This window comes from Acipenser ruthenus, chromosome 4 (genome assembly GCF_902713425.1).
Source record: "Acipenser ruthenus chromosome 4, fAciRut3.2 maternal haplotype, whole genome shotgun sequence".
Classification (NCBI taxonomy): domain Eukaryota; kingdom Metazoa; phylum Chordata; class Actinopteri; order Acipenseriformes; family Acipenseridae; genus Acipenser; species Acipenser ruthenus.
In genome coordinates this window covers 97,823,359-97,967,537 of record NC_081192.1, presented here as the reverse complement: position 1 = coordinate 97,967,537, position 144,179 = coordinate 97,823,359, and the positions used below count along the sequence as shown (strand labels likewise).

At 37.2% G+C, this 144,179-nt stretch overlaps 1 protein-coding gene across 9 annotated transcripts; it reads left to right on the top strand.

Moving 5' to 3' along the window:
* The first annotated feature begins 34,246 nt into the window (after window positions 1-34,246).
* Window positions 34,247-128,276, top strand: LOC117399528 (LIM zinc-binding domain-containing Nebulette-like). 9 transcript variants are annotated; one of them, XM_033998780.3, is made up of 33 exons: window positions 82,212-83,610; window positions 83,727-83,809; window positions 89,688-89,758; window positions 89,845-89,916; window positions 93,758-93,862; window positions 95,369-95,479; window positions 95,707-95,817; window positions 96,102-96,212; window positions 98,733-98,843; window positions 99,148-99,258; window positions 99,778-99,888; window positions 100,801-100,902; window positions 101,449-101,553; window positions 102,403-102,516; window positions 106,042-106,146; window positions 106,947-107,051; window positions 107,139-107,246; window positions 108,348-108,458; window positions 112,043-112,153; window positions 112,259-112,369; window positions 113,346-113,456; window positions 113,849-113,953; window positions 114,037-114,141; window positions 115,672-115,776; window positions 116,598-116,690; window positions 118,243-118,335; window positions 120,659-120,751; window positions 121,287-121,391; window positions 121,803-121,974; window positions 122,480-122,572; window positions 123,024-123,170; window positions 124,000-124,118; window positions 125,545-128,276. In XM_033998780.3, exons 2-33 carry the CDS (start codon window positions 83,758-83,760, stop codon window positions 125,719-125,721), a joined length of 3,456 nt encoding a protein of 1,151 aa, XP_033854671.3. In that variant the 5' UTR covers window positions 82,212-83,610; window positions 83,727-83,757; the 3' UTR covers window positions 125,722-128,276. The 9 variants fall into 9 exon arrangements, 8 of the variants coding, with proteins under 8 accessions (XP_033854675.1, XP_033854676.1, XP_033854671.3 ...); XM_033998777.3 differs by having other exon boundaries at window positions 82,212-83,809; XM_033998779.3 differs by lacking the exon at window positions 99,778-99,888 and having other exon boundaries at window positions 82,212-83,809.
* The last annotated feature ends 15,903 nt before the right edge of the window (window positions 128,277-144,179 follow it).

Genomic DNA, 144,179 nt, shown 5'->3' with positions numbered 1-144,179 from the left:
CAGCTGGTGCACATCTACTCACAAGCCTGGAAACTGCAGCTTGAATTGTATTACTCATTTGCTATGACCCACCTGTACAGGGCACCTCATAAATTACAAAAAATGACTCAAACAAATTGGAATGTAATTAGTTACACAATATTGAGCTTTATATTATAGCCAACCAAACCCAAACCCATTACCCTGACAATAATAAAATATGCAAACAGATAAATGGCATTGCGTCAGTGCACAGTACCAACAATGGACCATTCCTTGATTGGAAGAGGGGGCAGGGCACAAGTTATTGGAAATAGACATGCTACAGGGGAGAGGTTAAACTGCTTGCCAATTGACTATTTGATGCTAGACAAGCATTAGACGCAGTGCAGAGATTCTTTCCTTCCACGTCCGCTCCATAGACACTATACAGCAAGATGAACAACATTCTGTAGATACTGTAAGGAGAATAAACTAAAGGGTACAATCCAGGCTGATACCCACCCCAGAGGATTGGGGGGGGGGGGGGGGGGGGGGGCTCTTGCTGCTCTCACTTTGAGTGGGTGAAAAAGGTTTCTTGCAGCATCCTTTAGCTACTATATATTTAATAATATACAAGTACAGTAAATAGGATGATTTAAAGCAGAATAGTTATCTTATTGTGACATTATTTCCATCTGATACAAAGACATTTCAGATGGCTGTATCAATACCAGATTAGACACAGTCAAGTTTTACTAATCGTCCTGATTTACAATAAATCTGATCTCTATCCTCTTTAAAAGGTGGATTTTAATCCAGATAAATAAAAAACATAAATGCATGTTTAGCAGAAAATAAAATGTCTTAACAGTCAATTACATTGTCCAAGAGGCTGTCTTGTGTGACTCAACATCTGTATCCACTGTAGGTCAATTTTAATATCGTGAAGGAAAAGTTTTTATTTAATTTTATTTCTTTTTTGCCTCCTTCCCAGTGATGAAATGAAGGAATCAGCAAAATGTTTAAAGTACAAAGAACTACCCTCTACTGTAATACAGCGGAGATGTGTTTGCCAAATTACAAACCGTGGTTCAAAATATGCAGAAAATGCATTTTACTTTTGACAGAAGCATGCCAGACCTCAGCAAAGAAAAAAATCAATCAAACAGTTATTATAGCCAGGATCTCAAACAAGAGAACAAGCAAATGGACAAACAGCTGTAAATTAAAATGGACTCAAAGTTTACAGGTTCCATGAGCAATGAGACAGATAGTGTCTTTCACAACCTACTCTTCTGAACATGGGCATATGTTTTGAACTGTGGGTGTGCTGTGTGCATGTGTCATAATAACACATTGCCAGACATCAGTTCTGATTACAGTGGTACAGGAGAAGTTTAATTTGCATGTTTACTAAACTGATCTATCTACACATATAACTGCTCCGGTGAGTGCTGCTATTCTAGTGGGTCAGTAGAGGTTTCTGTCACAAGACATTGTATAGTCCATCGACAGAATATTTGTAATAATTTAATACAAGTCCAAGAGTCATAAATCACAAAGCATGTAACACAGCACTAATTTTGTACTGTTTTTTCAGAATGAAAATCAAACTGCTGATGTTACTAATCTACCAAAAAACAACTAAGATGCAGGTGGGAGCTCTTGAACTGAGCTCTTGAACTGAGCTCTTGAACTGAGCTCTTGAACTGAGCTCTTGAGTTACTTATTTGCAACTTTAAGATGAAAGTGTTGTTTTCTGGTGTTTCCTTGTCTATACTTTTTGAGACGTGGATTACCTCACATTTTGGGGTAAAACACTGTAGTGTATTGCAGAGCTGTTTGGAGGAGGCAAAGCAAATAGAAAAACATATCCCTCTGCCTGCGTGTTTTTCTTTGAAACTAATGTATGACTAATGCAGTGGGCTACTAATGGCTCATTCCATCCTTTTTTATTACGGCATATTATTATTCATTTCCCCCTTATTAGTGACTACATCTAACAAAACAAGGAAAGCACAATATAAAAATACTGTCGGCCTTATGAGGCTAATATGTTCTCTTTTGGTACACTTGGGTTTTATTTTAGATTATATATTGCATTATTTTTGCTCCAATCAGTTTTGACAAAACAACATGTTTGGTTTCTGTACCTTTCTTAAAAGTGTTTCAAAGAAGATGCTGCAGTCTTTGATAGAAAGATATTTTGACCAAAATCTAAACAGGAGATATCTGTTCTAGTCTAATTCCTGTTATTTGTTTATCATGTAAAATATAAATGACTCACACTATCATATACATTAATTGAGTTGTACTTTTAGTTTAGATGTAATACAACTGTCACTTTTTTATTTGTGTTATGAGGTATATAACAGAACATTAAATTAAGTTTTCCACCCAATAAGTGCTGCAACTACACTTATAAAAGCTTACCATAGTAACATAATAGCAAAGTGTAATAAAACACAGTGAAAGCATGGTTAAGCATAGCTAAGCATTGCAAAGCACAGATAGGTTTGGTAAAGCATATTAAAATACATGGCAAACCAGGTTAAACTAAGGTAAATACCTTGTACAGTATAACCAAGGGAAAAGCATGGTAAAGTGCAAAAATACTGTGGTACATTCTGATAAGGGTAAGTAGGTCCTTGTTAGTTTTATACTGTAACAATTATTGTATTGAAGTATCCCATTTGCTAATAAATACAGTGGCTCTCAAAAGTATTCACCCCCCTTGGACTTTTCCACATTTTATTGTGTTACAACATGGAATCAAAATGGATTTAATTAGGAGTTTTTGCCACTGATCAACACAAAACAAAGCCCATAATGTCAAAGTGAAAAATAAAATCTACAAATTGTTCTAAATTAATTACAAATACAAAACTGAAAATAATTGATTGCGTAAGTATTCACCCCCTTGAGTCAATATTTGGTAGAGGCACCTTTGGCAGCAATTAGAGCCATGAGTCTATTTGGATAAGTCTCTACCAGCTTTGCACATCTGGACACTACAATTTTTGCTCATTCATCTTTTGCAAAATTGCTCAAGCACCATCAAGTTGGATGGGGACCTTTGGTGAACAGCAATGTTTGACTCTTTCCACATATTCTCAATTGGATTGAGGTCTGGGCTTTGACTGGGCCACTCCAGGACATTTACCTTTTTGTTTTTAAGCCACCCCAGTGTGGCTTTGGCTGTATGGTTGGGGTCATTGTCCTGCTGAAAGATGAATCTTCTCCCAAGTCCCAGGTCTCTTGCAGACTTCAGCAGGTTTTCCTCCATTTCTCTGTACTTTGCTGCATCCATTTTGCCCTCTATCTTCACAAGCTTTCCAGGCCCTGACGCAGAGAAGCATCCCCATAGCATGATGCTGCCACCACCATGCTTCACGGTTGGGATGGTGTTCTCAGGATGTTGTGCAGTGTTAGGCTTGCGCCAAACATAGCGCTTAGCGTTGAGGCCAAAAAGCTCTATTTTGTTCTCATCAGACCATAGAATCTTCTTCCACTTGGGCTCAGAGTCTCCCACATGCCGTCTGGCAAACTCTAGCCGAGATTTGATGTGAGTTTTTTTCAACAATGGCTTTCTTTTTGCCATTCTCCCATAAAGGCCAGTTTTGTGAAGCACCCGGGCTATTGTTGCCGTATGCAGTGTCTCCCAGCTCAGCCATGGAAGACTGTAACTCCTTTAGAGTCGCCATAGGCCTCTTGGTGGCCTCCCTGACTAGTGCCCTTCTCGCCCGGATACTCAGTTTTTGAGGATGGCCTGTTCTAGACAGATTCACAGTTGTGCCATATTCTCTCCATTTCTTAATAATGGACTTTACTGTGCTCCGGGGGATATTCAATGCCTTGGAAATGTTCTTATATCCTACCCCTGATTGGTGCTTTTGAAGAACCTTATTCTGGATTTGCTTTGAATGTACTAACCAACTGTGGGACCTCCCAGAGACAGGTGTATTTAACCTGAAATCATGTGAAACACCTTAATTGCACACAGGTGGACTCCATTCAACTGATTATGTGACTTCTAAAGACAATTGGTTGCACCAGAGCTTATTTAGGTGTCATAGCAAAGGGGGTGAATACTTATGCAATCAATTATTTTCTGTTTTATATTTGTAATTAATTTAGAACAATTTGTAGATTTTATTTTTCACTTTGACATTATGGGCTTTGTTTTGTGTTGATCAGTGGCAAAAACTCCTAATTAAATCCATTTTGATTCCATGTTGTAACACAATAAAATGTGGAAAAGTCCAAGGGGGGTGAATACTTTTGAGAGCTACTGTATGTCTTGTAGATTGTATTTGTATTTCTGTTGAATGCGCTCCCTCTTATCTTGCTGTACAACTGCATATACTCATTTTATGATTTGGAATTTAGTTGAAAGAAATAGCAGTGACCCCCCTAAGCTTTTTCTTTGGAATGGACAGTTTTAGGCAGGAATGAATCTCTTGCTTTAAGAAGTGAAATTGCACCCTTTTTGACAACCATTTCTATAAAATCGTCTTGGTAAAATATATTAAGTTAACATCAAACACATTAACTTTATCTATTCTTGTGTCTGAACTTACTTCAGAATAAAATCCAATAAGCAAAGCATTATTAAAATTAATTGTTTTCATTAAAGTGGTCTGATATCAATGCAGAACCACTGAATTTTGGTTTGAGACACATGTACCTGGGAGTTGCAATGTTAGTGAAGAACCTATTCAACAGCTTGGCTAACTCACCAACGCTGGGAACAGTAGTCCCATTGTGGTGTGTGGGAACCAGAGCAAAAAGGGTAGAAAATGGCAGGCGGTTTCAGAATGCATGTAAAAAAAATCCTATTTTAGCATAAAGCAGCTAATTTATAGTTGAATGGGCAGTCCTTTCCCTAATTTAGAAACACATGGTTGTTTATCTAAAATTGTATTACAGGTTACTAACAACTAATAACGTAGTTCATAAGGCTTCTAACAATTAAAGTATTGGTATCTGCTACAGATGTTTACCTCAGGAGATAATTAAACCACAATCTGTATCTTTGAGGCTGGCTAACATAGTGGTGGAAGTGCAGAACCAACTGGCCATCCATGTGAAGATAAATAACATGCGAGACAGAAGGTCAGAGGTGCTTATGTGGAGGGTCACAAAGATGGTTGTGAGCTTAGGGGCAGAAAGAGTCAAATTAATCTTCCCTGGGGTGCCTCAGAGGAAGACAAAAAGGATTTAGTAGAATAAATATGCGACTGTTGAGTGGAGGGTTTATAGACAACTAGAATACCTGGGGAACGAGCAGCCCTTTCACAAAAGAGATGACTCACGCCTTAATTAGGCCAGTTTAAGCAACGAGTCAGTTTATGTAAGTAAAATATCTTACGCATTTAAATGCTGCAAAATCATTCTTAACTTTAAACATGTCAAAAACAAAACAAAAACAAAAAAAAACAACAGCAATGCAATGCATGTTATCTTGCCTTACCTTTAAAACACACTGCACAGTTTTCTAACCAGCTGATTCAGGACTGTAAATTAATCTAAAACAGCAATAGAGGCAGAAAAATATTACTTACAGAACATACTGGAACTTCAGCGCTGTTCAGTAAAATACAGCAGAAATACAAAGAGACAAATGAGACAAATGTTTTTTATTTTTTTTTTAATTGTGGAAATAAAAATATCTAATAAAATCAGTGAAACCTTCATAGTGTAACACCAGTAATGGATGGAGACAACAATACATCTGTTCAGTTTCAGCCAAAGCTGAAAAAACACCTGAAAGATATTTTTTAATGATGTTGCTATGGAGATCTGCAGCCCCTGGTTTCTGCACCCATTAGACTCTCCAGCTTTCAGGCAATATAGCTGATCATGTGACCTCACGGGTAACTCTTAACCTCCTCATAACAACTGCCTTAAAGTACTTGTAGCTACATAATAGTTCAGTAACACACATCCACTCGGCATCTAGCTCTGAAATGTGCAGTTTTAAAAAAATATCTGGTAGTATTACTGGTAGATCCAACCCCAATAGTGTAAAGCCTTTGCTATTAAACCATTTCCCTAACATTACTTTGTACCTCACAAGTATTTCACAATATATAGACCTACTGGACAAAATGTTGTTTTTTTTGCACTTTCTTAAAATAGGATTGATAGTTTAAGTCTTAAAAGCAGTACTCTAGAGCAGTCCAATAGTCACACATTCTGGCAGGGGAATATGTCAGAGCTGAGACTCTACATGCAATGCTTCAGTTACATCTGCAGTGTGGAGATAATTCTTGAGGTCACAACCACAGCCCTGCAGAGGTAGTGTGACGAAACTTCAAATTGGTACAGACAGTTCCTTAAATTAGAACAGGAAGGGATAAAAGGAGATCTGAAAATTATAAAGCTTCAAGTAATATTAAAGGCAAACGTTATACCATGAAAAACAAAATTTAGAATATGTAACCAATTAACAGTTTAATATCCAAGTGTGTGTGTTTTGTATTTTCTTTTGCTGGTTCTGCTTAGATGATTATTTAGCAACCTCCCTTTTCAACCACATGACTGCTTATAAAAACAAAACTTTTAATGCAAAGTGGTTTGAAATACGAAGAAATTCCATTTCTGCTCCCCCTGCAACCACTTGTAAGTTAGTAAACGGGAAACACTAAACAACACCGCAGTTACAGAACAGAAATGACAGGATCACACCTTTGTGGGAATTTCATTTTGCAAACCAGCTCACATCTTTACATACAAGCTTGATGAGCATGCAATTGTCATTATCTATGGAATTCAGGCCCAACAAGGTTAGATTACCCTCTGGTGGTCAAAAATGAACAATAAATCTTGACTGTGTTTGAGAGGCATCTCTTCCATAATATTTAGAGTATTTTCTTAACATAGAATTGGCATAAAACTGAAACCACAAAACCCCATGAAGGAGAGCAGTTACATCCTTGTGCAATACTTGGTTTAGGGTATATTAAAAGCACAAGGGTGTAACTGCCATTTCACATGTGATATCTGGATCTTGTAGGTAAGGCTGTAAACTGTGGGAATAGCCTGGTTTTCGTTCTGTTTCCACCACTACAAAGTTTGTCTCAATTTTTGTAACAGTTTTTCTCCTTGTCAGATTGTCTAAGCTGTAAATTTGGATTTAAAGCTTAAAAAAAGTTTTGGTGTATATTGAAAGAAAGACAGTGCAGGCAGATTTTTAAAATAGTATGATTCAAGCTTCCTGTAATAGTTTCCAGTTCCAATTGTTTTAACCCTTTTTGGATGTACTAAGTTTAATATTCTTGAAGACTGTTGTAAACAGGGCCCAAACTCTCAAATATGGCCCTGAATGAGTGCCTATTTTAGGTATCACAGGGCATGGGAAAGATGTATTACATTTATTTGTTTTGTTTTCTTGTTTGTTTGTTTTCCCCAGCCTCATGTTTTAAACTCTATAGACAGGTTATATATATATATATATATATATATATATATATATATATATATATAATCTTAAATCCTTCAAGGAATATCATTCTGAAAATTAGATTCTGAATGAATGTACTTTGGGATTCAATAACCCCAATGCAAAGCAACATAGGAATGGGTGGTAACCGTTGATCTGACATACAGTATGTGAACATTAGTACATAAACACAGGTGCACATAGCTGAAGCCTTGATCCTCTCTTTTTTAGTTAGAATTCAGCTATAGATGATCGGTCACATTATTAATCACATAGCAATGTAATGTAGTGTTGCACTGCTCTCAGCAAAGTACCTCTGTAACAGAAGAAAGATACATGAGAGCAACGCAGAAGTAATTAGCAACGGGTTCATGTGTAGGTATTTCAATTGGATTTGTTAATTTAGCTCGAAGCCTGAAGTCAGTCATTTAATAATTACAAATAATTATCTCAAACAAAATAATGTCTTCAGAATGATTAGTAATTATGTGACAAAGTACCACCGTAACATCTTTTAACATGTCATTGTGTGAAGTGGTTATGCTTGATGCAACAGTCTCTTCTTTTGTCTGGCTGTGGTGAGAGAATAATGATCTAAATACACACTTGGAAGAACGAGAGGTAATAAAACAGAGATGGCTGAAGGTCCTTGCAGGACAGCGCTCTCTTTAGTAAAAAGCTTTGCCTTGAACCAGCTGTCATTAATAACATGTTCTCCATTCGTAGTTCAGATACAATAAAGAAGAAATATTTTATAAAATGCCCAGCAGTTAGTCGTATATATTAGTAGTATTAGTATTTGAAAAGGTTGCTAAAACATTTTTTTTCATTTCACTTATTTGGAGACAATTTAAAAGAGTGTATTTTTTTTTTTACCTTAATTATTTAAGTCTAACACAGAGTGGGGTACAGTATTCACAGGATAATAGTGCTGGCCAAATGCTCTTTGAAGATTCAAGAATATCGAAATATTCTTTCATTTTAAATTAGCTAACAAAATCCATAATTAGTAGTATATTACAGAAATGAAATCTCTCAGGAGTAAACTTAACTTGGTACAGGATCAAATTACCTACTAAACAAAAGTGAGAAACACTCTTCTATATAATAGAAAGAGTGTGTTGAAAATGTACATATTTTATGAAGAAAATGTCTTCAAACCAATGTATTCTTTTTAATATAAATGTACTAAATAGTGTACAGCGCTTCCTATTTTTTTTTGTTCTCTGGTGGTTTTTAAAGCCACAATATGGATATTGTGTCTGATTGAATTTTGGCCAGTATATTGAACACTGTATGAAGAAGAACTGTTTCCTAGTGGTTTTGCAAGTGACAGAAGCTACACCAAAGTTACGTTTTTCTATACTGCATGAAAAATCTCACAAATATCAAGTGACTTGTGCAAACAGTGAACGAATGTCAATAATGTTTTAATGACAAGTCAATTTTTTTTGTGCTATTTGCACCATCCATCACTAGAAATAGAGACAATGACTACTAGTTTGTGATGGCCAAAACAAAAAAGCAAATAAAAAATAATTTTAAAAAAAATTCTGAACTCTCAAAAGCCTGGGCTGGCCCATGCTTGGTTGGCTTCACACACCAGGATGTGTTTTGCTAATCCTTCCTCCCACCTTCCTTTTTAATGACTTTTAATGCCAGCAGGTAGTCTCCCATAAAGACAGCTTCGACAAGCTATGAATTAACCCACAATAACAACCACTGACAGCTGCAAACAGCTGTTGTTTTCTATGGGGACTCTCCTTGCCTTTGTTGCAGCAGTTTTCATGGGGGCGTGGGAGGTTACTGTATTGGTCTGCTAAGTGATCTGGCATTAACTTCAACTTTTCTTACTACCTTGGGCTGCAAGGTCCTATCCTTTATCATGGTAGCAATGTGTAGGAAAGCATAGTTTTTGACCTATTGTTACATTGCATTTCCTTATAAATATTTGGTTGCTACTGTTTTGAGTTATGGTGTTATTAGTTTGCTAGCAAACAGTCTTTATATAAATGTACTATGTCATTTATGTGCTGGATTTGTTTTGGCGTGGTCATCATTGTTTTCCTAGGCTTTATCATTGTTTTCTGTTTAAAGTGTTTAACAGCTTGGTACCATTTTACTTGAATGGTAGAAAAGACTAACATTGGCTACATAATCAAGATTTTATAAACTTAGTTGTACCAAGAATTCAAACACATGCTTATACGGGAGATTCATCTATTTCCCTCAAAACTTTAAGATTGATTGAATAACCTCCTTTTCTCTGTTTTCTAAAATCATACTTGGGAACTATTTTAGAATCTCTGGCCTGGGTTAATCCATGTTTACAAATGGGCAAATGTGTCAATTAACCTTTTGCTGTGCTGCTGTTTTAAGTTGGAATGACGCATGCTTTATTGTGTGTAGTATTTTGTTTGTGATTGTAACAATGCCTTTGTTCTTCAGGACCCCTTTGTAAATGAGGTCTCTGTGGTTACGTCTCCAGGTTAAATAAATAAATAAATATATAAATACATAAATGAAACAGTTAAAGCTCAGACAGACATGGTAAATCCTGGCTGTGTATACTAAAGGATTGTGAAGTTTAATGTACATTCATAGTAGAGTGGAATGTGCCCAAAATGTAAAAAGCATTAGCTAATAAAAAGTATAAACTGGTGTCTGGAATGCCAGAGCTATTTAACAGGGGTGCAGGTAACGAAGGCTGATTGGGAGGCAGGTGTTGATTTGGACATAGTTGTGTGATGGTTGTTGTATGCCATTGACAGAGAGCAGTTCCGCCTGGCACTTTTGGAGGTCATGTCAATAAATATCCCCCTTTGCCAATTAACATGAATGCTCAAGTTTGAGTTTATATCCTGCACCCGGAGGTGCCTAACAATGTTGACTCAATGTTGAGGTCACTCCTGGAAAAAAAAAAAGTGAAGTTTGAAATTCAGTGATACTTTTAATGATACTAGCAGTGATTTTGTATGATCCCTGATATATTTTACATTCTTAATGGTAAGGCCATTTTTTTTAGTTACCTACTATAACAAGACACCTCAAACCTTTCAGATAGAGAGATTCAAATTCTTGCCATGAAAAAGCAGAGCTCAAGTGAGAACGAGAGCAGGATTTCCTAGCTGCAAGAGCACTAGGGAACTGAAAATACAATATAAGAAATATTACGAACAAGAGGAGGCCATTGGACCCACCAATGCTCGCCCAGTTCCTGTAGCCAATTAATCACAAAGCTTTACGTTCTTATATCGGTTATATCGGTTTCAAAACATTCAAACATTCGGATTCTATGAAACAACAATTTCATATGATATGCTTTAAACTCCGAAATATACCTAAACATATGTATGTTAACATATGCCGTGTGCAATCACGTTTGAACCTCAAGGGACTCAGAGGTCCCAGTCTGAGGTAGTGTATACATATATGTAAAGAAAATAAATAAATAAATGTCCTGTTCTCATGTGTACTCAATAAAGGAGTTTATTCTTCAGCTTGAAAAATAATTCAGGACTGAAAGGGTTAAATGAGTGCACAGTGTTTTTTTGGTTACCACTTTTGACCTATTTTAAAGTGATTTAAAGATTTTTTTTAAAATTATGTTCATATAGTTTATTTTTTAATCATGTCTCAATCCTAAAATTCTAGGTGATGCAAAACCATTGGCCATAGCTGTATAGTAATAGCTAGCATATCTTCACTTAAATGAGAATAGCACATGATTTTACAAATAAAATGTAATGATAATGTACTTTTTATAAATATTTTTAAAACAGTCAGTCAATGCCTGCTTTTGGGCTAGCGATGTGAACTAGCCATTAACTACATTGGCAACTGAAGATCATGCAATACGATTGACTAAAGTCTGTACTAGACCTGCTCTTAATCACAAACACTGTCTGTGAACATTGTGGATTTTACTAATTCTGTAATTTGATAGTGTCCCATATCCACAAGTTCCTTCTAACCCTGTTGCAGTTGACAAGCCGATGATAAATGATGCTTGTAATATGTGTTCAAAACAATGTCACTGACCATGCACAAGAAGGAGAAATATTTACATTCCTAACTTTCTTTATTAGATGTTCAAGGTAATGTAGATTAATGCGGTGACCCTCCGAAGCAGGGGTGTTTTACAACAAAGGATATGAGCTGAGCTTTCTGGGAAATGTTTACAATGTCTACTGCTTACCCTAACTTGGCAAAGAAATGATTTCTGTTGTAACCAACGCTAATGATCACACAAAAGAGACTGTTAAGCATTGGATGCTGATGGTCATGTCAGCATACTTCTAAAGATCTGTGAGCACCGCTCTTAATAACAAACTTAACTGCTTTAAAATGTATACTTTAAATCCATGTAACTATTTAATGTGGCTTTACAGTTACAGGTAGCATAGTTATTAGTTTAAATAGGCATGAACAGAACAACATAACCTTTACATATTGTAGGTAATATGAAACTAAACCTCCACTCCTCTGTATAAATGAATCCTTTCAAAATGTTTTTCTCCAAGTAAAAAACAAAACAAAAAAACAATGACTAAGACAGAAACATGTTAGATGGTAAAAATACAGTATTATTCTTCAATTTATATTCCTGTACTTATTTTTTCATGACTCTTTGGGACATAATTTCCAGGTGTTTATCCTGGTCTTAAATTAATTACAGACTGGAATAAACACTGTTTATATGCTGAATAATTTAATTTGCAATGCATTTCTGAGCACTGTGGATATTACCCCATTAAGCACCAAATAAAATGTTCTTTGAATAAATCAGAGCACAAGATGTATTTATGTAATCTGATACATTCTAAATCAATATGTATTCACCGAAAAAATGCCTTTGTTTTGGCTACAAACTGCTGCATCCTTTTTTAAGGCCAGTCAAGATAGACATGATTGTAATCAGACAAGTGACATTCCACACCAGCTCTGTAGCTCAACACCTAGAAAATATATCTTTATCATCACTGTGGAAGGGAAAACACAAAGAAATGTATAATTATTAGCCTTCAGTTTCTTATTTTATATTGCAACATCATAAAAGCACCTAAAGGGCTATATTTGCCGAATGAACAGTTACATTTAGACTTAACTTTTGTGGTTAACAGTAAGCTATCATAACAATATAGTTAAAGAGAAAATGAAATGGCCTGTCCTCAAATAGTTCCCGAGTGCCTATTAGTTGGCTCTAACTATAACAGAAATTGTTTTGCACAGTTTGAACAGCCAAAACCAAAACTGCGATCTCTTAAAATAACCCTAAACATACAGCTTTGTATCTTAATGCAGTATAGTCATAGTTTGTAGTGTAAGTATATGGATTTAGGGCAATTGACTTCTAGAATGAAGACAAGGGCAGAGTGGGATTCGGACTACTGTAGAGTGCATGGTGTTCACAGTATCTAATGAACAAAGCTTTACTGATTACCTTGCATCTTGTTAGGACACATGGAGGACCTGCAGTTTCAGTTTTTTAATTACCCAAGTCAGAATCTTGTTTATCTGTCAGGGATTAGGTATAACACCTGAAGAAAAATATTTAAAAGCTTAAAAATGTCTGTACTTATTGGTTAGCACATGCATGACAGCTGGCTGTCCTGGAAAGGAAAACCAAAAATTGAATATTAAATCAATAATACATATCCAGTTTGAGTCTTTTAGAAAGCCATTCTACTTGTAAACACTATCCTTCAACCGTTGTGAACAATATTTCTTTACATGCTGTTTCTATGACTTGATATATAACACAAACTTTCTGCAGTGAAGTGTAAAAGCATCATCCAATCGTTGAAGTCATATATACAAGACCTGAGTGACTGCTTCGATGAATATGAAATCAAATCAAAGGCACATGCTCCAGAGGCTGATTACAGTGAGAGCAATCGACGTGTGAAACAACAAGACCATTGCCTAACTCGCTTTGAAGGAGCTGCTAGTGACACTGCTCTTCAAGGAAGCCAAACGTTCAAAGTCAAAACACGCTTACCAATCATCGACTCATTTATTGATGGTTTAGCAAGACGAGGCGAAGCATACAAAGACATCAATGGTCGATTTGGTTTCTTTATGAAACTGAGGGCTATGAATACCAGGGAAACCACAGAGCAGTCTTTCTTTACTACAGTGACCTGGACAAAGCAGGCCTCATTTCGGAATGTCAACATTTCAATCATTACGCCTCAGCTGAAGCAGAAGAATCAATATCCACATCCAGCCTTTATTTGAAGATAAAGACTGACAAGCTGGATTCCACATTCCCTAACATTGAAATGCTTTGCGAATTTTCTTGTCTATGGTAACAAACTGCAGTGGTGAACGGTCATTCTCGAAATTGAAGCTGATAAAAAAAAAAAATGAGCTACATAGTCGTATGCTAGAGTCAAGATTGAATTATCTGTCTGATGAATACTGAGTCCAGTGTGCTTCAGGAAATTGACTTTTCAAATGTCATTCGTGACTTTTCTGCCACAAATCCAGAAAGCGATGTAAATCAGCAGAACACATGTAAAACTTTTTCTATTAGCACTGTGTTGTGTTTTGGTTTGCAATACAATTCTGAAGACAAGAATTACTATTTATTTCCTGCTGTAATATGGTAGGGGTCCCCAATTTAAACTATCCCTATTTTCAAAGTCATTAAGACGGCTCTGATCTCAGGCCATTTACAAACAAGGGCTTCAATGGCAAATTGGGAGACGCTCAGGAAAAAGAAAAATGGTCTTTTCTTCAGGCACAATCAGCAAGGTTGCAGGCACTGTCTGGTTATCCAGCTTTCCCTTCATCTGTATGTCAATCAGATATGCTTAGCTGGCTGTGTGCAAGCATGGCAGCACATAAACTGCAGCTGAAAATATTGAATTTTGGCAGCTGGAGCCGGGCTAACAAATGGAGGGCATAACATTCCAGTACAGCTGTGCAGAACATGTTTCCAAACCACTTGGCTGTAAGTTGCTGAATACGGATGCACGAGTCAGCTCAGATTTGAAAACAAAGCTTGATGTCTCAGGTTGTATCAAAGACTAGTCAGTTTGATTGAAAATAGGGATAGTTTATTAGTGAGGGGATATTTTGTCAGCTGTGAATCCACATCCTCTTTTCCAGATGTGGTTTGAATGCTCCTCTCTGATATGTGCAAATCATTGGAGGGTGTTTATAGTCAATGCATTACTCAAACAGGCACTTATAACACAATCACTTCCAGCTGCCTACCTCCATTCTTTGCAGCTTCAGTTGGACTTTAGGAGAAAGCAACCTCCCCCCCCCCCCACCCCCCACCCACAAACTTATAACGGAAATTGGGATTTATAAGAAAATGTGGGTTGATGGGAGTGGGATCGGAAATTGAGTGCTCTGCATAGAGCCATTATGTTAGGTCATAAACACATGTGTGTCGTTCTCATAAGGGTATGGAAATTATATTGTTTTTCTCTTTTGACATTTTATTAAATACTTATTCCAAAATGTTAAATGCATTCAATACAGATTTATCAAATCACACAAAAGAAACGACTTGGAGCTCATAGTAGTAACTGGAATAGTTCCCATACCAATGTAGCAGTATTGCAGTATTCCACAGTATGTTACATGTAGTAGTGGGTACAACACTGGTCTTGCAGGCACACATTTGCCCATGGGCACAGTTAACAGGATCACTGTGTCAGAATGATCCAATAATGTTGCTAAGCAGATGAATTTACTGAAAAAAAAAACAAAAAAAAAAACTATGGTGACTGTGGGCTGATCGAATGGCGATCTAAAGTAAATAGCTTTAAGAATCCATTTCAGTTCTGCATCCCTTGATTTAGTTTTGTGACAATACTGTAGGAATCCATTTTAACCACCAGAGGGAGCTCCTATTGTAGAAATGGAATAGTGTATCTAAGTGAGGATTTTACAAACAATAACAAAAACAACAGTTTTAGCCCAAATAAAATAATAATAATAATAATAAATCAAACAAAAGCATTATAAACAAGTCAGTTCACTGGCAACAGGAAAATATCCCATCCAGAGTGCATTTCTGAATTAGGGGAGTTCATCTGCTGAAAAGAGCCATTAAAACTCCATGTGTGCAATGAAGCCAGCCATGAATGAAACAGCAGGCATGACGGCACACTTACTACCTGTGCTTACAGTATAGTTCCTTAGGATGAACAACATTTTAAGACCAGAGAAATTGAATACCTTGCAATCAGGAGGTAGACTGTCGATCTGCTTAACACTATATATTGAGTAACCACAAAGGGTGGGCTTTAGCAATGAAAAGAGTCTCCCTGGCAGTCTGAAAGGCTGAGAACATTATCAAGAGCCCCGTTTCTATCTTTACTTTGTGTGTCTCAAGGCTGTGCTTCCTGGGAAGGAGCTTTCATTGCAAACTTCCTTTCGAAATGTCAATGCTAAATTGGGTCCAATTCATAGATCTAAATCTGTGCTAAGACTACCACCATTACTATCTGTTATTGATTACTGCAGTGTCATTATTTGCCAAATTGCTTCAAAGTCAGACCTTCAAAAGGCTGGATGCATTATGTGATACTGTCTGCCTTTACTGTGAATTTCCTCAAAACCAGTTCACATGAAGTGCTTAAGAGCTGACAATAGGGGTTGTTTCATTGGCTAACAATTATTTATAAATACAATATATTTGGGTCTGATAACTGTTTCTTAAGATTTTCTCAGGGTATGTCATTTGAACATTTATAGCTGTTTTCTAAGTAGAGTTTAGAAGGTCTTTTGTAATCAATCTCAGTTGAGACTCAGTACAATCATGTATTAAGTGGTTGGACAGGGTCAGGGATTTACAATATTTGCAACTTTTTTGCTGTCCTAAATCACCCTAATATTTCACAGTATAATCATCCAAGTCTAATGCAGTTTGTAATAAGGATTGAAGAGATACTCAGATACATCAGTGTGCACTTGTTGGAAGCTGTGCAACCAAAATATTTTTTTCTAGTCCATTAGTTTTATCAGCATTTTAAGAAAGCTGAAATACTTGGGAATGTACCAATAATCAAGAATAATACAAAATACAGGTGGTTTTGCTGTAGATTTGATTGCACCCTGGAGGTAACAATAGTCTTCCAGAGTGTTTTTGGCATCCAGCTCTCCATCTGGCTTGCTGACTGCTGTATAATACACTTTAGATCCCCGCCGTCATGTTTGTTTACATTGTCGAGTCAAATTTGTTTGAATATCAGAAAGTCAGTAGACAGTGACAGTGATGTTTTAATCACTACTTTAGTGTTTGCAGCATCTTTCTTTTGTGGTGTGTTTTTAATTAATCTTCTGTTAAGTCACAGAATTGCTGTTCAACAGCTTCTTCACATTCAGCCATTTTCTCTTGTTGAGAGGAGTGCAGGGGACGGGCGCTACGTTCCTTTGAAAAGGGGAGGGACTGACAGTGATGTGAACCAATCACATGTCAGAGGGAGACTATTGCCCGGTGGTGTAAGGATGTTAGGGCAATAGTTCAATCTATTTTTGCTCCTATGATGAGGTTTTGACCAATCACAGGCCAGAAATAACAACTACTGATTCATATATATATTAGTTTAGTTTAGAATTGTGATGGTGAAGGTGCGGTGCAGTACTGTGTGTAGTTTTGTATATTGTAAATAAATGCGCATGAGCGCGTAAACTGCAGCCTTCTGGTCTCTGAGTCTACTTGCTGACTCTGCCCTCACTAACAAAAAGTAATACATTTTAACCTTATTATATATATATATATATATATATATATATATATATATATATTTATATATATATATATATATATATTATTTATTTCTTAGCAGAGAGAGAGAGAGAGAGAGATATGGGAGACATTTTATTTTGAGGTGCATCATTCATTTTACCTGGCAATCAATGACATACTTCAATTAGCAATAGAGTTTAAAGATGGACTTGGCCATTACAATAAGAAGAGAGGTCTGTGTCAGCTGCTCCTGTGGGTCCCGCTTATAGTATTTCACTTAAATTTATGACTGGAAAATCCCCTCCGTCAGCAGCAAATTGAGAAAATATCCTGCTTCTTTATTGCTTATAACTTGGTCTCAGTCAGTGGCAGCTGGTGGGCAGAAAAAATAAGGAGGCAGAAAAAGGGACTTGGGGATCCCATTAAGCCCCCATCAACAGTAGAATCTTACTATTGTATTCTGACTGACAACACTTTTCATATTATTATTATTATTATTATTATTATTATTATTATTATTATTATTATTAGTAGTAGTAGTAGTAGTACATTATTTATTTGGCAGACACCTTTATCCAAGGTGACTTACAGGTGTTACAGGGCAGTACTGTACAGGGTTACAATGCAGAATTAATATTTAAATACAGTATAGTTTACAGTAAGTGCAAATAATACCAATAAAATACAGTATGAGCTAGGAAGCAACAAGTTAAGATTACAACAAGTTATATCTACAATGACATATTAGTAGTGCAATAGTGCAAGGATAGTGCATCAGCTGAGGATCCAGTAACGTGGTGCTGAGGTCTGACAAGTCCAGTGCACTGTAGCAGGAAGGGTAGATGAAGAGATCTACAAAGTACAGTCTAAACAGGCTTTACCCCAATTTGGCTGTTAAACGCATTTTCTCCACTAGCAAGCAGGGAGAAAAAAAACAGAAGCCCATAGTTTATTATATAACATACTTAACTGTTACACACTGCAGCCAGTGTATGTTTAAAAATGCACGGTATTATTATTTATTTCTTAGCAGACGCCCTTATCCAAGGCGACTTACAGTCATAAACAAAAATACATTTCAAGAATCACAGTACAAGTAATAATACAATTAAGAGCAAGATAAATACAGTGACTTTGGTTCTAGCAAGTACAAGTATGACAAAATACGATTCAATAATACAGCAGTGTTAGTGATAGTTACGGAGGCTGTGTGGTCCAGTGGTTAATGAAAAGGGCTTGTAACCAGGAGGTCCCCGGTTCAAATCCCACCTCAGCTACTGACTCATTGTGTGACCCTGAGCAAGTCACTTAACCTCCTTGTGCTCCGTCTTTCGGGTGAGACGTAGCTGATGCATAGTTCACACACCCTAGTCTCTGTAAGTCGCCTTGGATAAAGGCGTCTGCTAAATAAACAAATAATAATAATAAATATATAGCATTTAGATTTCAAGACCACGTCACTAACATACTTTGCATACAATATTTTCTGAACAAAGTTGTTAAGGCAGGAGAAAAGCAGAAAAAAATCAAGCACATCCTATTGACTTAATTGGCTAAATTTAAATAAATAACCAACAAAATAATGATAAACCGTACAGGTGAAAAGAGCGAACAAATACTGCTAGGGAAGGGCTAAAATAATATAAATACAACTTCCAACAAACACTAACAGAGACAAAAACAAAACCAACAACTAGATTTGTTCCCAGAGAAAGGCAGTGGTATCACAATATGAAACATATATCTCTCTTTACTGACGCTACCGTTGTCACAATGCAATGGGCATACAGGCACGCAATGACTTCTGGGAATAGTAGTTTATCTCATAGATGCTGAAAGGTGTTTCCAATCTGTTTGAAATGCAGAGGAAAACTACAACTCCCATAATCCACATGTCAACAACATTGGCTTTGATTAACTTTAGTTTAACAGGGACTAAACAGTCATAGGATTTTCTATGCTATCGAGCGCTATTTTTTGTCTACCATCCCAGGTGTTTTTTTTAAATTTTCCTATCTTTATGATGGATTTTTTTTCCTGGTCAAAATCTCGTTCCACTTCACTCATAATCGCGCACACTTCTAAAGCAGTGCTTCAGTAGGGGGCGGGAGGGTTTGAGTTGCTCCTCCAATTAAAACCAGGGATTCAGGGTACGTCATCTACCATTGCTAGTACTATACTGTGTGTGGTTATACTTACAGCAGATAGTAGTTTGTAACGGAGGCTTGTCTCCTCTGATGAAAAAAACTCTCTGGACCCCTCCAATTAAAACCCATACTCTGATCACATGATCTGCGACTGCTAGTACTGTGGTTAATAGCAGATAAGAGTTTATAACAGAGACTTGCCTCCTCTGAGGAGCCAGGGGCTCTGAGAGGAATCGCTCTCGCAGTGAGGTCACAAGTGAAATTTGGTGTTTCCCGCATGCATCGCAGATCTTTCAGGGGCTGTGATCTTGCAGGTTTTCAGCTGAAATCTGCGAGTGCTTGGAAGCAACCGCAAGTGTCTTTTTTCATCGCAAAACCAGAGTTGATTTTACTTGACCGTCGTCATTACAGTAGGGAGATTAGAAGGGAGAGGGTGTTTAGGTATCGATTGACCCCCCCTTGATCTATACACCGATGCCGAATTGATAGAGAAGTATAGGCTGCCTAAACAGGAAATTACAAGTCTATGCAATTTGCTGGAACAAAATTTAAGGTACGAAACCAGACAAAGTATGTCACTTTCTTTGTCACTGCAAGTGCTAACTACATTACGGTTTTATGCCAGTGGCAGTTTTCAGGAGATGGTGGGGGATTATCATGGCATAAGTAAAGCTACCATATCAAGGTGCATAACTAAAGTGTCTAGTGCTTTCTGTGACCATGTCACACATTAAATTCCCTACAGCAGGTGAAAGGAGGGAGGTGAGTAATGACTTTTATGACTTATGTGGCTCGCCGAAAGTACTGGGGGCAGTAGATGGCAACCAAATACCTCTCCCATCTCCTGCCGAAGATGAACACTTGTATGTCTGCAGGAAAGAATTTCATTCTATAAACGTTCAAGTAATCTCGGATGCCAAGATGAATGTGTTGGATGCTGTTATTCGGTACCCTGGCAGCACACACAACAGCTTCATCTGGGCGAACTCCAGCACAGCTGTAACATTTGCCAGTGGTGACATAAGTGGTGGATGCAGGGGCGAAGCTTTCGTTTCAAAAGTGGGGGGGACATTCCCTGAAACTGGGGTACAAAGAGCATAGTGTCAAAAAAAAAAAAAAAAAAGGGTTCTTTTCTGTGTTTCTTTTTTCACTTTTATCTTATATTAATGCAAAACATTCACTGAATAGCAGTTATATCAACATTTACAATCTTTTAAAACTTTCAAAGATCTAGTTGCATACTTTCAACAGAACCAGTTTGTCATATTACACTTTGCACAATATTTAGGTATCAATACAACTTATGAAATAGTAATAACACTTACATCAGTAATACTTAGGGTAACTCAAGGAAAACAAAATAAATCAAATTGATGATTTAATGATTGATACAGTATAAACTTTAGTTGAAAATGTTATCCAGTTAAAATGCCTTTGAAAAAAAGCAGGAATTTAACTGTGTTACTGTTAGTCTTTGAATAAAAATAAGCATTGTGTAAAATAAGTTTAATATATTATCTGTACCTCCCTGTTTTGGTATATATCTTGGCTGTTGCAGCAGGTCAAATTTCTATTTATTAATTCCTAATTTCCTACAACTTATACAAATATTAATTTTGTGACCTGGATTTGCACAGTATGGCAATATCAAGAATGGTCCCCTTGTAATGAAAATTCCTGTTTTTGTATACAAATACAATAACCATAACCATCACTGTAAAAAAAAACAAAACAAAAAAAACATTTAGAAGCATAACTGTACTTGCGTTTAGAAGAAAACACATTACAATGCAATTCTAACAAGGCCTCTCTTTTTCTTTCGTCGTAGCTTAACCTACTGTATAGTTAACTTTCAAATTGTCCTTGCCAACCAGCAGATAACAAGGACTCCCTTGTTTTTCTAAAGAAAAGATCTGAAAATATTCCTGCGCCGGTCATTTGTAGCAATAAATTGCTGGCAGTGTTTTCCTTTCCAAATGATCAAGTTGTCCTTGATGAATGTGGCAAACGGCTACATTGTAATTCTATGAAACAAAGTCGCCTAAACAAAGCCAGGTCTTCAGCCATCTAAGAGCACTGAAGCTCCTCTCAGCTTCAGCAGAGGAGGCAGGGACAGCTAACAGTAACCTCACAAGGGCCTCAACCTGATCAAAAAGGCCACGGACCTTAGGCTGTGTATTTTGAGATGAGCATGGCTAACTGCACATGTAATGACTTCCTGGTCAACTCTGGGTATTGGTCCACGACATTGTCAGTCTCTCCAGTGAGGAGAACTTTCTCCAGTTTTTCAAGAGTCTGCAGGGCTCTCTGGTCAAAACGCTCTCCAAACTGCACACCTACAGTGTTTAGCAGCTTGTAGTACTCAGCTCTGTAGTACTCCAAAATGAGATGTTGGTGCATGTGCAACAGCCTCACCAGTAAAGCACTTGGGTGGTTTTCTCATGTGTGGCATTTGAATTGGCTGGATATTCAAGGAGTTGGTTTGCTAAAGCTTTCCTCTGTTCTTTTTTCTTGAAGAGAGTTTTTGACACACTCCACTGCAGCAAGAATTCCAGCAATGGTTTGTGTTCTATTTTGTAAAGAGATGTTCTTGCACTCCAATTCCTCCATCACTTCAGTGGCTAGGATTAGTCCTAGGACTGTTTTCCCCTTCTGAAATCTTTCCAGAAGTCCATTTGCTTTAGTTGCTGAATCTGATGAACTAGATGAAGATATCTCTTCCAGACTAAGCAACACTGGCTCGTACTGGTTAAGCACTGACCGAATGGCTAGGGTACGAACAGTCCACCTTGTGGGGCACAGCGGTTTCAAAGTAGTGTAGGATCCACTCTCAGACTTTGCTATTCCCCCGAAGATTACCTTGAATTTCCCAGATTGTCCAAACAAGCGTCCCAACTTGTGAACCCACTGCAAAGAATCCTGAATCACAGGAGAGGCTGTACAAGCTGCCTGAGTAATGAGATTTACACAGCGAGCACCACAATGGACATACAATGGCTGTTCTTTTCTAAGAAAATCCTGTGCACCAGAGTATTGGGCCGACATATTTGCAGCACCATCGTATGTGCCCATGAAGACCAGAAAGGGGTAGATTGAGGTGCAGTAAGACATCATTGGCAACCTTGGATATTCTTTCTCCTGTTGCTGAAGACATTTCACAGACACCTACAAATTCTTCATGTGGCATCAGATCCTGATTCAGTGCCAGATATATCTTGTGTTCCACCAATGATCACTGAATGGCAGATAACTGATTTGCTTTGCAATATCTCTCACAATGGAGTTGCCCATTAAACTCAGGATCTTATTTTGAATTTTAGGGCTGGTATAATCCTGATTACGTGTCAACCACATACAGAGTTTGGGATCATCCTCCGACCACAACTTCAGCAGCTGGCTTAGATTCCCCTCCTTTTCCTCATGACCTATAAAAGCCGAACCTTGCCGTGCCAAAAACTGCACTGTGCTTACAATCTTCAGCATGCAAGATCTTGCCTCTTGTTACTGTGACACCAAAGCACTAGAGAGCTGGGTGTCTACTGGTCTTGCCTCCTGAGCATGAGTTGTCACCGCTACCTTATGTCCTAACCACAATTATCTAGCACATTTAATACTTCTAGGATGGTAATGGTCTGATACTTATGGCTGTGATTACAAGTTTATCTTATCAAAAACAATTCAATCAACACTTACACTGCACTGCTTTGCTTGGAAAAAATGCTTATGTCCATTTTTTTCCTCTTTGCTGCCTTTGACATTGTTGGTAACTTCTGTAAACCAAAAATACACATTTAATTTCTAAGACGGCTAACTTTTGGTCCACTTAACACTATTTTGGTGGCCCAGTACTAATGTTTTGATATATATATATATATATATATATATATATATATATATATATATATATATATATATATAACATAACCATTTATTTATACATTTCTGCTTTCATAATCTGTAATTTAGAAATATTAACCACGGTTTCCACGTTGAATCTCATTAAGATTTAATAAAGCACAGTAGGAGAGGTAAGTTTAAAATAAAGCACATGGGGGAAAAAAGGATATTTAATTATATCGAGTAAATTTATTAAACAAGAATAACACCGTGTAACAATTTTTTTTTTTTTTTTTGGTTCCTGGGTAGTAAGTGTTATTTCCTAATTGCTTATGCCTCAAAAGTATAGAAAATGGCTATTATTCCCCACAAACTTTGCTTTTGTGACCAGGACAGCGATACTTTGAAATTTACCTGTTTTCCAGAACATTCCAGATAGATTCAGTGCTGAGTAAACTTGGAGTAACTTCTAGAACTTTCCAGTAATATAAATAGTAGTATAAATACAGGGGCCTTAAGCCCACCAGTTCAGTTTAGTTCCAGCTGCCTAAGTGGATACATATCTGCATTTTTCTGAGATGGCATCAAGGTCATAGGAGACTTCAAAATGGTGGCATTCCTGATGGGTCTCCAAGGCGGTTTTACCAAGTTTACCAAGTTTCCCTTGCCTTTGGGACAGCAGGGACACCAAGGCGCACTACCACAGGTGGGACTGGCCACAGCGGACCAAGTTCTCTGTGGGGAGGAACAACGTCAAGTGGGAGCCACTGGTGGACCCCCGGAAGGTGCTGATGCCACCACTGCACATCAAATTGGGCCTTATGAAACAATTTGTCAGAGCTTTAGATAAGGAGTCGGCAGCCTTCAGGTACCTTCAAGACGTCTTCCCTAAGCTGTCTGAGGCAAAGGTCAAAGCCGGTGTCTTCATCGGACCACAGATAAAGAAGATCCTGGAGTGCAATGAATTCCCCAAGAAGCTCACTAGTAAGGAGAAAGCGGCTTGGAACAGCTTTGTCGCAGTGGTTTGGGGCTTCCTGGGCAATCACAAGGACGAAAACTATGTGGAGCTGGTTGAGACTCTGGTGAAGAACTACGGCACAATGGGCTGTAGGATGTCCCTCAAAGTCCATATCCTTGATGCTCATCTTGATAAATTCAAGGAGAACATGGGAGCGTACTCGGAGGAGCAAGGCGAGCGCTTCCACCAGGATATAATGGACTTTGAACGCCGCTACCAAGGACAGTATAACGAGAACATGAGGAGACTACATTTGGGGGCTGATTCGTGAAGGTGATTTACAGTATAATCGTAAATCTCGAAAAACTACACACTTCTAAATCTGTTGTAGTCATTTTTGTATTACTTTAGTATAAATACATGTTAATTTGGATTCATATGTTGTTTTTTTCTGACTTTATGTGAACGAAAAGACACAAATTCGCCCGTTTTCTCATTGGAAATAGGTAAATTTCAAAATATCACTGTCCTGGTCACAAAAGTTTGTGGGGAATAATACCCATTTTCTATACTTTTGAGGCATAAGCAATTAGGAAATAACACTTACTACCCAGGAACAAAAATTGTGTTACATAGTGTAATTATACATGTAGCTAAAAATAAATAAATAATAATAACCAAAAAACACATTGCACCTAAACCTACACTTTTTGTACAGAAACGAAAAAAAAAAAAAAATCACATAAAGAGTTTTCTAATCAGTTTTAAAATTCGTTGATTTACACTAACAGTACAGGCAACCACTTTTTACAATTAGATCCCCTTGTCCACACATATATTATTTAAGATTTAAAGCAGTAAAATCATGGACATAATTGATAACTGTAATTCAAAACCATACATTTAGCTCGCCTGACGGACAACTCTTCTCCATCCTTAGCTGCCAGTTACCAATTGCCTGTTTCAAACAACCCACGCAAGCTGCGCCAAGACAGAACCAGCTGCAATGTTACATGAATTTCCGCATGGTCCTAGTGTAGACTGTTCGTGGTAACTGGTTTTACTTAAGAAATAATTGAGAGGAAAATCGTTAAGCCGAAAAATAAGATACACTCGTCTTTCAAAAAGTGTGTGTGTGTGTGTGTGTGTGTGTGTGTGTGTGTGTGTGTGTGTGTGTCTGTTTACGGAATGTTTATTATTATTATTATTATTATTATTATTATTATTATTATTATTATTATTAATAAAAAAAAAATCATATAACTAAAAAGTGCAAATAAATAGTCCAAAAATTACAAATTAAAAATATCTTGGTCAGAAACCTTTTGTTTAGAGAAAGGCCGTGATGGCGCTGTCTTTTCTGAAGTTAATTGTTCCAATGCCGATGTTGTCAGACTTCTGTAGACTCCGGGCTGCTGAGGGGTCCCTCGTTGGTTAGATCCAAAGGGGAAACTGTCTAAATATATATATATATATATATATATATATATATATATATATATATATATATATATATTCTTTTTGTTTTTCAGAGGTGATTGAACTACAGTATACAAAAATATAGATTGATAGAAAAAAAAGTTGATATACGCAAAGTTTTTAAGTAATAAAAGACCAAAGAAGGGCTTTTGCCTGAAACATCCTGTATATATATATATATATATATATATATATATATATATATATATATATATAGTAGCGATCTTACCATGATGTTTTATTGTAATGCAGTAGTGTGGATTAGTGGTTAGGGTTCTGGACTCCTGACTGGAGGGGTTTCAATCCCAGGTGGGGGATACTGCTGCTGTACCCTTGAGCAAGGTACTTTACCTAGGTTGCTCCAGTAAAAACCCAACTGTATAAATTGGTAATTGTATGTAAAAATAATGTGTAAACAAATAATGTAATTGCATGTAAAAATAATGTGACATCTTGTAACAACTGTAAGTCGCCCTGGATAAGGGCGTCTGCTAAGAAATAAATAAATAATAATAATAATTAGAAAGAACGTGTGCTCAGGAATGTTCATTGTTTGTTTCATCTCAATGACATTACAGGCTCCCACAGTGTAACTGCAGGTGTGCAGACGTGCTACAGGGCTCACTCGATATGTCTGGATTTAATAATTCAACACATTTCACTGTTTGGTCATATTGACAGTAAATTACACAACTACTATGCTTACTTTATAACCTTATGATCAGATTGATCTGAATTTCTTGCAAATACCAAAAAACTATTGCCAAAAAAACACCACAGGGAAATGATAATGTAGACGTTATCACTGAGCTCTCTATGTTTAGCTTAGCAGCTTTATAGGATATGCACGAATTATTCATATCTATTTACTTACTATTTAGATGAAATAAACAGTAAGGATTTGGCTTGTTTTCTTTTAGTCTTAGGAGTGGGATCATTTGCTCAGCTAGTCGTTTTAGTTGTGCTTTCTGCAGGCTTTTGTTTTGTAATTTTCTTTTGGTAGAGTATAAAGAACTTGTTTAATAAGCCATAAACTGAGGTGTCAGAAATATATGAGATGCAAATCCAAACCCAATTGTGAAATCATTCAAGAGTGGCCCTGCAGCTCCCAAAATGCCATTTTTATTTAAACGCTTTTCCTTTATGAGGCACTTAATCATTGTAGTTTCACATTAGCAGCTGACTGTCTGCGAAGGAGCCAAGAATTGAAAAAAGAGAAAAACGCTAATGTTTATTGGAAATGGGCAGCATTTGGAGAGCAGAAGATAAACAAAACAAACAAATGTTGGACTATCATTTGAATAGTAGTTATGACAGACAATGTGTTTTTACTATCTTTAATAACAATGAAATTGAACTCAGTATCCTTTTTATTTGTATTTCTTTATTTTAATTTAGTGCCTGTGGTAAGGTAGCATCACGCTCAAGGCTTGGCCAATGGCAGGAAAGCAGACAGACTCGAAATACTGTCGTTCAGAACACTGCTATTACCACCAAAACCAAAACAAACACAGGAACAAATCAAAAAGCTTAAACAAATAAATCATTTAAACCAAACTCTATGAAACACTACAAAACACAACCAAGCTTTGGCTATTGCAGTTGTATCTCTTACTCACTGTTCAGGCTGGGAAATTCCTTCACTGAACCTCTCCTCTCCCCAAACAAAACATTTCTTTACATCATTCAATCACCCGCTGCACATTTCACACAAGTAAACACAATTATTAATTCAAATAAACATAATACAGTTGTGGATGTAGCTGGTGGAATTGTACACATTTATATGGAAGGATATGGGAAGGAATGAAAACAAGTACCGGAAACAAAACAGGTTAATACAATAAATCACCAAAATAAAGACTATTTACAAGTGACTGTTCTTCACTCATCACAGTGCCCAACTATCTTACCTCAATTTTTCTACCCAATTGAGTTATTCTCACCACAGTAACTCCCTACAACAGCTCAGAAGAACTAATGGTCAGTGGACGTCCTCTGTTCCCAATGTCTTTTTGCACCCAGGAGCTCTACAGCGGATGTCGACTAGATGCAGTACCAACCCCTGGAGGATCTTGATCTTACCAGGAGCCAGTAGGGGCCACTGTAGCATGGTGAGGTGACTCAGTGCTTCGTGATTTTGCCTCCCTAACCCGTGGGAGCACCAGAGCCAATGAGGTGATCCCTTTAGAATCCTCAGCGATGATCAGATTTGCACAACCAGGACTCCAACCTGCGGTCTCCTGACTGTATGGCTGTATGACCTCACATGGCCATGCCACTCAGGTACCTCCTTTATCCTCAGCTTTGTAATCGATTTATTGGGTTGGATTTGCGAAGCTTTTTCCAAAGTTTATATGACGTGTGTGAGTTTTAGTCATGTTTTGCTTGTGTTAAGGTGTTTAGCCTGGATGACATCAGGTTGGTTGAAACTGTCTGTCTCATTATTCCTAGTTGAGTTACCATAAAGGTAGGATCAACCAAGAGATCAGTAGTGTCACAGCCAGCATTGCCTATTGCACAGTATCAATCTAGCGATCCAGTTTCCTTCTTTAATATTTATTTTCCATTGCTGGCAAAACAGCAGCTGTGAATACAGACTTGGTATTGGCAAATCTGCAGAGCTTTTTGTCTGTATACCAAACACTATTTTAAAACAAAAAACAGCCTTTAAGTAACCCATAAAATACAGTTAAGCTATAAACTAATAGAGAGATTCTCAGTTTCCACCAGGGGGAGCCAATGTGCGGGTGGTGTTAACTAACTGCTGCAGCAAATACAATAAATTCCACAGATCTTGTAGGAGGAGATTATGTGCAGGATTGAGAGTTAAGAGCCCGCGACTGTGCCATATATCAAAGTTTAAACGGTTTATCAACTTACAAAATAAACATTATTTAGACTTTTTATTGCAAACACATTTAGCAAGGGAATACAAGAACAAGAAAAAAATGAAAGGCTGCACGCTTCATTAACCCTGTCACGTTTGTACCAAGACATTTACATGTAAATCAGAGAATCAGAGTTTCTAGGCATGAGGAATTTTGAAAGATTTTCCATTACTTCATTAACCCCCTAACTTGTTCTCCCCTTTATACAACAGAGGCAGTAGCTGGTCTGAACTGAGAAACAACTCAGTTTGTAGTTTTAACCTCAACTTTTGTTTGTTTCCCAATTTCCTCTTCCACAGTTTTTATTTGACTATCGCCTCCAAGTCAAATATCAAGGAAAATTGTTGTTACCAGAAAACTAATATCTTGAAATCTGAACTTTTCGGCAGACTTGAACTCATGTAACCACACTAGCACTGAATCAGTTCATTATTCACCATCCCCCCCCCCCCTCCCCCCCCCCCCTTCCATACCCACCCATTCATTATATAGGTCTAAATGTGCCGTTTTAAAATAAACACATATAGTAGCAAACAGGTATTGTCATTTCAAAGCATATATTGTACTACAAGGTTAAAGAAATCTCTTTTGCTTTTCCTGGGTCATTTCACCTGGACAGTGCACAATGGGTAAGGCTTATAGAATTGTTTTGTTCGCTTTGTCACTTTGTCTCGCAATCATTTCTGGTTTTGGAAGCTGAATTAATTGCTGGTTTGAAGAGTCAGGGTGCTCTCTGTGCTCAGTACATGCGTATTTGAGTGAGCTCCTGGTTCCCTACAGTATGTCCCTGGCAGCAGTCAGCAAACAATCTTTCTGCAGTCCTCAGATTTAATAAGCAGAGCAGCAGTGTAGGGCTCAGCTGCTGACTCGAATTCTCTCCCCTGGATCATTAGGAGCGCAGAGACAGTCGATATTTTAAAGACGAGGCTGAAGACTAATGAGCTTATTTCAACTATGTATTCCCATGTATACCTGTGCACTTACCAGCACCTCACAAACTATTTCCAGAAACAACACTGTTTTCAGAATTACAGAGATGTTTATTGCACAATAAAAACCACAAAATGTTGCAAACAAGACGTGTGGATAAATGCAGCCTGTTCAAACACTGCAAGCAAGACTGATGAGAAGAGAAGCTTATAATTATACATTTGTCTCAAAAATAAGAAAAAGTTAGTCTGGAGCTAGGTTATATTTAAAAAAAAAATCATGCAAATATGAAGTTGTCAGCAAATATTACATGTTAACAAATAGTGAACAGCCAGCTTTTCCATCTTCTGAGAGTAGGTTACAGTATATGAACCCGGTACTGTCCCGTCACCCCTATCTTTCAGTGCAGGTTTTTGTTTAAATTTAGTTCTGCTATTTTTATTTTACTGTAGAGTGTGCAGAGATGCTTGTGCAGGAAGGTGGTATATAAGTGGTATGGTATGCATTCCAAAGCTGTACACTTAGTCACACGCATAGCAATTAATAATAATATCTAAGGGAAATCACCACTTCACCCACTTCACGATTGACAATGTTGAGTAGAGGCGTGAGTGACAGGGTCATTGTGTCTGGATCTGGAGTCTGCTACACGTCTTATCAAGCGAGAAGCTGATGCTCCAGACTAATAGTAAATTTGGCTTCCAGGATGCATAAATTGGAAGGTAATATGCGATCGGCTGGCTGACGGGGTGAGAGGTGATGTTAGTAAGTGCTATGGGGGCACTGCCACTTTCTATAACACAATGGCTGCCTTTACATTATTATGAATATGCTTTTTAAATGGTTTGTTTCAGCCATGTGTACTATATGAGTTTAAATAGGAAACATCATGAGATGTTCTTGTTGAAAAAAACTGGTGCAAGATCAGTGTGAGTGGTATTCTGCTGACTAAACACACGAGGATGCAAGCCTGCTGACTCTGCAACAGAAGGTCAATGTGAGTTTAAATCCAGTGCAGCTCATCAGGTAGGGATGTGAAATGGCGAAGTTACCAGACCTTGAGTGTGTGTGGCAGCAGGGCCTTCTCAACACTGACTGTTTTAGAGGCTGTCCTCTAAAGAAGGGAAGAGATGGGAGACAAACACTGCTCCTGTTTTTATGTACACTACTAACCATAAACTTTCCGAATACTGATGTGTTTTTTTTCTTCAGTTTCCAATCTGATACCTCATTTAGTCTACTGAAACAGCAGCTTTGCTGTAACAAGCAATTTCAGTCAAGCTGCTGTTAATTTATTCCATGTGTATTCTTAATCATATTTGTAATGTATTTGTCATGTGTAATAAAGTCACCATTTAGCTTTGGGGCAGTCAGTCTGAGAAAGCCCAGGTGGATATTTGTGAGTGAGACCAGTATATAAATGACCACTAGGGGCGCACAGTTTACTGCCCAGTCTTCCCACCAACAAAAACACCTTTAACTGCCCTAGACTGTAAAGAATATCAAACAATATCTGACAGTAGAAACACTACAAACATTCCAAATAGCTTGATTTTTGTACTTTTATCATTCAAAATAAAGGTGTTGCCTGAAATTTTAGGAAACACTAAATTCTGAACAATATTGTAAATCACTCAATAACTCAAGAAGAGCTAAAAAAAATAATACTTTGTAAAGTACACCATTTGATTTAGCAATTTCTAGCCTAAATTTAATTTCTTGTGAACACCTTAGTTATGCTATATTTGGAATGTTGTGTACTTAAGATAATTGACCAAACAGTTGCAATATCTTTTCTTGTCCTAATGTATTAATTTTGATGTTAAGGAAAGTTCAATCTCATACACCTGTAAATTAAAAACAAAATACATACATACATACATGACGTAGTATCGTATGCCAGAACATGGGTGTAAAAGTCCAAAATCTAAAAAGTGAATTACCAATTTAATCAATTTTGTAACTTTAGACTTTCATTTTGGACATTGATTACTGGCAATAGAATTTCCATTTCCCAGACATCACTGGCATGGATATGATATCAGGTTAATTAAATTATATTCAAATATCAATCAATCTCAAATACCAGCTCTGGGATCAGAAGCGCTGCAGTAATAAAAGATAAGGGCAAATGGGAGCAGTCAAAAGGGCAGAATAAATCACAAAACTGATTGTCTACATATATTCCAAACGAAATGACATTTGGATACCATGCTGTAAATTGTAAAAAAACAATTATAAGGATGTTCATTAAATACTTGAGAGATTTCAATTTTTTTTTTTTTTTTTTAAATAATAATAATTTAGTGTGCCCAATTATTTTATTTCTGATTTTCTCCCCAATTTGAAACGTCTAATCATCGCCACAGCAATTCCCCACACGGCTCAGCAGAACTGAAGGTTCAGTGGGCTTCCTCTGATCCCACTATGAGCCAGCTTCATTTTTCACCCAGGAACTTGAGAGCAGATGTCAGCGAGCTACTGACTTCGAGGACAAAGGCCAGCCCTGCAGGTGTCTGCTTTTGAGCTCACTTGGTGCCTGGCCAGCAGGGTTCGCTGTAGCGCAATAAGGAGAAACAGTGCCTGCTGGTTTTGCCTCCCTAACCCAGGGGAGCGCCAGAGCCAATCCGACGCTCCCTTCGGAATTCCCAGTGAAGACCGGGGACTTCGTGAACCTGCGGGGCTGTGTTCGGTGACCCCCTTATAATGCAATATGAAGAGTAAAATGCATATTAGGCATGATGAATGAAGGCCAGTTAGTTTAGTTCATTTAAAAGGAGTCTGTGTGGTCCAGTGGTTAAAGAAAAGGGCTTATAACTAGGAGGTCCCCGGTTCAAATCCCACCTCAGCCACTGACTCATTGTGTGACCCTGAGCAAGTCACTTAACCTCCTTGTGCTCTGTCTTTCGGGTGAGATGTATTTGTAGGTGACTCTGCAGCTGATGCATAGTTCACACACCCTAGTCTCTGTAAGTCGCCTAAAGGCGTCTGCTAAATAATAAATAATAATAATAAAAGAAATGCAATAACTATTAGTTCATACAGGGTTTACACACTTTATTAGGAACTCCACTCAGGACGTGGTTGGTCCCCCCATTCAAATTAAAATCATGTACATCTGCAGCAGGGCAAGGTATAAAATCCACAAGCTCTTGAGTTAGGTACATGTCTTATGCTGATGTCAGTATTATTAACCAATCAGCTGCTAGGAGGAGATCCATTACAATAGAACCAAGGACGTTGAAATGAAAGTGACGCCCAGCTCATTCCACAGATCCTCAATTGCACTGAGGTGACTGGTGATCTGGGATGTGAATATGATATAAGCAGGCAAAACACCAAAGGGATCCCTTGAATTTTTTTTATAACAATCCTGGCTATAACAATATATAAAAAAGGATTCAAAACCCCTGTTTTGTTGGTTTGAAGTCAACCCCCGTGACAATTAAACAACACTTAGTGATCCCACAAGTTGAGCTAAGGTATCACAGACTCTTTGCTGTACATTTATATATCATAAATCAGCCTTGGTGCTTCATATTTGTATAATCCAGGATATATAATAGTTTCTTTAGGTATTCAAAAATATTATGGATTTTCATATTATTGTACTGCCAATGGCTTTCAGTCTGACCATGAAAACTAGCAAAGCTCTCTAAAGACTGTAAATAAATAAATACACAACAGCTGCATTCTCAAGTGCTCTGTCTATACAGTATCCTTCATCTTTAGTGTGGTGAAGCACTGAATTGTCTGTCAGTAGAGTATCCTTCACCTTTAGTGAGGTGAAGCACTGAATTGTCTGTCAGTAGTTCTGCAGTGGTGTGCAGCAGAAAGACTCAGACTGTCCTCCATTTATTAGGAAACAAATCCCCAAATAGTATGGGCGTGTCTTCTCAAAAGCACTTGTTTGTTGCAAGAAACACCTGTGCCCACTATTAAGGCAGAGAAGTTTCACTTATTTTATATTTTTACTGTCCCCCCCTTGGCATCTGGCACTGGTCTGGATTTTTGACACATTTATGACACATTTTGTAATTGTTCCACTAACTCTATTTCTATACCGTTACTGTTTCTTAAACGCTGCGTGGGAAAGTCCTGGCTGCCACTAACAAATGTACCTTCCTGACGGGGATGTAGGTATGCTACTGAAATACTTGTTATTTTATGATACTGCAACAGTACCAAACGAAACCAGTTACATAGATTCTAAGTAGCTCTCATTCGTTTTTTTTTTTTGCATGTATACAGCCTCTGCTTGTTGTATTTAAATAGTTTTGCTTTTACATTTCGCTGAAAAGTGTAGTAATGCAATGATAAAGTAAAGCAGCATTTGTCGGATAAACTTGTACAGAGGTAACAGTTTTAAATATATAATATATAATATAATTAACAAATAATAAAAGTAATGAAACAATGTAGGCTATAGTTATTTCTTCCTAATACTGCAATGTCAAAAAAACCCAAAACATTTCGTTTTGTTACTTGGTATTTGTATTATTATAGATTGATTTATTTGTCTGTGGTTTTGAAGGGGTTTGTTTTTTCTACATGCTGCGTGCATGCAGTTTTTGTTCAGAATGTATAAAACAATCTTCACTGTGCTGAATACAGATTCAAGTACCTATTTTCATCCGGACACTATTTTACTACAAACAGTATTTCTTGTTGCTTTGATATGAAATAGCGTCCGCCCTCCATTGAGCGTGCGCAGCGGACAGTATTTCATGGGCACTATTTCACGAGACACCTGTTTGCAGTGTTGAAAGAGTTAAGTAGCTCCGGCACCTTGCCCTTACCTAGTTGCCTCTCTTAACGTGCTGTTTTTTTTTTTGTTGCTCCGAGCAGTCCGACCAATGCAACACTGGGGGTTTGGCTTGTTGCTGTGGCGTAGTTCAGTTTTGCTGTTTGGTGGAGAGGTGAGTCACTCCACGATACAAGCTTGAGTGTTATGTAGCTTGGTTGTGCTGCGGCATCCTGAGACCTTCAACAGCAGCCGCTGCAGCTGCTGAAGAGAAATTATTCAGTATTACCTTGTGAAGGGAAGAAGTACTTAAGAAAAGAAAAAAAAGACCTGTAAAAGCACTGTATTAATTTCTTCTGATAAAATAACAGAAAATGAACCCTCAGTGTGCACGCTGTGGGAAGATTGTCTACCCGACTGAAAAAGTGAACTGTCTGGATAAGGTAAAATATATACTTTTGTATTTATCTATTTTATTTTTTTCAATACCATACTCGTATTGTAATGTCATTGACCACTTTGTGTTAAACATTGATTTTTTTATTAGAACGTATTTGAGTGTCACAGCAATCACAAAAGGTAGCATGTCACTTGTCACAGTTAAAAGATTTTAAATTCTAAACAAGCTTTTGGTTTTCTAGCAGCCTACGGGTGCTGAATGAGTAGCGGCATATCGTTTAGCGTTCCATATACATTATTAAACATAATGAGTGCCACTATGCTGTGCTTTTAATGAGAAAAGTATAGGTGATGTTATCACAAGTGAACAGTACATTGGGAGCGCGCAAATCAAGGTACAGGTACCTGTTTGATAAATAAAAACCGTGACGCAGTGCACAGCTCCGTTCATCAATCCATTGTATTCATGTCTGCATAAAAACAAAAATGTTTGTCATGCCTCTCTTACAGCCTACAGTTATCTAAGTTGTACCAAGCACATATACTTAGTTTATGTATTACCTAAAACAATATGCTGTTCTTCAGCTATTGCATTCAGATTTGGAGTGCACTATTGAAATGCTAATGATAAACGTTATGTAATGAAATTTGCATTATTAATGCTTCCAAGTGGCCCTCTAGCATTCATTTAAAGATAACAATATGAACTATTGAATTAAATAGTAATACATAATATGTTGCTCTTTATCCCAAAACGTTCTTTTTCTTTTTCTTTTTTGTCAAAGGTAGATTGTTCAAATTGTAATAACTTTTAAACGGGTGAATCTTCTTTTTAAACATTTCATTTCTCGTCTGTTTTACAGTACTGGCATAAAGGATGTTTTCACTGCGAGGTCTGCAAAATGACTCTAAACATGAACAATTACAAAGGATATGACAAGACACCGTACTGCAACTCGTAAGTACATGAGCAAAGGCACATACATATAGGGAGGAATTTCACAGGACAATTCATCTGCTCCTAAGTTTAACAGAGTTGTTCATTGCTTGTTTTATACCATGCAAATGGTTTTTATTTCGTTCTGAAAACTTGCCTTTGCCCTCACACTTGTTGCTATGTAAACACACCTGCATAGGGTCCCAGAAAACTGGTATTGACCAATTTTTAAGCCTACATTTTTTTTTGTCCTGGTTGGAAATGTAGATTTGTTAGACCGTCCCGATTTTGCTATTCTATTAAAGTACAAAACTGCAGCAACGTGCTCAGCAAGTTAACAGCAGAGTCGTTTATTCGGTTGTGCTAGCGCCGTTCAAAAATAAGTAATATTCTGTTTGCGTTCCTGGCCCCTGTTTTAGTTTTTATTTTATTTGATCTTGGTAGTGCCATTATGTCTGATTCAGTGGGCGAGTCAGTAAAATACTACATTAATCCCTGGTACAGACATAGGGCGTGGGGGGTGTGGGGATAGCCAGTTACGTGGTATAATGCCAGGGTGTGCTCAATTTACTCTTCGGTTTTATACCAATGAGTAAAATGACAGCTTTGCCCTCCTTCATATTTCATAAGTTTTAATTCCGTTATTAAATCATGCATTCACCAGTCAATTCATGCTTTTAGTTTTAGTTGTTGCTCTAACGCAGGGCTTCTCAAACTAGGTCCTGGGGACCCACTGTGTCTGCTGGTTTTCATTCCAACCAAGCTCTCAATTACTTAACTAGACCCTTAATTGAACTGATCATTTGCTTAATTAGACCTTTTTTACTTGTTTTCAGCTCTTAAAAAGTTGAATATTTCAAGTTAGCAATAACATTTGATAAGTAACTTGAACTGCAACTGTTTAAGAGCTGAAAACAAGTAAAAATGTCTAAGCAAATTATTAGTTCAATTAAGGGTCTAGTTAAGTTATTATTATTATTTGTTTATTTAGCAGACGCCTTTATCCAAGGCGACTTACAGAGACTAGGGTATGTGAACTATGCATCAGCTGCAGAGTCACTTACAATTACATCTCACCCGAAAGACGGAGCACAAGGAGATTAAGTGACTTGCTCAGGGTCACACAATGAGTCAGTGGGATTTGAACCGGGGACCTCCTGGTTACAAGCCCTTGTCTTTAACCACTGGACCACACAGCCACACAGTTAAGTAATTAAGAGCTTGGTTGGAATGAAAAACATCAGACACAGGGGATCCCCAAGACCGAGTTTGTTTCATTATTTACTTTAGGGGTTACATTAAACATTTTAGTTGCTAGCAGGTTTACATCATCTAATGTTTGCCATTTCTCTTCAGCTAAGGCATCAATCATTGCCTGCAAGTAGCTCTCACTATTACCAAGTATTTATTTCTGTTGTAAAGTGCTGGTTCTGTTTAGTTTGACTTGTATCTTAACCATTCCATGTTGACAAACCTGACCCAAGCATGCCACCGCCATCTCCAAACAATCTCCTCTTCTTTTTTTTCCTGAATTTAAATGGTCAGTATTATCCTTAAAGTATGAATCTATTTGTGAAATAACCTTTGCTGCTGTAGTTTTACCACATTATTTATCATGAGTCAAGTCCCATGGCGAAAAGTTCAGATTTAGCAGGCGATGGTCATATTTAACAAAAGTCAATTTTCAGGTCCCGACAGGAAGAGGCAGAGGCTCTGACCAGGTGCCCTAGCAACATAAGCAGGGTGCTGAAATGAGACTCAGTCAAGATAGTTAGTTTACAAATGACACAATTTCAATTATTCAAGTGGGACTATAGTGTTTGCCCTTATTCCTCAATCTGTGTATTCATATTTTAATAATAGTACAATTATGGCTGTAATATACTCTGTAATTATACAGTGCCTTGCAAAAGTATTCAGACCCCTGACCAATTCTCTCATATTACTGAATTACAAATGGTACATTGAAATTTCCTTTCCTTTCCGCAAACCTAACACTACCCATGCCTCAAGACACACCATCCCTACAGTGAAGTATGGTGGTGGCAGGCATCATGCTGTGGGGATGCTTCTCATCAGCAGGAACTGGGCATCTTGTTAAAACTGAAGGAAGAATGGATGGAGCAAAATACAGGGAAATACTGCAAGAGAACCTTGGGAGGAAATTCACCTTTCAGCAGGACAATGATCCCAAGCACAAGGCCAAAGCAACATTGGAGTGGCTCAAGAACAAAAAGGTGAATGTCCTACAGTGGCCCAGTCAAAGTCCTGATCTCAATCCCATTGAGAATCTGTGGCACTATTTGAAAATTGTGGTCCACAAGCGTCGTCCAACCAACCTGAACAACCTGGAGCAAATCTGCCAAGAAGAATGGGCCAAAATCACTCCGACACTGTGTGCAAAGCTGGTACATACTTACCCCAAAAGACTTAAAGCTGTTATTGCAGCGAAAGGTGGCTCTACGAAATTTTAATGTGTGGGGGTTGAATACTGTTGAATAAAGATATTTCAGTTTTTTATTTTTCTTAAAAATATTTCCCAACATAAAACCAATGTCACCTTACAGTAATTGATTTTGAGTTTCAGTGTTTTAAAATAAAATATCAAACAGAAGGAAATTTCAATGTACCATTTGTAATTCAGTAATATAAGCGAATTGGTCAGGGGTCTGAATACTTTTGCAAGGCACTATATATTGCATATTTAGCAAATGCCTTTATCCAAGGCAACTTGCAGAGACTAGGGTGTGTGAACTATGCATCAGCTGCAGAGTCACTTACAACAACGTCTCACCCGAAAGACGGATCACAAGGTCTCACAGTGAGTGAGCCGGGATTTGAACTGAGGACCTCCTGGTTACAAGCCCTTTTCTGTGTGTGTGTGTGTGTGTGCGTGCGTGCGTGCGTGCGTGTACACACATCTTGAATTTCATTTTTGTGTGCTGGGGTGATTACCCCCTATGCTGCAGCCAGTGGGGGGAGTTCCACAATTTTAGGGTCAATGGCAAAAAAAAGGCACTTTTGCATATATATAATTACTGAATCATCATTCACACTGGTATTGCTTTAAAATAAGCTGCTTTCAGGAGGCCTAACAGTTGTTCATCACTGTGAGACAGAGCACTCTCCATTGCTTTTGTCATTGCCTAACGTGAAGTTTTAGCTGCAGCAGAAGAAAAAGGTGCTTTTCTTTTTAACCAGCGCTCCATTTCTTTTTTTTAACTCTACACCCAGCCCTATTTCTGCGTTTTTCACTGTTTTCATTTATGCACATTTAACTACTCGATAGTTTGTACTGCATGCATGTAGCATATCAAATGAAAAGCTGCAGGATCAGGCATACTATACGTGGTAGAATTGAGAATATATGTAAAAAAAATAATGTTTGGTCACTGCTGTATATATATTGTAATCATAGATGGCTAAAAAAAAACAACAATGCACCATTGAACCTCAATATGAAATGAGGGGGGGGGGGGGGGGAAGCTGAGCTTCTAAGCTTTCCAACGATACCGCCCCTTTCAGTCTAGCTGCTTCAATGACGGAGCAATAGACTCATAATGAAACTGTGAACTCTATCTCATGATGAGAGGCTTAACTTCAGGCTAAAATACAGTAGCTTGGTGTCTTAAAATATCTCTGCAGTATTTTCCCACACTGAAAGATATGTGGGAGCAACTTGGAAAAAGCGTGATTCCTGCAAATTCAAGCCCTGAAATACATACCACAGGAAGTGTTCAGGTAGCCATAGCTGTTGTGTTCATGCCAGCATTATAGTCCTACTGTGCCATTCCTGCCATGCACAGTGGGTGTGGGTGTTGTTTCATCCAAGAAATAAAGATGGCTGCTAGTAAGCTTCTCTGTGTCTGAGTCCGTATGTGCAACCCCCAGGTTTTTACAAGCTCTGATTTCATTAAGAAGTCTGAAAACCCGAATCATTAAACTGTTAAGAGTTTTTTTTTTTTTAATGTTAACAATTCACATCTAGCACAAAAGCTTTGAACAATAAACAGAAATATTAGGAGATGGTGGCTACATATAATAAAAGGGGATCTGTTGAATAGACCCTGTTGATTTCTCCTATTTAGATTAAATAAAGAATTGACTGTACAACAGACTTGGTTTGTAATTTAGAATGTCCAGCCATAGGAACTGGAATTAGAGATATCTCAAATTGCATTTTAAGATATCTTGAAATATTTAGAGATACCAAAAAATGAAATAAAGATATCTCAAATTGATTTACAGATATCTTTAAGTAATGTGTTGCTAGCACGGTGTGCCAAACTGTCATTTAGAGATATTTCATTTAGAGCAGTGGTTTTCAAACTTTTTTGTGGGTCCTGTACCCCTTTCCAAATAATGTAGTCCACTGCATACCCCCATCTGAGATAGGGTCATAATATACCTATGAAAACAGGAAAAAAAAGGTCTTTTCTAATTACTAGATTAAGTACTTATTGATGTTAATTGAAAATAATCAAAAAATGCTTACCTATCAATGTGATTGATGTGCCTACTTTTTATCACACATTTCAGTAATGGCATAGTAAATTGGAGAGAGCTTCAGTCGCAAGTCGTTTCGCCGTTGAATCTCTGATGGTAATTGGTCTTGATTGCCATAAGAGCAGAGAATCCAATCTCGTAAAGATATGTTGTGGAGAAGAGCATCATAAACTTGACAGCTCATTTTGTCAGATCTGGGTGCTCCTCCATCCTTTGCTCCCAGAAAGGTTTGCATGCAAACTCTTAAGTTAAGCTATCGAAAAGGTTCTCCTGCTCACGCACTGACAGATGAGGCATTGGGAGAGATTCAGACACCTCAAATGGATTGCGTATCCAGGTGTTTGCATTGTCCATGGGAAAGTATTTTCGAAGTTGCTGGCTAAGTTGCTCCATGATGTCAGCTTTGACACTCTCATCTAACTGGATGTTATCATTTGTTTCAACAAATTCTTGCAGTTTTGGAAAGCAGTCAATCCTATTTCCTTTAAGCAGTAAGCCCAGAATTGTAGTTTCTTAATCATTTTGTTTTGTGTATTGAAAATAGTGGTGCTTAATCCCTGAAAGACTAAATTGAGCTTGTTTAGGTGAGAAAAAATGTCAAGTGCCAAGTAGGCTAATCGCAAAAGGAGAGGCTAGAATTCAGCTAAGTTCATTAAATGAAAAACTACTGTTAAAAACTAACAAAATAAAATACAACTAGTTAATGGTGGTGCAAATGCACCAACTAAAAATGCTATGTAAAATTATTTAAAAATCCAGACTCCAATAAGTATGCCAAAACATGAGTCCAAAAACAGGTTATGCTTCTGAAAAAAACTAAGGCTCCAATTTAAAACAAAACTGGAAAGCAGTTCTCAACAAAAGTCATGCATTTCTTCCGATGAATGCAGAAGTGTAGACAGAAAACAGGTGGGGGCAGTTTGCATAAAAACGTTTTCAAAAGTTACAAATATAGGCTTTTTTTAATTGAATTGTTTTTTTTTTTTTATCAGTGAGCAGGGACATTGTAAAATGCTATGTGTGTTTTGTGCAATATCGAATCTAGCCACTTGTTTTTGAAGTGAATATTTCCAAAAGCTAATTTGTTGAAAGTAGAAAGGGGATATTTATATCAGGCAGTCAAAAATGACTTTTAGCAAAATGCTTACATGCGTTTAGTGCAGTAGTCTGTTCGTGTTAATCAGCTGTAAGACAATTAAAGTTTGTTGATGGACACTTTTACCAATCCTGGAATTTCTGAATTTATTTGTTTTTTTAATCCTACAATTCCATTTTTGTAATAAACTCACACGACAAAGGAGCTCTTCAATGATTTAATTAATAATGAAGAAACACATACAAGCATTGCAAGTAAAGATAACAGTCGTGTTGCTCTAGGTCCAGCGCTGAACAAGTGGGTGATTTCACTGTCAAAGCAGGGCAGCGTAGCTGCCTGCTCAACTCAATAATACTGTTAAAAAAAACATAAACATAGATAAAACACTGAAATGATTAAACTACTGACACTGAACATTTAAACTTCAGAAAGTAATCTTACCTAGAAATACTACACATTTTTAAAAGAAGCAACAGCATACAATGACAATCTTTGAGGTGTTTTTTTTTTTTTTTTTTTTTAGCTCACAGACCGCCCTGCAATTTAAATATGTAAATTAACCACGTGTGCGCGCTCAACGCTCACTCACTGTCAGCACCTGGCTGTATGTTTATAGAGTTAACCTCGCCCAACACAAAGAAAACGTATGGCAGCGGTTTTATTTGAAAGGAGATTCAACATTGTTGATTCAATTTCTAAGTCGCAAAGTACTACAATGTGGTAAAAAAAAAGCGTTGTTGAGATCTCTAAATAACTTCCTATTCATTTAGAGATGTCTCTAAATCATTTAGAGAAATCTCGAAATGAACAGGAAGTCATTTCAAGATATCTCTAAATGATTTAGAGATATTTTGAAAATGATTTAATGATATCTCAATAACATTTTGAGATATCCGAAAATTATTTAAAGATATCTGAAAATGCATTTTGGATATCTAATTTAAAGCTCCATTCAAAGGTATCTGTAAATCATTTTTAGGTATCTTAAAATTATCTAGAGATCTTCAAATATGTTGAAATATCTAGAAATGATTTAGATATCTTAATGTTTATAGATATCTATACATTTATTTTGAGACATCTCTACATGATAATTTGGTTCGCCATAGTGTGCTTCAATGCTTCTGCTAGCATATTTGTCCTATGAAACCTGCCGTGAGAAATAGCAGCCAAGTACAGATGTCCTTGAAATCCCAGCTGTCATTTGGGATGGGCAGTTTTCTGTAGAAACTGTATTCTGTCTATATATATACATATATATATATATATATATATATATATATATATATATATATAAATGATATATTTCTAATGTTGCATACTGTATGTAAAATGCTTATAATATCAACTATATGAGTTGTTTTATACAAACAAATCTGAAACATGTATTACTTTCTATGCATCGATAATGCAACATATAATAAGGACAGGACCCATTTTTTTGGAATGAGACGTTTTATACTGATAAAGGCACTAGCTGAAATGTTTGTAAACTTCTTGTGAATTATGTTCATGATGGAATATTACTGCATGGTGGAACTCAGTCCACTAAATCAATGTTTTTTTTTTTATTATTTTTATTTTTATTTTAGAATCTCCAATTATTATTTTTTTTTATTTTTCTCCCAATTTGGAATGCCCAATTATTATTTTTCTCCTTCACCGCGGCAATTCCCCAGACAGCTGAGGGACCCGAGACTCAGTGAGTGTCCTCCAATCCCATGAGCCAGTCGGCGTTTTTTTACACCCAGGAACCTTAGAGCTGCAGGCTACCGGCCTCTGGAGGACAAGGACCAGCCCAGCAAATCTCTGCCCCCAAGCTGGCCTGCAGGGGTCGCCGCAGAGCGGTGAGAAATAGTCTAAGCCGGATCCCACCTCCCCAACCCCAAAGCCAATGTGGCTTCCCCCGTAGCCCCCAGTGAAGAATGGCTGCCTTGCACAACCAGAATTCGAGCTTACCATCTCTGGTTGTATGGTTCACCCTGCACGCCGCATGACATTGCTTTTACCAGGTGAGCCATTCGGGGACCCCCTACTCATTCAATGTTTGTTTTCCAGATTTAATGTAAATCACATATCTTTTCCTAGATTTAATCACAAAAAGTCCAGGTTTAGCTAAATACATAAATGTTAACAAACACATTCTTTATAAATTTTGAAAATTGTACTTTCAGATATAGTTTATAAACGTTGAAAACGTGTATCGTAAATTCAACATCTATAAATATTTTCTTGGCGAGTTAACATTTAGCGAACATTTCTAATAAATACAGACGTGCTCAAATTTGTTGGTACCCTTACAGCTCATTAAAATAATGCTTCATTCCTCCTGAAAAGTGATGAAATTAAAAGCTATTTTATCATGTATACTTGCATGCCTTTGGTATGTCATAGAATAAAGCAAAGGAGCTGTGAAAAGAGATGAATTATTGATTATTCTACAAAGATTTTCTAAAATGGCCTGGACACATTTGTTGGTACCCCTTAGAAAAGATAATAAATAATTGGATTATAGCGATATTTCAAACTAATTAGTTTCTTTAGTTAGTATCACACATGTCTCCAATCTTGTAATCAGTCATTCAGCCTATTTAAATGGAGAAAAGTAGTCACTGTGCTGTTTGGTATCATTGTGTGCACCACACTGAACATGGACCAGAGAAAGCAAAGGAGAGAGTTGTCTGAGGAGATCAGAAAGAAAATAATAGACAAGTATGGTAAAGGTAAAGGCTACAAGACCATCTCCAAGCAGCTTGATCTTCCTGTGACAACAGTTGCAAATATTATTAAGACGTTTAAGGCCCATGGAACTGTAGCCAACCTCCCTGGGTGCGGCCGCAAGAGGAAAATCGACCCCAGATTGAACAGAAGGATAGTGCGAATGGTCTCCCTACACCCCCACTCGACCTCTCCGCTCCACCTGCACTAGAAGACTGGTTCTACCTCCGCTACGCTCCCCTGCCTCCCGAGCCCGCTCCTTCTCCACCCTTGCTCCGCTGTGGTGGAACGACCTTCCTACAGATGTCAGGACTGCCCAGTCCCTGACCACATTCCGGCGCCTCCTTAAGACTCACCTCTTCAAACAGCACCTGTAGAACTCCTCTGTTGTATCCTGGGACACTATCACCCTTCATTTAAATATGCTTTATTTTGCTCTTATCTGCCCCCTATTTTACTGCATTTAATCCTGTACTTCAGAATATTGTAATCTGCCAAGTGTTTAACCTGTAGTATTTTGTACTTAATCATATCCTGATGTAACTATCACTATTTAATCATATCCTGATGTCACTTTCACTATTATCTGCTGTATTATTGAATTGTGGTTTGTCACACTTGAAAAAATTATTGTATTTCTTGCTCTTATTGTATGAATTGTATTGTAACACTTGAATGTATTTGCTTGCGATTGTAAGTCGCCCTGGATAAGGGCGTCTGCTAAGAAATAAATAATAATAATAATAATAATAATAATAATAATAATAATAATAATAATAATAATAATAATAATAATAATAATAGAAAAAGAACCAAGGATAACTGCCAAAGAGATACAAGCTGAACTCCAAGGTGAAGGTACGTCAGTTTCTGATCGCATCATCCGTCGCTTTTTGAGCGAAAGTGGGCTCCTTGGAAGAAGACCCAGGAGGACTCCACTTTTGAAAGAAAAACATAAAAAAGCCAGACTGGAATTTGCTAAAATGCATATTGACAAGCCACAATCCTTCTGGGAGAATGTCCTTTGGACAGATGAGTCAAAACTGGAGCTTTTTGGCAAGTCACATCAGCTCTATGTTCACAGACGAAAAAAGCTTTCAAAGAAAAGAACACCATACCTACAGTGAAACATGGAGGAGGCTTGGTTATGTTTTGGGGCTGCATTGCTGCGCCTGGCACAGGGTGCCTTGAATCTGTGCAGGGCACAATGAAATCTCAAGACTATCAAGGCATTCTGGAGCGAAACGTATTGCCCAGTGTCAGAAAGCTCTGTCTCAGTCGCAGGTCATGGGTCCTCCAACAGGATAATGACCCAAAACACACAGCTAAAAACACCCAAGAATGGATAAGAACAAAACATTGGACTATTCTGAAGTGGCCTTCTATGAGTCCTGATCTGAATCCTATTGAACATCTATGGAAAGAGCTGAAACTTGCAGTCTGGAGAAGGCACCCATCAAACCTGAGACAGCTGGAGCAGTTTGCTCAGGAAGAGTGGGCCAAACTACCTGTTAACAGGTGCAGAAGTCTCATTGAGAGCTACAGAAAACGTTTGATTGCAGTGATTGCCTCTAAAGGTTGTGCAACAAAATATTAGGTTAGCGGTCCCATCATTTTTGTCCATGCCATTTTCATTTGTTTTATTATTTACAATATTATGTTGAATAAAAAATCAAAAGCAAAGTCTGATTTCTATTAAATATGGAATAAACAATGGTGGATGCCAATTACTTTTGTCAGTTTCAAGTTATTTCAGAGAAAATTGTGCATTCTTCGTTTTTTGTGGAGGGGTACCAACAAATTTGAGCATGTCTTTAAATCCATGAACAAAAATATATGCTACTTAAATCTTTTTTTTTTACACTTGGCGATTCAACGTTTACCTAACAGATAAATCTTAAAAACATTATCGTTCAGCAGTTAAATCTGAAAAAATAAATCAGGGTTTTCACAAAATATTTATTTTGTCAGCTAAATCTGAAGCTAAATAAGCCCCTGCCCATTGAATCATTTGATTTGGCATTGTGTGCTGCAGATTACACTCCGAGAGCCAATGTCTCCGCTTCTCCGCCTCCTCTGCATACTACAATGCCAAAAAAATGTACACAACTTTTAAGACTGTGTTTGGTATTACGCTAAATCAGAACTTGTGTTTGGTTAAATCTAGGAAAAAATACACGATTTACATTAAATCCGGGAAAAACAATTAAATATTAGTGCTTTTCGCCTCACTGACCATCATCACTTTGAATGTAATTCCTCTGGTTCTGTAAGCCCTAAAGTGATTATCAACGGCTAATTTGTGAGGTAATAACTTGGACTAATTAGCTGTCATTTATGTATTTATTAAAGAATTTCTTTCCTTTAAAAAAAAATAAAAATAATAATAATATTTTTACAGAATTGCATCTTTAGTCATAGTCGTGCCCCCCCCATTGATACGCTGATAATATTATAATCCCTAAACCATTGAAACGTTGATAATATTATAATCTAATATAATAATTGGGAAGTAAAAGAACAATGAGTCTAAATTGAAAGTGTCACACAGATAGAATACGTGTTCTACAGTGTACATTATATAGGCCTAGCTTGACTTCTGTTTAGTTTTACATGGAACACCTGAGTCAGAATAACATTAGAAAGGCTTTCATTCATTACCTAGGCGCATGCCACAGCACTATTATACTCGGACTTTTTAAATTTATATTCTGTTTGTCTGTAGTTGTAGTCCACTGCAAGGTAATGCTGTTAAGTGTTTTTTGGGGGGGGCTTGAGAATCCATGTGAAGCATTTCATCAGTAACCAGTTGTTTTACAAGGTGTCATTATTTAGTCATGAGTACAAGGGGATGGCTTACCTGTCCAGTCCGATTGTTGTGTAATAAAATGTAAATTATACATTTCAGCTATTTAACCCGTATGTATGTCTTTCTGTCTGTCACACTTTACATTGTGAGCATGACAAAATACTGTTTTTGAGATCCCTTTTGGACTATCTTAATTCTCTAAACCCTACAGCAAAGTCTAAGGAAAATTACAGACATTTTTCTAAAGCTTTTTAAGATTTTTTTTTTTTCAAATAATCCTTTGGGTGTGCATTTTAGTGAAAAGAGGGTGTGTTAATGTCACCTGTTTTAAAGGGTGCGGATGGGTGTCTCAAATATTTTAATGGGACAACATCAGAAGCATAATATATTATTACCACATGCATATGGTTCTTGGAGCTCTTTAGTGACTATTACTTTATTTTGCAGTGCAGTTTCTACATACTTACAGTTATTCCCCAAGTCTTTCCCTTTAACAACTTCAATGAAACTGCCAGCTGCCTGTGAGGTGCTCACAATAGACGTGCCCACCTGAAATGTTAGTGCTGTAATAGAGAAGGTTCTGGAATGCTCTTCCTCATAAGAAAAGCCTGGAGGCTTTGTTTACATTTAGCTATACAAATTTAGTGCAGGCCATATGTAAAATGATTGGAGACGATGTGGAAATGAAATGAACTTTCAAAAGGCAGCAGTCTAAAAAAAAAAAAAAAAAAATAAAATAAAAAAACAATTAGAATGAAGTTTTAAGCTACTTACTCTTTAAGCACAGATTTTCACTGCCAGGACTATATTTAAGATAAAAAACCTCTTTCTTTGCTCTCCAACTCAGATGTTTTGCGGCTTGATGCGTCAAGGTTATGTAGGTTTGTAAGCAGTGGAAGTGAATGTTTGAGTTTGGTTGATAGCGTCATTAATTTTTAACATGAGTAAAATACACTGCAATTAGGAAGCATTTTTTAACCTGCACAGTATCAGCCCTGTTTGAATGTCATGGTTCTGTCGGGCAGAAAATATAAATAGTTTTCTAGCGTTAGATGTGGTTTAAATTCAGTCCAACATGAAAGGAACATACAGTAGTCCCTGTCCCTAAGTATGGTTTCTGGGGCTACATGCGCGCTTTGTCCTTTTTAAATTCTAGTGTGCTGCTGTTGAGGTAGAGCATAAAGTGATTTGTAGTGGGGTTGTTTAAGTGGTGATCGGTTACAGTTCAGTTATGGTCTGCATACGTTTAGATCCAAGCTAATATGATAAAAATCCTCAATAGTAGTAAAGGGGAACACTTTTCACCGCAATGCTTAAGATTTTCAACATAGTGATTTAATATGATTTGTTTTTATTGTTGTTTTAAACTGATGCCAGACTTTTTAAAAAAATAATCCCTTTAAGATTCTCCTTGCTACACCTGTGTAGTTATGTAGCCCCTATCAGACAGCATTTTAGAGTGCACAATGCGTGTCCTAGACAGCTTTTTTTCATGATAAAGTTTATAATGAAAGAAAGTTAAATGTAGCTGCTGTTATGTGTTCCCTGCAGAAATGCTGCCTAAATGAATTATGTCTTTTAGAGTGGGGTTTCAAAGTATCCCCTACATGTCTTTAAAACTGTTCTTATAACTGTTTGCAACAAAAATTACAATTACAATTAATTTTCCCCAGAAATGAATAGCTACTTGTACAGGTATGGCTAAAGGTTTTGCATCATCCTATAGAATTAACACATTTTCCTTCATAAAGTCGAATTAAACCTGCTGAATAACGCTTTGTAGTTTTCCATATACTTGACAAAAACTGACAGATAAAAAAAATGACATTTTGAAATCTTTTTTTTCCCTTTTTTTTTAAATTTAGGTGTTGCCAATTATTTTTTTTTATTATTTTCTCCCAATTTAGAATGGCCAATTATTTTTTTTTTACGCTCAGCTCACCACTACCGCCCCTGCGCTGACTCGGGAGGGCGAAGACGAACACACACTGTCCTCCGAAGCGTGTGCCGTCAGCCGACCGCTTTTTTTCATACTGCGGACTCACCATGCAGCCACCCAAGAGCTACAGTGTCGGAGGACAACGCAGTTCTCGGGCAGCTTACAGGCAAGCCCGCAGGTGTCCGGCCAGACTACCGGGGTTGCTGGTGCGCGGTGAGCCGAGGACACCCTGGCCAACCTAACCCCCCTTCCCCCCAGGCGACGTTCTGCCAATTGTGCGCCGCCCCCCTGGGAGCTCCCGTCCACGGTCGGCTGTGGAATAGCCTGGACTCGAACTGGCGACGTCCAGGCTATACAGCGCATCCTGCACTCCATGCGGAGCGCCTTTATGGGATGCACCACTCGGGAGCCCAAAATTTTGAAATCTTATGGCTTCCGGTAGACTTTTATAATATCATTTTGTAGTTTCTTTAATTAAATTATGTTCATATAGCTTTCTATTTTTAATTATGTCTCAGTCCTAAAATTCTAGGTGATGTAAACATGTTGGCTGTTGTGTGTTGTTGTGTGTCCAGCACAAGACAAAATAAAATGTTACGTAGAGTGAATTACAGTTAATTCTAGAACTAAATACTGCAGCCTCTTAATCTCCATTTATTACAAATGCTGATATTTAATTTTGTTAGGAAACAAAAAGTTGACTTAATTTAAGGTAACAGGCATGAAGGCTGTTGGCCAGACAGTAGCATTACTTGCTTTTTAAATACAGGTTAAGACCATTAAGAAATGGGTAGTGAGTTGTTTTAGTAAAGTGAAGGGCACAGCCGTGAAGGCCCACTCAATATGCCCCTGTTGCGAGGAGAAGTGATGTGTGGTGGCAGTCAAGCCATGAGTGGAATGACTTTTGCAGGATTTAGCACAGTCCACAGTGGGCTTTTCTCATGAAACTGCTGCACTGTTCAGCACCATTTGGCACGACTGGAGGCTGTTTCTCAAAGAGAGCTCTTAATTAGTAAGTGGGGCCACTGGAGTAACATCTCACATCACTTGAAGCTATTCCGATTCACACAGGGTCAGTGCACTCATGCTATAGTACAGGATACTGCTCCAGTTCTAGAGAGGTCCCTTCTTTGAATAGACAGGCGGAGTAAGTCTCCATCAACAACCTCAAAACGGCCCTGTAGGATAAAAACAAAAACACCACTGTTGAGAAAAAAGAAGTTACTCAAAACAGGTTCAGTGCCAAGCAGTAAACTCAGTGTAAGACTTGGGGTTTGTAATACAAGTGCAATTTATTCTTAACCACTACTAGAAATCTGGACAATTATGTTTGGTATGAAGTGGTAGGTGGTGCTCATTCACAGTTACGTTTCAGTTTTTGCAAGAATACATTAGGAAAATGAATGCACCGTGCCTCTGTTTCATCACAGTGTGGCTGGTGACCCAACAGTTTTGTTTTTGTTCACTGTGATCCACCCTTTCCTTTGAGAGAGACGCAGCTGTTTATCTTGGAGCTGGCAACAGCAGCCTTGACTCCAAAGTCGCAGAAAAGTGTGTACTGCTTAATTGTTTACAAATGGTCAGACCTGGTTTGTTGTCAAGGATACTGTGTTTTATTGTAAAGCAACAGGATTTATTTCATTTTGTAGGTTCACAATCCGCTTTGTTCTTTAAGGCGTTGTCTCCAAAGTGTGTTGCTGGCCTTGCAATGACCTTCAAATTTTACAATAACTCTGAACAAAGAAAAGTAATACAGATGCTAGTTAGCTGCTTTTATGCTGAATTACATCATTCAAACCAGGAAACTGTAATCCGTTTTGGAAAAGGGGTCTTTTATTTTTAATCCCGGTCTGGTGACCAAACAATAAACCTCTGGCAATACACACCAATGTGTAAAGCACGGAGGTAACAATAATAATGGGTTGCAGCCCAAATAATAAACACACGTTATCCACCCCACAATAATACTGTACACAGTCACCAGTCTGGGTGCGTGCAGCAGTGCTTGTGGTGGGTGATAACAATTTATTAAGTGACTGTGGTGTGAGTGTGCTGGCCCAAGGTGACAGCTCCGGATACGTGTTAGCCGTCTAGTGATTCACAGACAAAGACAATTACTAACGACAAACAAACAAAAAAACACTCACGAATACTTTCTATGATTCTCTGGGTCTCTCCCGGTCCTTCCAGTTTCTGTCTCAAAACCAAGCGAAGGAGATTATGATTAAAGTCCACACAGCACAAATACATGATATATATTCTCCGTCCCCTTTTATGCTATCATGCATGACCCCTTGGTAAACGAGTGCAGCTGTCTCTACAATCTGCAGCTGCTACGTCGTTTCCCTTCCGAGTCAATATGTTCCTGCAACTGAGTCTCGCCTTCTTCCAGACTGACCGATTTCCCGGCCCTGGGAAAGAACTGTCAGGCCATCCCGTCCAAAGAACTCTACTTTCGCTGCTTAGTGCCCTCACAGGCCGGGAGGGAGATTTACAACCATGATTCATTATATTTCTGTCACAGATATATACAGTGCCGTGAAAAAGTATTTGCCCCCTGTCTGATTTTCTGCATTTTTGCACGTTTTTCACATTGTATTTGGTCAGATTTTTTTGTGGGTTGTAGTAGTATATAGAGGCAGTCTGAGAGAAAAAATGACACCAAAGTTTGGTGCTTCTTTCATTTGTTTGGTGTGCAAGGTAATCAAACATGCAATCTTCAGGTGTGAAAAAGTTATTGCCCCCCCTAGTTATCTCAACCCAATTAAAGGGATAATTAGGGTCAGCTGTTTGAGTACTTTGGTTAACAACCAGGCCTGATTTGGGTCAGCCCTGTCCAATATAAATCTGACTAACTTTGGCCCTTACCATCAGAGTGAAGTTGTCAGCACACAGGTTCTAGAGGCACATCATGCCACTAACAAAAGAAATTCCTGAAGACCTCCGGAAAAAAGTTGTTGATGCCTATCAGTCTGGAAAGGGTTACAAAGCCATTTCTAAGGCTCTGGGGCTCCACCGAACCACAGTCAGAGCCATATTGTCCAAATGGAGAAAGTTTGGGACAGTAGTGAATCTTCCCAGGAGTGGCCATCCTGCCAAAATCTCTCCAAGAGCAAGGCGTAAAATCGTCCAGGAAGTCACAAAGAACCCTAGAACAACATCCAGGGATCTGCAGGTCTCTCTCGCCTCGGCTAAGGTCGGTGTTCATGACTCCACCATCAGAAAGACACTGGGCAAAAATGGGATTCATGGCAGAGTAGCAAGGCGGAAACCATTGCTCACTAAGAAGAGCATGAATGCTTGTCTCAAGTTTGCCAAAAAGCACCTGGATGATCCTCAAGAGTTTTGGAACAATGTTCTATGGACAGATGAGTCAAAAGTGGAACTTTTTGGCTGACATGGGCCCCGTTATGTCTGGCGAAAACCAAACACTGCATTCCACAGTAAGAACCTCATACCAACGGTCAAGCATGGTGGTGGTAGAGTCATGGTTTGGGGATGCTTTGCTGCATCAGGACCTGGACGCCTTGCCATCATTGAAGGAACCATGAATTCTGCTCAGTATCGGAGAATTCTACAGGAGAATGTCAGGCCATCCGTCCGTGAGCTGCAGCTGAAGCGCAGCTGGGTCATGCAGCAAGACAATGATCCGGAAACACACAAGCAAGTCTACATCAGAATGGTTGAGGAACAAGAAATCTAAAGTTTTGGAATGGCCTAGTCAAAGTCGAGACCTAAACCCCATTGAGATGTTGTGGCAGGACCTGAAACGAGCAGTTCATGCCTGAAAATCCACAAATGTCACTGAGTTGAAGCAGTTCTGCATGGAGGAGTGGGCCAAAATTCCTCCACGGCGCTGTGAGAGACTAATCAATAACTACAGGAAGCTTTTGGTTGCAGTTATTGCTGCTAAAGGTGGCGTAACCATTTATTGAGTCTAAGGGGGCGATTACTTTTTCACATGGAGGCATTGGGTGTTGCATAACTTTCTTTAATAAATAAATGAACTATGTATCAATTTTTTTATTATTGGTTGACTCAGGGTCCCTTTTATCTAATATTAGGTTTTGGTTGAAGATCTGATAACTTTCAATGTACAAAATATGCAAAAATGCAGAAAATCAGACAGGGAGCAAATACTTTTTCACGGCACTGTATACAACCACCAGACACTGCTCTTCCAGTGTTATCTGTTACTCGATAATAGAAAATATTACACTTTTTCAGAGGACTACAGTTGCAGTATGATAGTGATAATTGCAATGCTGTAGTGTGGTCCTTGGTAATAAAGAAACTCCATTGTTCAAATAATGTATTGACTCGGGAGTTCCATTAGTACCTTGTAAAACACAACAGCAATGCCATTATCCATTAATTAGCAAACTGAAAGAGAGACACAAACACACTTTCGCACTGATTAAAACCAATTCACGTGTGGTTTAGAGATGGGTTCAAAAACTAAACTTGTCAGATGGCAATTCTACCCCCTGCTGTATTCGGTAAACTAAAATATTTTTACTTTATAGCCTCATAGTAAAGCAGCAATACTGTAGAACCTGGTGGAAGGTTCAAGATTTAGTTCTGAGAAATATAGTCACGAAATTTTAATTATGTGCTTGATCATGGAAATATCCAAAACCCAAGCAAGGGCTCTTAGGGGACAGATTTGCATAAGCCTTTTGAACGCATGCATACAAGATAAACTCTGAAGACGGGCATAATAAAATCTTTATTAGTAACTAGATACTGCAGCAAACTGTTAACAAAGCAGCTCCTGTTCTGCTTTGTATGATCCAGATACTAAATCAACTGGGTGTTGATTGAAATGTGTGGAGCTTTACAACAAACAATGCTTTATGTACATACAACACACTAGGATCTTACTGAAGCCAAGAGTATGCACAGAAGCAAAGATTCTATTGCTTCAGAACATTTGCTCTTGCTTTCAAAACAAGTAAGTCAGTAACAAACTACCACCACCTCTGTAAAATTAGAGCTATCATTATGATGAAGTGAATGACCATTACATATATGAACAATATGTAAAGAATAGTATTGGTATATAATAAGAAATAGCAATTAAATGATGAATCCCAATTTGATAAACAATATTACTTCAATTATATTTTGCTCAAGACATAAGTCAGCTGTAGAATTGTAAAATTAAAAAAAAAATTAAAAAAATTAGCTGAGCACCTTAAAACCTAAAATACCAGATTAAAGCAGTTGCTGGAATGTATTGGTAAGTTTTGGTTGAAAGCACTAAAAATTGCTCTTTTGGTGGCTTATAGCAAAGAAGAAGAAAGGGCTAGGAATGTGTACAACTGTTTAAAGCTGGTTTCTTTTGGTGTGAATGCAGTAGGGGTACGATTACTACAGGGACTGCCTCTGTCTTGCTGATATGGAAGCAGGCTACACCAGGGATCAGCTAAGACCACTGAAGACTCAGCCAGAACGTTACGTAGAATTCTATTGTCCCTAGCGACAAGATTAGTATGTGACCCGTGGGGCGCTGAAGGGAAGAGGAAGGAATATTAGTAAAGATGAATTCTTGCCAGCTCCAAGACTAAATGTTGATCGGGAAGGCACGGGTCTCAGAGGAGCCTGAACAGCAACTCCAGTCCTGCCTTTGAAGCGAGATGAAGATGATTTTCTATAGTAGATAAGGGGCTTTGGGGTGGAGATGTGAGTCCCACCAAAAAAGCAACATATGGTTTACCTGAGGTATCCTTAAAGGAACATGGATTATGGAGGTTTGAAAATAATTAAACCACAATACAAGCGGCCAAGGGGTTCCGAGAATAAGCTTGATGGTTAGTAGAAATGACTAGAAATTCGACTACCAGCCACATCCAAGTAACATGAATAAACAATTAATTATTTATTTATTTCTTAGCAGACGCCCTTATCCAGGGCGACTTACAAGATATCACATTATTTTTACATACAATTACCCATTTATACAGTTGGGTTTTTACTGGAGCAATCTAGGTAAAGTACCTTGCTCAAGGGTACAGCAGCAGTGTCCCCACCGGGGATTGAACCCATGACCCTCCGGTCAAGAGTCCAGAGCCCTAACCACTACTCCACAAGAAAAATGTACACATACAAGAGAGTAATGCAAAATGTGGGTTACCATGACATGATGTCCACACCAACAGATGGATCCGAGTTAAGAAATAGAAATGTACAGATAAAACAGTGAAACCTGTGATGCACTTAAATAACTATGCCATGTTCTGTATCATTCACTGGACAAACTATAACAGCTGTTTCTGGACAAATATAATATAATTTCATTTTCAGTACTGGATTTGACATGTTCCTGAGGCCGGGATTTGAACTTAACATGTAGTTGATGATTTTTCTTGCTGTAGCAGCAGGTGTTAACATATTTTTTAGCAGGAAGAGAAGTGTTTGATAGTGCCTACTTGGATGGCAAGGCTGCAAAATCCATCAATATGTTTCTGATTAAGCAAAGACTACACCAAACACTGTGCTGGCTGCAACTCTGCAATATGAGCATTATAATTATATACATGTACATTATCTCCTCAGTAAACCACAACCAAGATTCAAATGTGCTTCTTTAACCACAACCCAAATTCAAATGTGTTTCTTTGAAACAATGGGAGAAAAAAATGGGAAAGCAATGTCTGGTTGTTGTATAATCAACAATATGTTATCTCCTCAGTAAACCACAACCCTGATTCAAATGTGTTTCCTTGACCTTGCTTCTCTTGGCACTCTTTCATCTCAGCACTCAATAGACTTACACAACTGCTCAATACTACGGTACATGTCACCTGTCAGGTTTCTTCTGAATGGCCCATTGTGCTCTTGGACTGCCACACGCACCTGATAACCAGCTAATCAGATATAATCTTTTGATATATAATTGAATACATTTTCAAAATACTGCGTATATTTATTTAAATATATCTACAAAAATAAAAACAAATATTACGTTACAGCTTGTGTGTCTTTCAGTGGTTGCACTCAATTCCCCACTATCACAGCCCTTAAGGTGTGTGTTTAATACAGCAGGGTCTCTTTTAAGATCACATACCGAGAAGGTTTCATGAACTTAGATGATAGCATGTTACACCAAGAGACTGGTCAATAATACATGATGTAAGAAACATTGTGTTGCTAAAACAAAGTTTAGCAACACAATGATTGCATTTAAAGAGAGAAAAACATAACTACAAAGCTGTTGAATTCAAGGCTGATTGCAGACCTTCAGATGTATTTCGGTGGCAACATTGTTTTGACTCTGAGTCTAGCCCCGTGTTCACCTGTAATTTGATCTTAAGAGATAAAGCACATTGGATCGTGCCCTTGGTACTGTCTCCGTTTACTGTGCTTTTTAAATGGAAACATTGACAAACATGGAGAAAAAATTCCTGTTGCTATTTTGCATATTAACACCACCTTGTAGCACTAATAGACAAGCTGATAATCAGCATTGTTTTCAATGTTGGATAATGCACAGCATTTTATAATATTTATGCACAGATAATGTATCAACGTACCTCAGAAGGTATAACTCCCTGTACATTTCATTTCAGTCAAGGGTATCAAATAGTTTACCAAAAAGCTACATTCACACCCAGCGTTTCAGATAAACTGTGTACCTGGCGTTTTTATGCATTAAAAAATCTGAAATACGCACTCAATAAAAATTAAGAATTTTGATGCACAGCTTGTCTGCCTCCCCTAAAACTTCCACTAACAACTATATCTCCCAGAATACAATGTCTTCATTTACTAGGAAACTGTACACAAGATAAACCAACCCAACAAACGAGTATCGAGATTACTCCCAGACCCAAAACCTTATCTGGAGCGCCGTTCACACCTGAAGAGTGGTTATGAGTAGGGACCTACCTAAATCGCGATTTCGCTGAAATCCTGAAATTGAGGGGTCACCGCGAAATTCACCTCTTAGGGGCCAATGCATACAAACAAGTACGGAGAGGAAAAAAAGAAAACTTGTTTAAATGAACTACTGCACAACGCAAGTGAGGCAAACTACGTGTCTTCCTTCTGCAGATAGCCCCTTTTTATTCCTTCGCCGTCCCGTGTGCATTGCACTTAAGCAAAAAACAAACAAACATTTACAAAATAAATTCTCCAAAGCAGTTAACGTTCTTGTTTACTATTCAAATGACAAAGTTTTAATCAGCCTATCAGTGCGTCTTTACTGCTTTTATGTGATCTGTACTGTGCAGGAGGGGGCGGGACAAAGTTGGTGCTGCATTGTTTTCATTTAGGTTGCTAAAATCTAGTTTTCAGCATTGGAGGGAAAATAGTAGAAATGGACAACAAAAAAAGCAAAGTATATTTCGGCTGATGATCGTTTTAAGATATTTCCCAAAGAAACTACATGCAGACTGAGGTAATTGTTTTCCATATCTTAATGTGTATTTGGAGAAAATACGATCGATCGCTATTTAGCTTCAGAATCACACATCAAACAAAAGGCTACTACAGAGGCTATTGAACAGAACGTAAAATAAACAGCTTTCAGAAACCAAACTGGAAAGTCAGCCCAGACAATAAGTATTCCTGTCTGCAAGTTAAATCAGTACTAAAACGATCCAGCACAGCCACTTCGCTTCAACCTGCTGCTTACAGTTGGAATTTTAGACCCGAATAGCCGCGTCTTCTTTGTTTTGACTCGGTACTAATAAAATAAATTATTGGATGGGACAAATAACATGACAACGAACGTGCTGCATACATTGACTTTATTAAAGTGTGCCAGATGCCCTTGTGTAACCGAGTTTTTGGGCTGTTTCTAATCGATTTCCACATCTGTATAACTTGGCAAAGCTTTGCCTTAACTTCCTACCAATTCAGTGGATGCAGAACGTGCAGTCTCAATGTATGGGCAAGTCAACTGCAGGGGGATGCTGCATACTCGCCTTTAACAAATGCCAGCACTCTGTTTTAGTAAGGAAGCAAGTACCACTATTTTTAGGCTTTATAGTGTCATGAAATACTGTCTACATAGGTTTATTTAATGTTTAAACATGTCAGCGAAATGTCAGCTAAATCCTAATTTTATTCCGCAGCATACCCGTGAAAAATACGTATATTTACCGCGATTTAAGTAGACCCCTAGTTATGAGAGTTACTGTACAGGTTTAAAACTAGTCAGCAGGCTGTACAGACAGTACACCTGCTATGCACACTTTGTTATTACTGCAGTGCAGTGTAGTTGGCATACCCTGCAGCCAAACATGCTTTTCTTTAAAAGTTTCATATTTCTGACCCGGTTCCAAGACAAGAAGATTCTTTATTTGGAAACAGGTAAGAAGTTAAGAAGTTATTTATTGCTTTAATATTATTTGAGACAAGTATTCTTACATTATTCTTTTATAAGTCAAACTGTCTTGAAATAATATTTGTCTAAATAAGAAAACTGTTTTTGTTATGTGTTGAACATTAAAACCATAGCTGCCTATTCTAGGTTTTATATTTGAAATGCATTAACCTTTACATGTAGCTTTCTGTGTTGCTCAGTTACAGTGCTTGCGTTGGCAGCAGCACACTGAAGTGACTCAGCAAATTATTTGCAATTAGTTTTTAAAGAAATTCTGGAAATGTCACTCTGAAAATGTTTTATTTAGTCCTGTTTGTGCTCCTTTTTTTGTTTGTGAACCAAAAATCTTAAAGCATGAAATGAAATATACTCCACATCTCTGACTGTATAGTTGGCAACTCTTCGGGTCATTGAATGGAACGTTCTTTTTCTAGAATGTTGATGTCATCTACCCTTATTGTACTACAGTTTTCTAGATTTTGGACATGCATGATTCAAGCGCAGAATGCCTGGAAGGGGTAGGCTAGTGCCAGTTTGGTACTATTAACATCATGTCATGGGTCAAAGTGCGTAAAATTCAAGGGACACATTGAAGAACCGTCATCTTATTGAGACAGATCTACACGTCCTTATCTTCTGTAATTCCGCTGCAAATCTTGTGTTAAGAAATCTTCAGAAAGCTTATCGTACAACTTCAGAACAAATAACATAAGGGCCAATGAAATTTGGTATCAAAAAATAAATAATGCCAACCACAGAATACACTAAGCTGCAGCAGTGCTTCTCCATGGTTGTGTCAAAAGTACATTCTCAGGAATTTTACAACCATAAAAAATAATAATTTATTTAGTTATTATCGCAAATCTGTTACCCCTTCACCCGCTCAACACAAGGAATGGTGGTTGAGGTGAAACCTTACTTTAGTTTTATAACTTATTATTTCCAATTTGTCATTAACTCCTTAATAATACTATTTATATTTATTTCTTAGCAGACGCCCTTATCCAGGGCAACTTACAATTGTTACAAGATATCACATTATACATTATTTCACATACAATTACCCATTTATACAGTTGGGTTTTTACTGGAGCAATCTAGGTAAAGTACCTTGCTCAAGGGTACAACAGCAGTGTCCCCCACTGGGGATTGAACCCACAACCCTCCGGTCAAGAGTCCAGAGCCCTAACCACTACTCCACACTGCTGCCCTCTCCATAGTACATACTCTAAGTGAGTTTTATTTTTTTTACTCATGTTGCTATAACACGGCTGTCAAAATTGTAGATTTAACAATGAGTGGACCAATAAATATGTATTTATTTTACCAACTGTACCAAACGCAAAGCCAATGTGTTTATTGTGCAGTGAATGTGTGTCAGTAGTTAAGGAACACAATATGAAAAGGCATTTTGAAACCAAACAAGCTTTTGGAAATACATATCCAGAGAGCACAGTAGTTAGACACTCAAAAGTAGAAGCGCTGATCTCTTCTTAACAGTTATACTATTAAAATTACAAATTGTAATGATACTCTGTTTAAATGTTCACACTGTTCTATTATTAAAATACTATTTATATGGTAAAATGTCTAAGTCTTGTTCAATATATGAACATTAAGTTATATAATATTTATTATATTGCTTAAAAATGTACAGAGTAAAATACTCTGGCCCGCCTACTCCTAACTTTTTTCCAATCTGGCCCCCTTAAATTTACAAAACTAGTTGAAGAGCCCTGCTCTAACTAAGGCAACTCTATTTGTCCAGGGGGTATACGAGAAACACATGCAAGCAGTTTTACAGCAAGTACAGCATAAAACAGTCTGCGTTTGTTGCAGATGAAACTACACATGGGAGAGATAAAAGTATCCTGAACCTTGTATTTAATTTGTAATTTTATGAAAATGGTATATTTTTGTAGTAATGCCCCTCGTTTTCGACTAGTCTGTATATTGTAATGCCAGCAATAAGCTGTTTTTTCAAAACACCTTTATTTGTTGACTGACCTGCAGTACATTGTTACTAATGGACTGCTTTAAGAAAGATTTTCCTGAAAACTACAGTATCTCAAAATAAATAGATTTTTACTGTAAAGATTTTATTTATGTTCAAATTCTTAATAAATTGGTAGAAATGGAAAAAACGGAATTGGTAATTTTGAAAAACAGAATTTACCATTCCCAAAATGGAAAATCAGGAGCCCTATGTCAAAACAGGTTAACCTGTTTTATACTCTACATTTTTTATACATACAAATCACAAATACAATATATAGTCGAGATATATACACCTCCAGACTGTCATTGATGAACCACTGAAATATCAACAGCTACCCAAAACACTCTGTGTTGCGCAAGCAATACAGCCTTTGCTTAAGGTCCTTGAGATCATAACATTTAAAAAGTATTGTAATACAAAAAAGATACCTCTCTTATTATAGTTATTGTAGTTATAATCTCTCTTTTGCAAATGGAATTGATTTGGACTTTAGAATCATCTGTTTCTTAACTTGAAATTTATTTTACAGTGAAACTACTGACTTATGATCGCAGTGCTGAGTGGGGAAGGGTAATCGTGCGAAACACATTAATAGAATATGTTTTTAGTAGCAATAGCCTACACATTAGCATAACATATTAACAAATCTATTTTGTGCTATGAGGGGATGTTGATGGAAACATTTAACAAATAATTGTGTTTCTGTAATACCATTCTAAAATCATACAAAGTCGTTGTAAACAACCCTAATGCAATTCATGTTTAATTTACGGTACGTTCTTACAATGCGCAACATCCGAAATATTAACATAGCACGTCCTTAATTTCCATAAAGTGACAATCATTTTAACGGTCAGGTAGATTTGTTTCAGGAATCGTAGCGCTACAGTCATAGTGTGCTACCTCTATTTTCTTTGTAAATTTTATTTCCTTTTCATCTTCATCCAGACAATTTAATTCCAATTTGAAGAATGATTTTGTTGTACACTCCAGGGAACTGAAACTAAAACTTGTAGGAACAAATTTGAGTTGCACAACTATCAGCAATTTAGAAACTGTGTGTCTTGTAAACACTGCAGGCGGTGTTAATGGACCGCCTGCAGTGTTTACAAGACACACAGTACTTTTCCTTTGCTCTGTATCCATATTGCAGCAATTTCTGTTTTAACATATTCCCATTTGTTTTGATATTTTTATTCACACATATTAGGCAAATCAACTAGGATTTTTTTTCAACTTTTACTCGGGGACATTCAGCAGGAGAAATACAGTTTTTCTTCTAAACATTCCAGTACACTGAGTTCATGCTCCCTCCTGCAACAATGCTTATCTTTGATTGACATGAGTGGTGTATTGTGGGTTAGGGTTAGGGTTAGGGTTGATCCAAATATACTGATGTCCTTAGAAGTAATTTTTTTTTTCTCCTGGTGAACGTTCCCCAATAAATGTTAATTTATGACCTATGGTGTGTGATTACATTTAATTTAAATTAAAAAAAGAATAATAGTAATATAACTCTAGAGAGATTGGCTTTCCTGTTGAATAACAAGTTTGCAGATTAATTATCATTTTTTGTGCATTCAAAAATGTAACCTGTTCTAATGCATGGTTTTGAGTGTTTTTGAAAAGATATCACATGACATTTATATTTAGTCAATTTATGTACATTCGATCAGCAAGTATCTATGTACAGTATGTTTAACTAGCAATCTAAATAAACCAGAATGGCAAATAAATTGTATATTTATGCACACATATATTAAACCGATAGATGTGTTTTTAAACTGGGGTTTTAAATCCAATAATGTGACTATTGACATAAAATGCTGTGACGGTATCATATTGATCTGTTGCATGGACTGATGGGCCAATCTTTGCATGCAGACTTTGCTCTAATTTGATTATGGTTGTGCTCAAACACATTGTATAAACTGCTCAAATTCTTCTGGATGACAAATTCATAATACTTAATAATTATTAATCAATGGAATGCGTGACATTGCTTTAGTCATGCTTTGGGCCAGCATTTATATTTCAGGTGTAAGATAAAGAGCCCATTCTATTGCTTGAGGTATCTAGGCTGCCCTGAAAGTTGAGAGTATCTTCAATGCAAATCTGATTGCACAGATATGGTTTGTGAAAGAGGTCATTTAGCATTTTGTCCTTTTGTTGAAGACTGATTGGCAAGTGTCCTTGTGTTGGATTTTTTTTTAAGTGACTGTGTTGACGCTGCATACTAGACAGATACTTCATGTAAGGCTACATGACTAGTCTGTATTTATTGTATTCAGCGGTTTTCAATCACATTTATTTTAAAATGATCGGATCACACATTTAATACAATTGATGAGTTACACTTGTAAACACGGCCCTTAAATCTTTCCATTATCTTTTGCATATAAATGTATCCAATGACAAAGACATTGAGGTTGTGCAGGAAGTGTTTGTGGCTCTGTAGGTGCACACTTCCCTGATCTCACACTCCCAAGAACAACCTGCATATTTCCAATGTGTTATGCATTCCTTCAGCACAGGTTGTGCAGCATTGAAAAGAATGTAAAAGGCCATTGTCAATTGTTTGGTTCATAATAGCTGAGAAAAAAAAAGTACCATTCAACATCAAATCCACATTTAACATAGTGTGTGGATCTTTCATATAGAACAATGTGAAGTCAAGGTAGTTTAATAAAAAAAAAAAAAAGATGATTTGTTATCTCTATGTACGTTTTACTTTATTGCAAGATTCTTGCTAGCAATAATTTAGTTCAAACGCCCTTATAAGAATCTCTGAAAAAATAACAAACAAAAAAACATTAGGAATTTACAAAATAAATAACCTTGCGATTTTGTTATTTTTTTTTACACATGTACATTTTTCATTAGACAGAGCTGAAGTAAATTCCATTGATTTGACAGTTTTCATATTCTATTCCTTTTGACAACTGGGAGGCATTCAGAGGTAAGAGGAGATTTAGAGCAAAGGCCTGCGAATCATTCCGTATACATTAGGGGGGTTGGCAACTAACAACAGGTCCTGTTAAAAACTAATGTGTTGATTTTATATTTGTTTGATACTATAAAAATACAGCAACAAAAATCCTGGAGGTTGAAATGACTTTTTGATCCTCGTTAACCATTCATGACAGAGGAACAGAGGTTTGTTTTTTTCAATACAGAGCAATTTGTTTTGTTGCTCAAAGCCATCTCCTGACATATGTGCTAATCAGGCCCGAGAGAGCTTAAAAATAAACAAATGATTTGGACTGCATTGGTGTTTATCAGCATTTGTCCCCAGACCAGATGGGGACACCTGTACTTTGACAAAATATATGTAGATTAATAATTGACAATACCTGCTGTACATTAACTTTGGAATCATCAAAGATCAACAGACCAAAGCTTTTCAGTAGAATGTGGTCTTTTTCAACAGATGAAAAGGAAAATGTAATGATGCTTTGCAGTATGAAGTCTTTGCAGACTGGCAAGTGAATTTTGAAAAGGGGATTCAAATACACATTAAGTGATGTTTGGTGAACTGAGATCTGATTTCATATGAATCTTTCATGTTGCAGGAGATGTCATAGGGACTTTGAAAGCCATTTCAGGCTTTAATATAAAATACAAATCTAAAATGTATTCTTTAGAGATACCTCAGAATGCATACGTTGTTGTTCTAGTAAAAGACAGATTCTCAACATGTACTTCTTGTTAATGAACCTTGTTAGTTAAGTAGCTAGTCAGTCTTCAAATTGTTTTTTTTATTTTATTTGTTCCCAGTCATGTATTTTGAAGCTTCACACTGCAACCCGCGTACCAACTCAGAAGAACTGAAGAATGTTCTTATGTTCTTAATACCAGAACACATCCATTCCACTATTCCCACCTTGGGAACCTAAACAGTGGATCTTACTATGTTACCGAACAAAGAAGGCAAGAGATTAGCTAGACTGTTCTGCACTAGGCCTCTTCTATTATTATTATTATTGGTTTATTTAGCAGATGCCTTTATCCGAGGCGACTTACAGAGACTAGGGTGTGTGAACTATGCATCAGCTGCAGAGTCACTTACAACAATGTCTCACCTGAAGGACGGAGCACAAGGAGGTTAAGTGAAGGTCACACAGTGAGTCAGCGAGGTGAGTCGGGATTTGAACCGGGGACCTCCTGGTTACAAGCCCTTTTCTTTAACCACCGGACCACACTGCCTGACAAGGGTCCATGTGGTTGAACCAACCCCAGCCAAACTCAGGAGAGTTCAAAGGCCAAGGCACTTTTCTCTATGGGCACCTAGCCAAGCCATTAAACATGACCAGGACTGAACCTGCAAGATCCGTTTGCATGACTGACCCGCACTGCACACCACCTCCTTATTCCACATGTTTATTTTTTTAAAAATTTATATTAAAGGTTAAATTCTTACTATTATTTGTTTGTTATTCTATACGGCTGATGTTTGGTAGCTAGGTGTTTTGTTTTTCAATCTGTGAAAGTCGCTAAGGTTTACTTGTACCAACAAGAACATGAAGCACCTCCCTTCCCAAACCACCTACTTCCACAGCATAGATCAATACAACTTGGAATACAGTAAAACCTGTCCAATCCAGCGCCTCTACAAACCATCATTCTGTATAATTCGGCATCATTTTTGGCTTTCGACAAAATGTCTACTGATGAATGTTGAGATCCCCTCTGCAATCCGGAACCTGTCTATTGTGGAATCTGGCATGATTTGTAAATCTTGTCTAGCTAAAATCAAAGTAGATCTGACTGTACAGTTCAGCATCAAGTCAAGAGATTTTTCTTTTCTAATTTTATTATCAAGTATGTTGTGTAAATTCACAGCTGTCCAGCATGTATGGTATTGTAAAATCCATGTTTACATAATGGAGAGTTACTGGGTATACATGGACATTACTTCTACTGCAGTGTTCAAATAGTTTGTCATTTATACTTTTATTTTGGGCACAGTATTAGATTTTACAGTACCTCTTTAAACCAGAACACTGTATAATCCGGCACTACAGTATTTTCTGGTCCAAAGCGATGCTGGATTTGACAGATTTTACTGTACATACAGTAGTTATCAGAAGTCAAGCAGTCAGACATTCAAACTGTGCCTTCAAGTGTCTTTTAATACAAATTGCCTGGGACACTTCACTGAAAATGGATTGACTTTATCATCATAGAAAGCTCTATTCAGTAATTTGTAATCCAAATTGTATGGACTTGAACTTCACTGCCAAGTTGGTAATGAAATAAAACCGGAACAGGGACTGGGTTACAAAAAGTGGCATTTAAAGATATTCACGGGAGGGCTAATGGTGCTTTTGTTTTGGTCTGGGAAGAGACACCTTGGCTGCGTATGTGGTATCCCACAGAGACTTCCATTGTGCAGAAAGAGTACATTACTGGCTTGGAGGAACGTTCCCATAGTTGCTCATGGAAACACCACATCCTAGAGGAGGAGTTGTAAGCAGTAGCTTCTGATATGAAATCTGTATTGATTGGAGGAACTGCATACATAAACTGCTACTGAAGTTTAGAGTGATAATGCATTAAATTGGAACAAATAAATACAAATTATAGATACTACTATCAAGATAATTATTAGCTACACTGGATACTGATGCATCATTATATATATATATATATATATATATATATATATATATATATATATATATATATATATATACAAATAAATAAATAAAAAATAAAACATTCTGGCCAGTGATTGTTTAAAACCTCATTGTAGGAGCAAAGATAGATTTAACTGTTGCCCTCACATCCTTACACAAACCCTGGGCAATAGTCTCCGTCTTTCATGTGATTGGTTCACACCACTGTTAGTTCCACCCCATTTCAAAAGAACACCCTCCACCTCCACTTCTAAACAACAAGATAAAATGACTGAATGAAAAAACTGCTGAACGGCGGTTCTGTGACCTAACAGAAAATTAATTACAAAACATACTACTTGCGGTATGAACCTCAAAAACATTTTCATTTATTTATTGATGTTATTTAATTATTTACTTATGCTGTATCAGATATATTTAAACAAAATTCAGTTAAACCATAAATATTTCCGACCAAAATATTTGGCGAATCACAGCCATAAAACCTATTTTGCTCCAGAAACGTTGGCGACCTGTTGCACTGGTAGTAGTATATTACTTCATTATATGTACAGCACGAAGATGAAGATATTCGTGCCATGTGTGTGTTTTTTTTCAAACGTGAATAATGCATAATAAAAGGCTTGCAAATATTTATGGCTTTACAGTATTTAAAGTCATATTTATTATCCAACCTTGTCAGTAATTTTCCATCATAGCCCTCCTCTCCTGTCCCTATTTACATTGAAGACAAAGTAGAAATAGCACAATATGAGCTTCATCCACTGTATTCACATCCCACCCCCTTGACCTTTCCAGAAGTGACCGGTGCGTGCTACTGTTGCCTTCATCTATATTTCCACCCATCTCAAGACATGTGCATGATTGACACTCATATAAAAGCATTTGGCTAGTTCTTTGTAAAAAACAAACAAACAAACAAAACAATAACTTCTTGGTAATTTTATTTTCAGACTGTTACGACCCAAATTATTAATGGGTAGTTTTATCTTTATTTGCATTATGTGGGTTTTATTTTATGGGGAACAAAAACTAAATTGAGCACCCTCAAATTAGTTTTACTAGTATATTATTCATCATTCTCAGTCCTCTCCGAACATGTTTTATTTAGGATTGCAAGTTACTGAACTGATTTATGCTTGCTGGATTTGAGCCTAAGTCACCAACTCTACTTCTATAATATCTTTTTGAATACCTAGTGGGGCAAAGGACCTTCAGACATGAAAAGATAAGGATATTTCTATTAAATGTTCCTGCAGTTTCATTAATAACATTGATGTTGTCTTACAACTTTTCCAGTGCCATTTTTTTTGTTGTTGCTGTCAATTCACTGTCAATGTCAATGGGTTTCCACACAGCTTAGGAAGTCATCACTCTCTCTCCACAGTCATTATTTGTGTGACGTAGCACTCACATACGACACACATTCCACGAGCTATAGAAAGTGCGTGTCTAAAACATTATATGACTTTAAAGGCTGGGTAAATTGTCTCGCACTAAAAAGCTGTACAATGGACCAGGTGTGAAGGTATTTTTGCATGGAAACATCCGGAAGTCGTTCATTAGGTTTACGAGACTTCAGCAGTGCAAATCCCGTTTGTGATGTAACCTCACACAACTTTTCTACTATAAATGAAGGCCGTGCCAAGCTGTCCTTTATTGGCAAGCTTGTTTGACCAAATAGGGAAACTCTTCATTTAGGGTTTTTGTTTTTACGTGACACCATTTATTCACCGTTTCAGGTTATTGCCATTTGACTCATAAAAAGTGCTTTATTAAGCTGTTTTACAAGCAATTTAAAAAAAAAAATACTGAAGCTACTACAAATAAAAAAAACCCTTTGCAATAAAAAAAAAAAAAAAAAATAACGATGCCCTTCTTTTCACATACTTTTGTTATCTTCATCATTGGTCATCGGATAGCCGATTGCTTTAGACTAGATTGTTCTGTCCCCCTTAGCAATAAGATGCAATTGATTGTACACCAGCATAAGTATCATGTATCATGGGTACCTAAAAATCATGTTTGTACCAAAATATGTATTAAATTAGCATTGCTGTATTATTACTGCTGTCTACCGACAACACTAGGCTTGAGCAATTTCTTTGAGCAAGATTTGTTTTAAAGTACGAAAACATGAAAAAGAAAAAAAAAACTTAGTTCCACGACTTTGTTAAAAAAGACAAATACAGTTCTTAAAAGCAGCATGCTGCAAGACTAATATACAACATAACCAAGTTCCAGAAGTCCTTGTGGACAGCACTGAGAGATGTGCTGAACTCGTGAACTAACGATAAACTGGTTCATCAATAACCTCAAGAACAAAAAGTATTATAATTAGAACCACATTCTACTGGTGAGAGCTGCACAGTCACTGTGGGATTCAGATTCAGGTTGTTGTTGTTGTTGTTGTTGTTGTTTATATAGTGTGAAACGCAGCGAGTAGGGTATAGCTTTATTTACTACCAACATTTAAACAATGTACTGTACTAAACAATTTGACTGGATCATTTTTATATCATGAACCTAAAGTGCTAGTATTTTTACTCCGTCAGTAGACTATATGTTGACCTGTTCCTATCCAGTTTTAAATAACTTTAGCATAAGAGGCAGAAGTGTTAAAGCGACTAGGAGCTCTTAAAATAAACAAATCCCCTGGGTCGGATGAGATTCTCCCAATAGTACTCAAAGAAATGAAACAAGTTATTTACAAACCGTTAACCAAGATCATGCAACAGTCTCTTGACACAGGGGTTATACCGACAGACTGGAGAATTGCAAACATAATACCGATCCACAAAAAGGGAGACAAAGCCGAACCAGGTAACTTCAGACCAATAAGCCTGACTTCTATTATATGTAAATTTATGGAAACTATAATAAAATCCAACATGGAAAATTACCTATATGGTAACAGTATCCTGGGAGACAGACAGCATGGTTTTAGGAAAGGGAGATCGTGTCTAACTAACCTGCTTGTTTTTTTTTTGAGGATGCAACATCGATAAAGGACAATTGCAAAGCATACAACGTGGTTTATTTAGATTTCCAGAAAGCTTTTGACAAAGTCCCGCATAAGTACAAACTGAACATAGTAGGGATTCAAGGAAATGCATGCACATGGATTAGGAAGTGGTTAACATGTAGAAAACAGAAAGTACTGATTAGAGGAGAAACCTCAAAATGGAATGAAGTAACCAGTGGAGTACCACAGGGATCAGTATTAGGCCCTCTGCTCTTCCTAATCTACATTAATGACTTAGATTCTGGTATAGTAAGCAAACTTGTTAAATTTGCAGACAACTCAAAAATAGGAGGAGTGGGAAACAATGTTGCAGCAGCAAAGGTCATTCAAAATGTTCTAGACAGCATTCAGGACTGGGTAGACACATGGCAAATTACATTTAATATAGAAAAGTGTAAGGTACTGCACTCAGGCAATGCAAATGTACATTATAAATACCATATGGGAGATACTGAAATTGAAGAAGGAACCTACGAAAAAGATCTAGGAGTTTAGGTTGACTCAGAAATGTCTTCATCCAGACAATGTGGGGAAACTATAAAAAAGGCCAACAAAATGCTCGGCTATATAGTGAAAAGTGTTGAATTTAAATCAAGGGAAGTAATGTTAAAACTGTACAATGCATTGGTAAGACCCTCATCTAGAATATTGTGTTCAGTTCTGGTCACCTTGCTATAAAAAGGATATTTTCTTGAAGCTGACACCCTGGGATCCTTCAAGAAGCTGCTTGATGAGATTCTGGGATCAATAAGCTACTAACGACCAAACAAGCAAGACGGGCCGAATGGCCTCCTCTCGTTTTGTAAACTTTCTTATGTTCTTTATAAGGATTAAATTTGCAGAAAGCTATGGTTCTGTAGAAAACTTCTACATGTATATATGTACGTGTGTATGTATCTTCGGATGAGATGTGTGACTCTGCAGCAGCAGTTGCATAGATCACCCCTAGTCTCTGTCGCTTGGGATAAAAGCGTCTGCTAAATGATTAATTATTATTATTATTATTATTATTATTATTATTATTATTATTATTATTATTATTATTATAATAATAATAATAATAAAAATAATAATAATAATAGGTTTATAATAAATATATATGCAGTCAAAAATGTTTAGCAAATAATACAAGGACAGTACACAACGCTTTCTTATGGAATGTTTTTTTAAATTTTTTTTATTTGTGTAACGCTATGTCTGCAGGTTTTTTTCTCCCCCGGTGCTTTTAAAATATATATATATATATATATATATATATATATATATATATATATATATATATATATAATTTGGTGGCCAAACGAGATAGGCTGCTCTTTCAGTGTTTTAAAACAACCTGAAAACTTAGTGGAAACCCAGTTTAAGAAAGCTGTATGATATAAGCAGTTGCGCAAGGCCAAATTGGAGCTCAGTCAAAAAACATTTTAATACAGCCCCTGTATTTTAATATTAATTAGGTTATTTGCATTTGAAACAAGAATTCCTTTGGCTAAAAAAAAAAACTACATGGAAACACACACAACCTGAAAATACTACCAAAATAGAGAGAGAAAAAGGTGAGACTTATTTTCCTTTTTCCATGGAAATTTCCCCATTCTCCTGACTTGCTGAAAAAGAAAGTCTTAAAGTGAATTTCCCCACAAAGAATGGCTGTCTAGTTTCCTGCTGCTCCTTTGGCAGATATGGATCCAGTCAAATGTGTGGTCAGCTAACTCAATGAAAGCCTCCCCCTCTATTTCCACCTCCACAGTAGAGAATAGAAGAGCAATTGTCTCACCCTGCACCTTGGAAATGTTCCACTCTGCGCTGATAAAAGCCTGTTTAAGGTCCCTTTTCTGCAAGATCTAGGACACGCTCATTTATGCAGAGGGACATAAAGGCTCAGTTTGTGGTCACTTATGTTTTGATGTATTCCTTCCAAGACATACCAAAATGAATGCTAATGAATTGCAAGCACATTGCAGATATGATACAAATGCCAAACAGTTTATATACCGTACAGCTGAAAACAGGTTTTGCTGACAGTACCTGTGTTTGTACTTGCACTTTCTTACATGCATCCTTTTGAATGATTCAGCACCACAATTAAAAACCATGCAGAAAATGTAAAGGATATTGCTTAATTGACACTTAATACTTTTTCAGTGTTAGTTTTTTTTTTTTTTGTTTTTTTTTGTAAACCGCATTTTCTCTGACAGAAACCCTTTTTTGTGTTGACCATGCTTTTGTATTGATAGTATATGGAATAAGAATTAAAACATATAAATAAAAAAAATCAAAAATAAAAATCTATGAGGTACATCCAGCTGCTGCCTGGTTCACATTATTTAAGCATCCCCATGAGGGAAGCTTGTATGAATTTGCAAATCTGCTGCCATTTCTACAACAGCTAATAACTCCTAAACCATTTCAGCTGGCAACTTCTTATTTGTAGTGTCATGGAAACGCCTCAGGCAAAGTATAACAGCTCAATTCACTTTGACCTGTGACCTAAGGTGGCTGTCATATTGGGGTCATAATGCCTTTTGCTTTACAAATGATAATGACCTAAGGCTTCTAGATATTGGCTTCATACTTGGCAGTCGTATTTATTCTATGATTCTTTCTGTCAAGTTCATTGTTGTTGTATAAGAAAAAAAATCCATTTTGTGCTTGGTATTTTACAAACCTGCCCCTTTGACAAGCAAAGCCTCATACAGTATCTCAGAGACCATTTGATATGACTTCATATACCAGGTTATATAAACAGGGATTGAACTACATTTCACCCCTTAATATAGATTGTGAACAAAATGAAAAATCCTACTTTATTATTATTTTTTTTTTAAATGCTCCCAAATCAAGCATACCATAATAGAGCGTAAGACACAGCCACTGCCATACATTTCATTATCGCCTAGCAACAACAGCACAGCGAATGGCAAAGAGTGTACAGAGCTGTGCAAGACAGTTTGAAACTTAAAAATAGCTCACCATCAGAAAAAAGGTCACGTATTTGTTTATTGCCATTTTTAATCACATGCTTACTCTTGTCACATCCCTGATGTTCAACATATATTTTCGAGTGAAAAACTCTGCATACAGTATGCTTTGCCAACACTGGTGCAAAACAAATTAATTATAGAACCACACAAGAAGTATGATATGATTTGGTGATATGATTAAGGTTTTTAGTAACCTTCATTTTAATAAATCAAATGATCCAGGTATGATACATGGACTAGTCTTCTGTTTGCCGATCCCTACTACTTATGTTTGTCTGTTTTCAATGAAGAAATTCTGTCTGAATTATTATATTGATCTCAGTGTGGGCCAAAAAAAACCAATGCATGCTAAATGTGTTGCTGACCATGATATTGACCTCTGACCTAATATGACTGTCATTATTATTATTATTTGTTTATTTAGCAGACGCCTTTATCCAAGGCAACTTACAGAGACTAGGGTGTGTGAACTATGCAACAGCTGCAGAGTCACTTACAATTACGTCTCACCCGAAAGACGGAGCACAAGGAGGTTAAGTGACTTGCTCAGGGTCACACAATGAGTCAGTGGCTGAGGTTGGATTTGAACCGGGGACCTCCTGGTTACAAGCCCTTTTCTTTAACCACTGGACCACACAGCCTCCTAGTCATACTGAGGCCGTGTGATATGTTTCTGATGAATAGTCAGTACAATTTGAGTTATTGTCTCAATGTTAGGTATACAGCTGTATTCTTTGATTTTCTCATTTCTTCTTCTTAGCAGACACCCTTATCCAGGGTGACTTACAGTTGTTACAGAGAATTACATTACAATGTATCACATTACAAAATATCACATTATAGATAGGAGCAGTTATAAAATACAATAAAATCAGTAGTAAGAGCGAAAGGTTGACAGAGCGATAGGCGAGCACAAGAGTTTTGAAATGGGTACGAGCTGCGATAGGGAGCCAGTGCAGGGAGAGGAGCAGCAGAGTAGCATGGGAGAAATGAGGAAGGGAAAAGACAAGGCAAGCAGCAGAGTTTTGGATGAGCTGCAGCAGACAGATAGTGGAAACAGGGAGGCCAGCCAGGACAGTGTCAGGGCCTGAACTAGGAGCTGTGTGGAGCAGTCGGTGATGCAATTTTCAATTTTTTTGCAAGATGGTCAACATGGGCCTTGAAATTTCGATTACTATCCAGCCAAATACCTAGATACTTATAGTTGTCAAGTAACTCAGTGGCTTTGTTATCTAAAGTAACTAAAGTTGAATCAATAGTAACATTTGTCCTTGTAGCAGAGAATACCATTGCTTTTGTCTTACTAGAGTTTAAAAGAAGCTTTAAATTAATTAAAGCTTGTTGAATGGAGTCAGAATCAGATTGCACATTTTCGATTGCCAAAGAGGGGGAGGGATTACATGAATATAAAGTGGTATCATCTGCATAGAGATGGTACAAAACAGGATTTGACATCAGATTTGCATGTTTAACAATCTGCGATCTATTAGTAAGATAGTTTTGAAACCACCCAGATGCTTGCAATCCAGTACCCGCGCTCAATAACCTTTTGTTGGTATTGCATGATCAACCATATCAAAAGCCTTGGAGAGGTCAATAAATAAAGACATACATGTTCATTTCTTATCTAAAGCCATTTTGATGTCATCCATAACTTTCAATGCTGCAGTCGATGTCCTATGACTTGACCTAAAACCAGACTGCATATTGTTTAAAATTTGCATCCAAATAACGTTTCAATTGATTACTGACCAAGGATTCCAATTTTTTTCCCAAAATTGTCTGTAATTACTTCAACATGGAATCTAGCTGAACTAGTATTAGCACCTTGGATTCTGATTTCTTGAGATTTCTGAATCTAAGTAGGTTTGGGGCATGACAGGTAGTTGCTCCATAGGGTTTTGCTAATGATGTTAAGGTATACAGTGACTTGAGCTTGTATAACTTAATTTCTGAAGCAGGCCATACATTTCTTTCTGGGTAGATTCCACTAGCCTGGATGAATATTTGTGTCTATTTTAATGATCAAAACAGTTACAAATCTAAAAAAGCCCAGGTGGAAAACACCGGCAGGATTATTGTACATTTAAAGAGTTGATTTGATGATCCGTCACTCTTTAGAAAATAAATCCCATCAAGTAAATGTGGACAAGGCATCCCAGAAAATGAGAAGCAATGTTATCACAGTTAGTCTATCCTGTACAAATAATCAATGAAAAATACACATTATCTTTAAAAATGAAACTATGATTTACTTTTTTTTTTATTATTATTTGGGTTTTAAAAATTACAGCAAAGGATATGAATGACAATTGTTTTATCCAGTTTTTAAATGTTATCAAAAAAACGCATTTATGTATAGTATGTGTTTTGTTTTTTCTGTCTCTGTTTTAGACACTATCCAAAGCAATCTTTCACCACAGTGGCTGATACACCAGAGAACTTGCGTCTGAAACAGCAGAGTGAATTGCAAAGTCAGGTAAGGCTACCCTTTCTAACACAGGAGTGAAACATTTTTGAAACTTTTTATAATCATTGGCCTTGCATTTAACTGCAACATTTAACTTGGTTATTTGTTTATTGTCATAACATGTCATAACATGCATCAAGGTGAATGTCAGTAATTCGTTGTGGGGGGAATACAAGAAAGGAAGGTAGGTCAATACTGCTCGATTACTTTAAGTGGAAGACAGAAGTCACTCTGTACTGTAAAATTAAATTGTGACACCATACAATGTGCTACAAGAAATGCACCGTTTTAACCCTAAATATTTGTATTTTTCAGGAAAGCCACTTTTTTGTGTGCTTACAGTATTTTTTTAAAGGGGTTACAGTCCCCAGACCAAGATTAATCTATTTTAGTTTTCATAATAATTCCCATTTGTGACACATAATCTTCTATTATCACAATGTGAAAGCATCGAAACACATGAACTGCATGAACAGCCTTGCATATTACACTAAAATAATGTAGTGTAAAGGCCTGTACTGCAAGACTGGTCAGGTGCTAACAATATGGTCTATAATAGCACATCTGCAGGAGTCAGCTTGACAGCAGCTACACTCATATGACCGTGAGTAATGAGTTTTATCCTTAACCCTTCATCAATAATGCACCGTTTCCATGGAGTGCTGCAGGGTCAGTATACTAAGCTTTCCATTCTTTTTTCAGGACTATTTTTTATTGTGTTAGAAGTTCAATAATAAAGTTAAAATTAACTTTCACAGAAGTAATCTAGTGAAGTTCTAAAAAAAAAAAAAAAAAAAAAAAAAATCCCAAACCACTGTACATCTTTGTTATTGAGTTCTTCAATACTGTTAGATTTAAAGTGGAAGAGATCAAATGGACACAAATGAGCACACTTCATGCAAGTGATCAGGGCTGTGTTTCTGAAATCCACTATTTGTAGCCACTCTATAGTAAATTGTGTTTCCTGCTCTTGAGATTCCTGTGACTGACATAGATTTGTATTTATTGTTTTTGTTAATTGGTGTACATTTATTACACTATGTAACACAATTTTTGTTCCTGGGTAGTAAGTGTTATTTCCTAATTGCTTATGCCTCAAAAGTATAGAAAATGGCTATTATTCCCCACAAACTTTGCTTTTGTGACCAGGACAGTGATATTTTGAAATGTACCTATTTCCAATGAGAAAACGGGCGAATTTGTGTCTTTTCGTTCACATAAAGTCAGAAAAAAACAACATATGAATCCAAATTAACATGTATTTATACTAAAGTCATACAAAAATGACTACAAAAGATTTAGAAGTGAGTAGTTTTTCGAGATTTACGATTATACTGTAAATCACTTTTACGAATCAGCCCCCAAATGTAGTCTCCCATCATGTTCTCGTTATACTGTCCTTGGTAGCGGCGTTCAAAGTCCAGTATATCCTGGTGGAAGCGCTCCTTCCTCCTCCGAGTACGCTCCCATGTTCTCCTTGAATTTATCAAGATGAGCATCAAGGATATGGACTTTGAGGGACATCCTACAGCCCATTGTGCCGTAGTTCTTCACCAGAGTCTCAACCAGCTCCACATAGTTTTTGGCCTTGTGATTGCCCAGGAAGCCCCGAACCACTGCGACAAAGCTGTTCCAAGCCGCTTTCTCCTTACTAGTGAGCTTCTTGGGGAATTCATTGCACTCCAGGATCTTCTTTATCTGTGGTCCGACGAAGACACCGGCTTTGACCTTTGCCTCAGACAGCTTAGGGAAGAAGTCTTGAAGGTACTTGAAGGCTGCCGACTCCTTATCTAGAGCTCTGACAAATTGTTTCATAAGGCCCAATTTGATGTGCAGTGGTGGCATCAGCACCTTCCGGGGGTCCCAGCCGTACTCATCATACTTCAAGGCGTCCAGCAAGGTCTTGATGCTGTTGTAATCCTCTTTGAGGTGCACCGAGTGAGCCAGGGGAAGAGACGGGTACTTGTTACCATTATGGAGCAGCACGGCTTTGAGGCTCCTGGATGAGCTGTCAATGAAGGACAGTATAACGAGAACATGATGGGAGACTACATTTGGGGGCTGATTCGTGAAAGTGATTTACAGTATAATCGTAAATCTCGAAAAACTACTCACTTCTAAATCTTTTGTAGTCATTGTTGTATTACTTTAGTATAAATACATGTTAATTTGGATTCATATGTTGTTTTTTTCTGACTTTATGTGAACGAAAAGACACAAATTCGCCCGTTTTCTCATTGGAAATAGGTAAATTTCAAAAAAGCAAAGTTTGTGGGGAATAATAGCCATTTTCTATACTTTTGAGGCATAAGCAATTAGGAAATAACACTTACTACCCAGGAACCAAAAAAAAAAAAAAAAAATTGTTACACGGTGTTCAGTGTGGCCATCTGGACACAGTGCTAAAAGCTGTTTTCCTTTCTGTCTAGACACATGCAGGGCAGAAGCATGTTTTATCATGTGGTCAAACCGCAAACCAAAAACACAACAGGAATCTTCAGTGGATATTGCTTTTAAAAAACTATATAAAAAAACAAAATCAACAAATACAACCTGTTACTGTGCAAACTAATATTACTCTACTACATTTACATTTTAATTCACTTTCCCTCCGTGTATTTCCACGATTTCCTCCCACATTCGCAAGAGTGACATACAGTACTCCTATTAGGTTGGTATCTATGGCAACAGTTTTTGTAAAATTCTATTGTACAAGGACAAGTTGTATTTAACCCTTCAAATCCTTCTTTTTGAAAGGATTAGAGCCTGCTAGAGGCGAAATCAGCAATCTCTTAATGGAATATCAGACACATAATAACCGTCGATAATCAAGGCACTGAGAACATTATTAAAAACCTTCAAATATCACTAAAAACAAGCATGTGTATATTATTATACATTGGAATATACTGCACTGATACAACATAAACATACATCAACATACATAAACGTGTATTATTAAAAAACAAGGAGCAAAAACTGTAGACTTCAAATACGACTGCAAGTACGACCCATGAAGCTCCAAGTAGGGTATCTGGTTGATTAATCGATCAATGAATGTTCATCAATAATGGACTAATCACTGGCATCAATGGTCACTCTTCGTTTTAGAGAATAAGGGGGTAGATCTGGTGTGACTTCTACAATGTTCTCACCGCCTCCTGTGTGCTAGGTGTTATTCCCATTTTCATATTTCTTTTGAAATGTTGGTGCTTGGAGATTTAGTGTATGTGACGGATATTTATATTATCATTACCCCCCCCCCCCACCCCCTTTTACAGGGGTTCAAAATAAAATCTTACTCTATCATGCACCATTGAACTCGACATGTGCACCTCAATCCTGTCCTGAACCTCCACTACCATTTACTTCTGTGCATCTCTCCTATAAACTGGCCCAAGTTTAACACTTATAATTACTCATGGCATTGGGTTATCTGTGATAGGAAACAACTATCACCACCAGTGGTGCACAGTATGCATCTTATCTGAAAAGCTGTTACTTTCTCAACAGCCTGTCTCTCCTCTTAATGTGAAATAAACTGTGCTTTTAAATATGGGGCATTAAATGCTTTTTCCAGAGTTTTACAAAACCTTACTTGAGGGATAAAATATCAGTTTAGTGGTTACATTGTCTGTGGCCTGTCATCCTTATTATAATCAGATACTTTATGCTTCAGGTACTGTAGCTAATCTCAAAAACTGATACGACTCCAACCATAGATTTCCTCAGATGGATTCATCACCAGACACACCGACTGTGTGGTATTTGCTGATTGAGCTTTCGGAGACACGCACACATACTGGTATCTGAAAGAAAACCTTGTCATTCCTATTCAAATGCAGAAATATAAATATGTACATATTAAGACCATTTTACACCCATTAATAATTATTATCAAGGAATTGCATTGGGGGAGTTCCTTGTGCTTATTTACACGTTAAGTGGCGATGCGAGTGCACGTTTGGAGAACAGCTCGAGAGGATCAGGTCTGTGGACGAAAATAACGGCAACAGAGAGGGATAGGGTAAATCTCAGTTACTCGTGAGCATGACGTTAAACGCGGGAAACCCACATTTCACGTGAAAGCCTCCGTCGCTTTTCAGCCATGGTGATCTGCAATAGCTGGGTTGGACAGTTTCATTATATACCTTCGGGTTAATTATTTTCTTTTTTCTTTAAGTCGTGTGATAAATTAGTTTAAATATTATTCATATTCGATATGCCACCCCACCAATGGACATTTGAAAAACCAATTTGGACAGTTTCACTCAAACAAGATGTCACCTGACAACTGTGGATTTCTGTGTGAGATCCTCTCCTGTACCTGTTCTCTGCATGGAAACCACATTTTCCCAAGCTGCCTGTGAAAACAGCACGAGAATGCTACCTATGGCTAATTTGCATATCAACCTCCTCCTTTCCCCTTCATTTGCATGATGTCAGATGAAAAGAGGGTCTTCTCGAGTAAAATAAATTAGAACACACATGGAAACTCTCCCATTGTCAGCTATACTGTATACTCTGTGCAACGCTGGTACTTCTTTAAATTATAAATAATTCAGACCAAACTCATTATACACATCCACTTCTAATCTAAAACATATGATGTGTGCATATTTTATTAAGGTACAATATTTTTTTTTTTTTCTTTTTCAGGAAAGCGGAGAATTTAAATGCAGTTAGTACCACTGTGCATGGAATTCATCATTTACAGATGTCTTATACCAGTTTGCATAATTTTAGCATACTGCATATTTCTTTCTCAATTAAAAGATTAAGAAAATAATTAATTGATTTTAAAAACCATAGGGAACAGCACACTGTTAAACTATTCTAAATTTCTATTGTGTACAACATTGAAAATGTGCTCTTCCAGTTTAATGCATGAACGTATGAAGTGAGTAACAAGCCTCCTCTACCGCACCGTATTTGTGCTTTCAAGCGTGGTTACAGAGCAATGTGGTGCAAGTACAACATGAGACCATTTGATCAGGAAAACAGACAGCTGTCTGCACCCCAGTCATCATGGGCTTCAAAGTGTGCTCACTGATTCCAGAGCCCTGCCGTGGGGTGAGTTGTCATTGTGGTAGTGGGGTGTCTTGCACTCAGTCATGTAGTGATGCCAGTAACCACAAGCAACCTTAATCTGCACAAAAAGTGTCACTTCCAAATCAGAACAATTTTCTGACAAATTAAATTTTTTTATTGTGCTTATTATTTCATATTTTCTCGTTGCAAATACAATGGGAATATTTCAAAGGTGCGTTCAGGCGTTATTTGATTCATTTCAGGAAATACTACCTGTTTAGCAGGCGTTCTTATTGCACGTGTACAGTGTACATGTTGCTTCCATTACCCACATGGCACCAACAAGTACAAAAAGCAGAAAAATGACCAAGACATGCTATCCATCTCTGCATTTTTTTGTTAATATTTAGATACAGGACTTTTTCATATTGTGCTGTTTTGCTCTGCATTTGCATTGATTTATTATTATTATTATTATTATTATTATTATTATTATTATTATTATTAGTAGTAGTAGTAGTAGTAGTTTTTTTCTTTTTTTTACCAACAACCAAAGCAAGGAATATTCATTTGTAAATGAATTTTCATCTTTCTCCTTGTGTCTATCCCTCTGTGCACATGTTTGTAAACACATTATTTTGGTAAATAAGGACACTGTGTTTTCAGAGAATAAGGTAACTCCAATCTGGGCTTGGCACAACACCTTTTGATCCACCCTACCTGGCTGGTCTACTCCAACTGGCCTTTTACAGTATAAAATGAAGCAAATGACCAAGACATGGGAGATAATATTTATCCTTTTTGAAATGATCTGAACAGCACCAGCTAGAAAAACAACAATAGGAGATATTTTTGACTGAATGTGTCATTTTAATAAATGTAGTTTCAAATGAATCAACATGAATACAAATGATGGCTTTCTTTTTGATTGATGAATCTATCTAGACATGAAAGCTCAAGTACAATCACAATTCAGATGGACTATTTTAGTGGTGATTGCAATCAGCTGAATTTTCAGCCCTAGGCTTTATTGTGAAAAGCCATCGTCAGGTCTTTCCTCCCACCCTTTCCATGTCTCAGCAACGCTCTGATCCTGTTTACAGTCTGAATGGACAATACTCTTCAAATGAAATTTCACAGCCTAATTGAGTTTCCTAACTGAGGGGCCTGTTCTGCAATTTTACATGAATGATTTGACTTCTCGTCTGGCGGTGGCAGCCAGGTTCTCTCCTGGCCTCAGGCCACCTTGTGTGACTGAACATTCAGTGTTAGCATGTGTGGGTGGAACAAAAATGTGAGCACAAAAAGTACAAAGCTTATCTTTTCTAAGTTCTACAAATGACAGCATCATGCATGGAATGTTGATTGCACAGTAATCTCATGACATTAAACAATCAATCATAATATAGGTATGAACTAATAACCTGAGCAACCAAACCCTAACAACCATTGTCGGAATATACTGTTTAATATACTGACACTTTGTGAATCTCCTGCTAGTTACTGTAGGGATAACATCTTTTTAAACAGCAGTTCCTGTGGTTTCCCGTGTCCCTAACCCCAAGACATTGATTAAATTATGAATTACTCTAAATATAATATACATTTAGGATTTAAGACGTTTAAACGTTTCAACTTTAACATAGTGGGAATTTTTGAAACCAATCAAAAAAGCCATCATATGAGAGGACCTCCATTAGAGTTACTTTCTTATGATACAGCATTCATGTGGATGAGACAAAAGTGTAAACATTTGTTTTATAAGAATAAATAGTAAATAAATAACCATACACTGTACCCATCCTGCTGTAGAAACACTACAGCTGACTGTATACACTTGAGACAGTATTACAGGATCCCACATAACCTGTAATTCTTCACAATGCTTTCAGTTTACCTTCCATGGAGACACATTACCAGTTTTTCAGAATTCCTTTTATAGTTGTTCATTCATTGTCATTTGGAATTCAGTGGAGGGGCTGTTTTGTTGTGTTTGGCAATGATACTTTCAAAACAAAGCTTTGTTTAGTTTTCTGTACTGTATAGCAGAGGTGAATAAGGACAAGGAGGTGTCTTAGGCATTTATTAGATAAGTTATTATCTACACCTGTCATTCATGGATGATTCCAAGCATTATATAAACCTTTAATTACGCAAAAAATGATTTTCATATTTTATATCTCATTCTTACATGTAATTCATATTGGGACAAAGCTGTTCGTATATGGTGTACTACTGAGAATTAGTTTTTTGCAAGTCAGGCTAGGCACATATAAGTACAAAAATTCTAATGAAAGCAATGTCACATCTTTCCCAATTTTTTTCTACCAGCAAAATGTAGCTATTGTTTATCTACACATGCAGCTATTGCCAGAAGTTTTGCATCACCCTATAGAATAACCCATTTTAAAATGGGGGTTGTCATAATCTAAAGCTTCAAACTTGGTAATTTGCGATAATACACTGCAGGCCTTTTCATTCTCTGTGCATTCTGCCTTGAAATAAGCTTTTAGGAACCAACTGGACACTGCATTAACTTCAGTCAATTTGCACACAGCTGTACAGCACATAATCCAGATGGAAGCTTTAAATGTTTTTCGTTGACCTGTATTAAATTAGCCTTTGATTTCACTTAAACATGTGCATAGCCATTAAACCGAGTTTGGCTATGATTACTCTACATAACAGGGTAACGCAAAGGCTCATCCAATGAAGGCAGCAGCTTGTCTGATTTGGTGAATGTAATGGTATTACAAGTTTTGATTAAACCTTAAGACTGTTTTGTTTTAAAGAAACCCAAACCAGTCTATTAATATTTCCTGAGTATCCCATGTAATGCAATGCATCACATTAAAACTGATTTAAGCTTTGTAAAAAAGCCAAGTGTTTACTCCCACTGCAGTCTTTTAATTTTTTTTTTTTGGAAAACCTGTTAATTTTGCAAATCTAGACCCACACGGCTGATTAATATAATTCTCTTAAACACCCAAAGTAGGTTTGTTTCTCAGTTTTGTAACATTAAAGACAGGAGTGATCACATTGAAAACATAGCCCAACATTTCATGCGACTCTTTTCATGCAAACAGTTTCTGCATTTTCTTTTCTTTTAAGGTGAAGTACAAAAAAGACTTTGAAGAAAGCAAAGGCAGAGGCTTTAGCATTGTGACGGACACGCCTGAATTACAGAGACTGAGGAAGACACAAGAACAAATCAGTAACGTATGCAGCAGCTTGTGGTTTATGTGGTGTGTGCTGGAGTAGTGACACAGAGGCAGCTGTGTTTAGTAATGTTAGACCATGTTGAATGGAATGAATGGCTTGAGTGAGGGTTGAGTGATTTGACTGAATGATGTGTGCAGTACAGGAATGGAAATAAGACTCCCATTGCATAGCAGGTTGATCCGTTCCTGGTTTTGCTACAAGTTTAATTAGACACACCTGAGCTTGTAACCTGTACAGCTGGGCTAATTAAGCCCATTAAAACATGCAATGTGTAAAACTGCTATGCAATATGAGTCTTATTTCCATCCCTGCAGTAAGCGTGAAAGTAAGTTAAGGGTGCACATTATTGTTTTTTTTTTTGTTCACATTTCACACACACACACACACACACACACACAAAACACTCATTTTATTACAGGTTTACATCCACAATTAAACTATACCCCTGTATTGTCACTCAGGAAGTTTTCTTCTTTTATTTTCTGGACATCTTTATAGCTGCATGTTTACAGCAATTCTTGCTCAGTTACTTTATATTTTATATAGTTTGACAGATAAACTAGGAATGCCATTTGTCCCCATTATTCCAGGACATTTTAAGACAAGTCATTTGTTTTACTCCCCGATAAACTTGTGAACTGCTTCATTAAAAGGTTCTGCGGGCAGTGATTCCATCCGGAGAGTATTGTATATGGATTAAAATCCTACTGCCTGAAAATGCATGTGGTAAAAAATATAAATATTGTGCAATTCTCTGGGTTTAAAGTCAATTTTGATTTATTTGGTTTGTTACATATTGTTTAAAATAGTTAAAAAATAAGTCAAAAATAATGTAGCAATGCGCATTGAAAACAAGGGCTTTAAGGCGGACAGTGGATTTTTAAGTGGCACATTTTAACATTTTGTAAAGGTAATTGTGCACACTTTTGACAGTGCATTCACTCATTCACTCAAATCAGGACTACAACTCTTATCAAAACTGCCACACTGGTCCCATAATAACCTGAAACAAATTACATTTTATTGTGTTCATTGATTTCCTGAGGCAGCCTCACGCAGTACCTATTTAAACAGCTATCCAGTGCCTTTAACAATGTTACATGGACTCCATTGACCTTTGTGCTTGACATGCTTTCATTCTGTGATTCTCTCTGTCTCTCTATTGCTATTTTCACAATTTTACATAAACCTCTTTATTTGCTGCCATAACCTTTGAATACCTGGGTCTGAAATACAGTACATTTCAAGATGTTGCCGGTAGGTATTTTATCACTTATCATTATAAACAGTTACGGTTTATTGTAAAGTTAAAAAAATAAGGTACTTCTATTTTGGTAAGGGAGAACATTTTTGAATCCCAACACAACAATTTAGGGAGATCAGTGATTTCTCAAACAACAAGGTAAGAAATATGATTCCATACTTGGTTTTTATAATTTGTTTAATGTTTTTTTATTATTATACCACATGTTTTGTGAATTTTTCAATTAACAATGTTCTAATTGTGTCTCTTCTTAGTTTGTTACGGTGGAATTGTGTCACTGGGGAGATGTTGAAGCAGATAAAGAGCATTGCAGTGAAGTTTCTGACTGGTGTGCAAGGTAAGTGAATGAATCAGTCTGCATTTACAGTAATAAAAGAGAACTGCAGCTGAAGATGTGAATTCTTTCAGAGGTCAACTATTAGAGCAGCTTCTATTATTTTAAAGCTAATCCCACACTTGACAAGACTGTCAGAAAAGTAATTAACACCAAATTCTTCAAGTGAAGGTTTTGTACAGTAGTGTCAGTTTTAGGATCTAGCACTCTGGCTTTAAGTGAAGTGAATTTTACAAATGATAAAACATATTAGGGTTATTATTGTGGTTGCATGTGTGCCTTACGGTTTTCAGTGCTTGAAACTGCATTGGTTTATTATGTGCGACAATATGATTTTGTTTAGAGGTGCGTTCTCAGTAATAACAATTTGTATTCTCTTCTGACACCGCTATGTAGAGAATAGTCAGATTACAATAGTCAGATTACAATGTAGTGATTCAGTGAGGCGTGCCAAAATTTTTCTTTCAGACAGCATTTTTGTTTTTTAGACAATCTAAGAATAAAATGTGCCTCCCACCCACTCCCCCAGCCCCCACAAACTGTTCCAAATGCAGATATATAGAGCTATTCATTAACTGGCTGGACAGTGTTTTGACAAATAACAATCTTCTCTTTTGTAAGCTAAATCATACATTTTTTTCATGTTCAAATTATAAAAGTGCTTGTAAACCCCAATTTGGAGGCTTGCATATCAAGCTTAGTGTACTAGGCTAAATAGGCATGACATCAGAATCATTCAAAAAGATCCACCCTGATTTGCATTCACGAGCAAGAACATGTTAAAAAGGGACTGAAAACAGAATTACATGTAAATTAGGCTAGATTCGCAAAGGTGTTTACTCCAAATTGTCTGTAAGTAGAAAACATCAGTTACAGTTCTAAAACAAATAAAATACAGCTTAAGACTTCTTTACGAGCCCTTTAACTGTCTGAGTTGTTTATTTCTGGTTAGCTGTTTTTATTGTTTGAGCTTTACCTTTCTGATAAAACGGTGCCAATGACAAACACTTCCGTAGAGTTACAAACTGTCAGAAATAATGTATTCTGAAGTACTGTAATCTTCCTAAAACTACCAATAAAGCATGGCAACAACATTTTTGGGCCTGATTTGCCAAATATTTTTGTTGCAGACGTCAAAGGACATACAGTAACATAGGCCACATTTGTGCTTATGGTAACACACATATTCCATTTCTTAATAGTTGTTGCATCTTGTAATGTTTAACATTGTATATGCATTTGTCTACCAGTGTCTCAGTGGTTAACACTTGAAACTGAAATTAAACTGAAATTCACATTAAATCTTGCCTACTCTTAAATACCTTTGTAATAACTAGGATGGTTGAAGGAGTCCTGATGAGTCATTTGTGTCAATACAGAGCACAGCCGGTTTTTTTAGTAATGTGACAAAGAATTGATGTAAGCTGTCACCACGAAGAGTCAACTATTGTGTTTTGTTGGATGGTGAGTCACTGCAGACTCATTTAAAAACAACATATGACTGTATTAACAAGAGTTTGCAATGTGTCCAAATCTTAGACCTAGGAGTCAGACTGCAGCACAGCATTATATTTTCAGATAAAATGGCTTGTGAGAGTTGATAGCCAAGAACTCAATTTTTCAGCAGTGATACTGTATAGGATGTGATATGATGAATAATCATGATATGCTGGTGTGGCAAAGTGGTTTGCAGGTGAAGAGGTGATGCAGTGCTCAAACTATGACAAACAGTCGTTTATTTTTATAATCCAAGTCGTTAGGGAACCGTAAATAATAACTGACAATACACAATAATGTGTACTGCACAGTTAACCACGGGGTTCAGTCCTGAAATAATAATAATAATAGTACAACAGACATAGAACACAAACACGATCACCAAAGTGAGTGCCATAGTGAGTGCCATAAGTGCAAGTGGTGAAATACAATTAATAGTGAACAGTAGTGCAGTGTTTTCCGGGTTTGGTGCTTGCCTTTAGCAACAGCTCCCAGATCGTGTTAGCCGTCTACGGTTATTTTATGGTCCTTCAGCGGTTCTTTTGTAACCATAACAAAGGAACAGTTCGCTTTGCCACATCCCCTTTTCTACCTTCAGCCACGCCCCCTTGGTTAGCGAGTGCAGTCGCTTTTCCTCCAATCCGCGATTGCCACAGTGCTGCCTGTCTGGGGGTGATGACTTGGTGTAGTGTGGCTCCGCCCCCTTTTTAGATGGCCGACTTCCACCTTTCCCTGGAATGAATTGCCAAACCACCTAGTCCGGGGCACACTGTTCCCTTTACACAGCGCTCTCACAGGTCGCGAGGGAGATTTAAAACCCAAGATTCATTCTTTCTCTGTCACAGCTGGTGATTCTGCTTCATACACTATCAATGTCTTAGTTATTCAATGTTGAAATATGGTTGTGAAAGGGTAGCGTCACTGGCAAGGCTGGTTACTGGCCGGAGAGAGACTCAGAGGCAGAAAGCTGCAGTTTTAAAGCGCTTTTGCACACTTTTATTAAACAAAAACTCAAAGAAACAAGGCACAGGGGCCAACAAAAAGATTGACACAAAACAATACAGGTTGGGCTTTCGCCTTCATTGTAGATTTCATAATCACAGTACAAACACTCACCTAACCTCCACCAAACAAAGGATTTCTCCCCTTTTATACATGTGGCCACACCCCAGTTAGCACTCAATGACCTCGGGGCAGCAGTGTGGAGTAGTGGTTAGGGCTCTGGACTCTTGACCGGAGGGTTGTGGGTTCAATCCCCAGTGGGGGGGACACTGCTGTTGTACCCTTGAGCAAGGTACTTTACCTAGATTGCTCCAGTAAAAACCCAACTGTATAAATGGTAATTGTATGTAAAAATAATGTGATATCTGTATAATGTGAAATAATGTATAATGTGATATCTTGTAACAATTGTAAGTCGCCCTGGATAAGGGCATCTGCTAAGAAATAAATAATAATAATAATAATAATAATAATAATAATAATAATAATAATAATAATAATAATAATAATAATAATAATTGGGGAATGGCCACACCAGTGATTGTTGGCAGGGGCAGATTTAACCCCAACCCTGCCAACTTTACCTTCACCACACACACTATTTACATTTACACAGGGGACCCAGGCACGAGGACAGGGTGTAGGGAGTGCGTTTGGCGACTGGGCAGGTGCGGCAGCTGGCATAGGTGCGAGCCCCGGTGACAATTGAGCTATGTCTGGGCCACCAGGGGGAGCAGAGCAGGAGACCGGGTGACCAACTGTGCTTGGTGATGCTGCGACCTGTGAGCTAGGCCGAGCGACCAGCGGTCCGGACACAAATGTCGGGCGCTGACCCATAGGCACCGGGTCGAGACATAGGGGTGGTCGTCGGGTTTGTGGTGGCGGTGCTCTCCTTGCTTCAGCCGAGGTGGTCCTGGGTCTTCTGTAAGGGGCGCCCGTTTAACTCCTGTTGTGGAGGAGATGTTAAATCAATGTCCTATTGTAGGTGACTCTGCATATAATGCACAGTTCACAGCCTACCTTTGTAAAGCACTTTGTGATGGTGGTCCACTATGAAAGGTGCTATATAAAAATAAATATATTATTATTATAGTATCTAACATTTTCATACCAGAAACACTGTATTTAAATTAAAAATATAAACATAAAAGGCTTTATTTTCAAAATTTGCACATATAATACATGACTAGAAACTAAAACCACTGGGAGAATAGTTTCAGTCAGAGTGACTAAATTATGTGGTCTCAAAAATCATTCTGAGGTTTGTCCAGGCTACTCAGTCTGTGATCCCTTGTGCATTGTGTCAGGATGAGGTGGGGTCTTTCTGATGGTATCCTGGATGGCCTGGAGAGTTGTTAACCACCCGAATCACAATGATTAAAAAGGGCACCTTCTCATACTGTATGCTAGAGTACCCCATTTTGTTCTGCATTTATTCATCTGTCATTTCACTTGTTGTAGACAGGATTTGTTTCAATTTACCCAAGTACCTTCAAACCCGTTGCTTGCTAAGTATTACAGGCTTAATGATGAACTTGGGAAACCAATGATACTAATATTACATTAAGACAAAAGCAGTAGCAATATGTATGTCTTTCTTAGCATGCACTTACGTAATTATGTCTTGTGGTGAGGAATTATGCACAGAAGTAAAACTGCTTGTTATAGACAGCAGGTAGTCTTGTTATTTGTGCTGCAAATTGGAATGTAATTTTATTTTTTAACAGATCACACAATAAGCACTGCCAGAAGTCTGTAGAACAGTACCTTTAGCAGTATGTATCCGAGTCCTCTTTGTTCTCTGTCTCTCTCGAGTGTGCAGAGAAGAATACAACAAAACAGAATACCAAGTATTATAAAGGCAGAGATATTAACAGTAGAGAACCGGTTTGAGTTTTTGACATGAAAAGGCTTAAAGGGTACAGCGGCACTATATGAAAGATAAAACATAAACTATCCCACCTTGCTGTTCCGAATGTATTTGGTCATTGTATAATAATCTGTATGCGCCCAAACATCTAAATAATGCCACACTGCTATGTCCAAAATCACTGTTCTTAAGCATCTCTTCTGAGCCAAAAAACATGACTTCCGCATGTACATCACATGTACTCTGAAACATACCGGCGCATGCCCATTGAAGCGTTGTATGAAAAGTTATATTACCTCTGTGTAGAAACACAATAGTCTGTGTGACAAACACGGTCTCTCTAACTTTCCATAAGGAAGGAACTTGTACCTGCTTTCGTTTTGTGTAGTAGACATCTTTCACACTGTACATGGTTCCTTCACATGTTGTATTTTGATGTATTATTATGGTTAATGTTGCATTCAATAAAAACAAACAAAAAAAAAAGTCTGTGCTGTGTAAGTGGTTGCGGAGAAAAGAAAACCAAGATGGAGTTGTTCTCATTTCCAACTAATGAAGTGACCCACCCACAATTATAGCAGCACTGTGTTATTTCAATATACGCCCCCAAAGTGTTAGATATAGCTCCAGCTGATTCAGAATGTTTGCAGGATGGACACTCATGAAGCAGCTTCTTGAAGGATCCCAGGGTGTCAGCTTCAACAACATTACTGGGGAGTTGGTTCCAGGCTCCCACAATTCTCTATGTAAAAAAATGCCTCCTATTTTCTGTTCTGAATGCCCCTTTATCTAATCTCCATTTGCTACCCTTGGTCCTTGTTTCTTTATAAAGGTCGAAAAAGTCCCTTGGGTCGAGATTGTGAATACCTTTTAGAATTTTGAATGCTTAAATCAGATCGCTGCTTAGTTTTCTTTGTTCAAGACTGAATAGATTCAATTATTTTAGCCTGTCTGGATATGACATGCCTTTTAAAAGCGAGGTGACCAGAACTGGACACAATATTCTAGATGTGGTCTTACTATTGTAAAGTTTTAACATTACTTCCCTTGACCAATTCTTAATAAGGAAAACAAATAATTAAATGGATGATGCGTGGCTTGCTTAGGATTTTTTGCTGTGAGGCACCTTGAACACAGTTAACACTTTATTTAACAAGTAGAATTTATCAAAAATATATATGAACCTAAATAGTTAACAGATGAATTTGGAGAAATTTCTTTGGAATATAATTTGGACAAAGCCGTATGACATTTGAAATGCTGTGTTCTGAGTGATGTGGCTGGTGTTGTGTGGAGGTCTGCAATGCTTCTATGTTCACTCATGGTAAATTGCTAAGATAAAGTCCATCAAGTAGTTTCTAAATTAGGAAGGCAGATAAAGAAGTCTTGACCACAGTGTTCCCTGAGAACAGAATCACACAGTCCCAGTACTGCTGTGGAGCCCCTGAGCAGTTACCACAGAACTCCTGTTTATTTTGTTCTGCAAAGAAAAGGTTTTGTTTTCTTCTCTAGAAATTATGAGGCTGCGTGTAACTCAGGACTCAGGAGAAGAGGAGAGTGTGGAAGAAGTGGAGGGGGAGGAGGTGAGCTCATTTTTGGAGGGAGGTGGTGTCTTTCTGATGACCTTCATTGAAATAATGTTGAATGGCTTTTCATTTTTCTTCTTCAGGCATTCAATAAGCCCATTGTTGAAGACAGGAACTTGGAGTTTGCCAAGAAGTGTAGCGATTTGATAAGTGATGTAAGTAAATGTATGTGCTTGTTTGCTGTGACTTGACATGACAGACCTAATTTGCATTTTTTACGGGTGTTAAGTGCAAATTCTAAGACCTTTCGTAAATAAAACCGTAATGGTTTTAGTGACAGGCATTTTAATTAATCTTTTGGTTTACAGCCCTAAATCTGTGGTGAGGAAAATCCTATTAAAATTCCCATTTGCCCTGTAAATTAATGGTGTAAATTGGTCTGAGCATGTGGGTGAAATACATTAAATTAAGTGACGAGTCTGTCTTAAGTACTGGGGGAAAGATGTGTCTTGTTGAGATGCTTCATACTCCTTCTATTGTTTTGTTTTGTTTTTTTGCCAGAGAAAGAGCACTGTGACTGGATTTGGGAATTCAAAAATAAATGTAAAGCAAATTATTCGATTGTTTAAAAACCTCACAACCACATCCTCCTGACCAGACACTTCATATTATATTTGATTAATATAGGGATGTAGTGGAGGTGACTGGACGTGTCTGTCTATGTATCTAAAGAACAACTATTTAAATTGTGGTGACTCTTGCTAGGGACTTGCATAATTTTGGGTATTATCAGATTCTAGGGGTACATATATGGAGGGATCGTACAGTATCAGTCTGCCGTACAGCCAGAGAAACTCTTGTTCAGTTGTGATGAAACTTGGTTTGGACACTCTTCGGCACATGGATGTACTCTTTGTGTGATTATAAAATAAACCATTCCAGAAGAAATGTGTTGTGATAGAAAACAAAAGCATACTAATAAGGCTAAACAGATCCAACTAGTCTGCTGTTGTCTAACAACAGCACTGTTTGGAATCGTTTTGAGCCAATCAGAGAGCTCGCTACACCCAAGATATTTATAATCCTGTTCAGTGTTGAATTCTAGAACACTGTACACTCAGATGTTTCTCACTGTATTTTCTGTTGCTGTTTTAAAAATGGCTCAGATCCACTGGTTCCTATAATGGAATTCCAAGTTATTTGATTTGCTGTGATGTGGTCTTAATAAAATCTGAGGAATCTCCACCAGCCTGCTGTAGAGATTCTGGCCACAGCACAGTAACCTCCCATGTACCTGTCTCCTTCTGAATGCCTCATTTGAGATTTCAGTGTCAGAAGTGAAACTACTTGTTTCATGCAATGCAATCTCAAAGCAATACATGTTTATTAATATAATAATATATAATATAATAATAATAATCTTTATTTTATATTGTGCCTTTCAAAAAACAATAAAACATTATTAATGAGCTATTTAAGGCTACAGGTACAAATGTTAAGAGGAACAAACATCTGATCGTTTTAAAAGTCATTAGCCCATCTGGTTATGGCCCAATTTACGTGTAACGAGGGAGGGACAAAGTAAAGTATTAAAGAATGTTGACACCAGATTGCATGGCAAGTGATATAGAAACAATTAACCTGGTATGCTTTTTATTGGGGTGTGTGCGCATGTTTGTTTGTTTGTCTGCATGGTTGTTGTATCTTTGAGGAGCACCAGTCCTCCAGAGGCAACTGTTATTATCAGGCAGGCTAGTGTTCATAGAAGTGTGATCCAAGTGTTCCAAATATACCCTGATGTGTCATCTACCACTTCACCATCGGTTCAAACTTTTGACCCCGCTGTCCTTGGAAATGACCAGGAGAAGCACATACAGTACCATCCTGGTTATCTGACCAATTACAGAGTGAACAGCGTGCAGGAGTACACACTAAACTTTCAGGCCCATGTTTTTATTTTTTTTCTTCATCCGTATGTTTTGCATATTGTATCTCATTTTATACATACCGTACAGTATGTCACTGCATATTGTTATAGTACTTTATTAATAAACAGTTGCCGTATTATGTAAGTTACGCTGCTACAAACAAGCTTTAATAAGTGGTAGTGAAAGATTAGGGGCTTGCAACCTAGAGTGCTTCTATTTGGGTTTTGGATGTAGACTATGTTGTTTTTCAAGCATACCTGTGCTTGCTTACTGTCAGTTCAGCAAATACTGATTTTGGCTCGTCTGGCTTAATTGCTACAACACATATGCCACAAATGACAGCTTCATGTTTAAAGCCATTTCATGTCAATTACTTTTAACCGTGTGTCATTTTTTATCAGCTTCTTGCCATTTTTATATGCTGATTTAAAGGTAGCTGCAGTGCAGACAGAAGCTTGCACAGCAAACACTGGCACATCAAAATGATCCAGTAAAATCAGTCATGGCTTCAAAGAGGACAATTTTGATAAATCTCCAAAATGAACACAGCAACTTCACAAGCTATTCTTTACCTTTCATTAGTATCAGGGCCCATCTTTGTCATCTTTAGGTTGCATTTGCATTTGGTCTGATCCTGTCACAAGTTAAATGACTTTGGGGTTTTTAGTTTAGCTCCAGTGGATATAGTCCACATCATAAAACCACCACACAGCTTTCCCAGTACAAAGCACACAGCATGGGAGCTGTGCCAATGTGCCCCGCCCCTGTGTGCATTTCTGTATTGTATGTTGCTTGTGGTGTGTTAATGTTGGTGTATAGATATGGCTGCACGGGATATAAATGGGTGTGTGCAGCACGAGTTATTTAAAATGTATAATTGTATTTAAGCACGAGGATTGCACATCACTTCACGTGCATTTAAAGTAATTAATATGCGAGCACGAGGTTGCACATAATTAATTCACGTGCTGGGATTCAAGTGAATATTTAATTAGTAATTGAATCCCGGCACAACAGTATATATAGGTGCACGTTTCACTCACTCGGGGTTCAGGGCGAAAGAACGGGAGAGAGTGAGGAGAGAAAATAAACCGTAAAAAGTAAGCAATTGCTACGTGGTGCTGGAGGACCAGCACGGTACGTGTTTGTTTAGTGTTCGTCCCTGTGTGTCAGTGTCTGTTTGTTTTGTTTGTCTATTTATTTTGGCGTAAGTGCCGTGTCCTGTGTTTTGTTTTGATCAAACCTTTTATTTTACAATAAACCGGCGCAAGCAAATGCCTTCATCATTTCATCTCATCTGTTCTGTCCTGTGTTATTCATTTCCTGGATCTGACGGCATCACTCAGCCAGCCGTGTGACAGAGCGCAGGGTGAATCATTTAAGCATGGCCAAAACCCTTTCGGTCCGAATTGCCTGTCTTGTTTGCAGGCTCTCAGCGGGCACAACATTGGCTTGTGCTCTTCCATGGGATAGGGAACAAAATTGTTTTGGGAGAGTTTACCTCAACATGCTTCAGTAACCCCTGCTGGTCAGGCACCCAAATACTGGCCAAGCTGGACCTCACCAACAGGGTTCAGCAGCTTAGTAACATTCGTTCAAGAGAGTGGAATGACTTGAAAGCAAGACCCAGTTTTCTTTCCCCATCAGATATTGGCGTAGCAACAGAGATCTGATGTATTTATCTGATGTCTTCAGTTATACTGCACATTGGACATGCTTATGTCTTGCATATAAAATTGTTATGTATCCTACTGTTTGTCGTTTGTTTGTTTTTTTGTTTGTTTTTTTCTTGTACTTTGAGTTGTCATCTGTCTTTTATTGTGAACAGGAACTACAGTACATGAGAAAGTTGTCTTGGTCTGGACCATGTTGTAAAAACAACCTTCCCACCATATTAAAGCAACTCATGATCAGCATGAGAGGCTGGCTAATTCACCAGCCTCTCATTGCTTTTTCTTCAGTGCTTGAATCAGGTCTGAAGTGAATTGAATCGAATTCAGAATAGTTCCAATATCAAGATAACATAACCATTCCGGAAATAGGTTTTGATTTAAGCTTCTATCATGTAACAATTCAGAATTGAGAATTTTGAATTTTGATGACTGAGTTGTCTTTTTCATTCTTGTAGGTGAAGTATAAAGAAGAATATGAAAAGTCCAAGGGCAGGTGCAGTTTTGGTCCTGACACTCCTCAGTTTCAGCATGTGAAAAATCTTGGTGCTTTCATTTCTGAGGTAAGGCGTGGTTGTATCTGATTGTTAAAGCCTTTTTTTAAATAGATGTTAACTGTGACAAGTGCCAGTTAGCGAGCCATTATGAAACTATACCTGTTTACTAATGACATAGTCTGGATAGTTTTTTTTCCATTCTATTTATAGCATGGCATATGCTCTTGATCATCTGTATTTAGCAGGTATGAACTGTGGTCTAATACATGCTGTGGGTGGCATCTTGACTTATTAACATACATTCTGTAAGGTGGAAGAGAGCCAACATCATGACATGTGATGTTTTTCATAAAGGAATGGAATTTCACTGTCAATGAATATTGTTTAGTTTTCCTGTGCTGCACAGAATGTACTTCAGTTATTAAACACATTGAAAGTAAAAATAAAGATAAAACACTAGTAATTTTTTAAACATTAATATTTAACATAGTGACTAGTAACCTAATTTTCTGAACTTATCAGTTAAAGAAGTATGAGAGAAATAGTAGCTCAAAAGTGTGGCTTGTTCTGGTCTTTTAATGATAAGAACAGTGAGCTTAAAATGAATAGGGTTTAAGATCTAGGTTTGCACATACTGTACTCCTTAAGAAATAAGATCAATGTGCGATACTGTGAAAATATGGGAGGAAATATATGAGCAGAGAACACTTGCTTGTTAATTAATTTACATTACTGCTGAATCAGATATGCCAGATATGCAGGCTAATCACATATTTGTATTAAAGCTGCAAAGCCCCACAATCAAACTCAGTCGTATTCAAAATAATTCTGTTCCAGTTTGTGTACATTACCAATAGTTTAATCTTCAGACAAACTTTTTTAATACAGTCATTTAAACTAAGCAGGTAAAAGCAGGAGCTTGTCAATGACATGTGCAAGCTTTGTTGTGAAGCTACAGGTAATCGTGAAGCAAAAAATAAATAAAAAGAGAATGTGTTTTTTCAACTTGCTGTTTTTTTTTTAATCTTCAATAATGTTTTACCTGAAATGTCTATTTTCTCTCAGCTCCTCATTGATTATATAAAAAGACAATATGAAACCTTAAAGCTCATTTATAAATCTCTCCTCTAAATGGTGCACGGAAGTATAGTGAAAGGGGTACTTACAAACTTAAAACATACAGCTAACAGATTTACTTTTTGGCTGTCATTTAATCATGTTCTGTATTTACCAGACACCCACAATTTTCTACTTGAGTCTTGTGAATGCGACACTGAATATGTGAAAAATGTGTTAAAGGGCTGCTCTGTCTCTGAGGTAGCTGATGTGCTGTTCAGAGCTTTTCCTGTATCCTTAATGAACCCTATGATTCTGATGTCATGTAGCTGTTCAGTATGGTCCGCTGAGAATATGTAAAAGCAAGCAGAGCTTATTACTAGTATGACCTCCTTAAAGAGATGGGCATTATCGTAGATGCGTGTGTAAGACAGTTTCTCTAACTAACTGTATTCCCTGGTGGATGTAGAACAGTGCATTTTAAATTCTTAAGCCTGTTTTACTTTTCTTTTGCAGAGCAAATACAAAGAAGCTGGCAAAAAAGAATTTTCCAATTGCCTTTATGCACAGATGTCCGAAACCAGTGAAACACAATTTGCCAAAGAGTTGTCTCAGATTCAGAGTGAGGTAGGATTCAACAGGTTTAATATGTGTACACTTAAATGTGCCTTTTATATTAAAATATACACAGGTTGGATGAAACATTAAAAACACCTGCCTGAACAGTGCTAAACCCTTCGGCATTGATCATTCTGCAAGGTGTTTTAATGGGCTGTGCAGGGCTAACTAAGCATTCAATCATGTGTGGACATTTAAATGTTAAAATAACCTAAACTTTTTCTTTTTCATTTAAGAAAAAGTACAAAGAAGATGGCAAGAGAGAATTTCCCAATTGCCTTTATGCACAGATGTCTGAAACCAGTGAAACACAGTTTGCTAAACAGCTATCTGAGATGCAGAGCGAGGTACAAGTTCAAAATGTTATTTTTTAATTCCATTACCAAGAACAGATGTCCCACAAGGAATACTCAAAGGGAAAACTCCATGGGTAATTCTGGAGAAGAGACTTTGCTGTGAAACCCCAAGTTTCCTAAAGGAATTAGAGACATTTAACAACTTGTGCTGCCAAGCTAATTCCTAAGACATGGTGTTTTTGATTTTACAATGGAGTAAAAGGGCACATACGGTATTAAACATGTCACTGAATTTAACTATTTAATTATTTTCATTTTTTTTGTTTGTTTTTCAGAAAAAGTACAAAGAAGGTGGTAAACAGGACTTTTCCAGTTGTCTGTACGCGCAGATGCCACAAACCTTAGAAACACAGTTTGCAAAAGAAGTCTCCGAGAATCAGAGTGAGGTAGGCCTGTAGGCTCCGTGGATAAATGTAAGCACTTGTTTTAAAACACATCAGCAATTGCAAGGAGGATTGCGTGGTGGTATATATAATATGGTACAAAACTGGTATATATAAAATGATACAAAACTGTATTTTATGATTCTTTACAGTAGGACATGTTATATCATGGCTATCATACAAGAAAAAAGGGGGTGTCAGTATTTTCACGAAGCTGCCATCACCATAGAAACGTAGCTCTGAACAGGTTTGCAAAAAAACAACCCAGGATTATTTCGTTGCCCCGGCATTCATCTATGCAATCTGAGAGAAATACAGAAAGGTAGTTGGTAGTTTAATATATGGTATTATAGTTTGCATCATGTTGGTAGACAACTGTTTTCTATGATTCTTTCCAGTTCCATTGCTGTTGTTAGTCAGTGAAAATAAGCTGTATCACTGGCACATTGTTTCAGCCTGTCAATGACAAACTGATTTTACTTCAGAATCTACTACAGGATCCAGTGGGCATGTATTATTATAGAGTGCTTTAACTGTTCTGCAGTAGATTACACTCCTAGAGGAGGCGAGTGCTCGTCTTCGTCTCTCCTGAGTTAGTGCTGGGGTTGCATCGGTAAGCTGGGTTGAATAATTGGGCATTTCAAAAAAAATAATTGAATAATTGGGCATTCCAAAAAAAAAAAAAAAGAAAAAATTACACTCCTAGAGAAATAAGAGATGATCTGCTGCTCTGTAGATTTAGAATGCATCTGGTGTTTATTTAAGAATTTCAAGGCTTTTGTAGGTGGACAAAAATATGTGTTTACCTGGCTTTTAATATTTTTATATTGTCCAAAAAGTCAAGCAACTAGTTTTTTATGGTGTGCCTGAATGTAAACTTCTGGACTGATGTGTTAAGGCTGATCAAATTAAATAACAGAAACGATGAGAGTCACAGAGTGTGTTATACAGTAATCCATCACGTATCCGCCCGTCACATATCCGCCCTAACCGTTTATCCACCGTGATCAAGCTCTTCAGCAACGTCACCCACGTTTACAGTGCTAATGCAAAGTGACTACAGGAAAGCGAAAGCGAGTTGTGCTTTCAGTTGAAGGTTGTTTTAATTTTCGTAAACCTATGCATTTTTCTACTGTGTAAATGACCCAACATTAATGTAAGTGTATCCAGCACTGTGGCAGGGCAGGAGTCCTGCACATGAACAGGGTTGTTTGTGTAAATGTATATTGCAAATAGTGTGGGAGAGCCTGCCTGTTGTGTGTGATTACCTGGTGTGGAATCTAATCAGGTAGGTGTGTTCTAGCAGGGCGTCAGGTATAAAAATGTTCTGTTTATTCACCTCAGGGCTGGATACCAAAGAGTGAGTAAGCAAGTCGAATCCGTCGACAGCCGGACGAGTAGCCTGAGTTTGTTTATTCTTGAACAGAGAAGATTAGTTCAGAGATTGTAGATCCCACCAAAGTTTTCGTACGCAGTGTTGTATGTAACCTACTATGTCCGCTACTATTGCTGGTAGTGTCATGTGAGCTGTTTAGTGTGATAAATCCTGTTCTCGATCTCCTGCCTGTCAATCAGCAACGAATGCACGCACCCACACGGCAGACGGCTACCCTGTCACAAGCATTAACATCCTGTATCTTTCTAAACAAGGGATTGGGGAGCTCCCTAATAAAAGCTGAATCACAAAACAATAATTGTGTGAATATAGTAATTGTTACAGCTGTGTATGATGGTATTTAAAACGGGACTCATTTATCCGACTTTTTACATATCCGCCCTTACTCTGGTCTCACCATAGTTGGATACGCAATGGACTCCTGTACCTCTGTTGCACCAAAATACATTCAACCGCACCGTGAAAGTGGGGAATTGTTTATTTTATTGTACGTTAATATAATAAGCATTGCTATATTACTTTTTCCCCAAATCTAAGATAAACAATGCATTAACTAAATTTTATATAAAGTATGTATCATGAATTGTGTCAAGGAACAGAATTTTTCAGTTTGTGTTTACCAGTGCCCTAAATAATGTAATAAATCACATTTTGGAGGAATATACTGTATTTGTCTGAGCTGACACAGGTTCTTCATCGAAACGTCATGAAAGCTGTTAATTGTGTCACATGTTTCAGAGGCTCTGAGTCAATTTACATTTCAGTTAACTTCATTTACTTGCATTCACATGGTCTGATTTAGAGGGTAGAGGTAACATGCACTTCTCCAGTAAAGGGCTCATAACTAACATGCTTATAGCAAATCAGAAAGATCTACTGCAGCCCTGTAAGTCTTCCTCTATTAAACGTATTGGAGAATTGTGCCAATAAGGCGGGTTGTAATACGTGATTGACGTCCAGCTTCCATGTACTCCGCATTGTTTACTTCTGCCCACCCACTCAGTCAGTGTCAATGCAGCTTATGAAGAGTACATTGAAAGTTTTCACATTGAGTTGCAAATCCTCTGAAACTTGTGCTTTTTTATATACTCTAGTCCATGAAAGTATGTTTTTCTTTTTTTTGGCAGAGGAAGTACAAAGAAGCAGGCAAAAAGGAGTTTTCTAATTGCCTTTATGCACAAATGTCTGAAACAACTGACACAAAGTTTGCTAAAGAATTATCACAGATTCAGAGTGAGGTACACATTGAAATGTTTTTTTATTATTTTTTTTTATGAACTATTAAAATAAACTATGTTTGTATTTTGCATTTCAATTTGAAATATGCAGATATACAGACCTACCTAATCACGTCATTGATGTTCAGACTCACTCCAGTGGTCTCGCTGCAACCAGATCATGTGACCTACAGTACTGTACATCAGATAACAGGATGCAGCAGTGTATTTCAAATATTCACATAAAAATAAAAAAAAACGAAAAATTATCTTAACACTTAACACATTACTGAATAGAAATAACTTTTTTTCTTAATATTTTCAGAAAAAGTATAAGGAAGATGGCCAAAAGCAATTTTCCAATTGTCTTTATGCACAGATGCCACAAACCATTGACACTGTGTTTGCGAAAACAGTTTCACAGAATCAGAGTGAGGTAGGCTTACTGGGTAAAGTGGATTTGATAGGAATACCTGACACTTATTTTAAGGCACAGTAACAACTACAAGATGAACAGAAAAGTAAAAAATCGATTTTGGTTAACGCAGCATGCTTTAGTTAATCAATCAAGATTTTGTATAGCAAACACCCACACAAAAAGTGCACCTTCCTGTTAGAAGGTACTGTGCTGTATTTAGAGCATGTTTGTAAAATGCCTGTATCCTCCAGGACACATTTGTAAATTGGATATCTACAGCCACATCTTGATTTAACAAATAAATAAATGTACAAATACAAATCTTAGTCTGCAGGTTAACATCAAAGTACAGTTGATACGTTATACAGTATTCACAGTCAAATTGATATTTCATGTAGCAGGTACAGCAGCCTCGCATCCTGTCAGAGTAACACAGTTATAGTGCCAGCTACTTCTTTACAATGTGTTCCTGCAGTATGACTGTTAAATAATCAATGCAATGAATGATTCATGCAACACTACTGTTGTGTTTCCTAGAAACTTTATAAACAGAAGTACGATGCTGAAAAGGGGCAATCAGATTATTCCAACATGAAGGAACCACCGGCTGTTAGACATGCCATTGAGGTCAATAAGCATCAAAGTAATGTAAGTACATGATGTCTTTCACAAAACCACACTTAGATGTTTTCTGTGTCATGTCAACTTATGTTATCTGCTGCCTTAACACCAGGCCTCGTGCTTCTCTGCCCTTCATACAACTGAGGAATGCCCTCTACTGCTCTCATTATAACCTACAGTATGTTGTGAGGCCATGGTGCATTTTCATGGTGTTATATTGCTATAGTACTATTTGCAGTGCATATCCCATACCTGCCCATGCAACTGTTGTTTACTAAGGTTGACCATGATTTTTACAGTACATGATGTTTAACTTTACTTATCCTCTTGTTTCGTATGCTTTACTACACTACACTATGCATTTTTGTATTGTGAAAAATATCTAAGGGAATGTAAGGGAATACTTTGTCCAGTTGTTGTAGTTGTAGGCACATGATCCTGGCTTTCACTACAATTTGCTGATGCCTTTCTTTCAAATTCTTTCTCTGCACATACGGTACGCCTATGCACTGTATCCTAAAATGGACGCTGGTTTTCCCTTGGGCAGTTTGCTATTTTGGAAAATGCCACTATTGATTGACATCACAAAGGCAAACTGGGGCATTTCACAGCCTAGCCTGTATCTAATTAAACATACAACACCCTGTTTTTTTTTTTTTTTTTTTTTTTTTTTTTTACATCAAAGAGCACAGCAGTAAACAATGCCGATCTGATGTTGAAGTTAATGATAAAGTTTAATGTGCAATTATTACAATGGTGCACACTGAATTAACAAGTTAATACATTGGCATGTCAAGGACCAGGACTGTCAATTCATTACCTTTTGCTGTAGTTACCGAGGCATAGTGGATGCTTTGTTTTTGTTCACAAAAAAACACATTTCTGTTTGTTTATTTATTTATTTGTTTGTTTGTTTGTTTGCCTTTTTTATTATTAAAGGTGTCCTATAAGAAGGACATGCAGGATATCCACAAATATTCAGGAACGGCTGACAGACTAGACATCCGGAAAGCAACCCAGACAGCAAGGCTCGTCAGCGATGTAGGGACCTGTCATTGTTATTGATGATATAGTAGAATTATTTGCTTTCCCTTCTGTTAAGTTTGAGAACAAAGCATGACGTTAACAGCCCTGTTTAAAATGGAAGAACTTCAAAAATGGAAGTGAGAGTTTTTTCTTACATGAATTGATATATCAATCATAATGGTATTGCATGCTTCAGAAGGGAAGTATATGCATAGCATATGTAGTACTGGTAGTAAATACTTTTCCCCTAAATAAATAGAAAACAGTGTAATCATAAAATACCTTAATTTTTTTAATAATATACATTTACTTATAGCTGTGTCTCTTGGCCTCCATCCCAAAATCACCCAATGCCATTTTAGGAAAAACAGATGCTCTGTAAAAGTTTATTGCAATTAAATATTCAGCCATTTAGAATCAAAGGAAAACAAATACAGCTGGGCTTAACCTTCCTTTCTGGTGTAAGGTCAGAGGCCAACACAGTATCTGTAAACAGTTTTGTAACCCAATACATAGACAAATTGAATTGTGAAGTTGATCATTTATTTGCATTTGGTGTAGGTTGCATACAAAAGCCAAATGAAAGCAGGAGTCTACAATAGGCAGTCAGTCTTGGGAAGATCAGATATTGAGCATGCTAAAGAGGTTTCCAAGCTCTCTAGTCAGGTAAGAGCTTCATGCATTTTAAAAATGTCCATGTTGTGTTCCCATGGAGAACCACTGGTCCAATATCTAACTTACTGAGAACATTGTTACGTTAAATAATGAATGCATCTGTCTATACTGTATGTCTGTGTTTTCAAACGTACATTTTTTCATTTGCATGCAATGGATGTACAGTAGATCATGGTGATTTACTTTTTCATGTTACTGATCTAATTTTGTATCACAGCCTTGATGGGGGGTGGGGGGGTGTATGTCACTTCCAAGAAAATTCAATGTCAACATTCATTACATTCATTCAAACCTCTACCATTGATAGGGATTGCATACAATGTCTGTGGTTTCCATCATTTTTGCCAAGTTCCGTTCTATAAAATAGAAATGGCCTCCTTATTATGGTCATATTACTTTTTTAAGAATTCAGTAGTATTATGTTAATATCTAATTTTTAATCAAATCCAATTAGATACTTGCTGTGTTTTAAATTATGAATGTGTTGTTTCTATGATAATCCATCACAATCAAGTCATAAACACAAGACAGTTCATTGTATGTCAAGGGCCCAATTATTGTGTCTTTGCAAGCTTGCATAATCATACTACTTTGGCATTATTGTAAAATAACAAGAATCCACATGATTTATACCTAAACCGCTTTTATGTCAATAAACTGGGAATTACAACTTGCTTTTAGTACATTGCTTTTAGTATGTAGGTGTTTAAGCAGCTTTAGAGTGATTAGAGGCAGACTTTTTTTTGCCACCTTAAAAAGATTTAAATGAACATGGTTTTATATTTAATTATTGAATTGTGTTATATATATACAAGGTAAAATGTGAATGTTTTACAACAGGTGAAATACAAAGAGGAATTTGAGAAAGACCTGAAGGAAAGGAAGCACCAGTATAACCCTCAGGACAGCGCTTCTTTCAAACAGGCTCAAGCTGCTTCAGTCTGGGCAAGTGAGGTAGGTTTTGTTGATGCATAAATCTTGCCAGTTCTGCATTTAATTATTTTATCAACACGTATTTGCTGTTTTTAGTTTATAGTTTACAACCTTTCCTTTGCATTTAGGAAATCGTTTTGTAACTTGAAATGAATCTTTATGTATGTATCGATCAGCAGTTTCCATGGTGACTGTGTAAAATTGCAAGTTGTAAACTGTACTAGTAGGTGTTGATTCATGCCAAGAAAGTAACTTGCCGTTTTATGACATGATCCCCTTCTCAATTAAGTTCAGAGACATTTATATTACCTTCTGTTCTGCTGTCTTTGAGGAGTTTTAAAGATAGAACTGGCTGTACGTCTATACAGAAGTAAAATTTGGCTGAGACTAAACCTTGTCTAGTCACATACTTCCTGGACTGTTTTCTGTTCTGTTTTAAGCTTTAGGGCCTTTTTTAGTTTTGACTATGATGGTCAACATTTGACGCGGAAAGCAAATTGAATGAATGCTCAGGGCACATTTAACTACAGAAAACAAAACTGAATAGTAAGCATATGAATGACCATTATTTGAAAAATAGTATACAAAATAAGCAACAGATTATAATCCACATCATGTAGCTACTGCACTTTTCCAACAACAATTATGCTGACTTTTTTTTTTTTTGAAATATTTTCTGCAGTGGTAAATCCATCTATGTAAAGTGCTGATATATGTTATACTAAATTAACTTTTTATTAGTTACATTTTTACAACCAGTTGCTTACAATTTCTTACTAAGAGTGATTATTAGAAATAAATGGTTGATTTGGTAGGTTATGCTGACCTCTATAGGCTAAAGCAGTATACTGAGAGGTATTTCTTTCCTTGTTCAGTTGGCTTTGTTGGCTTTGTTAGTGGGCAATAGAGGAACCTTTTAATCTGGATTTTCTATTCAGTAAGTGATTCTATACTAAATATTGTTGTCCCCAGCAGTTAGAAGGCTGCACGGAGTGGTGAAGTATAATATTTTTAGATGCTTTTAATGTTTTTCTTAATAAAAAAAAAATTAACTACTCTGTGTGTGTGTGTGTGTGTGTCTCTCTCTCTCTCTTTCTGTGTGTGTGTGTGTGTGTGTGTGTGTGTGTGTGTGTGTGTGTGTCTCTCTCTTTCTGTGTGTGTGTGTGTGTGTGTGTGTGTGTGTGTGTGTGTGTGTGTGTGTCTCTCTCTTTCTGTGTGTGTGTGTGTGTGTGTGTGTGTGTGTTGTGACAAAGTGGGGTATGTTTTGCCAGGTTTGAGACAAGTTATCACCATCTTCTAGTGAAATATGAACTCTGGATCACAGATGGGTTTCAAAACAGGGCGGTGCCTGTATATTTATTTATACAAAAACTAAACAAAAGACCTAAATCCCTCTTTGGAATCTTAACTAAATTTTTATAAGCTCTTAACTATCGAACCGGACAGACAAGCTGTTTACCGGTAACCAAAACACATAGTATTAAATACACCCTCACAGGTCTATCTGCAGGTCCTCACCTTTATACAGACTACTAACCAACATGTTTACCTGCTTAAATTACTGGCAGGTGTCTAATTCTAGCCCCGAGGCATTCTGGGAGTTGTAGTCCTGTGCCCTACATGTTCCTCCCCCTACTCTGCCACTGTGTGTGTGTGTGTGTGTGTGTGTATATATATATGGTTTCTGTGACGTCATAAATTACGAAACTGAAGGTTGAGTAATTTATAAACTGTCACAGAAACCTGAGATGGAATTGTTTTCCTGTAACTCACTGAAGGCCCATCCTATTATTTTATATAATACATGGATACCCTTGTGATGCTAATATTAAAAAAGACGAGGTTCTGGGGCTCCCGAGTGGCGCATCCAGTAAAAGCACTTGCGTAGAGTGCAGGATGCGCCCTATAGTCTGGACGTCGCGAGTTCGAGTCCAGGCTATTCCTTTGCCGACTGAGGACGGGAGCTCCCAGGGGGCGGCGCTTAATTGGCCGAGCGTTGCCCGGGGGGAGGGAGGGTTAGGTTGGCCAGGGTGTCCTCGGCTCACCGCGCACCAGCGACCCCTGTAGTCTGGCCGGGCGCCTGCGGGCTTGCCTGTAAGCTGCCCGAGAGCTGCGTTGTCCTCCGACACTGTAGCTGTTGGGTGGCTGCATGGTGAATCCGCAGTGTGAAAAAAAAGCGGTCAGCTGACGGCACATGCTACAGAGGACAGTGTGTGTTCGTCTTCGCCCTCCCAAGTCAGCGCAGGGGTGGTAGCGGTGAGCTGAGCATAATAAAATAATTGGCCATTCCAAATTGGGAGAAAATAATCAAAAATAATTGGCAACGACTAAATTAAAAAAAAAAAAAAAAAAGACGAGGTTCAGCAGTACAGTTTTTTTTTTTTTTTTAACGTATTCTCATTTTGTTGATCATTAATGAACATTTCTGTACTGTGGGTGCTGTCGAGTGATTGAAAACGAGACATATGTTTGAATTGAAAGTGATGGTCTCGAGGAGTCGAATGGGTCAAAGTGCAAGTATATTTTCCTCTAGAGGAATTATCACTTTTTTACATCACTACTTTATATGGTATTATGCCTTTTTTTCGAATGGCTCGGGATGCAAATATAGTCTTCATCCATGTATTATATATATGTCCCTTGACATAACTGTATAATTATGTCTATTGTTGTGCTAGATTGGATACATTATTATGGATCATAAATTTGAATGTAGATTGTTTCATTAACTTTGTGATTGTCTGTTTGCTGCTGTCGTTAAAATAATGTGTTATTTGCTAATTGATGGTTTCTGCGATCTACCTTTTGTGTTTAATTGAAATGTGAGCTGCTTAATATTTTCTTTTTTCAAATGTTCACCTGAAATGAATGACTATTTCAGGGTTCGGTACTCACCTTTTCTATGCTCTGAAGAAAACCTATGGATATTATTATTATTTGTTTATTTAGCAGACGCCTTTATCTAAGGCAACTTACAGAGACTAGGGTGTGTGAACTATACATCAGCTGCAGAGTCACTTACAACTACATCTCACCCGAAAGACGGAGCACAAGGAGGTTAAGTGACTTGCTCAGGGTCACACAATGAGTCAGTGGTTGAGGTGGGATTTGAACCGGGGACCTCTTGGTTACAAGCCCGTTTCTTTAAACGCTGGACCACACAGCCTCGAAACGTGTTAGCTATGTTTGCTGCGAAGTTTTAAAGATGTGAAATAAAGATGATTGCTTTTATTGAGAACTCTGTGTGGATATGGACTTGATTTTAGCGGGAGTTGCTGTCTTTTCTTCCCTTCGCTGTGGCTGTCCACTGGAGGAGAGTTTTGTATGCAGTTGTCCCAAGACGAAGAACCCTGTGCTTGAAAAGGTTTTTCGAACACTTTTGTAGTGCCGGCATTTACATTGTTGTTGTAAATATATATATATATATATATATATATATATATATATATATATATATATATATATATATATATATATATATATATGTGTGTGTGTTTCAACTCATATATGAATCAATCTGCTTTTTCTGAATCTGTTTGTTTTTAGGTACAATACAAGACTGATTTGCAAGAGCTACATGATCCTAGCTCAGACTTACCAAATTCACTTTATCTTGGACATGCATTACAGGCCAGCAAACTGCAGAGCATGGTAGGCTTTCTGTTTTTACAATATCTGCACTTCTTTTATTTCTATCAATCTGTGGATAAACTTCCCCAGATCATTCCAAAAGTGACTGATAAGAAACATATGAAATAAAATATATATTTAAGGATTAGAAGGAACCAAAAAAAAAGCTGAACTGATATATATATATATATATATATATATATATATATATATATATATATATATATATATATATATATATATATAGTTATATATATATAGTTATATATGTATATATATATATATATATATAGTACTGTAAATACTGGGTCAATTAAATTGAGTGGGCAAAAATTTGAAAATAGCCATATAGCCCCTGCCTCATCATATGAGTGGATACAGGTGTCCGGAGTTGGGCCATTGGTATGTGTTGCACACGTCTGCCGGAGGTGTGATTTCTGGTAGTGGTTGCCGTTGCCAGTCCAGGAATAGCCAGGAGACACATTGGTCCGTGCAGCCACTGCAATGAAGCACCCACTATCATGACCCTTTTGAAGTCGCTGATACCCTTTTGCTTTATCATATGTGTGGCTTAATAGTTGCTCAGAACTCTCGCATAACTTCTAAAGGTCTGCTGGAGCTCATGAGATGTCACGTGACCACATTAACATACATTGCACATAGGGGGTTTTCAGATTGACTTGTATTCTCTTATTTTTTGGCCAGTCAGTGAACATGCAAAAGGTTTGTAAAATAAATGCCATATTGCTGCACCATCTATTATTGTCTTGGTTTTAACTTATTTTATGGCAAATCAAATATTCTGCTGTCTTTTCATTTAGTTTGAATACAAGAAACAGTATGAGAAATCCAAAGGGCACTACCACTTGGCTTTGGACACAGCTGAGCGGCTTCATCACAAGGAAAATGCGGTTCTTCAGAGTCAGGTATGTGTGAATGTTGCAATAACCTCGAGTTATACCCCTTAGGAACAAATTATTAGCCAATTCTCTTTTTTTGTTATTTTTCCACAGGTGAAATATAAAGAAGATTATGAGAAATCCAAAGGAAAGTCAATGCTGGAATTTGTAGACACCCAGGCTTATCAAGTTTCAAAGGGAGTGCAGAAGATTCAAAGCGAGGTAACAGCATTTTTTTTTTTCATAACCATTTAAACCTATTGGAATTTGCAAAGCAAGAAGGGTCTCGCTGCCTCCTTCATGTAGTGCTACTCTTCAGAGGTAAGCATTAATGTCCCACGCAGAAACCAGAACTGTAATTAAGCCAAGAGCACTTAACGAAAGAAAAGGCCAACTGTAGAACGGGTAATGACCACTGTAGAGGATATTATTGCTACTGGAAATGAAACAAATGTTTGTTTTATATTAGAACATTTTTTAAATTTGTTTTTAGGTTTTAGTTGGTAATATTGCAATATAAACAATCTAATCGCGATTGTACATTCACACGTGACTAGTGTTTAATAGATAATGAATGTCATAAGTGGACAGCTTCAAGATGTAGAAACCTTTGGGGAAAGAAGGTGGATCAATATGAAGTAGCCATTCTGATTCCCTGCAGGGCCCATAATGTTATGTGGAAAAGATCAATTTCATTATCAGTGACTGAAGGTCTGCGTTGTTGTAAAACTTGTGTTTTCTTTTTTCTTTTTTTGGTTTCTGTTGATTTGGCAGGTTCTAAAATACCTTTTTCTAATGCCAGAGTTATGAAGCAACTATTATTATTAATGAACTTGGCATTTTCCATTATAACCTGTGTATTCAAGCTTGCATAGGTTATATTTTTCTAAACATGGATTGTTTGTTATAAAAACGATTATAAAAACTATTGAATAATACTAGATCCCCATTCAGAAATAGGACTCAACAAGCTGAATTAAAGAAATGCAAATGATCTTCAGTTACACAAAGAAATGTTAAGTGTCAATATAACTCTTAAAACCATTAAAATGTATTCATTCAAAATGAGGGTTGTTAATTTAACAAGACAGTGCTCATAACACTTTAGAGTGAATGTGCTGTTTGACTGCCTAAGAAAACTGAGGCAAAAGCACTGTTACAGTAAAATGTAGGTTTTTTTTTTATTTTAATGCAATTACTCCAGTGTCATTTTTTAAAAATGGATTTTGTTTGGTACAAAAGTCTTCTGATATGTAGATGCTGATGACAGGAAACCTTGAATAACCTATTTGAATTCTGAGTTTGATTTGTGTTACCCCACAGAAAGAATACAGAAAAGAATATGAAGAAGGAATCAAAGGAAAGGCAGCTGTGGATTTAGAGATGACTCCAGGCTATTTACACGCCAGGCACGCTACCAGCCTTCTTAATGAGGTTTCAGCTTTTTTATTCTTATTCACCAGGGTGACCATCAGTAAACTTACCTTCCTAAGGGTTTGACTCAGAGCTGCACTAAACTAGGGTTATAGTGGTTTTCTTAACTGTATTAAATTCTGAACTCCAATTCTAATGTCTGGGACTGGGGTATTCTTACAGTTTTACACAGTTTTGAAGGTTGGTGATCAGCATGGAGCGACAGTGGCCCCCATTAAGAGTAGTTAAAGGATTTGTTCCTTAATAGGAAATTAAGAAATGAATACCTAAAAAAAAGATTCTGCCTGGCGTAAAACCCAATATAATGAGGTAAAAAAGCATATATTTTTTGAGTTTATGAAGGAATTTATTTCACAGTATACCTACTATCTTATCAGCAGTGCTGTGGTACAGTAGTGAAAAAGCATCCCTTACTTTAATTGTAATCTCATGCATGGGGAATTTAAGGAGGTGGGAGTCCGTTTTCACTATTGCATCCCGACACTACTGACAAGATCACTGCCTTATTGATTAGATACAATATAAATTCATATGTGATTGGATTTGATTGGAACCTGGTAGCAGCTATCACAGTGGTAATACACAGTTGTCTTTAGGGTAATATATAAACTATGGTGCTGCTGTCCCAGGGTGGCTTTTAAAAAGTACCAAATAACAAAAATTATGATTACTGTGTGCAATATTTATTACTAAAAGTTGGCACGAAGTGCCAGGATCCTTTAGTTATCGTTTATCATAGTTATCTTGGCTTTTTTGTACTTTAAAAAAAAAACGATATAAGGTGTTTGTTTAAAACTTCAAAAATGTATTTTCTTTTTTATAAATATTTGAAAAACACGAGTAGACTGTATTTCAATTTAATGGCAAATAAATCTGGAAAGCTTTGGTCTCATATTGTTGCCAAATGTCTAATAATCCACACAGCATGTGAAAGAAAACACACAAGTACATGAAGCATCAAATTACATTCAAATAAAACAGCTCTGTTACATGGTCTGAGTAGTTAAAAAGCTGTTTTTACAATGCCAATGAATGCCTACTTTAATACACACACAGCAGCTTTTCCAAACATGATAACAAGTAGTTAAATCACAGCTTCCAAAATACACTACAAGTTCAGTGGATTAGTGTTTTCTAGCTTTCCAAATGTGTTAAAATTGCATATTGGCCTTGAGATTCGCCAACAGCTGCAGATAACAACCACTTTGCATGCCATTATTGCATTCTTATGTGCCCATCTGATTTCATTTCAGTTGAAACAATGACATAATTACAGAAATTAGGTTAATATCACAATAAGAGCCAATCAAAAGTGAATGTGTGGGTATATTTTGGTGACAATTTACCCAATGTGTACATGTTTACAGTAGGTGATCCTGTATCTTCTCACGCTGGTGGCTATTAGTATTTATTTAGAGCTACTGCACTGTGCTTGAGTTCAACCAAATCTTATCACATAAAACATATAGCATCTATCAGTTAATTCTGTATAGTGCGTTATATTAATAATTTATTAAAATAAAATGTGATCATTATGAAACTGTTCATGTATTGCGTTTAAAGAAATCAATAACAGCCCAGAACAGTTTTATGTTACTTTTATATAAAACATCATTTAAAACATTATGAATAGGCTGTATTGAACCTGGGATGTTAGAGGACTTTTTTTTAATTGCACAGAATAAAATCAGTATGTAACTATACACAGGGACTGACTTTCTATATTCTGGTAGGCGACAAGGCAAACAACTGTGATACAGATAAATTATGTTTTTTTGTATGTTATGCAGTGATAGCAATAAATTACTGCACACAGCTATACTTACTAAATCCGCCAATAAGGATAAGACTCCATAATTAAAATTGAATTGTAAGGTAAGTAACTTTGCTGAAGGACAACACTAAAATAACATATTAAACAGTTTCAGTGTCTAATGCTGAAAAAAATGACATAGATATACAAACAGTATATTAGATCAGTTTACTGGTCTGCTGTTTTGAGTGGCATCATTATAGCATATCTGGAGTCTATTCATTTCAATGTACAGTGTATAACTAAACTAACTAACATAGCTCTGAATAAATCAAAGTTTAACACCAGATAAGAAATAGAAGTGTTTTTGCCTTTCACAATAAGTAGTTATAAAACAGAGAGAAAAATTAAACTGCTTTTGCTGTTCCTTTTAATAGCTGATAGAACAGAAGTGTAAAATTATTGTAATGGATGCAAATGTGGAAAATCAGTTTGGGAGTGGTGGTGGGGGGTCTTTTATTGCACCTGGGGTCTGCCATAAGAGTTTCACATTACAGCTGCCAGGTTTTACAGCAGTTCTAGACATGTCTATCAACTTGAATAGAAAACGACTGGTATTTGCAGCCAGTCTCACAAAAGCATTGCAAATGAAGCTGGAAGCCCTGCTTGCATAAATCCCACTTAGCCTGTGTCTTGCTGTAAAATGAAGCATGGGACAAGTGAATATGGTCTGTATTATTTTGAGGAGCACGTTTGAAGCCTAAATAACAGGTTTACTATTGCTGACATAACAAAAATCTATTCTAAAAAAAGGAAAGAGCTTTAAAAGTCATCTTACAAAGTTATGATGTAACTGGCCCCTGGGGAGTGCACTGGTTTAGATCGACATAATAAGTAGATCATTCATTTTCACCCTTAAACTTTTAAATAGTTTGGAAGGATCTTAATTGCCTGTCTTGATGTGACCACATCAAAGAAGATGCTGCAGTCTATGTGTCAGACAATCCAGTAATTTACTACATAGATCAAAGCTCCATGTAGGACCAAAGGACCAAAGTGTAATATTGAAAAGCGGTCTGTTGAACACATGGAAAATATATGATTAAATGGGCGTTTTTAATAGACAGTAAGAATTTATTGGCATTATCAGCCTATTTGCTTTTGAAATATGTTGAGGAGTTAAACTGTCTAATTTAGTGTTACGCTATATTCTACAAATATGTAGTGTGTTTACGCATCCAAATTATAAACATAACTGGAACAATGTCTTTTTCAATAAAAATAAATACATATAGCTCATATTGGGGTGATATTGGTGAGGATATCTATTTTTATTGTTGATCAATTACACAACTGAAATACTGTGGGTCCATTATGGGGGAAGAAATCTTTTGGAGATGTGTGAATCGCATTTAAATTGTTACGTTGTGTGATGTCTCCCTCATGTGGCCAATACCAGTGAAAGCATGACATTAACAATTTCAAAGGAGTCAGGTTTATTTTTTATTTTTTTAATTGATATAAAGTACAGTGGATATCATGTGGTGCATACTGTAATGATATTCTTAGTTTCTAGTTATTGTTGATGACTTATTTTTTATACTGGACTGTAAGTTCTTGTCTCAAGGTTCCTCTTTGAAAATGTTGCATCTATGTGCCATAAAAGCTCAGGAAAGAATAGCGAAAGAATTGATAAGAAACAGGCAAATCGAAGAGCAAAATCAAATTTAAAATTCTGACATACTCATGCTACCTTGGTAATCTATGAAATCCTACAGAGTATAAAGGATGAATGACCACGAATCATCTTTTCTTACTGTGGCTCTTGTAGAAAGAATACAGGAAGGACCTTGAAGAAGGTATTAAAGGAAAAGGCCTAACGCTGTTGGAAGACACTCCAGACTTAATCAGAGTGAAGAATGCAGCTTGGATATTAAACGAGGTATGCTCTTTACATTGCCAGTGCAAAAAAGTGAACACATAGCACTGCCTACTGTGTGAATGGTGTGAACCTCTTCATAAAAACAAACCAATTGGTAATTTACAGAAGGAATACAGGAAGGACCTTGAAAATGAAATAAAGGGAAAAGGAATGGAACTCAGTGCTGACATTCCTGATATCCAAAGAGCTAAGAAGGCATCACACATGGCTAGCGAGGTGTGTTAAAATCCTTTACAGATGCTGACCTAACAGCTTAGCATGCTGGTTGAATAAGCAATGCTCGATCCCTCTTCCAGAGTAGGGACAGATCAGAGGTTCCCAATTTGTAGTCCATGGTCTCTGAGATATCCTTAAAAGAATGCAACAGAATCTACTGCATTCCGAAACAATTTGCTGGTTGTAGGGAACTAAATTATTCTTATCTGTCATGCACTTTGTTTTGGTGCGACAGTCTCAAATGTGCTGCTTTCAAAGGAATGTTGAACTATTTTCATTTTAAAACATCTGGTAAACAAAATGGCCCCTGACCCCCATCAGTGCCTTCTTTCCTGTGGTTCACCAGTCAGCTGCTTCCCCCTATTGACCGACATGCTTTGCAGCCAGCCTTTGGCCCAAAATACACTGTGGTGAAATGACCTAGGAAGTGAAACAGTAACAGACTACCTGAAAGTAAATCAAGCAAACCAAGAGCTTTTTTTAACCTATTGCTGTATAATGCCACATATCATTTTCTAAAATGAACGACCCCATAACTTTGGAAAACATTGGGAACCACTGATTTAGATGAAAACCTGGCAAGGCATTTATCAGCTACAATGTATATGTTTAAAGGTACAGTAATGTTTATTTTTGACATAATTCTACTAATTTGTGCATCCAAGGCTTAAGACTAATGACCCAGCTTTACACAGCAAGAATTTAAAAGCAGATTTTTAAGCTTGTTTCCTGAGTGTCTTATTCTATCCAAAGAACAGATAGCAGCACTTTAACCCCATTTACACCTGTCTGATAATAATGCCATTAATCTACTTCTGCTACTACAGCTTTTGCTACAAGTTAACACATATTTTCCATTTTCATTATATCTGTCTACTAAAACAGCATTATATTACCTTTGTTTTATACATCAAGCAAGACCAGAAAAGTTGTTAACATAACAAAAACTAATGGGAGTTGAATGTTGCTGTTACAGAAGGAATACAGGAAGGATCTTGAAAATGAAATAAAAGGGAAAGGAATACAGCTCAGCACAGGTATTCTTGAAATAGAGAGAGCAACAAGAGCCACCGAGATCACCAGCCAGGTCAGAGGAAACTGTGTTTTCATTGTTCAACAGACTCAGTTGTTTCCTAGTTTTGTAAATATTCTACAAAATCAAATGCTAGCGTTTCCGACTGATCTCTAATATAGTTTCATTTGACTTGTTTGTCGCAGGCACAATAACCGTTTTCTTAGGATTTGGCCTGTCACCAACATTTGGTCTTAAATACAAAGAGAAAAGTTAAAGTAAATGTTTGTTTTTAAAATCCTTAATACAAAATAGGATCTATATTTAAATTCTAAACAGTGCCAGTACTTGGATCGCCATTGTTCAATTTATTGGTTAGCATGAATTTCTTATATCTTATTTCAGTAAGGATATTGTGTATAATTGTACAGTAAGTAAGCCAAACAATGTGTCCTTTTTATATTTAGGTATCGTATAAGCAGATGTCAGAGCTGAGACAAAATACATATGGTACTGTTACAGACACACCTGAGATGTTGCATGCTGCGCACGTGAAGGACATATACAGCCAGGTAATATGCAGTGACAATTAGAGCGTTTTCAGCCAGTAAAATAAATGAAGAGCTGTTAACTTTTAACTATTCTTTCTCCCCAGAAAAAGTACAGAGATGAGGCAGACAAGATGAAGTGTTCATTTGCTTCTGTAGCAGACACTGTAGATATGCAAAGAGTAAAGAACTCCCAGAAAAACATCAGCTCGGTGAGTAGATGAACTGTACAAACTGTCAGAATGCTTTGTAAATATATATATATATACTACCGGTCAAAAGTTTTAGAACACCTTTTGGGTCATTATCTTGCTGTAGGATGAACCCCTGACCAACTAGGTGTATACCAGAGGGTATTGCATGGCGCTGCAAAATGCTGTGGTAGCAGTTTTGGTTCAGGGTGCCACTCACTCTGTGCAAGTCGCTGACTCTGGATCCAGCAAAAGAGCCCCAGACCATCACACTTCCTCCTCCATGTTTGACAGTTGGTGTCACACACCGAGGAACCATCCTTTCGCCTACTCGACGGCATACAAAAACCCTGCGTGATGAACCGAAGATTTCAAATTTTGATTAATCGGTCCATAAGACCTTCTTCCAGTCTTCAGTAGTCCACTGGCGGTGCTTCATGGCCCAGGCAAGCCTCTTTTTCTTATTTTGCCATCTTAGCAATGGCTTTCTTACTGCCACTCGACCTGTCAAACCTGCAGCTCGAAGTCTTCTCTTCACAGTTGAAACTGAGACTTGCTTACTTCGACCAGTGTTAAGCTGTGCTTGAAGCTGTTGTCCTGTGAGCCGCCTATCACGCAAGCAGTTGACTCTCAGAAACTTGTCTTCTGATTCTGTTGTGGCTTTGGGTCTGCCAGACCTCTTCCTGTCAGAGTTTCCTCCAGTTTCCAAGTGCCTTTTGATGGTGTAGGAAACTGTACTCACTGACACCTTGGCTTTCTTTGCAATTTCTCTAAAGGAAAGACCTACACTTTTAAGGGTTATAATGGTCTGTCTGTCTTCCTTTGTTAATTGCCTTTTTCTCGCCATTATGAGAGCAATATACTACTTCCTGCAGTACAATACTGTCCAAATAATGCTTAAGAGGGTGTAGTAACACAGTCTGTTCCAACACTGCTTTTATACAGACAGAGGGTTTGTAAGTAATCAACAAAAGTTGGGACACCTGTAGGAATTGTTAGCATCAACTTTCAAGGCTTAATTTACTACCATTGCTGCAGAACAACTGTACGTTGTTAACCCATTACTTGTTCCCTGAAAAAGGCCTTTTTGTATAACTCTAAAATGTACATTATTTTTCAGTTTTTGGTAACCTAAACTTTTTTTTTTAACCTCTGGCAGTTTACCGTTTACCTTTGTACCATTTCAAGTTATTCACTGGACTTGAACTGCTTAAATTTCAATAAAAACTGGAAAAATGGGGGTGTTCTAAAACTTTTGACTGGTAGTGTATATATATTATTATTATTATTATTATTTATTTCTTAGCAGACGCCCTTATCCATGGCGACTTACAATCGTAAGCATATATAATTTTACAGAACCGCATGCTTTTATAAAACATGAATGAGATCTTCTTGGAGGAACTTCACAGGGATTAAATATTTCATTTGATGGCAGGTGTTCATTAAGATCTTTAATAACGCCACAGTTTGCGTTAAAGTGGTATTGCATTTGTACTACTTATTAACTGTCAAGTCTGTTCAGTACTTTTGTAACAAATGTGTTTGTAGTTCCAGTACACAGCGGATTCAAAATTACTTAAAGGCACGGTGTCTTCTGTAGCAGACACTCCAGAGATTATCCTTGCCAAAGAAAACTCTAAAAGGATTAGCAATGTAAGTGATCCTTTCATCTTACGCTGCATGATAAATCTGAAAATGGATTTTTTTTTTCAACAATGAGCTTCTTCCTGTTTCAGACTGAGCATGTTTATACTTAGGAAACTGTTTCTGGGTACAAAGCAGAGGGGCTTCCTTGCAATCTGCCAGCATATGTGTTAGAGCAAGTGTGTCCTTTGTAGCTAATATACTGGAAATCATTTGTGGATGTCAAAGTTTGCTATTAAAGTGTGGTTGATAAATTATTACTAAATAGTTGTCATAGTTTATGCATTAATCATTTAATAAACATACAATTTATATTACAATGAACAGAACTCAGATGAAAATCTGCAGTGAAGTCTCCAAAATTGTCTAAAGAGAGCACTTGAGAGGGTCCTCTTGAAACCATCAGTCAATTGTATATGTTTTGGGTATAGAAGAATCTGCCAGAGCCCCTACTATCAGCCATCTATCAGATCATTATATTATTACATGAGGAAAATAAATGGTGGCTTATTGATTGGGAGAGAAGAGCTATGTGTGGTATGTTCAAGCGCTCTGTGGAAAATGTGACTGTTAATTGTGTTGTTTTATTATATGAAATATAATAGGCAGTCTTTGCAGAAAACTGTTAATGTTTGTGATGTCATATTTACAGCTTTGTGTCACTTGAGTCTGGTCTTTTTAAATTGGTCTTTACCTGATATTGTACTTATAACAGGTCCACAATCCCCTTGAATGCAAGCTTATTGATAACAATCAAACATGTCATACTTGAAAGCACTGATGTTTCGCTTTTGTAGATACACCTAACGTAACTGTCCTGACTTTTAAAGGTGTTCTACAAGGAGGGAGTTGGAACTGGAATACCAGTGAGAGAAACTCCTGAGATGGACAGAGTAAAGAAAAATCAGCAGAATATTAGTATGGTAAGTGGTCACACACAGTGCACTATTAGAACATTTGAAACCATATCATTAAAATATGAAACACTTTCTTTACTAGTTGCTTATCATGTGCAGTCCAAGCTTCCCTGTTTGCCTCACTTTTGCATACTTTTCTATACCGACCTTCCCCTATGCTTATTCATTACTGTATTTTAGTGTGCTTCATATAGTTGGCAATGCTTTTATTATGATGAAGCCCATTTAGTAAACAGTATTTTGAGAAATGTTGCTTTTGTTTGTTCTTAGGATAGAAGCGATTTAAAACTGCCTTAATTTGAATTCGGTGTAGAACAAAATGTTACTGCAGCTATTCTTCAACATCTCGCATAATAGCAGTTGTATAATTCTGTGTTTTCTGTGCTTATCCACAAGGAATACACTGACCTTGTGATACGCTTGAAACAGCCTTTAATCTTCACATTGTGTGTTTGATGGTCTGGTTCAAAAAACACCCAATGCACTGAGCTGAGAAACTGAAAGGACCACTTTAGATCAGCTATCCTGTTCATTAGGTTACAAAACTGCGTTTGAAGTACTTGATATGATTTGGCAGATTTTTACGTCTTGCGAGAAATCAATCAAAACACTTTACTGCTTTTTCATGAATCAGAAAATTCTCTTTCAAGTTTGTACTGCTATGTTCATCAGCCACTGTACACAACTTTTGATTTCAGTTTTTGTTTTTTTAATTCTGGCCTTTAGCCCAATCAGGTTCCTATATATTTCCATATTACCTTGCTGAAAGTGTAAACTATAGTTTTTATTCAACAGAGTTATCAGCATTAAAGGGGTATACAGATTCTTTTTCACAAACAAAATGTTTTCTAGAATGATTTAAACGCCCACTGGTCCTTTGAAGGAAAATAAAATAACTTTCAAGGTATTAAACTCGCTAGAAACTACTAATCCTCTTAGAAAATATGCCTTTGTTTTTTGCTTCAGAAGAGGCCACATGAGCCAGTTTATAGTAATCCCTTTTATGGAATATATTATCTCTCCCAGGGGGTGCATATGCTGTACGTGCTTTATGTCACACTTCAGGGTTTTATATACAGAACTGCTTATTCAATTGTTTGTAAAACTTGAAAAACAGCATTATTTACTAGAAGTTACCATAAGTATCAGAATCTGGGAATATTTTCAGAAACCTTTTTGTATGTCACAGATATTTGTACCTACAGTTATATTTTTATTGTGACCGTGGGGATGGTTCAGAGTGCAGGACCAAGGCCTCCTCACCTACAGCTTGCTATTTAAACGCTAGTTCAGTCCATTTTCACTGCCTGTGCCTGTTTTGCTCCTCCATCCTTTCCTCTGCCACCTCTTTCTCAAGGGCAGCTCTCAGTCACCAGAGGGGGACCTCTGGACAGAAGCACAAGACAACCAGTATATAACCAAGACAACTAGTACACAAGCACAAACCAATCTGCTCTTGCACTGACATTGCTCTTGTCCGGTGAACAGGGCACTTTGCATATTGTCACTGTGATGGGGCCAAACATTAATTTTGTTTCTTTCACTAATTGTTGTGCAGGTAAAATATAAAGAAAGCATTGGGCAAGCAACAGCAATCCCGGACCCTCCCGAGTTAAAGAGAGTGAAAGAGAATCAGAAGATCATCAGTAATGTGTGTGAAGAATCATGTCTGTCTGTCTGTCTGTCTGTCTGTCTGTCTGCATGCAAGTCAAACACTGAATTTTCTTCAGCCTATGACTGTGATTTCAAAGTTACTGTGGTGGGCCACATATACAGTATCATGATACTCTGTTTTTGGGTTCTATGTGCAGTTGATTTGTATGTTCTGTATGCAAAAACAGTATATAGGAGAAATTGGCTGCTTATTCTTGGTAAGTTCAGATACAGTCTAGGTACTTAACTGTGCCAACAATGGATGCATAATTTGCAGCTGTTGATTCCTGCATCTGTTCTCTCCTGTTCCATGGATAGGCTCTATTTGTGTAAGTTACACACCCATTTACATATCTTTACTCTGAAACTTTCTCCAAAAATGCTGTGACACTTATTTCTTCATTTACTTTTCAGTGACAGCATAGAGCAGTGGTTCCCAACCCTAGTCCTGGGGACCCACTGTGTCTGCTGGTTTTCATTCCAACTGAACTCACAATTACTTAACTAGACCCTTTAATGAACTGACATTTTTAATTGTTTTCAGCTCTTAAACAGTTAGAGTTCAAGTTATAAAATGTTATAGCTAACTTGAAATATGCAACTGTTAAGAGCTGAAAACAATTAAAAAGGTCTAATTCAGAAAATTATCAGTTCAGTTAAGGGTCTAGTTAAGTAATTGAGAGCTCAGTTGGAATGAAAACCAGCAGACAGCAATAATGAACATAATTTATTGTCTTTTTTTAACCTTTGTGTGGACAAGGAGAGTCCACCCCCACAAATGACCAACATTTGTCAATTGGAATCTGTAAAGTCTGTAAGTTTCTTCTTCTAACTAAAAGTTCTGACACAAAATGTTTTCAAACTTAAAGAAACGTTATTGTATATTCCAGGATTAACCAGGTAAGATCGCCTGTAGGTCAGTTGGCAGGTTACTTTACTGGAGAGCACAGGACTCGAATGTTGGTTGTAAGTCAAGCATATAGATACATACAGGCATATATATATATATATATATATATATATATATATATATATATATATATAATATATTGTAGCGTGCACGGGGGAAGGCAGCAGCAGGGCTGGTAGGTGACGTAATCACACACAAAGACATAAGCCCGATATACGCTCCTTGCAAAGGAGCCGGCTCTTTTGTACCGCGGTATTGGCACTATGCTTTAGTGCGAGAGGTCCTGGGTTCGCGCCCACCCTCCACCTGTGTGTGGATCGCCTCACCCTGTGTGATGTGCCTGTCTGCGGGGACCAGGATCGCTACAATATATATATGTATATATATATATATATATATATATATATATATATATATATATATATATATATAATCAGACTCTTTGAAATACGGGTGGCACCATTGTGTGGAGGGCAGCAGTGACAATGAGAGACGTGGCAAATAATGTGCTGATCAGAGATACATAAGACTGTTTCAAAGGACAATCAAAGGTGGGTGTGGTACCATTGAAGATATGACAATCACTCCAGGACAAGCAATCACCACCTTCTCAAGACAATGACCTTGAGACTACTTTTGCAACTCTCCCAGGACACAGAATGCCGGTTCACACAACCACCAAAATACAGTCTGGCTCCATGACTGCAAAGAATAGTTTTTATAATAATTTATACATTATACCGTGACAAAAGTATCCTTACAAGTCACTGGTGTTAGTTAGTAACTAACAGAGTGAGTTCTTTGGACTTTTATTTTGTGAATAGAAAAGAAGTGTCAACTACAGTATTCAAGGAATGCAAGGACATTTTTATTTATGTAAACAAATATAACAGCAGTAAGTGAGTGTGGGTTTGTCTAATCTTCAGAACACAGTGTGGCATGCTTGGCCTAGTTGCAGACAAAACATGATTGAAATCTGGTTCATACTGAGGTTACATTTTAAGGTGGATTAGACAGGGTCCTGTAAGTTTTTAGCAGTTACTCACACACCAGATAAACCGTACGTTTGGTGAAATGACACATATCGGCAAACCAGAGAATATAAACTGCCCTGATTTACAGCAAACCGCTTCTTGCAGATTCGGACACACATTACAGCTGTCCCTGCTGAAGTGAACAGCAGATATCGGCTATGGCAGGCATTTTGTTCTCCATTTTTTAAAATGCTTTTTTTTTCTCCTTTTTACTATTTGATTTTGTCATTTAACACTTTAGACATTCTGGTAGGAGGAGTGTAAATGTTAAGTTTTATATTTCACAAAACACAAATGAAGAATGAAAGAATTTGGCCTTGACTTTTTGGTAATTCACTGTGCCTTGTTAATTTATCCCATTGACTGTGTCTGTACAGGTGAAGTATAAAGATCAGGCTGGAACCGCAACCACTGTGAGCCTGACTCCTGAGATGGAGAGAGTTAAGAGGAATCAAGCAAATCTCAGCTCGGCAAGTCTTCATCTGTGCAGGAAGAATATAAATATCATTGATAGCTGTCATGTTCTATGTGAAGAGAGCCTAGGGGTTAATTCTAACTACATGTTTTCTCTTTCTACAGTTACTATAAAGTCTTAAATTAATACTGTTTCTATTTACTGGTACTGCTGGAATAAGGCATCAATCATGTAGCTTACAAAATCGCTGTTTTACTTTTTTTTTTGTTTTTTTTTTACTTTAATTATGTTCACATAATGAATGAAATATGTATGGCAAACCTTTCTTCAAAGCTTCAAGACTACTAGTACTACCAGTATATGACATACTGTACTTCAAAACAGGAAATACTCAAATTTGCAAAGCAAATGTTCAATCATTTCAAAAAATAATAAAAATAACCTTGTTCTTGCAAATTAAACATTATCCCTAAATATGTTCCCAATTGGAGCTGCCTGTTTTAAAAAAACGGGTTATGAAGATCTGAGACTGCCATAAGGTTTAGTCCTGTTAAGCACCCTTTTTTCTACTTGTCTTTGTGATCATGTAGGTTAAGTACAACAGTGACCTGAAGGAGCTGAAAGGCAAGCCTTGTGTGATTGTCGACACCCCAGAAATGCGGCGTGTCCGAGAGAACCAGAACAACATCTCTATGGTAGTATGAAGGAACACAGACCAGTGATAGCACATCTAACCTCCCTGCCCATGACTGCACTCTACTGCTGGTGGGGAACCACGTGGATATAGCACTGCTACATTCCATAGTGTGACTAAAAGCTTATAATAAGTGTCTTTTAAAATGTACTTGATTGTAAATGCAATGTAAATAAAATAAAATGTAACTCGTTTTCTTGTGTGGAGTTTTTTGCACCTACACTAATCTATTAACAGGATTGCACCCTTGACACTTTGTGATTGTGTGGTCTGCCTGTGTGTTTTTTGCATGAGCACCATAATGAAAGTGAATGGGAATGTGTCAATTTATTTTGTGAAGCCATCAGTGCAAGAATTACTCATGTGTTTTCCAGCCTACAAAATGCTAACATTGAAGTATTTTTGGTTTCAGGTCAGATACCATGAAGATTTCGAGAAGACAAGGGGCAAAGGCTTTACCCCAGTAGTGGATGATCCCAATTTCGAGAGAGTCAGGAGGAATACCCAGGTCTCCAGCGAAGCGGCTTATAAAGGGGTTCACCCACATGTTGTAGAAATGGACAGAAGACCTGGTATCATTGTTGGTAGGTTCTTGAATAAATAGAAAACACGAGCCATGTACTTTTCTTTCTTATTTTAGCACTGGCCCCATAATATTAAACATGTGAATCTTCTGTGTGTATCTGCTGTAAGGTTGGAATAAGGCAGTACTGTAAATCTGTAATTTGTCATTTTCCTACAAATACCAAAATAACTTGTTACCATTGAAACAACAATACAAACTGCCGAAGTGTCATTGACCATATCATCATTGACTAAAAGTATAATTTCTAATTATGCAGTTATATAGAATAAATTTAAGGGGAATAAAACACACCAAAGGGATACACTTCAGCATGCTTTAATAAATGCTGCTGCCTTTGTGCATAATAGTACTATAAGTGCTGTAGTGGAGGTGGAATTCACAAGCGTCACACACTCTACTGGGATTGCAGGCTGTGGGTGGAATCGCTTTATTGGAGCACAACGTTGAACTATAGCTTGTGTTCTTTTTTTCTGCTGTGAAATTCCTTTCTTTTTCTGTGAAAGACCTAAAAGTGTGGCGTACTGACCCTGGCTCCATCTTTGACATTGACCCCCTTGAAGATAATATCCAGTCTAGAAGCCTTCATAAGCTTTCTGGTATTGCCTCTCGCTGCTTCTTTTTTCTTTTTTGTTGGGTGTTGTGTTTAGGTTTTGTTTCTGCCATGTTCTGCTTGTTTGTATTTTTAAATAAATCAGCAGTGCATATTTTAGGAGAAGTATAATCTGTTAATGGTGTGGAAAAAAACGATATATTTCTGGTTGGATACATTTTGCTTCGAGCAACAGTTTGTATCAGCAGATTAATCTTAATCTTTCAGCAGAACTGATGTCTTTTAAAATTCCAATTGTTATTGGTACTGAAAGTAAAGTTTTTAGAAATATCTTTTACCAAATGATTATATTTGACAGACCACACAGATTGCAGTAAAGTCAGATATTAAAAATAGATTCTCCTGAACAACGTGCTTTCTCTTTTACTTTTCTATGGTTTGCTTTTCTTTAGTTTATGCTTTAATTTCCTTTATTACTTTCCTTCCTATTGCTTTAGAGAAGGCAAGCCGTTGTAGTAGACAGCTTTCTCAGACTCTAAGTCCTGTTGGGATGAGTGTGGGTGATGAGAGCTCAGAGATATCAGAAAAAAAACCCAGCCTTTCCTGCTACAGTGTGAACACAACCAGAACATCTGACGATGGAGGTACAACTGGGGTCACTGGTGCACGCCTACAGTAACTTCACTGCAGCAGTAGGCGAAATAACTCACACACAAGCAGAAGAGTTTAGACTGTCATCTGATGTGCTGCTGTCTGCATGGAGTAACCGTTGGTTTCTTCACATTTCCAAAAAAGTCGGGGGAACTGAACTGAAAAGCATGATATTCATCTTAATCTTCCTCTAACCCTGATATACAGGATATATGCCATGTTCTTTTATTAATATAAGTGTGTGTGTGTGTGTGTGTGTGTGTGTTTTCTTTTTCACAGCAATTTTGTAAGCAACAAAAACATCGCCATCGACACCAATATATAATCTAAAGTTAACAAAATCCTGCTTTAAGAGTACAGGTCTGAAATCTCAATTATCTTACATAATGTATTATTCTTGCTCAGTATCGTTTTGTATACCGTTTTCTGTTTCTGTCAGTACATCCTGGTGACTTTAAAATTCAGATGTTCAAAGCAACCCTGTGGACTCAAAAAGCATTTCAAACATGTCTTCAGCTTTAAACTGCCCCCTGCAATACACTGCCCCTAGTGGATGCAGGGAACGCATCACCTGGAGATACTAAACAGTTGTATTTCTTTTTTTGTGCTTTTTTCCCCCTACTACCAAAGCACTGTAAAAGAGTCTTTATATCCTGACCAACTTCACAGTCCTGGAACCTGAGGTGAATTCTTCCTGGTGCGATTGACAGTATCTTGAAATTCAAAACAGTGATCAGTGACAGATAATGCTTTGTGGGAGATTGTGTTTATTTGTACTACATTATTTTTCTGTGCTTAATTCTATTTTTTTATATTATTTAGCCCCTGTGCTTCCTGGAGCCTACCATCAAGGGGGTCAATCTCCAGGATTTGGATACATGCATCAGACCAGTATTGCCTCCATGAAATCAATGGGGTCACCACCACATTCTGCAACCATTGTGAGTAATGAAGCTTTACTTCTTTATTTGAATGGATCAGATCTACAGCTATGGCCAAAAGTTTTGCATCATCTAGAATTTTAGGGCTGAGATTTATATTTACTGGCATGTTGTGAAATCAGGCATTTGGCAAAATGCGTGAACATAGTAGTCAGGCATTACGTGAAATGCCTAATCCTGGTCATTTGGTATTATTGACTCAAACATTTTTGCTGCATTTAGTTGTATCCAGTATGGTGTTAAAGTTCTTCCCACATCTTCCTGATCCCAAATTTAATAAAATAAAATTATAATCTAAGTAACCTTTAATCGGTCAAATAGTGTAATAGGGCAGCAGTGTGGAGTAGTGGTTAGGGCTCTGGACTCTTGACCGGAGGGTCGAGGGTTCAATCCCTGGTCGGGGACACTGCTGTTGTACCCTTGAGCAAGGTACTTTACCTAGATTGCTCCATGTAAAAAAACCCAACTGTATAAATGGGTAATTGTATGTAAAAATAATGTGATATCTTCTAACAATTGTAAGTCGCCCTGGATAAGGGTGTCTGCTAAGAAATAAATAATAATATAATGCCCTTTAACGCCAGTCATATATTAACATCATTTAGATATTTTATTTAATATCATGTAATCAAAGAAACTACAAAACGATATTGAAAAAGTCTACCGGAAGCTATAATAGTAGTACAGTATTTTATGTTAGATTTTGAAATGTCACATTTTTCAGTTTTTGTCAGTTTTTCGTTAAGTATATTGAAAACTACAAAGCAGTATGTATTTCAATATGTTATCATTATTCAGCAGGTTTCATTCGTCTTTCTGAAGCAAAATTAGGCAATCCTATAGAGTGATGCAAAACTTTTGGTCATCGCTGTATACACTTCATTACAAAATGAATGTGTGTTAAGTGTAATAGGTTATATAGTGTTTGTTTTGTTTGAAAATCCTGGGTTGGAATCCAAGCTGAACTTCTGGAGGTGGGATGGTTTTGTCGGTAACAAACCCAACTGTATCACTAACTAATGAACTAAACACTGTTTCAATGATCTAAAAACTTGCAAGATGAATATAGTTAGAGCATTTAGATCTCACTGTTTAGAAGAACATACAAACACCCCGATTTCTTCTTACTACAGTAAAACTGTTTTCATACAGTATTTAACACTAATACTTTAATATTACCCATATTCCCATTATTAGTACTAATAGAATTTTTTCATTTCATTTTTTTCAACACCCCCCCCCCCACCACTTTTTTAAACACTAAAGAGCTCTACTTGTCCTCTGCTAGTCCTCTTATTCATTCTTTTCACAATGCTAATGGTGTTTACATCTGATTATGAGATGGAAAGCAGACAACTATCACAAAACACCTCTCAAAAGAAAACGGCTCATGTATTGAAAAAAAAACAACTTTTTTTTTTAACAGAGGACCTACCGCGCAATCTATGACTATGCAGCACAGGACCACGATGAAGTTTCCTTCAGGGATGGAGACATTATTATGAATGTGCAATCCATTGATCAAGGCTGGATGTATGGTACTGTGCAGAGAACTGGTAAATCTGGGATGCTTCCTGCAAACTACATTGAGACTTTGAATTAAAGTGTTTCCATATGCTAAGCCTTTTTTTTTAATTACATACAAATAACCTAATAAAGGGGAGACAAGTCTAATCAATATATATTGACAGTATTGTATATTAAGCTGTTCTCTGGTATTTCTAATGCACTGCTATATGTGATTTCTCATATTAGGGCACAAAAGGTTTGTAAACTGAATAAGGCAGTCTGTAAATGGCATTAAAAATAAATACAGTACTATTTTTTTCTGTTGCTAATGCAAAGTCATGCTGTGGGCTATTTTGTAAATCTGGCTTTATGCTGGTGATATTTAAGCAGTAGGATTGTGTTTTGGTAAAACATGTATTATCTACTACACAATTGTACCAATGGACAAAAACACATGTAACCATCTCATCGTTGAAAACCTTCACATAGCTGTATGCTTAGCTTGTAGACAGCATCCGTGGAGGTTGTATTTGTCCATATTTTATTGTTTTATTGTTGGAGTTAATACTATGTAATGTATTATTTAAAAACCTTTTGTGCATTTCACTATTTTACTTTACATATAGTCCAATGTGATAATGGAACTTCACATAGCAACATTGATTGTTCTAATGTTTAGTAATATGTCATGCAAAAATGTGTTGATATTTACTGTGTGTCAAGTGCGGAAATGACTGGCACTGCACATGCAGGATTGTAGTTGATTAAATAGTACAGATTATTATTTTTGCAGAAGTATATTTGCATAATTCTAAAGGAAAGGGTGCCTATTTTATCAGAATGGAATACATTTAAGAATGTTAGGCTTTTGATATGCAAAGGGTTTATTAATATAGACATATACCAATATTTCATTTCTCAGTATGTGTTCTTATGCACATTCTTGTTCAGCACAGTGAATTTTAACCGTTTGGGATTCATGTTGCAGGACAAAACCTTTCCCCAATTTTAAGGTGGTGTTTTCAAATAAAAAGGTAACAACATTGAATTGCAGCTGTGATGAACATGGTGAAAGTCTGTTATTACAAGCGTTCAGTTGGCCCAGGCTCACAATACTAACATGTTGGCAGGTGACTGAATATTTGAAGAACATCGATCTGTGATCACATACTGTATCTCACTGCAGAGGGCACCTTTGTTGTCAGCTTGTACTGAAGGATGAAAGTTGTGTATGGGGTTACATGTCTCGCATGATGTAAGGGGCACCATTGATTGCATGACAGCTGCATTAACATTGAATAGATTACAGGACCCACAGGCACTTATACAGTAACCGATTACTAAAACAGCCTGATTCTGGCAGGCTCACATTTTGTTTATTTTCAATACAGAAGTTTGCACAGAAGTGAGACAAATTATTGTATGTAGATTAAACATATGCCCTTCATGAAAGTCTTTCATAACTCAAATATACTTTATGAAATGAGACCCCTTTTGTTATCAAAATGTTTGTTTAAATATTCTAGTCCCAGTTCAATTGTACTTGTGATACCACTGTCCTTAGTATACAGTAATCCGTACTGTAACTGTTGCATTTAAGAATCTTCCATAAAATTAAACTATTTGTTTGGCATTTCAATTTCTCCTCATATTAAATAATACAATTCTTGGAACAAAGTGGTTGCAAATATGTCCGAAATGATTGATAAAATTCACAGTATTGATCCCTGGGGTGAGTATATTTCACAAAAGTTTCATATATGTATGTGCTGAACAAGTTTACCAATTGTACGTTTTTCCCTGCCCTTTGTTTCCTTTGACACATGAGTGTAATAGACCAGCAGTGTCGGGGGTTGTTGTGCCTTGACTTGGTGGTTAGGTGTGCATGCCCCCATTGCAGTGTAATAATAAAATCTGAGCATTGGATTAGTTCATGTCAAATAAAAGACTATCCACTGTGTGTGACCATTATTGTAATTAGCATTCTCAGTGTTACATTGAATAGAACTAAAGAGACTTTCTTGTGTTTTAATTATATAACAAGTGGACGTTGCTCTCCCATTCTTTTCTTTGGAGGTCAGCCGTGCTTTATTTGGAATTCCATTATTAAATAATAACATAATGGCTGATCTTCAAAGAAAACAATGTGAGTTTAGTGTGCAATTGTTGTATAATGAAAATTGAATAAAAGACAGTTCTTCTGACACAAATAACTTCGCTGTTGCCATGGTCGCTCCAGCCCTCAAGTTAAATAAATAACTATAATAGTGTAATAGTGATAAACTGATAATGGCATTGCTATGGCTTGTTCCTCGGCAATAATTATTACCTCGGGAGTTCCATTATTACCTTGTAACAAGCAACAATTATCCACTGAATTTTTGTTTTCCTGTTGGCCAAATTTTATCTATCTATCTATCTATCTATCTATCTATCTATCTATCTATCTATCTATCTATCTATCTATCTATCTCTCTCTCTCTCTCTATATATATATATATATATCTCAATATATATATCATTTGGCCAATATACTGTAGATAGGTAGAGATATCTATCGATGTCTAATACAAATAAAAAGTTTATTTTTATGTAAAATGCTGTACAACATCCAGTGTAAAACCATTTTAAAATAAAGTGTCAACATTATCATTATTTATTTCTTAGCAGATGCCCTTATCCAGGGCAACTTACAATTGTTACAAGATATCACATTATTTTTACATTTACATTATTTTTTACACATTATTTTTAATTACCCATTTATACAGTTGGGTATTTACTGGAGCAATCTAGGTAAAATACCTTGCTCAAGGGTACAGTAGCAGTGTCCCCCACCCGGGATTAAACCCATGACCCTCCAGTCAAGAGTCCAGAGCCCTAACCACTATTCCACACTGAACATTTAATTTAATAAAACAATTGTAGGTTACTTAATGATAAACCGCACTGTAGAAATCGTGGGTAATAATAGATAAAACCTGCAAATAAGACTAAACATAATTAACATACCCACTTATTTTTGTTAGAACATTTTCATTGAGTCAAAGGTCTGTCAGTAAACTGGGAAGTCTTTTTCTTAATATTGAGATTGGTGTTTTTACACACCAGAGGGTGCAGTTGGACTGCATATAGCACATTACGTTCAGAGACTAAGCGACATTGGCCATGGTGTATTAAAAACTAGCTAAACATTCAGTGTACACACATTTTATACTTAAGCCCTTGTGCCTCAAATATAACATCTGTATTGTTTAACAGAACAATATGGGGGGGTGAAAAAAACACCATCAGTGTAATAATCTGAATAGCTAAGACTCCTACATATTCTATAGAGTAATATTTGTGATCTTTTCAAGGCTTACATGTCTTGTAAATGATTTATCATATTGCATATAGAAGACAAACGCAACCTTTTAAATTCAGACTGTTAGCTGGTGTTTCTCCCCCTCCGCTACAGCCTGTATGCCTGAATATGATCCACACAAAACATTATCTTTTTTGAAGGTATGGAAATGCACAAAGTCATTTTTTTAAAGTAAAGTACAATTATATATATATATATATATATATATATATATATATATATATATATATATATATATATATGTACAGTGGTTTGCAGACGTTTTCACCCCCCTGCAAAGTTTTCACATTTTGTTGGCACCTAAGCGTACTCCACGACGCTTTCAAATTGTAGATCTACACAAACTACTCCACATTGATAAAGTTAAAAAAAAATGCATATCGAATATAAATAAGTAAGATTTACAGGTAAAAACAGATTAATCTCAGTTGCATAAGTATTCAAACCCCCTTTGCTACTGCAGCCCTAAATCAGCTCAGGTGCAAATGATTTGTTTGAAAGGTCACAAAATTAGTGAAATGGTTTCAGCCTGTGTGTACTCAAAGTGGTTTAACTTGTAGATAATTTCCCTTGGGTATATAAAGACTTTCAAGCTGCAACTCACATAGTGATCCAACAAAGCAACCGTGAAGACCAAGGAGCTTTCGAAACAAGTCAGGGATAAAGTGGTAGAGAGGCACAGAGCAGAAGGGTACAAGAAAATTTCAAAGGCGCTGATTATCCCTCGCAGCACAGTGAAGTTCATCATTAAGAAGTGGAAGATGCATCATACCACCCAGACACTACCCAGATCATGTCGTCCTCCCAAACTCTGCAGCCGGGCAAGCAGGAAACTGGTTCGGGATGTCACTCTGAAGCCAGCAATGACCTTGAGAGATCTGCAAAGTTCTGTGTCTGAGATGGGAGTCAGTGTTCACACATCAACAATAAGCCGGTCCCTACACAAAGCTGGCCTGTTTGGACGGGTGGCAAGAAAGAAGCCATTACTCAAAAAGTCTCATCTTAAAGCACGTATGAAGTTTGCGAAAAAGCATGATACTGCAGACATGTGGAAAAAGGTTTTGTGGTCAGACGAGACAAAAATTTAACTTTTCTGCCTAAATTCCAAGCGTTACGTCTGGCGCAAGCCCAACACTGCACATCACCCAGTCAACACCATCCCAACTGTCAAGCATGGTGGTGGCAGCATCATGTTATGGGGATGCTTCTCTTCAGCAGAGACTGGGAAGCTTGTCAGGATAAAGGGGAGAGTGGATGGTGCAAAGTACAGGCGAATGCTTGATGAAAACCTGTTTGTCAGCCAAGACTCTGAAACGGGAGGAAATTCACATTTCAGCAGGACAATGACCTGGAGCACAAAGCCAAAGCCACACTGGAGTGGTTGCACAAGAAGAGAATTAATGTTCTTGAGTGGCCCAGTCAATGTCTTGACTTGAATCCAATTGAAAATGTATGACGAGACTTGAAGATTGCAGTCCATCGACAATCCCCAACAAGCTTATCAGAACTGTAGCAATTTTGCCATGAAGAATAGGCAAAAATTTCACCATCCTACTGTGCAAAGCTAGTAGAGACCTATCCAAAAAGACTCATAGCAGTAATTGCTGCAAAAGGTGCTTCTAACAAGTACTGACTTAAGGGGCTGAATACTTATACAACCAGTAAATTTCATTTTGTACATTTTCTTTGCAAGTTTTGCTGACATTTAACCTCCTCATATAACAGTGTTCAGTTTAACCATTACAGCTTTGAATAAAAAAAAGTTTGTTTGAAAAACTGTGCATAAATTATTTGTAATTTAACAAAATGTGACATTATTGGTAGGGGGTGAATACATCTGCAAACCAGTATATATAGACGTGCTCAAATTTGTTGGTACCCCTCCACAAAAAACGAAGAATGCACAATTTTCTCTGAAATAACTTGAAACTGACAAAAGTAATTGGCATCCGCCATTGTTTATTCCATATTTAATAGAAATCAGACTTTGCTTTTGATTTTTTATTCAACATAATATTGTAAATAAGAAAACAAATGAAAATGGCATGGACAAAAATGATGGGACCGCTAAACTAATATTTTGTTGCACAACCTTTAGAGGCAATCACTGCAATCAAACGTTTTCTGTAGCTCTCAATGAGACTTCTGCACCTGTTAACAGGTAGTTTGGCCCACTCTTCCTGAGCAAACTGCTCCAGCTGTCTCAGGTTTGATGGGTGCTTTCTCCAGACTGCAAGTTTCAGCTCTTTCCATAGATGTTCGATAGGATTCAGATCAGGACTCATAGAAGGCCACTTCAGAATAGTCCAATGTTTTGTTCTTATCCATTCTTGGGTGCTTTTAGCTGTGTGTTTTGGGTCATTATCCTGTTGGAGGACCCATGACCTGCGACTGAGACAGAGCTTTCTGACACTGGGCAGTACGTTTCACTCCAGAATGCCTTGATAGTCTTGAGATTTCATTGTGCCCTGCACAGATTCAAGGCAGCCTGTGCCAGGCGCAGCAAAGCAGCCCCAAAACATAACCGAGCCTCCTCCATGTTTCACTGTAGGTATGGTGTTCTTTTCTTTGAAAGCTTCATTTTTTCGTCTGTGAACATAGAGCTGATGTGACTTGCCAAAAAGCTCCAGTTTTGACTCATCTGTCCAAAGGACATTCTCCCAGAAGGATTGTGGCTTGTCAATATGCATTTTAGCAAATTCCAGTCTGGCTTTTTTATGTTTTTCTTTCAAAAGTGGAGTCCTCCTGCGTCTTCTTCCAAGGAGCCCATTTTCGCTCAAAAAGTGACGGATGGTGCGATCAGAAACTTACGTACCTTCACCTTGGAGTTCAGCTTGTATCTCTTTGGCAGTTATCCTTGGTTCTTTTTCTACCATTCGCACTATCCTTCTGTTCAATCTGGGGTCGATTTTCCTCTTGCGGCCGCGCCCAGGGAGGTTGCCTACAGTTCCATGGACCTTAAACGTCTTAATAATATTTGCAACTGTTGTCACAGGAACATCAAGCTGCTTGGAGATGGTCTTGTAGCCTTTACCTTTACCATGCTTGTCTATTATTTTCTTTCTGATCTCCTCAGACAACTCTTTCCTTTGCTTTCTCTGGTCCATGTTCAGTGTGGTGCACACAATGGTACCAAACAGCACAGTGACTACTTTTCTCCATTTAAATAGGCTGAATGATTAATTACAAGATTGGAGACATGTGTGATACTAATTAAAGAAACTAATTAGTTTGAAATATCGCTATAATCCAATTATTTATTATCTTTTCTAAGGGGTACCAACAAATGTGTCCATGCCATTTTAGAATATATTTTGTAGAATAAGCAATAATTCATCTCTTTTCACAGCTCATTTGCTTTATTCTATGACATACCAAAGGCATGCAAGTATACATGATAAAATAGCTTTTAATTTCATCACTTTTCAGGAGGAATGAAGCATTATTTCAATGAGCTGTAAGGGTACCAACAAATTTGAGCACGTCTGTATATATATATATATATATATATATATATATATATATATATATATATATATATATATATATATATATGTGTTGATCATTAATGAACATTTCTTTACTATGGGTGTTATCAAGTGATTGAAAACAAGACATTTTGTGTCTGAATTGAACGTGATGGTCTCTAGCGGAATTATCACTTTTTGACGTCACTACTGTGGTATTATGCCTTTTTTTCCATGTATATATATATATATATATATATATATAGAGAGAGAGAGAGAGAGAGAGAGAGAGAGAGAGAGAGAGAGAGAGAGAGAGAGAGAGAGAGAGAGATGCATTTGAACATAATATTTGAAGGATAAGATAAGGTTATGTTTTTTGAGACTTAAACACGGAACATTATGTTTTGCAGTTTAGTAATTTTATGTGCAACATTCGTTAAAACAAATAAATAAATAAGGTGGTTACTAACAGGGTGATATTTGTCTTTTTTATTCTGCTATTGATAGGCTTCCTTTGTGGTTTAGGTTTCATGGTTTTCAAGTCCTTGAAAACAATCTTCCAAACATTATTAGGCTAAATCTACAGTGCACATAATCTGCTTCAAGCGCCATCTAGTGACAGTAATTGTATAGGAATCCATGACATAAACAAAGAAGTAACACTAAGTCTAAGGAGACCACCCTTTGTTTTCTATTGCAGGGACCGTTATGCCCATTCCGTAAAGCTGCAATGTTAGTACAGTGATAATGTAACTACTTTGTAGGGTATAGCCCAGTCCATAGTACTGTACATGGTTCAAATACCTCAAACACAAGCCATTGTTAATCTGGTATTAAAAGGAACAGCAAGACTGGAATTGAACCCTCAACAACAGGTTTATAAAGGGACTTTCTTACCACTGCACCACCTGTTGTCTTTTAAGAATGCTTTATGTCTGGGCACTTACACCTCAAGACACTGGTTGGTTTCTGTTCATAAAACATCAAATAAATATTTGGCAGCATTCTCATATTATAAAGAATAATACAGGTAAAGATAGATCAGCACATAATTACCTTAAAAAAAAAAGGTCTGCAAACTGGGAGTTCAATGAAAGTCTGTTCCTTGTAATTAAATACATTTAATATAAATGTACTCACCCTGTCATCCACCATAAATCATTTTTAAAAAATATGTGCACACGCTGTGACAAAGTGTATGGTACAGTGTGCTGTTTATCAAGCCAAAGCAAATTTAGTGCATGACAAGATTGTAAACGTAGCCACTATCAACACAATGAATGGTATGCAGCAATACACAATGGTAATTCATTGCAGTCTGTGCAAACTGCAGTTTAGAGTTGCCATTTTTTGTAATACTGTAATATTTGGCTAATTATTCTGCAGAAATATTGTATTATGGTATCCAAATTTTGTATTTTTTTCATTGCTTTTCTGTAAGGGATTAAGGGTTGATTTGATCAACCTATAACCAACCGAGGTAAGTCTCAGCTGTATTTATTTAGAGCATTTTACAGCACCAGGGAATCCTTCTGAATTTCACTGGGTTTTCTGGGGGTGGGGGTGGGGGTGGAGGTGGGGGTGGGGGAGGGAGGAGTCCTGGGATAGCCACAGATACAGTAGGTGGTTAGTGCAATCCAGGGTGATTGCCCAGTGCAATGAAACGATCCAACACATTATCCTGGCAGGGTACTGATTGATTACATCAACGACTACACTATGTCCAGTACATTATGTGAAACTAATTTTACGAAATATCGCAATCTGGTGAAGTCCTTCAATGAAATTTGGGTTTATGGTAAATGTTCTGTTTTTCCAAGGAGTTTCCTGAAACTAATGTCCAGGAAACCAATTAGATCTGAAGCAGATTGCATGAGCTGCCTGAGCTGAAGAATCTGCTGGTGAATCTTTGATTAGTGGCACCTCTCTTCTGCCCCTTTCCCTTAAAGAAAGAAAATGAATGGATAAAATATACACATATATATAAAAAAAAAAAGATGTGATAGCTATTGTAGGATCATTTGCATCGCAAGCACAAACGTTTACCAGTATTTTGCAGATTTCAGTTTCTGAATTTCAAATATCAGTATTTGCTGACATGGAGATAAGGAAAATTGTGTTCTCAATATTATCTCTGTGCTCTGTTGTGATAATGAATCCCTGTTGCAACCAGCTCAATTTATTTTCTGGTCTATATTTGACTCTACATCCTGCTATTTGAATTGTGTTGGATATTTTATGGCTTTGAGCTCAACATATGCTACATAAATGATGGTCAGGTGGTAATTGATGTCGAACTGTTGAACTTTGTATGATGACATTTATATTGAAAACAAAGTTTTGGGGAAGTAAAAGAAAACATACCTTGTGTGCGATAATTCTTCTCCAGTTAATGAATCTCACCTGTGCCCTTCAATTATTACAATATTACTAATTGCTCAGCTTTTTGTAAATGGGTTGCCCTGATGTGCAACATGTTCAATAATACCAGCAATCTGTGGAAAGTCTTTTGAACTTACTGTAAATAAGATTCATTAATTGTATTTATTATTTTATTCTTTTATCAGAAATAGACCAATTAAGACCTAAGCCTTATTTACATCAGTATCCCAGAAACCAACAGCTGACAGCAGTGGACACATAATCACAAATTGCGTAAAATCCAACTCCAAAAGCATGTTCATGCTGTAGGGGCACTGTAACCGAATGCTGATAACACAATAACCTCTCACACAAGATACATAAATGTATGACTTGAGTGTACAGTACACTGACCTGCTGTAATAGAGTGCTACACACAAAACCAGTCCAATTGCCTTCTAGATTGTGACAACTTCCACCCTTCAGTATCTCAGAAGAGAAGACAACAGCCCCTCCCCCTCCTTTCCTATACCTGTTTTATGAATCAGTGCTAGAAAGATCAAGTTTATCATTGACACGTCCCAACCCCAGTGGTGCAACGGGATACCTGGAGCAGCAAACAAGTCATTGTTTTTATTTGTTTTAAATGAAAATGTTACAGTGCGTATAATATGTACAGGGTACATCAGTGCAATCCAGTGTGACTCGTACTCAAGTATGATCACATGGCTGTGAGCGGACTGCCATATATAAAATAAACTGTCAGTGGATTACAGTATGTACAATTCCTTTTCAGTCATTGGTCAATTCAAAGGTTTGATTGGCATAGAAGATGACTACCCAGTTGCCATCTAAAGATACACTTGTGCTACAGTAAGAGAAGTGCATATTGTGGCCAAGTGAAAACAATAACAGAAATTCCTCAAGGTTACAGCTCATCAAAATCATTCATGGACTTAAAATTCTATTAGTGTGTATAATTCTAAAGTGTTCCAGTGACACTAAAGTTAAGAGCGTGTTTAATGAAATGCAGGAATCTAATGAGATGTGATAAAATAAAAATAAAAAGCCTTGGGCAGATTGACTTCTGGCTCTTTAGCCACTCTGATACTGTAATGTTTATTTGGTCATTACATTCTTTAAAACCTTCACCAATACAAAATTCTCTCTAATAACCCAGATTTTATTGGAGCATTAACATCCTGTCAGAAATACTGTACGTGTGTAATAACACATAACGGCTCTTTAGTTAGGGTGTATTTTATGTTTTTTGTGAACAAAAAACAAACCATATTACACAAAGAAAAAATAATAATGCAAGCACTGCATTAAAATGCCATGTGATGTTGAAGCTTACCCTTAAGAGTCAACCCGGTGCCAAAATGTTTTTTTATTGTAGAACAAACTCCTTGGCCAACTGTTAGTATCCTTCACTTTGACCTGTGAAGGATACAAATAGATATGGCAGCCACTACTGTATTCTATTATTCTGTTGCTGCTTCTAAAAAATACTACCATTTACTGCCATATTGTACAGTAAATAAGGTGGTGATTGTTATAGTGCAGCGATAATTCTAAACAGGTTTTCTTGGCATAAAATTTTTCACATGCGTGATAGAGCCAACTGTTAGTGTGAAAAGTAGTACAAATAATGATCAATGAAGTCTAAAAGTTCTGAAGTTACCATATCACTTTGTGTAGAGTGATGCATGCCCTGAACAGAATATTGATAAGAACTCATGTTCAGTTAGGAAACTCATGCAATAGATTATTTATTAAAACAGACTAGACAACATTATACATATTTATCAGTATGTTCTTTGGCTTTTGGCCTTGCCTTTCCAGGTAGCGGGATAGCTGGTGCACAGCAGGTACGTAATGGATTGACGATCATTGGATGTTTTGTTTATCGAGGGACAATTAAGATATTAGCTATTTGATTGACGATTTAATCAGGTATTGGAAGCTCCTAAAATAAGCTTGATGTTTACGTGATTTGATCTAGGGTTAAAGTGAGTTCCCTGCCAGAACCACCACTTTGCTTAATTGGCAGGTCTTTCAATCACATGTTGACAAACAGTTGACTGGCACAGTAATGTGACAGCAGAAAATGGGGGATTAGACTTTCATCATGACCTTGGTGTGACCTATTCCATTTGGACCTGCTTGCAATCAAACTCCAACCAGTGTAGCTGACTGCTAATTTCCCTGGAGTGGACAATTTAGAAAAGAAATATTCATATAAACAAACATAACACAAACAATAACTCAGTTATTTTATCTAAGTCACAACTTACTACTGCATGATCTAGCAGTAAAAGTAGCTGACCAGACATCGAAGAGATGTGATTCAGCCAGGATTCAACAGTGGCCAGCAACCATATATTATTGTCTGAAAATATATTCCGGACCATTATTTTGCTGCACCCCTAAAGCAATTTTGTAATGAACATGATAGGCCTCTGAATTTTACAGCCCATTCTCTTTGGGAAGAGGCAGGGGTGGAAAGTAACAAAGTAGAAATACTTTGTTTTCGGGATCTGTACTTAAGTACTTTATTGTTGGGATACTTGTACTTTTAATCAAGTATGTTTGTTTAGAAAATATTGTACTTTTTACTGCACTACATTTCCCAGAAGCATCTTGTTCTTTCAGCACACTGACTCTTGCGCTAGCCAGGATTTTGATTGGGTAAAGCGGAGCCGCATACGCAGTGTCTGCTTGCTTTGATGATGACATAGCATGTTGATGCCCAACCAGAGACCGTTTTGATTTTTTAAATAACCAATCAACAAACACAAGGTTTTTTTTTAACTTTAGAAGAGTAACAGGAATCTACGAGCAGTTTCAAAACAGGATTTTGCATTTTTAACATTTGATCTTATAATTATTTCATGAATTGTTTTTTATTTATGGATAAAGTTTGTGACTAAAATTTGAATTCCTGATTTGAGATTTAAATTAAGAATCTGAGCCCGAAGGAGCGGGCTTAATCGTGTGGTAATGCCCGCTTCGTGTACTTACATGCCCAAGCCGAAGGCGAGAAGGCTCCTGAGGGCTCAAATGCTATTAGAATATGGATACGTTAAACAAAATTAAAAAATTACGTTTTTCTAATAGTTTTATCCTGATTTTATGAAGAACTAGTTTTTGTTGCTAAGCGTTTACCTCTTAAGATATTTACTTTTAGTACTTTTAAGATATGATACTTTTCTACTTTTACTCAAGTAGTTTTCTAGAAGGATACTTTGACTTTTACTTAATTACATTTTTTTCCAACAGTACTTTTACTCAAGTAACACGTTTTGAATACTTTTTCCACATCTGGGAATAGGGTTTATTGCAAACATTCAAGGCAATAGCTAAAGGCTGTATTTCAGTAGGTGCAGACAGTGTAATTACAATAGACAGAGGGTATATAGATGCTGTACTCAGTGACTGCATTACATTGAGAGTGCTATGCAAATAAACAGATCATAATTTAAAACAGCTCTTAACTCATCATTTAAAAAAAAACTCAACATAATTCCAGTAAAAATGAACTGTTTCACATTAATATTTTTTCAGTGTGTGACCGTATCTACGACATGGAGCACACATTTGGTAAACAGCTTTATTTTATGATTCTCTTGATCAAATTACATAATGGTCATAAACCATTTTTCTGCCACATCTGTTGTAACTTCTAGCCATATATATAGTATGTTAGAAACAGTTACTTCATACTGTATGTGCTTATTCTACGCAACACTTTTACTTCATGTTTACAAATCCCGATCCCCTTACAGCTCCATCTTGGTTTTGAATGACCTTTTGTAACAAAAATTCATTCGGCCAGTGTTCCTGTTCGGCTTCAGAGTTGCTGGTTTCCTGGGGCAGAAGAATCCCAGTGTCCTTGAAACGACTTGCGTGACTAATAAAGTTTCAAGAAAAAAAGTAGCAGTTGGTTCTACAGATGTTATTGACCTTCTGTAAAGCTTATAGTCTGGATAATTTCATATCTTTAAGTGCATCATTTCTGTGTCTGGTTTGAAACATATATGCAGATATTCCAAAGACTGGCAGCAAAATAATAAGGGCATATTCAAATTTAAAACACCATGGACTTAATTATGGAATATGAGGTGTAGGCCTATGTTTTTTAAAAAAAAAAAACATGTTTCATACAAATCTATATTCTTCACAGCAGCGCTAAAGTTAATGAAGCCACGTTTCAAATCACAGGTCCCATATATATTGTAAATAAGCTCTATATTATAAAAGACAGGACGTATGTATTAGAACAATAGTTCATGTTTCTGAATATAATGAAAAACTGCAATCAAAAATGGTTTCATAAATGTTAATATTACTAAATACTGCATTAACAAAAAAGGAACATTTTCTTCAAGATCACAGCCAAGGCAATCACTCTGGCTATCATTTTCATAAAGGGAATGTCAGTTGATCCTGGTTACATTTGTCCTCACTGATTGAAATGCATGCTTTCTTATGTTCATGTTCTCTGCTTGCTCTAGACGACACAGTTAACCTCACCAGTTGATAAGAATCTTTTAAATGCCACCACAATGAAAGTTATACAGTAAGTCCTAAGCTATATTAGAAAACGGGATTCTCGTACTGTATATAAAACTATACATTGTTTTCTTTTGGTAAACAAAGCTACCACTCAGAAAGGTTTGACATGTTCAGTGTATGCTTTCTGGAGTTTTAAAGTTGAATATAAAATGGTAGAAGAGAACAAGTCCTGTAGCAAAAAAAAGATCACTGTGTTCTCTAGCAGTGAAAATGAATCCATTTTTAAAAGCTAATGGCCTTTGCTAACAATACACTATAGTATTCATTAGAGGTCATGGGCTGTATGAAATATATGAAATATAAAAATGTACTGGCAAGTTATACCATAAGTATGATGGCTAGATAGGGATTTTGGAACATAATGAAAACAGTACAGTATGTTTATAACTTGGCCTCTTTTGTAGATATCACATCTTACTATGTCTTATCCCTTTATTCTAACTTGTCTTCTTTTGCACATGTAAAATGTTTTGACCATTTATATTTTAAATTTTTTTTGGTTCTCCAAAATGTATTGTAATGTAAGTGCCATGGAAGTTCATCTAAGATGGCACATTAGCACTACAAAGGTGTGAAAATGACCATCACACCATACTTTTAATAGACAGTAAAACGTTTATTATGGTGCTTTAGTCAAAAGGACAATACTACCTTACCATGACATTATCTTACTATTGTACAAACAACAGGGTATTTTGCTTGTATCATGTTAAAAATACAATACCACTGTGACATAGTGAAAATCTTTTAGTAAAATCATGGTTCACTTTTTAGAATGGCTGTGATTCTGCCATATTGAACAAGCCAAAAAGATTAGTGCTCAGTAGAGTTACTGCAGCTCAGTCTTCTTGAATTTCCTAAGTGATCAACTCTGCTAATGGTTGTAGAAAAGCTGAAATCACAGACTGTAAAGCCATCATCACCGAAAGGTACAATTCTGTATCTTGTACTGGATTTTGTAGATTGCAGTATTATGTTTAATTCAGGAGGCATTATGGAACATATGTATTTAGAATGCATTTGATGTGAGTACAAGAGATTATAATACAGTACATGTCAGCTTTATTACAAGCTTTTTGGAAATTAAGTAGGCACGTCATGAAGTAGGCTACTATTATGCAAATTAACTTAACCATGTCGATCACAGTATTATATGCCTGTGTATAATACCTTGTTTCCATGCACCACTCAACCCAGGTTGAAAACCCTGTTGCTCCTGATACTGCATTTCTATGTTAATAACATTTTTTCAATGTTGATTTTTTCTGACCCTTTCTCAATGTGGGTTTGTGAACGAGGGTTTGCAGTGCTCAGGTGTGCAGACGCAAAGTTACGGTTCAAAAAGCACTTTAATTGTGTACTTTCCTCGGTTTGAGACCGTCAAATAATAAGGCTGGCTCTACCCAACAATTGGTATTGCCAGCATATGACAAAAGGGGTTGCAGTCCCGAAATAATAAGACAAACGCAACACAGACACAAAAACACGTCTCCAGACTGTGTGTGCTCTTTGTGCAGGTGCAGTGCTCTCAGCAGTGGTGCTGTATATTTACAGGTGCGGTCCGGGCTTAGCGCTGTCTTCATGCTGCAGCTCCTGGCTTCATATTAGATGTCTGACAAAGACAAATACAGACAGTTCATCAATAAATTAAACACTCCACTCACGTTTCCATAGTCCTTGTTTCCTCCCATTAACCACAACAAAGGAACCGATTACGGCGTCACGTCCCCCTAAAGTACCCTAAGCCCCGCCCCCTCCGATAGCTATTTCAGTCACGTTTCCTCCAATTCATGACTGAGACGTCGCTCACTGTACAAGGGCGGTGACTCCTGGTACCATGACTCCGCCCCTTTCCTGAATGGCTGGCTTCCGACTGCCCCTGGAATGAACTGCCCAACTATTCAGTGCGAGGTGCACAGTTCCTGTTGTACAGCTCCCTCACATGTCAAGAGGGAGATTGTTGAGTCAGATTCATTCACTCTCTGTCACAGGGTTAAAGTGGGATGGGTGGATGTACTTATCAACACTCACCATTTTTTAGTAACGAAAAGCTCCAAAGAATTGTTAGGATTATCATAAGCGAAGCAATAGCGGCCATCCTTTCAATTTTGTAAACAAATGAATGTGCCCTTAGCCGCAAAGCTTGCTGAGAATGAACCGCCACCATCAATCGAAAACTCAGGAGGATTGCGGGACAATCTGGATTGGCGGTCAATCCGTGCTCATGGAAACGAGGTATGTCTATCGTTTGGAGCCTGCAAATGCAAGGAAACATTGTCCCAAAGGGCTAAGAACACTGATTATTAGTCTTTGTGCAGTCAAGGGCTGGTGTGTAATAGGGGAAAATGTAATCTGTAGAGAGAGAGACCACCCACTTCATAATTAATAGGGATCACTTTGTTGGTTCATCTTCATTAAGATTTACCTCCTCATTATCAATGTGTAAACAGAGAAGGTGCAACCAGGCAGGAAAGGTAAGTCAATAAACATTCATTTCTCAACTGTTTTTAATGTGCTTGATTTGGGAAGCAGGCACTAAGTCTAACAAACGACTGCACATCCTTTTGTCATTTTACACTTCTCTTTCTGTAGATTTCTCATTAATCTACTAAATGAAAGCCATTGATGATCTGCTGTAAATTGAGAAGAAAATAACACTATCTAACACAATTTTTGTTCCTGGGTAGTAAGTGTTATTTCCTAATTGCTTATGCCTCAGAAGTATAGAAAATGGCTATTATTCCCCACAAACTTTGCTTTTGTGACCAGACAGTGATATTTTGAAATTTACCTATTTCCAATGAGAAAACGGGCGAATTTGTGTCTTTTCGTTCACATAAAGTCAGAAAAAAACAACATTTGAATCCAAATTAACATGTATTTATACTAAAGTCATACAAAAATGACTACAAAAGATTTAGAAGTGAGTAGTTTTTCGAGATTTACGATTATACTGTAAATCACTTTCACGAATCAGCCCCCAAATGTAGTCTCCCATCATGTTCTCGTTATACTGTCCTTGGTAGCGGCTTTCAAAGTCCAGTATATCCTGGTGGAAGCGCTCGCCTTGCTCCTCCGAGTACGCTCCCATGTTCTCCTTGAATTTATCAAGATGAGCATCAAGGATATGGACTTTGAGGGACATCCTACAGCCCATTGTGCCGTAGTTCTTCACCAGAGTCTCAACCAGCTCCACATAGTTTTCGGCCTTGTGATTGCCCAGGAAGCCCCGAACCACTGCGACAAAGCTGTTCCAAGCCGCTTTCTCCTTACTAGTGAGCTTCTTGGGGAATTCATTGCACTCCAGGATCTTCTTTATCTGTGGTCCGACGAAGACACCAGCTTTGACCTTTGCCTCAGACAGCTTAGGGAAGAATTCTTGAAGGTACTTGAAGGCTGCCGACTCCTTATCTAGAGCTCTGACAAATTGTTTCATAAGGCCCAATTTGATGTGCAGTGGTGGCATCAGCACCTTCTGGGGGTCCACCAGTGGCTCCCACTTGACGTTGTTCCTCCCCACAGAGAACTCGGTCCGCTGTGGCCAGTCCCGCCTGTGGTAGTGCGCCTTGGTGTCCCTGCTGTCCCAAAGGCAAAGATAGCAGGGAAACTTGGTAAAACCGCCTTGGAGACCCATCAGGAATGCCACCATTTTGAAGTCTCCTATGACCTTGATGCCATCTCAGAAAAATGCAGATATGTATCCACTTAGGCAGCTGGAACTAAACTGAACTGGTGGGCTTAAGGCCCCTGTATTTATACTACTATTTATATTACTGGAAAGTTCTAGAAGTTACTCCAAGTTTACTCAGCACTGAATCTATCTGGAATGTTCTGGAAAATAGGTAAATTTCAAAGTATCACTGTCCTGGTCACAAAAGCAAAGTTTGTGGGGAATAATAGCCATTTTCTATACTTTTGAGGCATAAGCAATTAGGAAATAACACTTACTACCCAGGAACCAAAAAAAAATAAAAATTGTTACACGGTGTAATCTGGGTTTGGTATGTGTCTAGTCAGTGCCAACCATCAGAATGTGCTGCCAGATTGTTTCTGCTTCTGCTTGCAATTCTATCAATTTGTACCACTGTTGTAGATACTATATATATATATATATATATATATATATATATATATATATATATATATATATATATATATATATATATATATATATATATATATGTGTGTGTGTGTGTGTGTGTGTTTGTGTCTGTCAATTTTATTGAAATTAGTCTAAACCTTGAGATCTGGAAAACAAAGTACATAAAGAACATGTCTTTCATTTCGTAATCATTCAGTGTAACATGTCTGCTTATTTGTTCAGTGCTTACACAGAGAATTGAAACCTGGACTTGGCCTTCTCCACAAGCTTTGACCTTTTTTATAAAACCTGGACCTCATCTCAATGATGACTACAATAGAAAGTTAATGGTTTAAGGATTCCATTTGTGGCAGCGGGGTACTGGCACTGTTAAACAGAGAGATTTATGAGGTTGTCAGGAGAGTTCTGAGTCAGCAGTCACTGCAGCCAGATTGATATAATACACTTGGTATAAATCATGAATGCCAACATGTTGTGTTTTGTTTTCTGGAAAGGCTGCATTTAGCTGTAATAATCTTTAGTCTTTTTTATTTATTTATTTGTTTATTTCTATTTTTTTTTAAATCTAGTGTGCCAAGTTATTTTACCCCAGATGTTCCCCCCTGATTTGGAATGTTCAATAATTATTTTCCCTCACCATAGCAATTCCCCACACAGTTCAGGAGAGCTGAAGGTTA

What these genes read in the sequence shown, in the direction of transcription:
- LOC117399528 (XM_033998777.3), top strand. Translation starts at nt 83,620, where the DNA reads ATGATTCCATACTTGGTTTTTATAATTTGTTTAATGTTTTTTTATTAT. An exon ending in CAGCTTGGATATTAAACGAG is followed by an intron (nt 112,154 to 112,258) that starts GTATGCTCTTTA and finishes GGTAATTTACAG; the next exon opens with AAGGAATACAGGAAGGACCT. An exon ending in AAGACCTGGTATCATTGTTG is followed by an intron (nt 121,975 to 122,479) that starts GTAGGTTCTTGA and finishes TTTCTGTGAAAG; the next exon opens with ACCTAAAAGTGTGGCGTACT.